Raw genomic sequence first — 144,179 nt, forward strand, 5'->3', positions numbered from 1 at the left:
TGTTGGAGAGCTAAGACTATAGAGAAGAATCTAAAAACATATATCAAGTAAAATCTATGAGATATATGCCCTAACAATTAAATATAAAAGGGGGATCACGTATTTATAACGAATCTGAGATCGCCAAACGTTCTACTCATTATATTCAGTCATAATAAAATCCAAAGATTCATTAACCAAATCACTATCAGAATCAAACTAGCTCAGCCATAGCTAACGCTACTCTACCATGTCAAACACATCAACATCATATTATACCATGAAATGAATCCCATTCAACACGTTTATATCCATTGAAATATCATACATTGCACCATTCTCATTCCTTTACTATGAAATACAGATAATAGTCTTAAACAATTATAGATCAATAATATTCACAACATTTCATCAAGAAACTCTCTCATATCATACTTCCTGTAGGAATGCTCAAGACAATGCATATCCATCTCATATCAGCTCTGCATAAATCACGAATAGCATACAACAAGCATCCATGAATGGATATGAATAGAATACAATAGATGGAAAACCTTTATAACTCGTGGAATAAATCACAGTCTAAAACAAGGCAAAGAACCATCATATTCATAAATATATCAGATAAATGAAATCACATTCTATATCATATCAACTAAGGAACTTAAATCATCCATGCACCACACTACTTCCTCCTCTCAAGAGGGATTCTGTAGCCTCCAACAAGGTAATGAACCATGATACTTTGAACATGTTATATTATAGAGATCACAAACCAAAAACGCTATTTGATGTATAATAAGTAATCATGCATATGCATGCAAGTAATTTTTTAAATCATAATAATATTAGAAACCAATAGATTCATAAGTCAAATCATGACCATGATGGAATCTAAAGAAAAGTATTCACTATGATCATGCTAGGATCATAGAAACTTCCCGAGTTAGAGGTATTCCATGCATTCACACATAAGTTGCAATCCAATGTGGTATCCCACCATTATGGTTATGGAACTGAGCTTCCTAAACTTATAAACATATAAAGATGAAATAAAATCATGAAATCAAAGATCAATCCTATGTGATATCAAATCACTAATCAATATCATATCAAAAAACCTGCAAAAGAATAGAAAGATTACATCTGCTAACTTAAAGTGAATCAATCATCCTTACCTAAATGGAACACGATTAATCATTGATCATAACTCCAATAAGGCATATTGTAATCTAACATGCATAATCCAGGAATACTTATCTGAATGGATTGAAAGGAATGCCAAGTAATGGAGGTATTTTCACTCAACTCCTAACCTTAAGCTAACTACACTGCAACCTTTCTTGCAATTAACCACCCTTAAGATGGATCCAAGTTTTGAGGAGTTGCTTGCACTAGGGAAGTTTACATTGTTGGTTTGTTCATTCATCGAGCTCCGTACAACCCACATAGGCTTAGACAAGAGGTAATAAAACAAAGTTAGAGGGATCATGCCCAAATTCATAGAGCACATGCTCAAGGTCAACTCCAACTCTTCCACAATTAGTTATACCATGTCCCACCACTATGCTTGTCAAATAACATCAATCATTGAATGCCTTCTGATAGAGAATAAAACCAGCATGAGTCAACGAGCTAAGACTCAGAAGGAGTTCAAAAAATCTCTTACTGCACCTCTTTTTCTTTCTCATGCAAAAAATGAGCACAATCTATCTCAAGATACCTCTCTTTTTCTTTTCCTTTGGTTCCTTTCGTATCCTCCTACAAATGTGTCCCTTGCTTTTCCTTCACATCTCGATATGAAACATTCATGTCCAATCCCCTATTTTCCATTGCGTCAGGTGGTGGCTTGTCACTTCCTCCATCTTCTAGTGAGCATGGGCTTATTCATAGCATGTAATAGGCACCCAACATGCAAGCAAGTTGTGTAACTCATCGACACACCACCAATAACTGATTTTTTTAACTAAGTTGGTAAGGGACATGGCTTAAAGTAATACAGGTAGGAAACAAGCTTCTTTGAAACCAAGGATCCGTAAGGATATCTAACCTTTAGTTGTGTTAAATAAATAATAATAATGATCATATGTTTAATTAGAGGTCCAACTATTCATGGTCCTTCCATGTTAGTGTTACAATCACAATCATCATTTCAATAAGCAGGGTAGAACAAGGGGATCCAATGCACATGAAGACCCTTTTTGGGGTTTCTTGATAAATAGGTTTGAAGAATGGGTTGGAACAACTTACAAGACATTGAATATTCCCCCACTTGGTCCAACATATGTTTAGGCTTGAATACTATTGCAAAGCATCTAGACCACTTTCTTTCTCACTATTTTTGGATCTACTTGGTGGACCATTATCGGTCCTAGATAGGTAAAATATTTATTTTTAGATGATTTTCCAATCTTCCTTGAATTTGGAAAAATTTATTTAATGTTAGGCACTCCTCTCAAATATAATCCACAATGGAGTGAAGAGGAGTATTTTTTATATCTTGTCCTAGGATCTTGGAAACCATTCTAAGTTGATTATAGGGTCCCTCCTTGCTCACAATTTTCCAACAATATTTTTAAGCTCAAGGGAAAGGTGTATAGATGGAGCTAAAAAAAAAGTGAAAAAATGTAGGAGATCAATAGGATTGAATTCAAGTTAGCTAAAATTTATTTATGTAGTGACCTGTCACTTGAAAAATAGATGCACTTACGAAAGATTGAAAAAAGGAAGTTGAAATTATTTCTAGACCAAGAGAGGGAATGGAAATTGAAGAGTCATTCCCTGTGGCTAGAGGTGGGGGACCAAATTAGTAAAAAATTTCATGCATTTTCTAATAATTGTAAAAATATAACACAATTTGGGACCTAGTTGATGGTTCATGGAACAAATTTCATGAGTTTCAAGATCTGACCAACTTAGGTGTCTCTAATTTTAGGGACTTTTTCAAGGCACCTAAACATCAAATCATTGGGTAAATGTTTATGATTTTGGGTCAAATTCCAAGCCTTGTCGAGGAGGATGAAAATGAGGAATTCTGTTGGCTAGTTTCATACAAACAAATCTTAGTAGTTATTAATTCATCTAACAAGGCCAAAATCTTAGGAAGTTGAGGTGAATTCTTGGATGGTTTGATAAGGTTGATGTTCCTAGATTCTTCTATGATTTTTGGCCACTTTCCCTTTGTAACTATTTATATAATTAGCCGTTAGTCAATTTAGCCGTTGGAGACTCTACTCAGACTATTTAACATGCTAAGCTGGATCTGTTTCTTCAACTTGTCCTGACGATGAACCACACTAGTTGGTTCGAAACGCGTCGACAAATGTATGTCTACATGTGATTTACACCAAAGTTATTCTTTCAACTATTTATATAATATCATAGCTAAGGTCATTATAGTTGATATTAAGGATTTATTATCTAGATTTGTATTGCAAAGGACAATTTGATTTCTTGTAAGGTAATCTAATTCATAAGGCCATCAATGTGGCCCAAGAAATTGTTCACATGATGAAGACGTTGGGTAGTCCCTCTACTATCATTAAATTGGACTTATTGAAATCATGTGATCATGTTTCCAAGAGCTTTCTTAAACTTATCTTGATGCAGATTTGGGTTTGATATAAAGATCATTAACTAAATAATGTGTTTTGTTATGAATTATTCATTTTGTGGTTCTTATTAACAAAGTTTGATTTCCTTTTCTCAAGTATTCTCATAACCTCTGTCAAGGTTTCTCACTGTCCCTTATCTCTTTCTAATAGTAGGTGAGGGACTAATCCAATAAAATATTAAATCCAAAAACTCTCATCACTTCAAGGGAATCACTATTGGTTGGAATATTAACTTAATACATTTATTATTTGTTGATGATGTGCTTGTTTTCTATCTTTCCAGTGAAGTGGATTGATAACAATATAAATCTATTATTTATTATTTTTGTGGTGAGCTACAGGGATGGAGGTGAATCTATCAAAATCAACCATATAATTTCCATACTTTATGGAGAAGACTAGGATGGAAATAACATACACTTTATATTCCCAAAATATTTATTTGAATAAGGATTGGAAATGGATTCTCAGAAAAAATTTAAAAAAGAATTAATTTATGGTGCAATTATTGGATTTTTTGTGGTGGCCATTTAATTTTGGTTAAATCTATCGTAGAATCCATTTTAGTGTACTAGCATTTATCAACACTAATTTTCAAAGGAGTTCTTAATAAAATTTGTAGATTGACTTTCAATTACCAGTGGAAAGGGAAAGTTGAATACTTAGTGATGGGCCTCCTAAATAGACAAAACATAAGGCCCATCTAATCACACCTAGGCACATAAAACATACATTAAACCTTCCTTTTTGCACTTAACAACACTTCCCAGCTCAATGAGTTCTTACGAGGCCCAATGATATTTTTCATGGTTTATGTGCCTAAAATGACTATTTTGGAGGATATTAAGATGATTTTGCACAAATTTTGAGAATATATAGCCCGATATATTCACGAGGCATACTCCCTACTACAAAATACTTCCAACTAATTTGGTTGAGGATAATAAATACTCCTTCCTGCTATTGTGTTGTGACCCAAGAAACATGATCCATCTTTTTAGGGATTTTGGAGGGAAATCAACCTTCCCCTTAAGAAGGTTGAACCCTGCCCATTTTTTAATAAATAGAGGGCTTGGTAACCCATTCAAACAAGTAGGAGTAGGAGAATAAAAACATAGAGAATTAGGAGAAATTTAGACTTCAAGTTCTGCAATTTTTTCTCTGTACGAGCAATTCTTTAGTTAATGGAAGCAACCTTTGAATTCAATCTTTACTCTTGATTTTTATTAAGGGTTATGAGCTTCCTTGGGTTAGGGCCCACCCCAGGTTCTCCATTTTCTTCTTGTACCGTTATTTTTCATGTATTTTATTATATTTGCAACTTCTTTGTGAACATTACTTTTATGGATGGTTATTTAAATTGCTTATGAACAACCTTTTAATTTTTCTAAGGACACCACAGCTGAATAGGGAATGGATGTAGTCAATGCTTCAAGGCCAATGAAAAGAATTCAGAGGAATTGTCTACAGAGATATGTTCTCTAAAGGAGGCTCTTGATTCAGCATATGCATTACATTCAATGGTTGAAGATGAAAAGGCTGCTATTGCTACAAAATGGGAATCTAAAGCCAAATAAGCATCTGCAATGGAAATCAAGGCTAATGAAGAGGTTCAATTGTTGAAGAAAGAATTGACCAATGTCAAGGATATTGAGTTGAAGTTGTCTGATTCACCAAAGTTGAGGTTAACATAGCCAAATAAAATGCAACTAAATTATTAGATTCCTTTGAAGAAGCTGAAGCTCAGATCGTTGTAGCAAAAAAAGATGCACAAAGTGCTAATATGGAATTTCTATTGTCAAATATCCTCTGGTTAACATAGCCAAATAAAATGCAACTAAATTATTAGATTCCCTTGAAGAAGTTGAAGCTGAGATCGTTGTAGCAAAAGAAGATGTAAAAAGTGCTAATATGGAAATTTCTATTGTCAAAGATCCTCTTCTGGACAAAGAAAATGAACTTCATCTAAGAAATCAGATGACAATTATGTGTCAATTACAAAAGAAGAGTATGATTTGCTATACAAGAAAGAACAAGAGGCTGAAGAACATGCAAGTAAAAGAATAGAAAAGGTCCTTTCCCAGGTGGAGCATGCTAATATCAAGGAAAAGGAAGCCCTGCAAAAGTTAAATGCAGTGAATTTAGATCTCTAGAAGAGTAGGAAAATTACAAATGAATAACCAAACTAGCCCTAGAAGCAGATTTGAAGAAGTCGAAGGAAGGGGCAGGGTACTGGAAGAAGGTTGTTGCAGTAACGACATCTCACAATGGAGAAATGAGTGGAAAGATAGCTAAATTAACTAAGTATAGCCAACATCTCACAATGGAGAAATGAGTGGAAAGATAGATAAATTAACTAAGTATAGCCGACATCTCACAATGGAGAAATGAGTGGAAAGATAGCTAAATTAACTAAGTATAGCTCAATGTCAGTCTAGAGTCTCATTCAACATATTGGAAGTAGGTGTAGAAGACTTGCAAGCATTATTAGATTAATTATTATTCCAAATGGAGACAAAACACCTTCAACAATAAAAAGATATAATTTAATAAAACTAAGACCAACTCAAGAAACAAAAGAAGATTGAGTATATTTAGCATGTCAAAATAAGGCACACAAAACCAAAATAGATAGCTACATGCATATTTAAACATTGTACATGCTTAAAAGTATATAGCAATAAATATCAATAACACTAACATAACAAAAGACAAAATGAAGATATCATCATCACAACATACAAAAAGTTGTAGAAATTATATAACAATAATATCAACAACACTAACATAACAAAAGACAAAATGAAGATATCATCATCACAACATACAAAAAGTTGTAGAGAATGCATAAGGCCAGTGAATGTGTATGAAATATTGTTTACTCAACAATTTATCCAGTTGCAAAATTGACATGTTTTCTAAGCCTTAAGCTAAAATTGACTTTAGAGAATTCCTTAGTACAAACTTTATTATGTTACTATACCTATAAATCAAATTGCAACAAACTACATAAGGCAATCCAATAAAAATTTCAACATGGAAAAAATATTCCGAGTTATTCTTAAGAATTGCTTCCTTGGCCAAAAGTTTTTCTTTGGCCTTTGTTATTAATTATCAAATTTTGATACTTATGTTGATATCATTATTAATATTATTAATGTAATTATAATTATTGATAAACTTAAACTTAATATTAATTTAAATTTAAATGAAATACAAATAAATTAGTTTCTAAAAATCAAATATTAAAAGATACAAATAAAAAATTATATTAGTAAATTTAGAATTTAATTGATCCATATTAAGTACAGATCAAGACGTCGGATGAAGTAACATTGAATTGCAATAGTCAATACTTTGGACATTACCTCACAACTGCAAGCTTTAAAAGGATTGAGTTGTGCCCAACCAAAGCCTCCTATGACCATGAATGGGAAAGCTTCAGCTGGCTTTGACATTTGCATCCAGATTCCATAAACATGGCGTGGTTTAAATTTTTATGTCAATATTGGTAGGTAGCGATCCATTTTTACCAAGAATTAGTTGAAATCCATGGAAGCTGCAACCTTATAATAATCAACACCCTGAGACCTCCCATGGTGGTAAGAAGCAAGTGTGCATGAAGGCAGAGGCAGAAACATGGCAGACGATTGGATTGCAGTGGACAAGCTCCAACACTTGGCCATGTGCTTCTTCATAGTGATTTTGTCTGCATACACAATAAGGCTTTTTCTCTCCCCATCCAGGCTGCTCTACAGATGGGCTACCCCTGTGGGATGCATTCTCTCTCTTACCATAGGGGCTGCCAAGGAGTTGGGAGATGAAATGGGTATCTGGCATTCCGCTGGAGGTTCTCTCAAGGATGGACTGGCAGACGTAGGGTGCGTTGTTCTTGTTGTGGCTCTCTTGCATTTTTCGAAGCCTAGAGGGGCTCAGTGAGTGTACGACAAGGCCCTTGAACTTAAGGGGCCCATGGCAGTCTGAGAACTCAAAGATCTAGTGTCAACACAGGGAACTCACCTTCAGCTTCTTGCTATATTGTATCAACCAGCATCTGAAAGGCTTCTGATGCAAAAGTTGGGTCCAGACCACCATCAAATGTCACCACTCTGTGGTTTTTTTAAGGTTACCTCTTAACTCACTTTTCATCTGCTTTTGTTATTCACAATAAAATCCATGAGTTGCCAGTGCAGACCTCTTAAGCTGTCGCCTGAGAACATGGAGGTCCCTGCCTGGGAAGAACTCCATGGCCAGACACTACAAGTGAACGTCGTCCAAATGCGCGTACAGAGTCTGCAGGAATGTATGATCCAGCGTTTCGAAAATCTCCCTCTCTGTTTCGGCCCTGATCATCTTATTCTGACCCGACAGCGCCTTCTTGTCCATTGCCTTCATCACGAAATAACAGTCCGTTCCCTTGAGCTCTGCCAAATAAATGCTGCCGATGTCCCTGTTGCCCAACTTGTGGATCATCCTGAAATTCGAGAGGCCATTCGGCTCTGAGCCTTCATTCCTAGCCAGCATCATTGTAGCCTTGTGAGGGCTTGCTCGAAGACCTAGGGCCACTCGTCCCCATCGCGCAGTTGTCACAACTCTGGATGCCGCCACTGTTCTAGTTGAGGTTCGTTGAATAACTGTGGAGATGTCACAAAATCAATCTGCAGGAGAACTATGGAGATGTCACAAAATCAATGTGAGGTATCAAGAAATCTTTCAAGAAACGGTTCAGCAAAACAGTTTAGCCTGAAGTAGTTTTTTTAGTTATCAGAGTTTTAGTTATTTGATCTGATGGTGTAAAACTTTCCAATCATCTAAGTTTTCATCTAACAATACAAATTTGTACACAGTGGAAATTGGGGGAGTTCATCCCAGAGGGAAATGCCTTACGGCATAATAAATAAACTAAAAAATGTTAAAATGATATGTATAACAAATACTACCAACAACAATATGTTATATTTAAAAGAAAATTATAATCCAAAAATAAATAAAAATAATTCAACAAACTTACGCTTGAAATTCATGGCACATTTCATCTAACGATAATTCCCCTGATTTCACACATGATAATATTGATTTGATAAATTGGTCATCCTTCGCTCCTTGCATTGTTCTTCAAGGTGTGAGAGTCATATAACCTAGAAGAGTCTTGAATTTAGGACTTGTCTTACTGCTAGTACATATTAATGGTTTAAATTTTTTAACCCTCTGATTTTTATGCCAATAATTAGGGGAATTTTGAGGTCTAAAATAGGCCTCCTAAGGAAATTATAAAATAATAGTGAAATAATAAAATAAGATTAGATTACATCATCAAATTTTAGAGGGAAAAAAAAAAGAAAAGAAAAACTAGTTTTCAACTTATCTCCCCATGGGTTTACTCAAATTTCAAGCGATAACACTCGTTGGATGCAGAATTTGATTCTTGATCTAAGGAGTACCCATGTTTCATACTTTCGATGGATCCCACTACACGAAAAATGAGAAATACACGAAAAACGTGATTACAATCATGTTTTTTTCATGTATTTCTCATTTTTCATATAGCAGGGTCCATCAAAAATATGCAACATGGGTAATCCTTGGATGAGGATTTAAATTTTTCATCCAACGAGTACTCCCACTTGAAATTTGAGTAAAACCTTACGGATATAAGTTGAAAATACGAGTTGAAAAAGTAGTTTTATTATTTTATTATTTTTTAATCTTTTTATTTTTTTACTCCAAAAATGGTGAATCATCCCCCATGGTTGACATCATCATCTTGAATCCTATTGGTTCTTATAAAGTTTATTTTGGTTGTACATTTTTCTTAGGAGGTTCATTTTAGAACTCAAAATTCCCCTAATGTTTCTCCACATGTTAAAATCTCATCAATAAAATCCCATATCTCCCTAGTTCTAAATACCAACTAGAAAATGTTATCTATACCTTTGAATACCTCACTTACTCTGCCACCTTTTACATTGTTTTTTTCCTCAATTGGATAATCTATTTCCATACAACATTCCTTTCAAAGCTTTGAGTAACATTTGCCTTATCCCCACTACACTTTTCTTCAAATTCACTATGAATAAATCTAACCCTTTGGATGAAAGTAATAGACATTCTATACTCATTATCTGCATTATGATCCCATGTCAATAACTTTGCTTTTGTATCTGTTAAACCAACATAAATGATACATTTCACTATTTCAAAAAGTGGGTTATTGGGATATTCCTGCATCAATTATCTTCTAGCCTCTGCAGAATGGTTTCCCCTAATTACATAATATTTGTAGTCAAATTTTCTTGATATATCAAATGCCTCTTTGTTGGGAACTTCAATAGGATCAACAAGAGCCACATAGTCAACTACATGTGCATATGTATTATACCTAACCAATGTTTTCAAGTTATTAACATGTAGGTGGTGTGGCTTTCTAATTTGATATTTAGATTGTCGTTCATTTGTCTTATAAAATTGTTTGACATTTAGCTAAAATGTATGGCTACCATCAACCAAGTTGTTCTTCATCAATTGATTTCGAATGAAATTTTGTTTTGTGATAATAATACCATCCTCTAAATTAGCGTTTGGTGTTATGATTTCCCTACTACCTTGAGAGATTTCACTATGATCTTCATTGGCACCCATGATTTTTTCAGGATTACTAACTTTTGATCATTTAACAAATTTTCTTCTAAATAAAAAATTTCCTCATCATCAAATGGAATAGAAGCATACATTGGAATTCTTCTTTTTTGTCTTTTATGGCTCTTCTCCTTTTCAACAAGAGTTATAACCTCATTGTCACCATTGACAACATCTTCTTCAGCTTCAGCTTCCACATCTTCAAAATTAACATGTCTAGCTTTACTAGGTTGATGCATTTTAGCCCATTCTTTCATGATTTCCTGTATATACTCTTGTATTTCAAGATCTATTGTTTTTCGCTTCTTTCTCCTTTCTTCTCCTGATGTATCTGTGTGGAAATTGTTGATCACATTCATAATATTTGTATGTGTATAATAAATTCCACCCAACAACAAAATCGTCTCAAATAAAATATAACATGTCAATGAAAAATAAGTTGTAAAAAAATATAATGATACTTACAATAATGCATAACACATAAATATAAATAAGAAAACTTACAAAGTTATTCATAATGTCGACTATGACTTCATGACACATCTCTGTAGAATCTTTTGTCATGTCATAATTGCTCTTTGTAAAACGATATCTAACTTGTCATGTGTCTTGGCCAGTTTTACAAGAACATAAACAATATATGTATTCAACACCAAACATATGTCTCGTACCTTGCCAACTACCTCATAATTTTCACCATATTGAAGCTGAGCACAATATAGAAATATTTGTACATCTTTGTTGCTTTGTTTATCTTTAATATACCATGAAAATTTCATTTTATTTACTTCTAGTGTCATCTTCCATTCTGAAATAATATTTAATGATTTTGAGGGCCAGTTGCTTGACTTTTACCAGTTCAGTTTCCTTGAGTAGTATTCATATAGAGTCCAACTATAACTTTAGATGTTGTAATTGCTGCCCTTGATCCAGAAACATAGATACCTTCTTTGATGTCATTTTCCTAATATCTATATATATATATATATATATATATATATATATATATATATATCTTAGGAAATTCTACTGTTGTTATATTAAAAAGTAAATAAAAAAAATTTACACCATCAATTTAAGAAAATTAATTATGTTATATATATATATATATATATATATATATATATATATCTTAGGAAATTCTACTGTTGTTATATTAAAAAGTAAATAAAAAAAATTTACACCATCAATTTAAGAAAATTAATTATGTTAATAATTTTTTTAAAAGTAAAGTTAACAAGAAAACATTATAACGTCCAAGAAAAAAACATTATAAAAATGTAAAAAAAAGGTAAATATAAAATTTAAATAAATAAAAATTAATCACAAAAAACATAAAACTAAAACAACAACAACAACAACAATAATTTAAATAAAAAAATAACATAAAATTGAAACAACATTAAAAAAATAAACAAGTGTAATATGCAACATTGTTGCTTAGTACCTGCGTCTTATGCAAAACGTATTCGATAACAATTATTAAATGCTTGAAAAAACTCATAAATCTAATCATGAAACACATTTGAAGATGACGAAGGGAAGTAACAAAACTAATTAATGGACTGGATAACCTTGGAGCAAAATAGAGATAGGTGCATAAATAATTTTGGATGAAACATTAGCCCCAACATTATTGTTTGCTACAAAAGTCAAGAGTTTATTGAAATGTGCTTGTGCACCTTTTTTTCCATCTTTACCTTATGGGACCAAATGAAGAGGACAAATTACAATGTCTAATATATATATATATATATATATATATATATATATATATATATATATATATATATAAAGCTAATTATTGTAACAAAGTATTTATTTAACTTTAAATTTATAGTCATCCTAATTCATAATCATATAAATAATCTATGGTAGATTTTATGTCAAAAAATTCAAATTGATATGAAGTATCTTGTGCCATCTTAATTGCATGGCAAACAATTAATATGTAATAAAATATCTAATATAAAAATTACAATGTTTAGTATATTAAAATAAAATTGAGTTATGCAAAGGCTTAAGTGTGAGTGGGAAATATTACTAAAAAATATATTTTATATTTTATATTTTTAAGTTATGATTAAAATTGTGAAAACAAAAGAGAAAATCTTGTTTATTTTAGTGTTGTCTTAATTTTTTTTTATATCGCATTATGATTTAAAATTGAATTGTCAAAATATATAATATAGAGAAGTTTTATTGATGAAAATGATTGAATCAAGTCTATTCAATAATGAAAATCACCAAGGGAAAAATCAGTGTAATATGCAAAGCCGCTTTTTTTTTTTTTTTTTTTAAATCAACTGGTTTCCATGGTTACTAAAGTTCTTAACATAATGGAATTTTTTTAAAGAAATTAAATCATTTTTAATTTTGAAATTTTGATTTTAAACCACGTAAAATTAGTATCCACCAATAACTTATAAAATATTTGAAAGAAAAAGGTTAATATTTAATCTTACCAAAACTTCAATAAATTTTAGAAATAGTTTTTTAAAGTTTGAAAATTAATTAAGAGTCAACATATTTTGACCCAAACTAATAACATTAAAACAAATTAATAATGTTGTTTTCAAACAATATTTAAAGTTTTGAAGTTAACAAAATTAAAAATTAAATAAGAAATTTTTTTAAAATACAAATATTGAAAAATTATTAAAATTTTAAAAATTGAAAATAACAAAAAAAAAAATTGAAACCAAATGAAAACATAAATTAAAAAAAAAGAAACATAAAAATAAATATAATTTCAAAATAAAAACAACAAAAATATAAATATAAATTAATCATGACCTACGATGAATTAATCTTGTTTTCTTATTTTTCATAATATGGATAAGAAGCCTAAATTTAATTGAAAATTTTGAAAATTAAAAACAAATAAATAAAAAAATCTTAGCAAAATTGAAAATTGAAATTCATAATTTTTTTTTACTAAATACATTAATTAAAACCTAATATAAAATATGAAATATAAAAACATAAAAAACAAAAACCAAAAAAAGGGGTTACATTACGGTGATATTAATTTTTAAAAATTTAAAAAATTTTAAATTAATTTTTTTAAAATTTTTGAATTATATATATATATATATATATTAAATTTAAGTTTTGTTTGTTTTTTTATTTTTTAATAATTGTTTTAATTTTAATTTTAATAATTTTGTTTTTTATTATTTAAATTTATTTTTTTAGTTTTAATTTTTAAATTTCTATTCTCTATATTTTTTTTAATAAAATCAAAGAGATATTGTTTGTTTTTTCCTTTAATTTTTTTTTTCTTTTTTGGTTGAGAACTTTTTATCAAAAGAATAAGAAAAAAATTACAAAAAATGAATTTAACAATTTATTTTTTTCCAATTGGTTTTTCATTTCAAAGTCCTACAAAAATATGAGTTTTCTTATTTTTCTCCTAAACTTTCTATAAAGATGTTTTTTTGTTTTGTTTTGGTTTTGTTTTTTTTAATATGAAAATCTTTAAAATGTATTTTTTTATTGTGGTTTTTCCCATAAAATATAATATTTAAAAAAAAAATTTAAAAAAATGTGAAAAAAAATGACTTTTCCGCATATTTTATCCAAATTCCTTTTTAAATGGTAAAAAAAAACTAACCTTTTAAATATGAAAGTCTCTAGTTGAATGACTATTGATGACACTCTAGCTCCTTGTAAATCGTTGAATGACTTATTGATGACACTGTAGCAGCTCCTTGTAAGCCGTTGAATGACTTAGCTCCTTGTAAGTCGTTGAATGACTTACTGATGACACTGTAGCAGCTCCTTGTAAGTCGTTGAATGACTTGTCGATCCAAAAGATTTGAGGTGATATGAGGAATAAAAACAATGAAAGTTATTATTGTGGGATTACTTTAATTTTTGTTGAATGTAATATTAAAATTAAAATTAATAAAAAATAATATATTGTTTATATTAATTTTTGTTAATGTGGGATAAAAAATAAAATATAGATTATAAAATCTAACTTAATGACTTAGTTAGTGTTAAATAACTAAAATAAAATATTTATTTTATTTTGAATGAAAGTATTAAAGGAAAATTTGAATAGAAAGTAGGGTCAACATTTTTAAGATAAAATTTTAGGAGAATACTTTGGAATACATTTTGAAGAGAAATTTTGACAAATATGTTTCAAATGAAAATTTTGGAGGGAAATTTTTTGGCCAATTTTTTTTTTTTTTTGGGGGGGGGGGGCGCGGTTTGAGGGAAAATTTCATTCTCTAAGTTATAATTTTTCATTGGGAGAAAGTGCACTTGTATCCTTCAACATCTTCTATGAAAGGTCATTGATTCTTGTGATAGTGAAGTTTCTCTTTCTGCAACATCAACATCATGTTCACGCAACAACTCTATTTATATTGATCGATATAATAGGAATTTGTTCACTATGAATAAAGAGTGAAATTTTCCACATAGTGAGGAGTTTGATGAAAGTACAAGTAATGATATTGGTCATATTAATCAAGAAAGCCCTAAACCTAAGGATTATGAAAGCACCATTGACAAAGGGGAGGATGAAGAATTTCCTCCAAATGATAATTTTAGAGGCACAAATGAGGATAATGCATTTTCTCTAAGTCAGGACTTCAAAGGCAATTATGATGATTATGAATTTACTCCATGCGAGGATTTCAAAAGGACATATGAGGATGGTGAAGGATTTCCTCCAGATAAGGATTTAAAAGGCACAAACAATGATGATGAATTTCTTTCAAGTGAGGATTTCAAAAACACATACAATGATGGTGAAGGATTTCCTCCGAGCGAGAATTTCAATGGAAGAAATGAGGATGGTGAAGAGTTTCCCTCAAGCGAGGATTTTAAAAGAATTGATGATGATGATGGATTTCCTCTAAGCTAGGATTAAAAAATAACATCTGATGATGGTGAAGGATTTCCTCTGAGCGAGGATATCAAGGAAAGAAATGAGGATGGTGAAGAATTTTCTCCAAGCAAAGATTTCAAAAGCACCAATGACAATTTGGTGGATTTCCTCTGAGCAAGGATTTCAAAAGCACAAATTGGGATTGCGAAGGATTTCCTCTAAGCAAGGATTTTAAAGGCACAAACGATGATGATGAATTTCCTCCAAGCGAGGATTTCAAAAGCACAGATAATGATGGTGAAGGATTTCCTCCAAGCAAGGATTTTAATGGAAGAAATGAGGATGGTGAGTAATTTAGCCCGAGTGAGGATTTCAAAAGCACCAATGATGATGGAAAATATCTTCCAAGCGAGGATTATAAAAGCATAAATGATGATAGTGAAGGATTTCCTCCGAGTGAGGATTTCAATGGAATAAATGAAGATGATGAAGAATTTCGTCTAAAAGAGGATTTCAAAAGCACTGATGATGATGACGGATTTCCTCCGAGTGAGGATTACTAATGTACAGATGATAATGGTGAGGGATTTCCTTCGAGCGAGGATTTAAATGGAAGAGATGAGGATGGTGAGGAATTTCCTCTGAGCGAGGATTTCAAAAATACAGATAAAGGAGGTGAATAATTTCCTCCGAACGAGGATTTCAAAAGCATAGATGAAGATGGTGAATAATTTCTTTCAATTGAGGATTTCAAAAGAACATATGAGGATGTTGAAGGATTTCCATCACTCGAGGATTTTAAAGACACCAGTGATGAGGATGGATATCCTCATGATGGATTTCCTCCATGTGAGGATTTCAAAAGAACAAATGATGATAGTAAATAATTTCTTGCAAGTGAGGAAGGTAAAGAATATTGTCCAAACAAGGATGGTAACGAATTTCCTGACCATGTTTAGAATGACTATAGTGAGGATAATATTCCTCCTCATGATAATGAAAATGCTTGTAGAGAGGATAATCGAATGATGGAGATGTTGCAAGTAAATAAAATTTAACCTTTTTATATCAATCCAAAATATTCTAGTTATACAAGGGATAGGAAAGAATATCTCATGACAATAAGTTCTATCGCTAATCTGATTTCAAGTGAATGTTGTCAAAAGGATTACTTGAAACATATAGTTTTCAAGTATGAATTGGAGAAAAAGAAGACATATTTTCCATTGAATAAAAGCATGTAAAATTCATATTTACTGGGGTTCATGCAATCTACATTGTCAGATTATGATTATCATATTGGGAATTTATTACTCTTTAGAAATTATTTCAAAAAGTTTCATTCAATTGGTAATTTTTGTCTATCAAGAATCCAAACAAGAATGGATAAAGATCCCACACTTAATTCAAAAGTACATCATCGATGAGAGATTGGGCCATTATCAAATACTACAATATCATGGATGCAAGACTTCTTTTCAAAACATGGAGAGTGTATGCCAAATAAAGACACAATACATATTCTAGATAATTATGCATGATGAGAAATCTACAACTTATACAAAGAATATGTAGAAGTTGCTCAAGGAGATGGTAATTTTATTACATATCCATATTTTATGAGGATATGGAGGAAATAATTCAAAAATGTCCATATTCCTAAGAAGTCTGCAAGGATGGGGGTTTCTAGTACTTATGCTTCTCATAAATGAAAAAGGGATAAATGTCAAGGGGATAGGTTTATTTTATGTTATGTGAAGATTCCATTATCAAAGCACTTCAAGAGAATCAAAATCAACAAACAAGTGAAAGGAAAAAGTTGTATAAGCATGATAATCCAAATAAATATTTAGGTTTGATAATTGATGGTATGGACTAGAAGAAAACACTTCTACCACATTTTTTCCACACACCAAAAAAATTACAAGAGGAAAATTTTATTCAGTTTCATTTGGTAGGCTGTATGGCCTTTAATGGGAAAATGTGTCAAATGGTTTACTTCATAGATCCAACTATTCATAATGATGCAAATATGACCATAACCATAATTCATGATGTGCTTTCTCATTGGTTTGGTAATATTCTTGAAGTTTTGTATCTGTAATTAGACAATACTAGGTTTGAAAATAAAAATCAAATTGTATTTGGATATCTAAGCATGCTTGTTGAATTGGGAATATTTCAAAAGGTAAAGATGGGTCTCCTTCTTGTTGGGTACACTCATGACCATATTGATCAAATGTTCAGTCATTTTTTTAGTAACATTGAGAAGGAAGGATGTCGGGAGCGTGGCATCATTAATTGAATGTATTAAGAATTTATACATTGTAGAGCCCAATTTTCACATGTTGGAAGAAACTATTTACATGCGAAGGTTTATTCTGGGATTACATTGTGAAGAGAAATGCATTGAACAACTTAATGACATTAGCTTTCAACATCAATTTTGTATCAAAAAACTTAATGGGAAAACACTTATATGGGGCAAGAAGAATTCAACTACTACAAAATGTGGGTCATCATCAAGCTTAGCATTTTTGAAGTTCATCCCAGATCATCCAATATTTGCATCAAATATATTTTTATTACAATTAGTTGCTGAAATCCATAATGCAAAAATACATAAGAGAGATATAAATTATTTTGAATGCTTGGAATTTTTTTTAAAAACTATTAGAGATACATATGAGTACTTCGATGTTGCTAGTTTCAAGATCAAGAAAAGAAGATACACTTTTTAAGGCTTCATTTTTTTGGCCACAAAATATGCTAAATTAACATGAGGAAAGAAACATTGATAAACAACAACAAACTTAAGGTATTATTAATACACGTAGAGGAAAGAGAAATGTATATTGATTCTAGAAGATTACATGTATAATGGGAAGCCATGGAAGACCTTTACAAGGATTCTGTGTAGGATGTTAAGGATGGTTGCATGATCACATTGTTAGCATATGGAGATCCACATGGTTATCCATTATGGTTTTCCAAGGTTATAAATGTCATTAAAGAAAATGGGGATGTTATAGTAATTAAGTACATTGATACACACACATTCAATGGTGTGTATAAGCCAGAGATTGTAGTTGATAAACAAATTAGAAAAAAGAGAAAAAGACAGGGTACAAATATAAATCGTCGCCGCACTGACCTCCTAAAATTGGAGGATGTTTACATACTTTTTTATGACTTCAATTTAACCAAGAGAGGAAATCTTCACTTAAGGACCATGGAGATTATGAAGAGGTTGCTACCACAATAAACAATGTTAAGATGGGATTCTGTTGAACCTAGTCGTATGTATAGAAAACTTTTGAAATATAAAATGGTGGGCATACATGTTGACTTAGATGGGGCATTATTAGATGAAAGAGAAAAAGATGGGTCATCTTCAACTGCATTCAGTCATTCATGCGAAGATATTGTAGATTTGGATGATGTGCCAAAACCTACGAGCCATTTATATGTTTGTTGGATTATGTGTATGAAGAATTCATTTTTTTAGAATATCCACAATGCAACAATAACTTTTAGAACTAATTTGTGTTTCATTCAATCTACTAATATTGATATTTTAATTAAAAGTAAAAAAAAATATTATGAACTAATGTTGAATATTTAAATTATATAGTGATATTGTCATGATATTATTTATTGTTATCAATTGATATACCATAGTTAAAAAAATGTCGCAATTTTAATGCCTCATTAAAAGGGGATACTTCATTTTGATGGTTGATTTTTATGTTTTCGTTGCAATGGGACAAGTTTTTTTGGCCTAAAATTTCAAAAGATCTATACTTTTAGCCTTTAAAATAAAAATTACTCTCGGTATAATGACTCTTTCATTTAGGTGTTCATTTTAAGGTTTTCTTTAGTCATATAATTTGTCCATAAGGTCAAGGTTGAAATATGTTGAAAACTAAAGGTTTTTCGTAGTCATGATATTTGGTTTTAATTCCATGGTTGAAAAATGTCAAAATTTGACGGCCTTTCTGAGTCGTGACATTTTATCTTTAATGTTAAGGTTGAAAACAATTAGAATTTTAGGGTTTCTTGAGAGTCATGATATTTTATCCTTAATGTCATGGTTGAAAATTGTTGGAATTTTAAGGTTCTTCAAAGATTTGATATTTTATCTTTAACACCATGGCTTAAAATTGTTACACTATAAGGAAAATACATTCTAACAAAGGTTATAATGGAGGTTTTCAGTGTTATAAAATTGGCAAAAAAATGTAAAAAAACATCTGCTAAAACATTTATTTGCAGTAGTGGATATTTTAAAAGAACTTCATCACAATTGAAAAATCTGGGTGGTGGGAGGTTTTAGCATATGTTTTTTTAGTGGTGCGCTTCATGGAACAAGTAGCACTGGTGTGCTACATATATAAAAGCACCATGGTTGCATACATAACTAAAAGCACTAAGGCGTTGGATGCAAAGAACATCAGTGTCTGAAATGTATATTGCTGGACCAATGCATATACATAAAAAAACATCCCAAGGTGTTCTTTTAAGGAATGGCACTGGGGTAGGCAAAACAATATTGCATACTTAGTGTTTTTATTTAAACTCATAGTATCAATGTGTATGACATGTATAAACGCACTAGTGCGCTAAGGATATAAAAAAACCAATGTTGTTACTTTTAATAATTCACCAAGGTTGGAAATAATATTTTGTAGCACCAGGGCGGTAATTTTATGAAAGCACTGGTACTTTAAGAATTACAATGCAAAATGAGTGTTAATTGCAAACAATATCGGTGGTTGAAGAACTAAACTCCCCAGTGTTTTTGTTTTCCGAAAAGGCACTGGTCATGCAAAAAAAATGTTGTAATAGTGATTTTATATAACACAATGCACCAATATGTGTTTATGTTATGGACACACCTGTTTTTTGTATGAGATTTTCTTATTTTTGAAAACATCAACCTCTGACAATGCAATTATTGTCATTTTTTAAATTCGGTATTCATAAAATTTTTGACATATATCTTATAACAATGTTCATATAAATCAAAATTTGATTAGTGCATTTGTATATAATGTTTTAATTAATTTTTTATATTATCAGATTTCACATATCTTCATTATAATACTTAATCATCCATATATTTAATCAGTGGTGTAACATTTCACATCAACATTGATAACACAATAGAATAAATTAAAATGTATTTTATTATATATCAATAAGGAGCTCTTTGTCATACAAAATGAGATTGTTATTGGTAACCCCTTGTATTTAAATTGGGACACTATGTCCATTGCATTAAACAAAATGTCTAATATTCATAGACAATTATTTAAAAAAATACAACATGTCACATTGATATCCAAATAGATCATTAATCTTTGTGGGAATTGGTGTTAGTGCTCGAGCTACTTCCATGACTTGGGTTATTTGGACGAATGTTGTGTCGATTGCATCAATTGTTTTCATCTTCTTGATCTTGTTCCATCTGCAAACATAAAAATAAAGTGTAACGAGTGTATCTATATTGGTGAGAATAATGAAAATTGAAATAAACAATATACATCAATGTAAATCAAATAGAAATGTACCATAGCAAGAAGTGACTCATAAACTGTATACATGATTTCAAAACCAAGTCTCATGCCTTGTTGCAACAATTCTTTTGTTGGCATAGTTCCATAATTTGTTTCCTACATGTTTTAGACCCATTATAAATCATAGATTTAGTATAAAGGACTTTTTTTTCTATTAATTATAAAATCATAGAAGTAAAACAACATAGATACTTACGAATTCCATAATTAATTTTTGATGTGCCAACATATACTCAAAACCCATATTTAACTCAATGTCAATCAATTCTTCCGATAGCTCTTCTTTATATCATAGCACCTATTTGAAGGCATTCAAGGATAGGTGTTGTAAAACAACTTAAAATATACAAAAGTGAAACCTTGAGTTGTTATAAGGAAATATTAACAATTACTCACAAACTTTGATATCAACCCTTTTCTTCCTTATCATCTTGTTTTATGTGTTGAATGAGTTCCGTTTTGTTTTCTTTTATGCAAGAAAATACTTTAAAATTAATATATAATGCTAAATTATTTTTTTATATTACAAAGTCAATCATGTTTACATACATTTGAAGTATGATGTTATTGAGATGGCTCCTCGTGATACAATTATGTCCATTTCTTTGACCATATCCTTGTACATTTTTTTGGACATTCCTACTAGCATGTTTCCCTTATCAACTCGTTGAGCCTTTGAGATTTTTATAATCTTGTTGAAAAAAAGTAATAAATTATTTTTATATTAAAACATGAAAGCTAAATATAAAAAAATTGATATTAATACATGAATGGTTTGTAGTAATATATACATATAATTCTAGAAAAACATATTTATTAGGAATATTACCTTTCGAATGATTCTTTTTTGTTGTTGTATGTTTTTTCTATTGCAACTCTAACATGTCTCATTGACCATTGCTTTGGAAATTCTTCCTGTAGTTTAAATATAATTTAGTTATTTGAATTATTGGATTGATTTTTGTATTGTAAGTTGAAAGTATGTCTATAAGTTCATTCCACTATATCCCCCATAGTTTTGTAAGCAAATTTCCCCCTTTCATTAACCTCTAGCACCACTCCAAATGAGATAAGGACCAATTCATCATTATTTACATGTTCTATAAATTTTCTTTTCTTAAAACGACATCGATCGTTTCCTTCATTGTTTCTCCCTGTAGAACATTAAACATATATGAATTAATAGATTGTTTGAAACATGTTATCTAATATTTTTAAGTATATTATTAATGAAAATTTAAAAAAACACATATTGAATAGTATTTTTTCATTTACTTGATTCATCCTTCTACAATTTTTCTATCAGGGTTTTACGCTCTTCTGCATTTAGATTAGAAATAATCTTATCAACCTTCTTCATTGTGTGGATCTACATGAAACACACTAACCAATACATATTACTTAATTTACATATAGTTCAAACATATTAATTTTGTAAACAATTTAAAAAGAACTTGTCTTCTCTGCGTTTTTCGATGTGCTATTGTTGGGTTGATCAATATTTTTGTTACTTGACAACTTTTCAAACATTTTGTATCAATATACAACCTGTACCATTCAATAAAGAATCCATTAAATATATTTTATACATAAATCAAATAATTTTCATCCAAAAAGTGCTCTGGTAACCAGAATGTTTATTTGAATCAACACCTCAGTCTGTTTAAGCCATTAAACACATCGGGCATTTAATTGTTCAACATTGATAATGAAAAATAATTTTTTAAAATAATTATAAATTATGACGATGTTATTTGTAATGATAAAAAAGTTTCAATGACTTAATGGTGCTATTTGGAAAATGTGTGTCGATGTGTTGTGTTACACTAGGAGCACCGATAAACAGACTAGACAAAGCCGATAGGGTTATAATACACCAATGCATTTTATTACACAAGGTGCACCAGTGCGTTATATTACATTAGCGCACCGTGAAACATACACTGTTTTAAAAAAAAATAGACAGAGATGACAAGGTTGGATCAAATTCAATAAATGACCCCCCTACTTTAAATGGCAAATGCCCTATATATAGTAAGTAGACAAACCCATTGAATCTAAAATGCTTAAAATGAAAAACTCTAATTGTGAAGTGATAGAAGGAGTTAAACCCTAAGGTGGAATTTTGCAGTCACATAAGCAAGAAGAAGCAAGAATTTAAGATAAGTATTGAGTTTGTTTTTTTTAATTATCTAAATAGGAACAAAGCTTGTAAAAAATTGTACTAGTAAAATCAATGGTAAATTTTTTATTACACAAGGTTTTTAATTTTTTTTTTCTTTTTCTAAATTTTGAATAAATCTAACAAAAATTGGAAGAAGTTTTAACAATAAAAATTTAATTTTTTTGCTATGCGTGGTTTTGAGTGAATCACCATACCTTTCAAATTCTTATCTTTCTCCAGTTCCAAAATATTTTGATGCTCCACAATGCTCCTAGTATGTCTTTCTTGCAAATGATCTCTCTTTTAGTTAAACCCTAACAGAAATTAAAAAAAAATTAAAAAAAAATAGTAAAATCAACAATTAAATTAAAAAAAATTACTATGCAGGGTTTTGAGTGAATCACCATACCTTTTAGCTTTTGATCTTCTGAATAGTTATGTTACTCCAAAGAATTTTTCTGTTACACAGTGCTCAATATGTCTCTCTTGCAAATAACTCCCTTGAAATTTTGGAGAAAATGATGAAATAGTGAATAACGTTTTACTATTTAAAAGACTTTATGAAATTAGATTTCAAAAAATCAATTGCCACTTATTTTTCAATTTAAAAAAAAGAAAGAAAAAAAACTCGCACTTTTTTTTAATTTAATATGAACATCAGTGCATTCTATAGAAAAGAGCACCAGTGCATTTATAAGTAAAGTGCACCGAAATTGTCAGGGCGCCAATTTTTTTCAGCGCACCAACATGATAGATTTTTTTTTTTCGAAATCCTGAAATGGTGTGATTAATATTATAATGCAACAGTGCAGTTTGTATTTAAATGCATCATTGATGTAATTTCTATAAGAGCACTGACATGGTAGAATTCATTTTTATTTTCAAAATCCCAGAAACAAGTTTGTATGGTGTTGTTTTTATTTAAATGCATCGGTATGGTTTTGTACAAGAGCACTGATAAGATAACATATTTTATATTTTTGGAATGCCAAAAACCGACGCGAGTATTATTTGAATGCCTTGGTGTTGTTATGATTTAAACACACCAGTGTACTTTGTCCTGATAAGTGCATTGGTAGGGTTTAAAAGTTATTTGAAATTTTATTTTCACATAGCATGGCATATTCATCTCAAGTTGTCCTTTAGGATGCATCCACATGAATTATAGTAGTTGATAGTATACATTTTCCGCTTAAAGTCACCTTATTCTTGAAAAATGGTTTGAAAATTACATTGAAATTTAGATTGTGGTTATATGGTTCTTGAAATTAATTTTAGATATGTACACAAAATTTTATTTTTGATTTTGCTCAAATGAAAGGAGAATATCACAATAATATCAAATGGCCAATTCTTCAAACTCTAGCTTGTTCTATATTGCTGATCAAAGTCCTTCATAGATTTCTCCCTTTCCATCTCCAATAAGTTCAGATTTTATTTATATTTGAATTATCTAATTTTTTTTTTAATGCATGTTAATTTGAATACAAATGTATATAATTTTGCAGGATCCTGATTCAGAATCGAGTTTAGATGCAGAAAATATTCTTCCATTTCAAAAATGTCGGAATCTCTTATCAGGAGCAACATATCGCAATTAGTTGGTAGATGAAAATGAATAGCTGTTCACCTTGCCAATTAGAACATGGTATCTTCCAACCACAATCCTGGATTAATGATGGTCATAATTGTTTGGTATAATGTAATTTCAACAAACCAATTACATTAACGTGCTTACTATTATCATTGATATTGTACTAATGGCATTCAATATTTTTTGAAATTAGGATTCTAATGATGATGGGTGACCCACCTACCATCTTCCTGTGCACCCCACTACAACGTCAAATCAAGGTAAAGTTGCATTAACAGAAAGACTCAATGATGAAGCATAAAAAGAATGGTTTAATCAACCACATATTCAATTCCCACTACGTCCAGATTCACTAATTAAGAATGACTACAACAATAGTAGTTCTTCATCATAAGTTGGCAATAGAGGCAATCAAATAGGGGTTGGTATGGATGATTACTTACAAGATATGAATTCCATGGAGACAATGTTGTTAGATGCATTCCAAAACAATGAGCTAAGGGATGATTCCCATATATTGATACCTTATTAAAAAGCCTGAAATTTTCTTCCATGAATCCTCTCTTTGGACTTGGTGGTAAGTCAAATTCTACTGAGTTGGGGACAACGATGTTGTTGTACAACTTGAAAGAAAAGTTATGCATGTCGAAAGAATGTTTCTCAGTAACACTGAGGTAATTCACCTGCATGACTAATCAATTCCCTTGTATTTTAAGAAATCTTGTCGCACAATCAACATTAAAAATGGTTGATTTTATGAAAGTTAAATATTGACATTGTACAATTATATTATGCACCAATTGTAGGTTATTAAAAGATAATGTTCTTCTATGAGATAATGTCTTGTTGGGTAGATGTGAATAGGAAAAGATATTGTTGAAAATGTTGGGTGTTGAGTACATATCATATCATGTATGCCTGAATGATTGTATTCTATATAGAGGAGAATATGAAGACAAAGAGATATGTCCGAAAAGTGGGCATCATAGGTACCATAAATAAAAAAAATTGGGTAAATCACATGGTACTCCTTATAAGATATCAAGGCACATGCTTATAATCCAAAGGATTCAAAGGCTCTTTCGTTGCAAAGAATTAGCTATGTTGCAGGGATGTCATGCCTCACACAAAAGTGAGTCAAGAGTTATGTGAATCACAACAGATTCAATAGCCATGAAGCATATAGAGGATACATGGCATGAAAAATTAAAGGATGAAGTTCAAAGTCTACGACTCAGCATAGCCATGGATGGAATCAACCCATATTCCCTCCAAAACACCAACTATTCTATTTGGAATGTAGTAGTGACCAATAATAATATCTCCCCATGGTTGTCTGTGAAGAATGAACATCTTATGTTAGCTTTCATAGTCCATGGTAGAAGACAAGTGAAGAATATGGACATCTACTTACAACTATTGGTAGATGAATTGAAGGAATTATGGGAAGGGATACATGTGTATGATGTATCAAGACCGATTGCAACAGAGAGGAGTTTTACGTAGTATGTCATATGTGCTTACACCATACATGATTATCTAGGGTTACAAGTTTTCTTTGGTAAATTACATTTTTATTTATTTATTTATATACGTAACAATATTGTTTCGCATATTAATTTAATTCACTACAATTGTTATGATCTTCATTGTCACTAACGTGTCGACTTGTATAAAATAATTTCACAGGTCTTGTAACAAAATGGTATCATGGATGTAAATGTTTTGGACCTTCTTTAAAGGCTAGATGGTTCAACCACCTACAAAATCCAGTGTATGACTGCTCTAGGGTATTCCTCCCAAAAGAACACCCTTACAGAAGAGCAACATTTGCTTTCAATGGTAAACCAGAGATAATCCAAAGGCCTACAATAATGACACTAGTTAAATGGCTTATAGCATATGAGAGAGAGAAGGAGCAGTTTGTAAAAATGTTTGATTCAAATGGGGAACCTATGTTTGATGATCTAGAATTCTTTAACAATTATATTGAGAAATTTCTCATTGGGATGAAAATGAAACCTATCTTTTATGAGATCCCACATGCATATATTTAAAAATGTTTCATCTTATTTATGGAGAAACATATCATCAAAAGAAAATGACACATTGGTTGTTAGGAGAGATATTATTTCTTTAAAAACTTAAAAGAAACATTGACTAAGACAAAAAAAACTAGAGGAGAGGTCGGTCCCACTTGGTCTTTCAAAGAAGGTGATGTCCCATGGATTTTAAAGAAAGATGATATTTCTTTGGCAAAGGAAGTTATAATGAGTATGAGCATGCCTTCTTTATATGGGTCTTCAGTACAACACTGCTTCACTGTGGAAAACCATTTATCGGTGTTGAAATTGCATCACCATTTGAACCTTCTAAGGGAATGTATGTCAAAAACATGATTTTATTTTATTTTTCATTTTTATGCAATGGGGTATTTTATAATTAATTCTTATATAATGTATTATTTACTGTGCAATGTCATTATACCCTATTCACACATGGGTGTGTGAACCATGACTTCCCCAAAGACCCACTACATGTCATATCTGAATTATCTGCATTTGTATGTTGGATCACATTAAAGGAGATTCATATGGCTAGCATTCCACGGTGGCGTTAAGAGATAGTTGAGATTGCCTATATGTTTGAGAAGGAACTGTCATTAAGTTTTATGGACTTGTAGGTCTATCTTCTAATTCATTTATTAGATGAGGTTGAATTAGTTGGAGTGGTTTCTTGTCATTAGATGTTCTTCTTAAATAGGTACCTGAAGAAATTGAAAGGTTTTGTTTGACAAAAGGAAAAAATCGAGGGTTCTATGGCAGAGGGATATATATCGTATGCATATTTCTATTATGCCAGTGAATACGTTAAGCAAATCAACAACACACGAGGTGCGTGATTTGGGATGACGAAAGGGATGAAGAAAAATGAGAAGGGGAGCTTCTCAAAATGAATGGAAACAGGTGCATGATAAAGAGTAAGTGGCTTATCATTTGTCAAATTTCTACACAGTAACTATTCACACTGAACTTCATATTAATACATATTTTGATATCATATGTGCTATATATGTTGGTTTGATTTCATTAGGGAATTTAGAAAAGCCATCAACAAATTCATTCTTTACAATATGGAAGCGACACAATCGTGGGTCACATTGTATGAGCAGAAGAGGAGGAAATGGGATAATGACAAGAATAAATTCAAATGGTTGAATGGTGGAAGCATGCCTTATCCTGACTGATCATTTAAAAGAAAATATGCCAATGACATGCTATAACAGTTGGGTTGTTGATCAAGTCAGAGAGAAATATGGTGCATTTGGTCGTTACCCATGTCCTGACGAGGATGCACTAAACATAGGGATTGGATGCAACAACTCAGTAATAGTCTCTTTATATATGTTTTTAGCTTCATACTGCACCTTTGAATTGTAACATCTATATATATTTTATATTTTTAATTATGTTTGGGTTAATAGACACATGACACTGATATCTTTTCACTTGTTTATAGGTGCACTTGTTCCCGTCTAAATGGGCATATGAACATCATTTTCCCACGGAGGATGTCAATGATGGATGCATGATACAAGAGTATGGAGTGGAAGTCGAATTCGACCAATCTAGTCGTGCTAGCCACCATGATAAAAACCTAATTGAGGGGATGTTAGGTTATGTTGGAAAGGTACAAGAGATCATTCAAGTGGACTTCTCTTGGTTCCAATGTGTTATTTTTAGGTGCAAGTGGTGGGACATCTTTGATCAGAATATTATAAAGGAAGATCGTGATAGTCTGCTGATATTTATCAACTCTAAAAAGATTTCACGTGAAGCTAGGGAGTCCTTATGTTTTCCAAAAACACTGCAACTAGGTGTTTTTTACCCAAATTTGTTGGATAGGGATTGGTGGTTCATATTAAGACACAATCCTAGATCAAAACATATTTTTGAGAACAATAGTGTTATCATACCAAGTGAGGAAGACAATCGGGGTAATGACAATGAAGAGTGATATGTACTTGTGTTATTTCATCATTTATACTATTTTTGTATGTTTTTGTTTTCTTTATTTCACTAAATATATTATTTTTTATTTGTCTTGTTGGCATTTTATATAATTTGTAAGATTCACAAATGTTTTTACACATTATTTTACATTCACTTAAAACTAAGTATTTCCAATTGTGTACAATATATATGATAATAAGGATTCAAGTTCACAATCCTTCTCAAATAAGAAAATGAGAAGAATATAACAAAAATGAGAAAATAGTGAATTTAGAAACAAGATTGAATATTCATTCTAGATTTAGATATTTATTGGTTTTTTACACATTGTTTTACATTCACCTAAAACTAAGTATTTCCAATTGTGTACAATATCTATGATAATAATGATTCAAGTTCACAATCTTTCTCAAATAGGAAAATGAGAAGAATATAACAAAAATAAGAAAATAGTGAATTTAGAAACAAGATTGAAGATTTATTCTCGATTTAGATATTTATTGGTTTATTAATTAGTTCACATGTCTTTTCTTTTTGTTTAGTTCAAAATCAATATAAATCATGTAGTGATAACCCTATGAGGACTTTAACAATGAAAAAATTGTTTATTAATATGTAAGATTAAATTCATGACAAGAGAAGTAAAGTCATGTTTACTATATTTAAATTCAAATTCTTGTAATATTATGTAAACTAAAAGGAGGTCTTATGCATGTATAAAATGTCGATTACATTGTTTTATGGAACATAAGAGAAACAAATTGGATTACATGGATGCATGGGAGGTTTTAATATTTTCTTCATGGATAACAAAACAATTTTGACTTTTCTTTTCAATGGTAATTATAAATAAAAGTTGAATTAATAAATATTTTATGGCTAAAAATTAAATGATAAATAATGTGATGGTGGTTAAGAGGCATTTGTTTGACTTTCTAATAGACTTGGCGATGCATTTTTCTTTCCTATATATATATATATATATATATATATATATATATATATATATATATATATATATATATATATATATATATATATATAATTTAAAGTAGACATGTCTTTATCATTTTAACATGTTGTAATATTGGCTAGAATAAATCTAAAAACATGAATTTTAGTGACTATCTCGTGATAAATGTGTGGCAAAAATAATATTTCTTGAGTTGTTCATTAAGAAATAATTAAACATATTATTTTTCAAAAGTTTAAGTATAATATAGTGTAATTTTTGTATTATTTAACTCATATTTAATATTAAAAAAAGTTAAATTTAAACCAGTACAATAGCAAATAAAGAACCAAAATAACACCAAAATGTTATATCTTTATTACTAGAAAAAAGTTCACTTGTCTCTTTAAGTGAGAACTTCCAATAGAGCAAATCCCCAACTACAAGTAACTTCACAAGTATTATTTTACATTTCTTGATCCTCATCTTTAGAGAGAGAAATTTTTAATTTAAATTGGTAAGAGTTGCTATAAATATTAAATTTAAATTGCTTGAAAAACTCATAACTTTAGTGATAAATTAAATTTTATTAAAATATAAATTTTTAAGTTATATTAAATCTAAATTAATTATAAAAAATTCTAACTTAAGTTTTTTAAATTTAACAATAGATTGAATTTTATAAACTAATATATATCCATTTTAACAATGGATCTACCAAGAGCCGAGAGGGATCGAATCTCATTATATGAAAATATCTTTTTAGAATGTAAACCTGAAAAAAGATGTACATGTCAAAAGATTTAATCTCTTTTAGTGATTGATAAATCTATGATTAAAATGGATCTATAGTATTGCTTTTCTATAACTATATATAGATTGACCATAGTGTAATTTTTCATTGGTTAAATTGTATTTTTGAATAATTTATTATTATTAATATTTTGTATTAAAAATTGAGCGAGTTACACATTTTCGTCTTATTAAGAGCTAACTAAATTATTTTACCTTTAATTATTTTTTCCTTGTGAGTATTGAAATATTTTACTAATTAGGTTAGAATGATTATGAATGAGCTATCTAAGCAATAGAAAAATATTTATCATAATTTTACAATCATAGTTTCAACCATACTAAATTTTGTAATTTATAAAAAATATCTTTGCATTTTGTTTTAAGTGAGTTGCTTTGCATGCAATTTCATATATAAAATTTTGATATAAGTTCAACAATACAAAATCTATAATAAATAGTATTTCATAAAAATAAACATTATGGTGATAACCATCTAACAAACATATGCATCATCTAAGATACACATTCGAATTCACTACCATCATCTAATTATATACACCTCTAACACATATAAACGTCATTAGCTTGCACACAAATCTAATAATCTAACAGACCATCATCATCGTGATCACATCTAACAAAACACAAGTATTGTAATCTAACATCATCATCACACACATCCTTAAATTAATATACATCTCATGTCAAATAACTTCTATCACATACACATCTATCTGCAATCACATTAAATGAACATATCTAACATGACCTAATAATATACACATCAAAACCAACATATAAATTAAGTACGTAAACATGAACAAAAAAAATGCAATATATATATATATATATATATATATATATATATATATATATATATATATATATATATATATATATATATATATATACAAACAAGTCAAATAACTGTTCTCAAATATCCAATACAACAAATGTAGTAGTGGTAGCCCGATCTGCAGAAGAAAATGATGGATGGTCAAGTACTGCTTCAACTCTCGAACTCTGAGGTGGAGGAGGAGGTTTGTTATGAAACCAGCTCAAGAAAAGATAGAAAAGATAGATCAACGCCTTAGAATTCAGCCTCTTCGAGGGGGCAACCTCCTTTACATTACATAAATGAACAATTCATTGATGATACAAATGACAAAACCTCCTTTCTATATATAGGAGTCTAAGGAGTCACAATATAATCCAGCCGACCTAACAATAATAATATAAAGCCACAAAAATAACAATAGAGGGATTCTATGGGGCACAGAAATAACAACATGGGGGTAATAGGGGCACAAAAATATAAATAAGGGGTATAACTACAATAGTAATGGGGTAATCACTAGTATTATAGGGACCCAACATGCCCCTCTCCTTCAAAAAAGTGTTGTCCTCAACGCTTGAGTAGTTCTGGATACTTCTGCATAAAATTCCCATCCTCCCATGTGGAATCTTCAGCGGATAAGTTCTTCCACTTGATAAGATACTCTGAAATTGATCGATTTCGTAGCTGTCGAGTTCTTGTTTCTGTGACTGCTTCCGGTTCCAATATAATTTTTCCTTCCTCATCAAGTTCTGGCAATATTGTTTGCACTGGGAGCTTGTCGCCTATAACCTTCTTTAAACATGAAACATGGAAAACTGGGTGCAATCGAGAAGCTGCAGGAAGCTCCAATTTGTATGCCATAGTACCAATCTTTTGCAACACCTTGTACGGACCATAATACTTTGGTGATAATTTATTATCCTTCTTAGCTTGCTTTAGGGACATTTGCTTATATGGTTGTAGCCGTAGGAATACCCAATCACCTACATCAAAACTTCTTTCACTGCGATGTTGATTTGCCTGTTGTTTCATTCTATTTTGTGCCAACACGAGGTTATCCTTTAAGAGTTGGAGGACTTGTTGTTGATGTTCGATGTGATGTTCCACTGCCTGAACCTTAGAATTTTTTCTTAAATATGATGTGATGGATGGTGGTTGATACCCATAAAGTGCCATAAATGGGGTCATTTTTGTTGCTGTATGGAAGGAAGTGTTATACCACCATTCAGCCAGAGGCAACCATTTGACCCATTGTGTTTGTTTATCAGATACAAAGCAACGAAGATATCCTTCCAAACATTTGTTTACTATCTCAGTTTGCCCATCAGATTGAGGATGATAAGATGAGCTATGAGCTAACTGAGTACCAAGACAAGAAAATAATTTTGTCCAAAAATTTCCAGTGAAAATGGGATCTCTGTCACTTACAATAATCTTTGGGTTTCCATGTAGCTTTTGAATTGTTTCCATAAATGCAGTAGAAACTGTACTGGCTTTAAATGGATGTGATAATGCACAAAAGTGTGCATACTTGGTAAGTCTGTCAACTACCACCATGATGACACTCTTTCCCTCAGACTTGGGTAAACCTGTGATAAAATCCATTGAAACCTCCTCCCAACGTTGGCTTGGAATGGATAAAGGTTGTAATAGACCCGGTGTCTTAATTGTTTCAACTTTATTTTGTTGGCAAACCAAACATTCCGCCACAAACTTTTGAATATCTGATTTAAGGCCATCCCAAAAAAATTCCTTCTTAACCCTGTGGTAAGTTTTTAAAAATCCTGAGTGCCCTCCTAAGGGAGAAGTGTGCAATTCCATAAGAATCTTTTGTTTTAGCTGGGAATTCTTACAGAGGTATAAGCGATCTTTGTACCATAATGAATCATTTTGCCAGCTAAATGTATCAGACGTACTGGAATCTTGTTGTAGCTTTCGAATAAGTGCCCACACTTCTTCATCATTCTTCCATTCCTACCTTGCTTCATTTATCCAATCTGGTTGGATAATAGAAATGGCGCACAACAATGCTTCCACATCCTCATCCTTTCTTGAGAGTGCATCTGCCACCACATTTTGCTTCCCTTTTTTGTAGATGATTTCAAAGTCATAACCCAACATCTTTGTGACCCACTTTTGTTGCTCTTCAGAGGATAATCTTTGTTCTAAAAAGTATTTAAGGCTATCATGATCCGTTTTTACCTTGAAGTGTCTTCCCATTAGGTAGGGTCGCCATTTCTTAAGTGCATGGAGTATTGCCAACATTTCCTTCTCATAAATAGCTTTGCTTAAAAACTTTCCCTTGATTGGACGACTTTCAAAAGCAAGGGTCTTTCATCTTGCATTAGAACAACACCAATTCCATTTCCTGAAGCATCACATTCCACAATAAAGGTTTTTGTGAAGTTCGGTGTAGCTAAGACCGGTGCTTGGCACATTGCCTCTTTAAGATGTTCAAAGGCCTTTGTTGCTTCCGGAGTCCATGAAAATGCATCTTTCTTCAATAATGTTGTTAGAGGTGCTGCTATTCTCCCATAATTTTTAACAAACTTGCGATAATACCCTGTCAACCCAAGAAATCCTCGCAAATGCTTTATGGATGTGGGGATTTTCCATTCCTTAATGGCTTTAATTTTGCTAGGGTCTACCTTAACTCCTTCATGAGATACAATATGACCCAAATATTCCACCTCCTGGACTCCAAAGAAACATTTGGATCTTTTTGCATATAATTGTTTCTCCTCCAATAGTTGTAGCACCCTGTCAACATGTTCAACATGATCCTTCCAAGACTTGCTGTAGATTAGTATATCATCAAAAAATACTAACACAAATTTTCTAAGGAATGGTTTGAAAATTGAATTCATCAAACCTTGAAATGTTGAAGGTGCATTGGTAAGGCCAAAAGGCATGACCAAAAATTCATAATGACCCTCATGAGTTCTAAATGCCGTTTTCGGAATGTCTTCAATCTTCATTCTGATTTGATGATATCCCGAACGAAGATCCAACTTGGTGAAGTAAATTGATCCATGCAATTCATCCAGTAATTCATCAATGACAGGAATGGGGAACTTATCTTTAATAGTGAGCTTGTTGAGCTCCCTATAATCCGGACACATGCGCCATGATCCATCCTTCTTGTGCACCAATACTACTGGAGCAGAGAAAGAACTTTGACTTGGTTGAATTATACCAGCCTCTAGCATTTCTGCAACCATACGTTCAATTTCACTTTTTTGGACATAGGGATATCTGTACGGCCTGATGTTTGGAGGAACACTTCCTGGAATCAGATGAATAGCATGATCATGATCACGCATAGGTGGGAGACCTTTGGGAGTCTCAAATACCTTGGAATGATTGTCCAGGACTTTTTGGAGATCTGGAGAAATAGATGATTCCGATGTGGAAACATCTAGCGAACATAATTGTGCAATTACACCTCTTTGCTCCTTTTTTAGAAGCTTTGTCATACCATTAGAGCTGATTATCTTTCCTGGTTTCCCTGCAATACCCCTTAATTCAACTTCCTTTCCTTCCGTAGAAAATTTGATGAAAAGTTCTTGAAAATTAAAAGCTATTGTACCCAAGGATTGTAGCCATTGGACTCCTAGTACAACATCAGCACCTCCCATTGGAATGGAAAGCATTGGGCTAGTCAATACATATTCTCCCATGGATAGCTTGATATTATGGCACCTTCCAGAGCAATTTATTGTTCCTCCATTTGCAATCATCACTTGACACTCTGGTGCTGGATATAGGAAGCAATTCAATTCTTTTGCTACCCTACAATGAATAAAATTGTGGGTGCTTCCTGAATCAATCAACACTATTACCTTTTTCTTCTTGATTTGTCCTTCTATCTTGATGGTTTGAGGAGTGGTAATTCCCGCCAATGCATTACAAGATATGGTCGGATTTATTTGTTCTTCATCTAGGCTTTGTTCCTGGAGTATATCTTCTTCTTTTGACCTTTCTTGCTCCTTTTCTTCTTCCTCTTCACAATCTATGTAGAATAATTTCTTCTCAGCACACTTATGACCTTTAGTGTATTTGCTATCACAACTGTAACAAAGCCCTTTTGCTCTTTTTTCTTCCAATTGTTGTGGTGTCAACCTTATAGGTTGTGGAAGACTAGGGGCAACAACACTTCCGTCTTTATAGTTGTGAGTGGTATGCTTCCTGGTTGCCATAATTTTTCTTGCTAACCTGAATGCCTTCTCTAATGAATCAGGTTCCCAAAGGCGAACATCATGTTGGATATTATCCTTTAAAGACCCTATGAACACATCAATCCTATGCTCCTCTGGAATATCTTTTACCCTTATGTTCAATTTTTGGAACTCCTCAATGTGCTCCATTACTGAACCCTTTTGTTTGAGACTTATCAATTGGCTAAAAAAAGTGTTGCTTTTTGTATCTTCATAATGTGCTATCAATTCTTCCGTAAAAATTGCCCAAGTGATAAATTTTTTACGAGAGCAAAGCCATTGATACCATACAAACTGATTTGGTTCCAAATATACAGTTGCCATACGTACCTTTTGTGTGTTTTGCACATTATTGAGATCGAAGAACTGCTCCATCTGTAATATCCATGTGGCGGGATCCTTGCCATCAAACTTCCTCATATCGATTTTTGGAATATGGTGGGTCTTCGATCCAACATTAGCATCTATGGAATCATGATTAACATTACTTTTGTTCACATCATGAGTTTCCTTTACAACCTTTTCACCATTAGTAAGTATTTCTTGTAGAAAATTTGTCAAATCTGTCTTCAAATCTGCTATGTCTGTCTTCAAATTTGTCCTCAAATCTGTCTTCAAATCATCCATCTTAGCTTCCATGCCCTTTATATTAGATTCCATGCCATTTATCTTAGATTCCACGCCATTTATCTTAGATTCCACGCCACTTATCTTAGCTTCTGTTAGCTTTTGTGAGCGTGACATTTGTTGCACTTGTTCTTGTAATTTTGATATATCATGTAGCATTTCTTCCTCTTCTTCATGAGTCATGCTAGAGCTTTCAGGTTCCTTACTAGGTGTTTGCATTTTCTTTCCTCGGGGCATCAGTTACCGATAATAATGCTTTACTATGCCCTTTGAATTCCGTTAAACCAAGCTTACACAAAAATAAAAAAAAAAAAAAAAAAACTACACACCTTTTTTCACTTTATAGAAGCCTGATATTGAATTTAATGTATCTCTGTAATTTCGGATCATCCAGTTCTGAAATTGTGACCTGTAGTAGCCTTTTGTGTCCTCTTTCCAATGCCACAATTTTGACCCAAATTGGATTCTCCAAGGAAGAGTTATGTCAAATCTCCCACAATGACTTGCTTTTAGACTAGTTCAGTAGAGCGAACTTATACGACGTGACACGAGTCACTGTTTCAACCTTTGAATTTGAAACACACAGAAAAGAAACTACAGTCCGTCCTCTTTCTGTACCTTCTTACGAAATTTCAATCCGATCCCCAGAGAGAAAGTTATGACGATTTTCCCCAGGTCACCTGTTTTGAATGTAATTCAGGAGTCTGCAAAAAGACCAACTTCGTCAGATCATATCTCCGCAAATATCGCGCGAAAAGCTCTAAAATTTGGACCCAAGGTTCAGCGCGATTTCTTCTCAAATGGGTTTTTTTTGCAACTTCTGAAACATCACAGAAAAATAGTTATAGCGAAAATGCCACGATGACCTGTTTGGAGCAGCGAAACCCTAGAATCCAAAGCTCTGATACCAAATGTTATGAAACCAGCTCAAGAAAAGATAGAAAAGATAGATCAACGCCTTAGAATTCAGCCTCTTCGAGGGGGCAACCTCCTTTACATTACATAAATGAACAATTCCTTGATGATACAAATGACAAAACCTCCTTTCTATATATAGGAGTCTAAGGAGTCACAATATAATCCAGTCGACCTAACAATAATAATATAAAGCCACAAAAATAACAATAGAGGGATTCTATGGGGCACAGAAATAACAACATGGGGGTAATAGGGGCACAACAATATAAATAAGGGGTATAACTACAATAGTAATGGGGTAATCACTAGTATTATAGGGACCCAACAAGGTTGTTGGTCTACTCTCTTATGATAAAAATGAGGCAAATCCTATAACTTTGGCATGTGATCATCAGGTGAATGATGAGGAGGTGTACTACTAGAAGGATCAGCAACACCCTGACTATGATCCAATGGGGTAGTACTACAAAAGCATGATAACCGCCCTCATCATCATGATCGATGGGGTAGCACTTCGTGAAGGCTCATCTGACGTATTTGAAACTACATGATCTTCATCCCTTGATATGAAATTGGAGGAAAACTTCTCCTTCCTAAAAATGGACATTCCTCTAACACTTTGCAAGTAAAAATGGGTCTTATGAAAAAAACAAGTTTTAAGAACTCTTCAAGGATAATGAGTTAGTTTTGATGTGAACTTTAAACAAGCAACATATCATAATGTAAAGGCAAACAAGAAGAGATACAAGACATAATTTGGTGTCGAAGTTCACCCCTCCTTGCCTACATCTCTGGGGCTACTAACATAGCTAGACCGCTCCAAAGATTTCAATGATAAAAGAGTACATGAAATGTGTTGAAAAATGAGTGGCTAGTTTTCCCTTCAAGGAAAAATTCTCTTGAAAATAACTCGCTTTTTAAAAATATTAACAAACTATAGTCAGTCATGAAACAATCAACAATAAAAGGGCTTTCACATCAAGACCCTGTACTCCATCTGAAAATGAGAATACATGTAAAAAAATTCCATGATTAAGTACTAAAAGAGAGCTTTCCTTAAAAATACATAATGAGAAAATAAAATCATGAGTTGCACCATAGATTTCACAGTTGTTGTAGATAACATATGAAGGCTAGAAAACCCCTACAAGGCCATCTCCATGCTCAAACGCCTTCAAAAACTGCTTCAAACCACTGATTGTACTTGGCACCCTATGACTCAAAACTAAAACAATTCCTTCCATAAGTGCTCCAATTAGTAAATAGAGGTTTCCATCGGATTTAGAATGTCCAAAAAACCCTATATTGGTTCTTCTTGGGCTAAAAAAGACCAAAAAACTTCAAGTTATGGCTCTCCCAAGTTTCTTTTGCTATTCATCCTCAAAATTGGTTGAACATGCAGAGTGACATTTTTTCCCTTTTATCCGTTCGAAGGCAAAAGATTCACCTATCAATGGTGCAAGTTTCCGCTTCATTAATTTTTCCAATAACCCCATAGGCACAAAAACATGGCCACATGACACGCCGTAAGTCCAGGAGTTGGGCCAATGGTCTGCCCCCGCCAAGCTTAGTGCCTTTTCTATTAGGTTGTTGGTCGCATGGGTTGATGTGGTTAGGCATTGGGGATAACTGCCTGGCCCTGCCACGCTAGCTCCCGAATCTATAAAAATGATTACGTTTTGGCAGTGTGACCTGGGGCTAGGCCTCAACACCGCCCCCACTCTAGTAGCACACCTAAACTGCGTAGGGTCATATGGCTTCCACGAAACCTGGGGCTAGGGCTTACAACTTGACCCCTCCTCCAATAACTTCTCCTCTGTGCCATGGTCCTGTGGGAGTTCTCATGACCAAGGGTTGGGGTTGGTCCCCAAGCCCTCTCTAACTGCACTCTCATTCCGGTGGAAATTCACATGACCATGAGCTAGGGCTAAAGTCCAACCCTCTCTGCCAACGCTCCACACTGAACCTTAGCCCTTAAATATATGTGGAAAAATATATAGGTTAAGACCCATTGTGTAGGAGAGTTGGTAAGGCTCGGTCTTTGTAAGTGGAAGGTCACCCGTTTGAACCCTACTGAGGCCGTCGAGATCATAACAAATTTTTTAGCCAATGTGAAGGCACAACATGGCATCCTTCGATTAGGCTTTGTGGAAACCTCCCATTGGGCCACCAAAACAAAAAGAACCATTCAGATTCGATAAACTCACCTTGTAGGATCCTGACACGTGGTGAGATGTGGTTGGTCTCGTACGCCCAATAGGCATGCTGACATCAGCAGTACGGAATGCCCAGTCAACACCTGCAAATGTTTTAGTTATTGATCCAAATGATCAGAGCATCATAAATTTGTCATACGACATCGTATTGAGGCGATTCAAGTGTCATTGGAATCAGAATGACAAACAATACGAATTGACGCTGATTTTGAAATATTCTAGGCACTTTCATTTTGAGCAAAATTTTGATCTCCAAATCATGCCTCCCCACTAGGAAATTTTCGACTCCAAAAGTTTATCTTCTCCTAGTAAATAAATTGAGGAAAAGCTCAAAACTTCCCAAATCTCAATCCTTAATGTTCATTTTTCAATTGGTGCCTTCAAGCTCCAATCAAGGTACTCCACCTATCCTTTGAGTGAAGTCCTCACCTTCCTGTCAAGAACCAAGCCACAATTCTTAAAACCATGGAGGAAAAAAAACATCGATGGATGGAATATGAACATTCTCTCCAAACCCATATTTCATGGCTCAAAAAAATTCATCTTGAAGTTCCCTTGTTGAAGACAAACTTGACTTTTGATCTTGGAAATCAGAAGCAATTCAATGCTTGCCATACACTAATCCAAACTTTTCTTTACTATCCTCAAAATGTACTTGTACACAAAAGTACTCCTGTTGCAATAATTCAATGACACATTTCACTTTGTCCACAAAAAACATAGTCATTTATTGTACAATCTTTATCAAAGATTTCATTCACAACAAGCTTCATCTTGAAACACTTGTATCGGTGAGTACATGACATAGTTGTAGACATATTGGACGACAAACATTTTTCTTCCCAAAAATTCCTCAAACAATTGGACTCATAAACAAGCCAACATAACATGACATGTCAATGAAAAAAATACTTGTTGCAAATAGTGATTATTCTTGTTTCACTTTACAAAATACCTAAAATAGGTAATGAACAAGTATTTACAATTTACAAAGCAACAAACTATACAAACAGTCTACCCAATGTTTTCCTCTCCTAGGCTTATGGGTTTTCTTTCTGCATCTTATTTTATTTGAAGGTTGCCTTAGGAACTATGCCATTATCCTCTTTGCCACCTGTTTCTTTCCTTGCATTGGTTTGCATAACCTCTTTGTCCTTCTTGGGACGAAGTTCTAGATGAAGGTTCCAACACCTTTCATTCCCATGCCCATTCATGTTACAATGGGTACAAAAGTACTTACGCCTGCCCATAAACAGGGAAGTCTTCAAACTTGGTGGAGGTTCTTCATGCTTGATGACAAGAATTTGCTCCATTCTTTTGACCATCACTTTGTGTTTCTCACAATTAGCCACACAATGGTCAACTGCATTATAAAAAGTGCAAGGATACCTGTCCCACAAATAATCAAAATTACAACAATTGGAAAATTCCCATGATATTTATACCTGTCCCTTGGGTTACAACTTTGATGATGAGGATTGGAAAATGACATGCAAAGTCCTTTGAAACATTCGTCTCTCTTGGGAGATAAATTACCATTATCACTACTATCTTGGTGTGACATATCATCATCTGATGATGATTTCCTTGCCTCAAGAAGTACACTCTCCAAACTCTCTATGACCATAACCCAATCCTTCATATCTTGATCTCTCCTTTACCTCGATAGGATTGGTAATACCTTGGCCATTGATTCCAAGGCCTCCTCCTTCATAACCCATCTAAGCTAGCAACTTCATACCAATGCCTTTAGTATGTTGTTCAAAGGATGAAAAAGATGTGTTATTAACATAAACAAAAGGATTTGAACTAGAGATGTTGATTACCTCCTTGGATTTTCCACCCATCTTTTTTGCTTCGGATGTTGATGACAAATTTGAAGATGATTCAAGCCACCCACTTTTACCAGCAAGCATATAATGAAAATCTTTGAGATGCTGACGAAGCTCGCAAGAATCATTCTCCACATAGGGTCCATAACCTGTGTTTGGACCATGCCCAAAAATTGGTTCACTTTGGAGGAATTATTTGCTGCTTCTAGAGTGGAAATTTCACCAACTTGTTCCTCAAGCACATGATGCAACTAAAGGCGCATATGCCTCTTCTCCTCTTTAACAACTTCAAGCAATCTCCTCAATTCACCATTTTCCATTTTAAGGGACAAGTTCATCCCCTCTAGCTCTTGGAGACTTTCAAGCTTCTTTCCCATACCTGCAACTTGGTCAGAACCTGCTCTGATACCAATTGACATGAAATTGGAGGAGAACTTCTCCTTCCTAAAAATTAACTGTCGTCTGACGCTTTGCAAGTAGAAATGGGTCTTATGAAAAAACAAGTTTTATGGTCTCTTCAAGGATAATGAGTTAGTTTTCATGTAAACTTTAAAAAAGAAACATATCATCATGAAACTCATAAAGGAAAAAATTAAGAGATACAAAAGATAATTTGGTGACGGAGTTCACCCCTCCTGGGCTACATCTCTAGGCCTACTAACACAGCTAGACTTCTCCATAGATTTTAGTGATAAAAGAGTAAATGAAATGTTTGGACAAATGATTTTCTAGTTTACCCTTCAAGGAAACATTCTCCTGCAAATAACTCTCACTCTAAAAAGCATGAAAACCTACATTCAGACATGAAACAGTTAATAAGAAAATGGATTTCACATCAAGACCTTATAGTCCATATGAAAATGAGCATACATGTACAACAATTCCATATTGAAGTACTAAAAGAGATATTTCCTAGAAAAAAACATAGTGAGAAAAGACAAGCATGAGTTGCACCATAGTTTTCAGAACTACTGAAGATAACATATGAAGGCTAGAAAACCCTTACAAGGTCCTCTCCATGCTCAAAAGCCTTCAAAAAATGCTTCAAACCACTGATTGTACCTGGCACCCTATGACTCAAACCTACAAAATTCCTTCCATAAGTGCTCCAATTAGTAAACAAAGGCTTCCATTAGATTAAGAATGTCCAAAAACCCCTATCTGGGTTCTTCTTGGGCTAAAAAAGACCAAACACTCCTCAAGTTATGGCTCTCCCAAGTTTCTTCTACTATTCGTCCTCCAAATTGGATGTACCTGCAAAGAGAGCAACACTTTCACCCTTTTATCCACTCGGAAGGCGAAACATTTTCTCGCCATTAGTGCTAATTGTCACTTCATTAATTTTTCAAATAACCATGTATGTGCAAAAACATGGCCACATGGCGCACCATAAGGCTAGGGGTTGGGTCAATGGTCTGCGCCCACCGACCTTGGCACCTTTTTTGTCAGGTTTTTAGTCACATGGTTTGATGTGGTCGAGGGTCAGGGCTAACTTCTCGCCCCCTCCATGCTAGATCTTGAATCTACAACCTGTGATTACGAGCCGACACCATGACTTGGGGCTAGGCCTCAAATCTGTCCCCACTCTAGTAGCACCCACCTAAACTCCATAGGGTCATATGGCTTCCACAAAATCTAAGGCTAGGGCTTACAACCCACCCCCTCCACCAAGCACCTCTCCTCTGCGCCATGGTCCTGTGGGAGTTCTCGTTACCAAGGGTTGGGGCTGGTCCCCAAGCCCTCTCTAACTGCACTCTCAGTTTGGTGGAAATGCACATGACCATGAGCCAGGGTTAAAGTTCAACTCTCTCTTCCTACGCTCCACTCCGGCTTGCACTTGGTCATGTGGGTGGTTAATATGACTAGGGGCCACTCACCACTACTCTTCTTTGTCTACACCAAGGTTTTATGGCGATGCACAAGTCCAGGTCTTCTCCCAACGCGCCATAACTTAGCCCTTAAATATATGTGGCAACGTATATAGGTTAAGACCCATCGTGCAGGAGAGTTGGTAAGGCCCGAACTTTGTAAGTGGTAGGTCACCTGTTTGAATCTTGTCGAGGCCGTTAAGATCATAACAAAAATTTTGCCAAGTGTGGAGGCGCGATGTGGTGTCCTCTGATTGGTCCATGTGGCATCCTCCCATTGGGCCACCAAAACAAAAAGAACCAATCATATTCAACCAACTCACCCTGTATGATCCTAACACATGGAAAGTTGTGGTTGGTTCCGTACGTCCAGTAGGCATGTTGACATCAGCAATATGGATTGCCCAGTCATCACTTGCAAATTTTTTAGTTGTTGAGCCAAATGATCATAACATCATAACTTTAGCATATGACATCTGATTGAGCCGATTCAAGAGTCGTTGGAATTATAACGACAAACACTACGACTTGATACCAATTTAGAAAGATTCTAGGAACTTTAATTTTTGAGCAAAATTTTAATCTTTGGATCATCCCTCCTCACTGCCAATAGCTTGCAATCTCCAATGTTATGAAGCATAAGAGTCATCATCTCACGTGGATATCCCCTTAATAGATCCATGAACGTAGGATCTGCACTGGTGTCTCGAGCCCTCACAGGGAAAAGTCCCTCCTCAACCAAAACTCTAGACAATTTGTGATAGTAGTCCATCCTAAATCTCAAGCTAGCCCTACGGGCCTAGATGCCCATGCCCGCCTAAGCATGTGTCTCATCATCTTGGGTCTCGTCCATATCCTAATATTCTACTCTGGTAGGGGAGAAGGCATTTCCCCAAGGAATGTGTCGATTTCTACAAAATATATAGTACAGAATAATAATTATAAAATTTCATAAAACAATTTAATAAAACAAGTTAAGGAACATGCTAGAATAAATTGTATTCTAATTAATTAAGACAATAACATGAAATTAGATTAATATAAAGAAAATCTTGATATTACCTCTATCATTTGTAAGCCCATTTGGTTTGAAGAAGATGTTGGGACAGTATCTCCAATCAATACCCACGTACGGAAACAACAAGAAGATAAATGTGTGGTTATCCTCACTGGCTAATAGCACCAATGCCTTGGAAGAAATCCTGGATGGATACTATGACAACCCTCTCTTGGGCATCATCTGGCCCCACATAGGCATCTGCACCACAATCATGGCCTAGGAGGGCGACAATCTAATGTAGTCCTTGTCTTTGGAAACCTCTCAAAAAATAAAAAATAAAAAGCTCTGAAGTGAAAGGGAAGTTCATCCTCCCATGTATCATCGCATGACATCTATCTAAGGACCTACAAAACTACATTAAAAATATGCTAGACCATCTGATACATCATGGCGCCTAAATCAAAGAATCAACACAATACAAAAGAGGGAAATTAATGTGCTTCCCATCACTATTGTAGTGTGCAATGGTGGTCGCTAATAATGAGAGGCGCTTAACCTCCGATGCAGCCAAAGAAGCAATTTGTAGTTGTCCCAACGGGCCTAAAAATATGTTGGATGGACTGCATGGGCCCCAACATATCTATTATGAACTAGCTCACAAAAAGATAGAAAAGATAGATCAACGACTTCAAAATCAGCCTCTTCGTGGGGGAAACCTCCTTTAATTTACACAAATGAACAATTCTTGGATGATACAAATGACTAAACCTCCTTTATATATATATCAATCTAAGGGTTCAAAATATAATAAAAGCTGACATAACAATAATAATATAAGGGAATGACAATAACAATAGTGGGCTTCTATGGGGCACACTAATAACAATATGGGGACAATAGGGGCACAATAATAACAATAAGGGCTACAATGACAATAGTAATGGGGGAATCACTAGTATTATTGGGACCTAATATGCCCCTCTCCTTCAAAAAAGTGTTTTCCTCAATGCTTGAGTAGTTCTGGATGCTTCTGTATAAAATTCTAATCCTCCCATGTGGAATCTTCAGCGAGTAAGTTCTTCCACTTGATGAAATACTCCGAAATTGATCGATTTCGTCACTCTCGAGTTCTTGTTTCTATGACTTCTTCAAGTTCTAATATGATTTTTCCTTCCTCATCAAGTTGTAGCAATATTTTTTGAACTGGGAGCTTGTCACTTATAACCTTCCTTAAACATGAAACATGGAAAACTGGGTGCACTCAAGAAGATGCAGGAAGCTCCAATTTGTATGCCATAGTACCAATCTTTTCCAACACCTTGTATGGACCATAATACTTTGGTGATAATTTATTATCCTTCTTAGCTTCCTTTAGGGACATTTGTTTATATGGTTGTAGTTGTAGGAATACCCAATCACCTACATCAAAACTTCTTTTGTTGCGATGTTGATCTACTTGTTGTTTCATTCTATTCTGCGCCAAAGTGAGGTTATCCTTTAAGAGTTGGAGAACTTGTTGTTGATGATCGATGTGATCTTCCAGTGCTTGAACCTTAGAGTTTTCTCTTAAATAGGATGTGATGGATGGTGGATGATATCCATCAAGTTCCATAAATGGGGTCATTTTTGCTACAATATGGAAGGAAGTGTTATACCACCATTCATCCAAAGGCAATCATTTGACCCATTGTGTACGTTTATCAAAGACAAAGAACCTAAGATATCCTTCCAAACATTTGTTTACTATCTCAGTTTTTACATTAGATTGAGGACGATAAGATGAGCTATGAGCTAACTGAGTACGGGAAAAGAAAATAATTATGTCAAACAATTTCTAGTGAAAATGGGATCTTTGTCGCTTACAATAATCTTTGGGTTTCAATGTAGCTTTTGAATTGTTTCCATAAATGCAGTAGACATTGTATTGGCTCTACATGGATGAGATAATGCACAAAGGTGTGCATACTTGGTAAGTCTGTTAACTACCACCATGATGAAACTCTTTCCTTCAGACTTGGGTAAACCTGTGATAAAATCCATTAAAACCTCCTCCCAACATTGGCTTGGAATAGATAAAGGTTTTAATAGACCTGTGGTATTAATTGTTTCAACTTTACTTTGTTGGAAAACCAAACATTCTGCCACAATTTTTTGAATATCCGATTTAAGGCCATCCCAAAAATATTCCTTCTTAACCTTGTGGTAAGTTTTTAAAAATCCCGAGTGCCCTCGTAAGGGAGACGTGTGCAATTTCGTAAGAATCTTTTGTTTGAGTTGGGAATTATTACATAGGTATAAGCGAACTTTGTACCATAACGAATCATTTTTCCAACTAAATGTATCAGATGTACTGGGATCTCGTTGTAACTTTTGAATGAGTGTCTACACTTCTTCATCATTCTTCCATGCATCCCTTGCTTCGTTTATCCAATCTGGTTGGATATAGAAATGGCACAAAGTAATGCTTCCACATCCTCATCATTTCTTGAGAGTGCATTTGCCACAACATTTTGCTTCCCTTTTTTGTAGATGATTTCAAAGTCATAACCCAACATCTTTGTGAGCCATTTTTGCTACTCTTCTGAAGATAATCTTTGTTCTGAAAATTATTTAAGACTATCATTATCCGTTTTTACCTTAAGTGTCTTCCCATTAGGTAGGGTCGTCATTTCTTAAGTGCATGTAGTATTTCCAACATTTCCTTCTCATAAATAGCTTTATGTAAATACTTTCCTTTCATTGGACGACTTTCAAAAGCAATGGGTCTTTCTTCTTGCATTAAAACAACACCAATTCCATTTCCTGAGGCATCACATTACACAATAAAGGTTTTTGTGAAGTCTGGTGTAGCTAAGACTGGTGCTTGGCACATTACCTCTTTAAGATGTTCAAAGGCCTTTGTTGCTTCTGGAGTCCATGAAAATGCATATTTCTTCAATAATGTTGTTAGAGGTGTTGTTATTCTCCCATAATTCTTAACCAACTTGTGATAATAGTCAACCCAAGAAATCCTCGCAAATGTGGTGGGCTCCAGTATTGCAGCAATAATGCTGCAACTCCTGGAACTCCCTTCTTTAATTTTATCAACCCGGTAGTTCGTAACAAACTTGGAAGCGACGGTGCTATATGCACAAGTACTAGCTCTTGCCGCAGCTGTCACTTGGTCAGCTGGTACAAGTCCGCTAGGAGCTTAAGCCAACTTCTATGAGCTCTTAGAAGAATCTTTTTAATTGATGGATGAAAGCTAACTCGAAGGAAGCTAATCTAATTGCAAAAAGAAACTGAAAGCCAAAAAGAAACGCAAACCCTAGCAAACCCTAATTCTACCAGCTAGTCCTACTGACGCAAAGGAGAGCATGCAAACTACTGAAAGAGATGCCATTACTTCTATGAAGGCAAAATACATGTGTCTAGACTACCTCTATCTGAAGAAAACATCTTTCTGTATTTTTGATTAAGTTGTTGGAATTATCATGCATGTGCTTTTAACTATTTTTGACTGTGTAGAGGTGGATCAAGGAGGAGAAATGCTTGGAAGAGGTTGGGAAGGTTTAGAGAGGGTCTAAGGAGTCCCTAACACCCTTCCAGAGAGTTTCACAGAGTTTGGCTATCAAGAAACCTCATTCGTGAGCTTCTACAGGAAGTCTGTAGGGGTTCTACAGGATGTTTAGGATTTCTACAGGATGTTCTGTAATTTTTCTACAGGATGTTCAGAAATTGGGTTTTGAAGCATGGATGGAGGAAAAAAGGTGGAGGAATGAGTATGGAGGTGAAATAAGGGTGTAGGGGAGTTCAAGACTTGGAGGATGGAGTTGAGGAGTGGCGTAGATGCTGAGATCTGTTCAAGGAGGGATGAAACGATGTTGCACAAGAATATGAGAATCATGGAAAAGTAAGCGAATGAGGCAAATGTAAGGTAAGGGCTCTAAGTGAAGGGTGAAGCAGGTAGTTTGGATGGAGTATGGGCAGGTAAGGAAGGATAACAGGTACTCTGCAAGTGGTTTTTCAAACTAAGCAAACAAACACTTATAAAACCTATGACCTAGTTACTTCACTCTAATTTGACCTAACAGCAAAAGGAAATGAACAAAAGTTTATTTGCAAGGAAACCATGTGAAACAACTATGCAACTAAGCAATCATAAACCTAAACATGCATCCAAAACTGATATCAAGTTCTGCAAATGAGATTCGAACACTAATAATTGCATGGTGAAGCAAAGAATGTGTTTTTGTGGGCAGCAAGGTTACATTGGTCCCAGCTCATGATTCCACTGAAGGGGAGGTGAGATCCAAAGTACTTGGTAGCCTTTTTCTGAATATATTCCCTGTGATTAACCTATCAAGTAAATCTGAACATGAAGAACCTTTTTAATCATCGAAAGCAACCTAAATAACAACACAATATTTAAACCTAAATAGCAGATTTTATTCTAAGAATGCAGCAAAAACACATAAAGATAAACAAAGGAGGTACTGGGCACTTGAGATGGGCCCAACCCCAAGAGCTACAGCCTCCTAAGAGAGATTTAGAGCTGGTGCAAAGCTGGATTCATCTTTATTGAGCAAGAAAAGAAGAGTTACATCAAAACTGTCCACAAGGAGAACTTGAAAATGAGCTGAAAGCAAAGCTAATCTATTGCCTAAAAATCGAAATACAAACTAGCTAACTTCTGCCTACAAAATGACTAACCATTGGCCAACTACTAGCTAACCAAAATGAGGCCCTAAGCCTTCTTATTTATACAAATTGAGGACCCCAACAGTCCTCCTAAACTTTAGGGACTCGGCTGCCCAAAACTTGTAGTTAACAGCAGTCCTACTTGACTTGCTTGGCTGCCCTTGTGCTAATTGATTTGGTGGCCCTTGAACTCCGAGCTGATGGTGGAGAATTCGAGGTAAGGGCCCATAAATGAAGGGGACACCTTCCTACAAATCCTCTCCCTTGTTCTCCGACGAATTTGGCTGCCAAGTGCTCATTAAGACCTTCAATTTTATCTCCAAATTGACCAAAAAGGCTACAAAAAGCACACATTAGGCTTGTTGGCATAATGAATAACCCAATTCACTCTATTAGCATAAATATAATAAAAAACATGCAGTAAACTAATGAGAATGGTGGATTAAGTCAAATTAGGAGGTTGAATAAGCCCAAATAATTATCCATTTTTGGGGCTCATCATCACCCCCCTACTGAAAGTGTTGCTCATCCTCTGAGCAACCAACCTATCTCCTCATCTTTGATGGCCTTAGTGGCCTCCCTGTCATGCCAAGCTTCTGAAGTGATGCCCTCTTCTTAGTCATGAAACCATGCTTTTCTCTTTGCTTCTTCCCACTGCCTGTGCTTCTTTTTCTAGAGTATCTGTATGCCCTTTCTTGCCTTAAAATATACTGGAAGCTCCCTCTTTCACTTCTCCTTCAGCTTGGGAGAGGTACTTAGGGCGGCCAACACAGTTGCAGCCTCCCTAGCTAGGATTTCAACCAATTTCTCCTTCTGCTTCCATTTTTCAGGACTTCCTGTAAAAACAGTTCTCTGTCTTCCTGTAGAAACAGTCTGCTGGCTTCCTGTAGAACCAATTTTCTCTGATTTGGCTTGCTTGGCTGGGGGTGCCTTCTCCTTGACCTGTGTTGTGGTTGCCTTGGGTGTATCCCTACTTGTTTGTCCTTTTTTCAGTCTTCTCTGCCCGGGTTTGCAACCGCTTCTCCTTTGGCATTTGTGTCTTTATTTCACCTGCTTGCCTCAATAGCTTGTCCTTTTCTTGCTTTTCCTGTGGCTTCTCCTGTGATTTTTCATGTGATGGTCTGCCTTGGGTTTTCTTAACCTTAGCTTTCTTCCCTTTTTTTTTCTTCTCTGCCTCGATGTGCTCCTTGTCCTCGCTGTTGGATGAGGTGAATTCTTCGGCCAGAGTCTGGATGTCATCACCCTTGGACATATTGTGGAAAACCTCCCAAGAAATAGGGACAGTATAAGTATGGAGGGAATCTTCTACAAGGAGCTTGATAAGCCCATGATGGGCCAGCTGGTCTGGTGTTCCCTCCTTCAGTTTCGTGCTACACTCAACCAATGACTATAGGAGGAAGTATGGAATGCTCAATTTTTGTTTTGAGGGCAAATCCATCGTGTGCCTGAGCTCTGTTAACAAGCGGAAGTGATAACCATACACAATGCTAAATTTCCCCTCATAGGTAATATACTTCATAATTTGAAGGCTGACTTCACTCCAAAATGGTTGTAGGCTAGCTCTCCATATCCCATTTTTATCCTCTGAATATTGCTCTTCTGGTAGGAAGAATTCCTTTTTGGCTTCTGCAGGGACCTAAGGAACTCCTCTGTGATTTCATCATCGTAACCTTGAATTTTATCACAGAAGGTCATCCACTTTGCACAGGTAAATAGGCCTACCACCTCAGGAGTTTCTCTCAACTTCTTGGAGTCCGAGGGTTCCTTTCTGATAAACCCTTCAGGCATGGTGAAAATACCCTATTTTTGGCTTGATCTCTGGTTAAGGTGGAAATTCGTATGTGGTTTTTCTCCTTGGTTCTTAGGACAGGGTTTCATCACTGTGTACCTCTCCTCTCACCAATTCTCGGGTTATAATACTGTTGTTGCCCCAAAACTCGACTGATCAACAAGAATTAAGCTCTCACAGACAGAGTGCAGAGCTAATTTTTACACCAACCATGTAACAGTCGCAAAACAGAGATTGGATATGTGCACAGGTGAGCATTACAGCGGTTTGTCATTTAAAATGGGGAGAGTTTTCTTGGCAGGAACCATGGAGGTGAATATGACACAGCACCATTCAAAAGAAATTCTGTGTATTATATCGGCAAACCACCGTTCTTGACCCACAGGCAGACTGGTTCCAATTTTCCCCACTTCAAACAAGCTAATTCACCACCTTTTAAAATTTCATGCATGGGAATGGTATTTTTGAGCCTACCTTTCTTCAAGCTTCAAACTGGATGAAGAAAAACTTGGGCTTCTCTGCTCTGGAAGACTCTGCTGTACTTTCCTGTAAAACGTCTTCCTGTAGAATGCTAGCTGGATTCTGTAGGATGTCTCTGCGCCTCTGCACGATCTTGGTATGCGGGAGAATTTTGAACAGGCCAAAAAAAAATCAGCGAAGGATGATAGGTTAACCGATTGTGGGAGCAGAGAATGCATCCTTCAGCTAAGAATGTTGCAAGTGCAAATTAATCAGCGGGTGGTGAGAGTCAGCCGAGCATTTTTAATTATGGAGTGATTTGTGGTGAGGTGGAAAAGACGTGCGTTGGCCCATGCAAACTGTCGGTCCCCTGGAGTGCTTAACTATTTGTTCTCTACCTGTAATCTCATCCATCAATCACGCTGAAGTTTAACTATCCATCACTACCTGTTTTCTGATTCCCTCCTGAGATGGCTGAGCGCACGTGTCTCATTCACCCACCGAGCGCTATTGAACTGGAAGTCAAATGGTTGCTGTGAGGTGCTATGGCCTGTCATTGTTGCATGCACTGGTTTCTGTGGTTGCATGAGGGCTTGGTGGATGATTTTTTTGGTTGCTTTCCTTGTGTAGGTGTCCTCTGGCCGGATGCATGCTGCAGGAGTTCATTTCCACGCTCAGATCTGCACCCTCAAGCTGCTGCCACTGAATTTTCACAGGACCGAAACTTGTTTTCGCCATTGCTCCCAAACGATAGATCGGATCGATCTGAAAATTGCTGAGCATGTTCCTATCATCATGATGCACCTCCCATAGCAAAATCGTGATCAATGGATGCACAGATTTCGAGAAAAATGGAAAATAGCTGAAAATTTCTGAGATTAATTTCTCAGAAACCGTGCATCGAAATTGGCTGAAACTGCTTGGGTAGGTTACTATCACCCATATGCATCTCCCTATGAAACAGGTTTTGAAACGGATGCACGGATATGGAGAAAATCCAAAATGACTGATGGTGATGGAGGCTAATTTCTTGGAAACCGTGCACCAGAATTGGCTGAAACTACTCAGGCATGTTTCCATCACCCCTGTATGATTCCCCGTAAAATGGTTTTGCAAATGGATGCATGGTTTTCAAGTTATGGAAAAAACAAATTTTGTTCTATGTATTTTCTCTTCAAAGCATTTTGCAAGTTTTTGCATGGAAAGAAAAACTAAGCTTGGGTTGTGATGCAGGTATGGAGATGATGGAAAAGGAGTTTGAAGATTGCAGGAGGACTTCTGAACCCTTGAGGAAGCTACCATGATCGCCAAACCACCTTTTTGAAATCCATTTCTAGCTTCCTACAATTTCTACAGGAACTTCCTGTAGAAGCACAATGTAGAAGCACAATGAGGTGGAAAAATGATGGAGAAAGGTGAGGGATGGACACAGAGGTGCTTGCAGGGGTAAACAATATATTCCAAGCCTTAGATTCCCTTCCAAAATCGCATCTGGCTCGCTTGAAGGTTCTACAGGATGTTTCCTGTAGAAATACAGAACTTCCTGTAGAAGGCACAAAAATTCCTTTGACCTTGTTTTGAGTGATCCTCCTGACCTGAAACTTCCTTGCTGCAACCTGAAATTATTCAATGCAAATTGGGTTTATTTTTATTTTTCTTTTTCTCTTTTTTTTTTTTTGAAAAACAACTAGGGCGCCTCATGGAGGTTTTCACCCTAATTGCCTGCCCTGGGCGCCTCCAAGGGAGGTTTTCACCCAGAGATCTTATTCTCTTTTCTCTTTTTTCCCAACCCATTGACCGCCTCATGGAGGTTTTCAATCAATGAGCCAATCTAAGGCGCCTCCGAGGAGGTTTTCACCTTAGATTTCTATTTTCCTCTTTTTTCATTTTTTCTTTTCTTTTTTCTCTTTTTTCTTTTCTTTTTTCTCTTTTTTCTTTTTTCTTTTTTTCTTTTTTTCTACCCTACCCTACTTGAAAAACAAAATCGTTCTCAAGTATAAGAATACTTCCAATGGAGCCATGTGCACATCGAGATTAGAGATAAACTGATGTGGAGGCTTGAAATGCATGCTTTGACAGCTATCCGGATCTCAGAGACCAAATGATTTGACTTTGAAGGGATCAAACATAGCTGAAGAAGAGAGTACTGCTGCAACTTAGTGACCGTCTGAAACCATATCTCAATATAGCTCTGATATCCTTGGTTCTTTTGCTGATCTGGATCATGTTTCATGTCACCTTCTAACATGACTTTCTCATCTTCCTCTTTTTGCTGATCTTTCTCTTGAGTACATGGAGGATTTGATGGTAACCATGAGGGAGCTCTCTCGATCTCTGATTCTGATCTCTTCTCTTCATCAAGTTCAGCCCATGGTTCTTTGATCTCCTCTTTTGAATCTTCTTTTGTCGGATGTGGTCCTTCAATGCTTTCAAGATAATCTCTGCTTTGCAACACTCTTCCTGAGCTATGGTGAAGATCATTGAGCTCAAGAGGAGTCATTTGGACATGTTTTGTCTCAGCATTGCAATTTTGTTGAGCTACTCCATGGTATGGTTTTGGAAATGGTGGTACGGGTAGTTGAGTGGAGGTGTGTATTTGAGATGGATGCGGATGGGGTTGTGGTTGGGTAGGCATTTGGGGTTGCCTTGGTGGAGCAAGAGGCGATGGTTGTGGATGAGCAGTTGGTGGAGGAAAAGAAGTGGGAGGAGTGTTGTACTGGGGCCTCCACCCCTGATGAGGTGCATTCCACTGAGGCTGTGGCTGAGCATAAGAGTGAAATGAATGAGCAGTTGGTTGGGCATAATATGGATCTATGAAGGAACAAGGAGGATGTGTGAACCAAGAAGGATGAGCAGGGGGACCCCAAGAAGGCATGAAAGTGGCTTGATAGGGGTCATAATAGGTCTCGGATGTCCCTTGCAATTCCTGCTGATAAGATCTAGGTTCATGTGGCCTCCTTTGGTTCATATAATAGAGTGATTCAGTGGCTCCTTTGGTTCTCTGATATGCAGCTTTGATTCTGGGTAAGGAAGGGCACTGATCTGTAGGATGGTATTCTTCACATACAAAACAAACTTCTATGGAGTACAATGGACATTCGTTCCTAGGATGCTTTCTAGTGCACCTAGGACAAAAAATGGCCAAAGCCCTCTTGGCTTCTTCTTGCTTCTTTTGGATCCACAAGGTATCCAGTTGCATGGCAAGAAACTGCCTCATATCACTCTTGAAATCTTCAATCTGATTTTCAAATTCACCTTTGGACAAGGTGCTGCTCCCAACATTTCTGCTTGTAGCCATTTGCTCCAGAGGAATGGTTTCTTCTTCTTCTTCCCTTGAGGTTCTTCAAATATGTCTTGCTGTCCACCTAAGGGTTCTTTAATCACAACCATTGAAGAAGAGAGAAGGTTGGCTGTGTGAAGCAGTGGGGGTGTTGTGTAAACATTTTTCTAACTTATCTCTACTCCTACAAGGCATGAAAGGAAATCTTTCTGGTTGTTTTTTTTTCTTTTTTTTGCTTGTACCTGCAAAAACTAAAATAGATTGAACTGCAACTAACTATCTTGCTGAAATGAAAATGCGGAATTGAAATGAAAGCAGGAAATGACTAATCTATTTTGCTCAAATGAAATTGCAGGAATGAAATGCTAGTCTACGCTTGCGGAATTGAAATGCTAATCTACGCTTGCATAAATGAAATTGCGGAATTGAAATGCTAATCTATGAAAGCGGGAAATGCTAATCTACTTTTGCAGAAATGAAATTGCATAATGGAAATGAAATAAACTACTTAGCAGAAGATTGTAGTGGAAAATAGAAGAAAAGCGACAATCACCAATACTCTGACGCTTCCCCGGAAACGGCGCCAAAAAGATGGTGGGCTCCAGTATTGCAGCAATAATGCTGCAACTCCTGGAACTCCCTTCTTTAATTTTATCAACCCGGTAGTTCGTAACAAACTTGGAAGCGACGGTGCTGTATGCACAAGTACTAGCTCTTGCCGCAGCTGTCACTTGGTCAGCTGGCACAAGTCCGCTAGGAGCTTAAGCCAACTTCTATGAGCTCTTAGAAGAAGCTTTTTAATTGATGGATGAAAGCTAACTCGAAGGAAGCTAATCTAATTGCAAAAAGAAACTGAAAGCCAAAAGAAACGCAAACCCTAGCAAACCCTAATTCTACCAGCTAGTCCTACTGACGCAAAGGAGAGCATGCAAACTACTGAAAGAGATGCCATTACTTCTATGAAGGAAAAATACATGTGTCTAGACTACCTCTATCTGAAGAAAACATCTTTTTGTATTTTTGATTAAGTTGTTGGAATTATCATGCATGTGCTTTTAACTATTTTTTACTGTGTAGAGGTGGATCAAGGAGGAGAAATGCTTGGAAGAGGTGGGGAAGGTTTAGAGAGGGTCTAAGGAGTCCCTAACACCCTTCCAGAGAGTTTCACAGAGTTTGGCTATCAAGAAACCTCATTCGTGAGCTTCTACAGGAAGTCTGTAGGGGTTCTACAGGATGTTTAGGATTTCTACAGGATGTTCTGTAATTTTTCTACAGGATGTTCAGAAATGGAGTTTTGAAGCATGGATGGAGGAAAAAAGGTGGAGGAATGAGTATGGACGTGAAATAAGGGTGTAGGGGAGTTCAAGACTTGGAGGATGGAGTTGAGGAGTGGCGTAGATGCTGAGATCTGTTCAAGGAGGGATGAAACGATGTTGCACAAGAATATGAGAATCATGGCAAAGTAAGCGAATGAGGCAAATGTAAGGTAAGGGCTCTAAGTGAAGGGTGAAGCAGGTAGTTTGGATGGAGTATGGGCAGGTAAGGAAGGATAACAGGTACTCTGCAAGTGGTTTTTCAAACTAAGCAAACAAACACTTATAAAACCTATGACCTAGTTACTTCACTCTAATCTGACCTAACAGCAAAAGGAAATGAACAGAAGTTTATTTGCAAGGAAACCATGTGAAACAACTATGCAACTAAGCAATCATAAACCTAAACATGCATCCAAAACTGATATCAAGTTCTGCAAATGAGATTCGAACACTAATAATTGCATGGTGAAGCAAAGAATGTGTTTTTGTGGGCAGCAAGGTTACATTGGTCCCAGCTCATGATTCCACTGAAGGGGAGGTGAGATCCAAAGTACTTGGTAGCCTTTTTCTGAATATATTTCCTGTGATTAACCTATCAAGTAAATCTGAACATGAAGAACCTTTTTAATCATCGAAAGCAACCTAAATAACAACACAATATTTAAATCTAAATAGCAGATTTTATTCTAAGAATGCAGCAAAAACACATAAAGATAAACAAAGGAGGTACTGGGCACTTGAGATGGGCCCAACCCCAAGAGCTACAGCCTCCTAAGAGAGATTTAGAGCTGGTGCAAAGCTGGATTCATCTTTATTGAGCAAGAAAAGAAGAGTTACATCAAAACTGTCCACAAGGAGAACTTGAAAATGAGCTGAAAGCAAAGCTAATCTATTGCCTAAAAATCGAAATACAAACTAGCTAACTTCTGCCTACAAAATGACTAACCATTGGCCAACTACTAGCTAACCAAAATGAGGCCCTAAGCCTTCTTATTTATACAAATTGAGGACCCCAACAATCCTCCTAAACTTTAGGGACTCGGCTGCCCAAAACTTGTAGTTAACAGCAGTCCTACTTGACTTGCTTGGCTGCCCTTGTGCTAATTGATTTGGTGGCCCTTGAACTCCGAGCTGATGGTGGAGAATTCGAGGTAAGGGCCCATAAATGAAGGGGACACCTTCCTACAAATCCTCTCCCTTGTTCTCCCACGAATTTGGCTTCTAAGTGCTCATTAAGACCTTCAATTTTATCTCCAAATTGACCAAAAAGGCTACACAAAGCACACATTAGGCTTGTTGGCATAATGAATAACCCAATTCACTCTATTAGCATAAATATAATAAAAAACATGCAATAAACTAATGAGAATGGTGGATTAAGTCGAATTAGGAGGTTGAATAAGCCCAAATAATTATCCATTTTTGGGGCTCATCAAAATGCTTTATGGATGTGGGGATTTTCCATTCTTTAATGGATTTAATTTTTCTAAGGTCTACCTTAACACCTTCATGAGATACAACACGACCTAGATATTCCACCTCTTGTACTCCAAAGAAACATTTTCAGATTTTTGCATATAATTGTTTCTCTTCCAATAGTTTGAGAACCTTGTCAACATGTTGAACATAATCCTTCCAAGACCTCCTGCAAATTAGTATACCATCAAAAAATACTAACACAGATTTTCTAAGGAAGGGTTTGAAAATGGAATTCATCAAACCTTGAAATGTAGAAGTTGCATTGGTAAGGCCAAAAGGCATGACCAAAATTTCTTAATGACCCTCATGAGTTCTAAATGTTGTTTTCAAAATGTTTTCAGTCTTGATTCTGATTTGATGATATCCTGCAAGAAGATCCAACTTGGTGAAGTAAATTGATCCATGCAATTCATCCAATAATTCATCAATGACATGAATGGGAAATTTATTTTTAATAGTGAGTTTGTTGATCTCCCTATAATATGGACACATATGTCATGATCCATCCTTCTTGTGCACCAATAATACTAGAGCAGAGAAAGAAATTTGACTAGGTTGAATTATACTAGCCTCTAGCATTTCGGCAACCATGCGTTCAATTTCACTCTTTTGGGCTAGGGATATTTGTAAGGCTTGATGTTTGGAAGAACACTTCCTGGAATCAAATGAATAGCATGATCATGATCACGAATAGGTGGAAGGTCTTTGGGAGTCTCAAATACCTTAGAATGATTGTCCAAGACTTTTTGGAGATCTGGAGAAATAGATGATTTCAATGTGGGAACCTCTAGCGAACATAATTGTGCAATTACGCCTCGTTGTTCTTTCTTTAGAAGCTTTGTCATTCCATTAGAGCTGATTTTCTTTCCTAGTTTCCCTACAATACCCCTTAATTCAACTTACTTTCCTTCCGAACAAAATTTCATGAAAATTTCTTGAAAATTAAAAGTTATTGTACTTGAGGATTATAGCCATTGGACTCCTAGTACAACGTTAGCACTGTTAGCACTCAGAATGAACCTCAAGGCTGAGAAGAGGCCACTCTAAGGTAACAACAAACCAAGCTTTTGGTTTGGCATCTAGCCCTGCCAGACCAGAGAGGGCTCTCTCTCTTCCAACAAAATATCGTTGTGATAACTGATTCTTAGGCTAGCTGTGGAGTGTGGGGATTTTTTTTAAAGCTTTTTGGGTCGAAAACAATAAGAGAAAGGACCATTGGGCTATGGAGTCAATGCCAGTTTCTGCCGACAAACTTGGGGCAAAGTAAGTGCAATGTTCAGGCAGATAAAATATTGCAAATGTGAAAAGAATAGGGGAGAAATCCCACTGCCCTGTAGGAATCAAACAAGGGATGGATCTACAGTAGCAACGTTAGACAAAAGAGAAACGCAGGGTTGCTCAACAGAGCATCTAACAAAGGATGGATTCTGCAAAGACAACCACTACATTTAACAACAAAATCATCATCAAAGGAGAATAGTGTGTAGATGAATTCCTAACACATCTCTTAGATAATGTTGTAGCAAGGTAGAAAAACCAAAATATGTAAGTGAATTATAGGAAAAACATACTAGACATTAAACACCCTGATGGATCCCAAGTCTAAAGGGCAAACATTTCTTTATTAAAATAATATTCAAGGAAACTGTACACAGCCCAAAGCCTCTTCCTGTTGCAAAAATTGAACCATTACACTTTGAAATTCATCAAATATATACAATTATCTCATCCCTGTACTAAGGGACTTGAGCTCAACCATCTCTCTCAAGATAGAATCAGTTACATTAAATTTGGACTGAATTTCTGAAAATAGGGCTCAAATATTAACTTATATCTCTTGAACCATAACACCTGTTACAAAACGGAAAGAGGTTTTTGTAGATAAGGTAATGTTGGAGAAAAACCTCTCTCAAATTTTCGAAATTCGTTTCCAGTTGCTCGGAATATGTGCCACAATATAATCTCTAAACAGGAAATCACTAAATATTTAAATCTGTAAAAATAGGCTGTAAAGATCTAATCAAATATTCCAATCCAAGATACTTGTGAATAAACTAAAATAGGTTTTTGTTATATGGCTCTTGGTTGACAAAAAATCCTTGTGTTTCTCAAAATTACTTTCCATCTGTTGTAAAATGGCGTCGCACTACAATGACTAAAACAGTAAAACAAATGTTTGCATTTGTTTTGTTTTAATGTAGGCTTCAAATATCACCGCATATCTCCCACATAGTAACACCTGTGCATAAAATGAATGAGAATTTTGTTATTTGGTATGTGATTGACAAAAACCTCTTTCACTTTTATAAAATTCATGTCCATTACTTGAAAAACTGATTTTGTAGTAAACGTGTGCCTTTGTGTAGCAAATGACCTAAAAACGTGCATAACCAAGAATCAATCATTCATTTCGATCATATCTTCTAATCCGGGAGCCAGTTTTTGGAGTGTGATATACTGTTGGAAATATTTTTCCGAGCTGCTTCTGATGAACATGCTTAGGATATGACTTTCACTAAAACTCATGTGAAAAACATCTCTGAAAACCAGACATAATAAGAGCCCATTTTGATCCCTGGTGACAGGCTGCGAAGAATGGAACTAACATTGGCCTTATTGGGGATGGCAGCTCCTTGGAGGTGTCAAGAACACCGTAGACCAAGTGCCTCATCCATTGGGCAATACAGTCACAAAAAAACGCAAACCTAAACAACTTATTCCAACAAAAAAAAACACACATACTGCAGCCTATACATTAGGAAACTAAAACAAATGCCGAAAACTAAAATGTTTCTTTGGGAAACTTATTTATGTACAACCCTACCCTACTTTGCTGCAAATTACTAGATCAAGTGATGTTGTAATGCCAAATTAACCAATCAAGCAACTGTAGCAATGATGATGCTTGGCAGTGCTTGAAACAGAACATAAATGTAAATGCTGACAACCATACATGCACAAAATGAGTGTGGCTGTGTAAAAGGAAATCTGGCTTGTTATTCAAACTGAATTTTTTTTCCATATATGCCACAACAGGATCAAAGAAACCAAACTCTATTTGCTGCCCCAACTCCTCAATACATGCTTCCAGCTGCAAATTATTAATGCAAACATCCAAGGGCAGCCTTACCTTTCCTTCCTTCTACTGGAAAAGGTCCCCAAAGAATGGGACTTGACAGTCCAGATCTTGGGACTATATTTGGGTCTCCAATTCAGTTAGATCTTCTTCAATTTTGATGGCAAACTCTTGCAAAAAATTGAGCTTAACTTCATGGCTACATCAACAAGACTTCAAATAAGAAGAAAGAGATGAAGAAAAGTTCTCATCTACCTCATCATCCGTGCACATATCTTCCCATTCTCTAAAGCCTTGAATAGAGGCCGCCTCTATTTCAAATTCTTCCTCTTTCTCCATCCATGTTTTGAGAAATATATGCCAAAAATTCGCAAATGACTTAATAGATCTGATAGGAAAACTTTTGATCCATTGTCTACATTTCCCTTGAAACGAATCGTAGAACAATCTAATAAAAATATCCTCTTTTTTTACTCTAAGAGATTCTATAAATGTTTTGCAATTTGCTACATGTTCAAGAGTCAAAGTTAGATCTTCCCCATTGAATTTAGGGCAATTGCTCAAAAAATATGCATCTTTCAGTAATTGATTAGGAAAACCAGGAAGATTAGAAAAATTGATACATGAATACCTTGAACAAATAGAAACAACATCTAAGTCCTTCATTTAGCCAGTGGAGCCACCATCAATACTTTGAAACTCAGGATGTTGAACAATGGAGTCATCAGGTAGATGATTTCAGCCTTCATATGTGTTTGACTTCTATCCACCATCAGCAATTAGATCTGCAAGTTGAACGATCTTTCTCAGAGAAGATCTGTCACCTCATCCTGTTGAAAATGCATCAAGATGATGGAGCTTAGTGAAAAGAAGTCACCTTCACTAAGTGGGACCGCAGGCTATTTTTGGCGCAAAGTCTATTTTTAGACTATGTCTATTTTTAGACATATGGATCATAATCTATGAGTTGCAGGATGCTATTTATGGATGATTGGTCATGTTGGTAAAAATAGATGGACCTCTATTCTTAGACATATGGGCGAAGTCTATTTTTAGACTGCCAGTCAAAAAATAGAACAGTCGAATATTATTAGCTCTTAATAATATTTGGACTATAAACATTATCTTATCCTCTTGTAGCACTTCAGTTCGAGCTACGGATGTGGCACATGCAACTGCCAGAAAGAAATACGCTTTTCATATGGGTTAGTTGAGCTATTGCATGATGGACTTCAGTTAGAACTCAAGTGATTGAGTTTGGTGGAGTTGATTGAGTTGATGGAGTTGTGTTCAGCTTGACTTAGTTGAACTAGTTGTATTTAGTCTAACTGCCAAATACACTAGTGATGAGTGATGTGAATTAATTATTAATTAATTCACTAATTATTAACTCATAAATCAACTAAAGAATACATCAGTTAACTGAGTGCATGGACAGTTCAGTGGAGACAAGTGTTAGAGGTGGGTGAAAGGGTGAGACTACTATCGGTTGTGACTATAGCTGTGCATGAGATTTGCATAATCATTGATTGAGATTGCCAATGAGGATTGCGCAGTACAAGCCAAGGGAATTCGAACTTGGATCTGATCTATTCTCAACTTGGATTGCGCAGTAGAGTCAGGCAAACAGTGGATGAGATTTGAACCTGTGACTTGTTCAGATCTGAGCTAGTTTGTGTGTAGCATGTGGAGATAGTACTGAGTACTTGTGAGGAGTATTGTACTACATATTGTTACATGTTCTCTATCATTATAATATATAGATAGTTGGGGGTTTTCAGCTGTATGCTTTCCCCATTACATACTGTGTTGATATGTGTGATTGATGTTTCAATGTGCGCATGCGATTGTTTCTTAATTCCGCAAATTGATGATCAATGGTAGAGGAGGTTCTGTATTATGCATGCATTCCGCAAATAGTGTATAATCAGAATAATCTCTATGAATAAGTGTTATATTATTCAAAATTTCTACATGGTATCAGATGCAGGTTAATCATCAGATCTATTATTCAGAAAGTGATTACATTTGATTTCTTCAGGCAGAGTCTATAATCGGGCCAGGTAGCCTCTGGATTCATCCTTCTTTTGGAAGGTGAGATATCCGGTAAATGCCCATACAGTAAATCTCTATATGAGAAATACTTTGTTCTCAAGAATTTTAGATCAGAAGCGGTTGAGTTTTGAGCTGGTGGAATTCGAATTTGCAGCAGTGTTTTCTTGGTGTTGAAGTTGAAATGTCTTTCAATGGATTGCGATTGAGTATGCCCTTGAAGGCAGCTCGAATTATATTGCATGGAAAGACAGGATGGAGGCGGTTTTAGATGACAATGGGTTGAAGGAGTTCATAGAGGCTGAGGTCCCAAAGCCTACTGATGTTGCTCACGTTGAGGCTTGGCAAAAGAAGACAACAAAGTGTCGAAGGATTCTGTTGGAGGGTGTGAAGGATCACATTGTATCCAGCCTGCATGGAAAGGCTTCTCCATACTTGATGTGGAAAGCATTCATAGATTTATTCCAAAGCAAGAGCAACCAGAGGATGTTGGCGCTCAAGGATAAACTCAGAAACATTAAGTGTGAGAAAGGAGATAGTATGCCCAAGTATCTCACGAAGTTCACCCAATGTCGGGATGAGCTGGGAAGTGTGGGGGTGACTGTCGATGATGAGGACTTGGTGAGCTTCGCTCTCCTTGGTCTTTTGAAGAGTTGGCATTCCTATCAGGACTCTTTCAATGGTCGGGAGAAATTACCAGGATGGGAGAGACTTTGGTCTGATCTTGTGCAAGAGGAGATCAGGCGGAATACCAGGGACAGATCTTCATCAAAGGCATCTGATGAAGAAAATTGCGCTTTGGCTGCCAAAGAAAAGAAGGGGAAGAACAAGAAAGCTTCTCATTTCGGTGCAAAAGGCAAGAAGCAGGACATGTCCAAGGTGAAGTTCTTTCACTGTCACCAGCACGGACATTATGCCACAAATTGTCCACAGAAGAAGAAAAATAAGCAAGCTGTTGGATCTGCAGCGGGAGAGGCCTTAGCCTCGCAGTTTGAGCTGGATTTTTCATTGATCGCATGCTTGGTATCAAGTGTGATGGGATCGGTATGGTTCTTGGACAGTGGTGCGTCTTTCCACATGACAGGAGATCGAGATTTGTTTTCTGATCTGGATGAGAAAGATCTTGGAGTGCACATCGAGATGGGCGATGATGGTAGATACAGTGCAACCGGTATCGGTACCATTTCCTTTGAGAGGGAGTCTGATAAACCCTTTGTATTGAAGGAAGTGATGCAAGTTCCAGGATTGAAGAAGAATCTTATCTCTGTGGCGATGTTAGAAGACAAGGGATATGGTGTTGTCTTCAACGAGGGAAAGGCTTTCCTACACAGTAAGACAACTGGAGAAACCTGGAAGATAGGGGTTCGAGTCAAGAACCTTTATCAATTGCATGTAGATGGCTGTGTAGCAATGGCATGCAAGGCAGAAGGATTGGTGAGCCGGGATGATGGCGAGCTGTGGCACTGGAGATTGGGCCACCTTCACCATGGAGCCTTGAAGATACTGCAGCAGATTTCTACTGGGCTTCCTAAAGGCACTCTTGCGCAATCAGATCAGTGCAAGGGGTGTACTTTGGGAAAATTTGTGAAAGCCACCTTTCACAAGAAGGATAGTCATGCCACAACGATCCTTGAGAGAATTCACACAGACGTGTTTGGACCTTTCTCAGTAGCTTCAACAACGAAGCACAAGTACTATGTGATCTTTGTTGATGATTTCTCTCGAAAGTGCTGGATCTTCTTCATGCAGAAGAATAGCGAGACATACTCAAAGTTATGTGAGTTCAAAGCACTGGTCGAGAAGGAATCGGGGAAAAAGGTGAAGGCTCTTAGGAGCGACAATGGCAGTGAATTCATCTTTGGCGAGTTCAAGGACTTCTACAGCGCAGAAGGGATTCGAAGAGAGCTCATAGCTCCCCATAACCCACAGTAGAATGGGGCTACTGAGCGGAAGAACAGAACGATCGTGGGTGTTGCACGGGCAATGTTGCATGATCAGGGCCTACCCCTTCACTTGTGGGCAGAGGCATGAAATACTGCAGTATATGTGTATAACCATTGTCCTCACAAGATACTTGGCATGAGTACACCCGAGGAGGCTTATTTTGGTAAGAGGCCTGATATTTCCCATTTGAGGATTTTTGGTTCTCCTGTTTACATGCATGTGACGAAGGATGCCAGGAAGAAGCTGGAGCCGACTGTAGAGATTGGGATATTTTTGGGGTACAGTCATACGCCCCACAACTATCGTGTGTATTTTCCAGACAGTCGCAAGACTGTTGTGCGATGGGATATCAAATTTCAGGAGGAGAAAGCCATGAAGTGTTCGCTTGAGAGGGAGTCACACTTGCATGCAGATGAGGAGCTATTAGTTCCTAAGGATGAGCTTCAGGATGTGGATCAGCCACAAGATGAATTTCATGGAGTGGAAGAGACCACTCAAGCAGCGCCAACCATCAGAGGGCGAAAGCGCACTACAGAAGTTGAGCGACTGGCTCAAGATGCAGAGAAGGTTGTAGGACCACCTACAACACAGCGCAGAGAGAGACAGTCACCTGATCGGTACAATGGATACATGGCTCTTGTGAGCAAATTTGTCGTGACTGAGCCATCCTCTTTCGAGGAAGCTGTGGAGGATCCCGCATGGGTAGATGCCATGGTGGAAGAGTATGATTCGATTGTCAGAAACAGTGCATGGGAGATTGTCCCAAGACCGGAGGGGAAATCAGTGGTGTGTTTGAGATGGATCTACAAATTGAATCAGGCAGCTGATGGGAGTGTGGAGAAGTACAAGGCAAGATTTTTTGCCCAAGGCTTCTCACAGATAGAGGGGATCGATTATGAGGAGACCTTTGCACCTGTCGCAAGGTATTCTTCCATACGGACGATTCTTGCTCTCTCAGCGCAGATGGGGTGGCACATCCATCAGATGGATGTGAAGACTGCGTTCCTCAACGGAGTCATTGAGGAGGAGGTGTACATAGAGCAGCTCGAAGGTTTCGAGATCTTCAACAATGAGTCGCATGTGTGCAGGCTCAAGAGAGCGTTGTATGGGTTGAAACAAGCACCTCGTGCTTGGCACACACGGATAGACAGTTATTTCACCGGACTTGGATTCTCCAAGAGTGAGGTGGATCCTAACCTATACCAGATTGTGGTGGAGGGTAAGTTGCTGATCATTGTACTTTATGTAGATGATTTGATTTTGACGGGAGATGAGCTGTTGATACTTTCATGCAAGGAGGATCTTGCTAGAGAGTTTGAGATGAAGGACTTGGGCCTCCTTCATTATTTCCTAGGATTGGAAATTTGGCAGCATAGTGATGGACTATTTGTTTCTCAGGGTAAGTATGCCCGGGAGATACTGGAGAAGTTCAACATGCATGGTTGCAAGCATGTATTGTGTTATCTCAGAGGCACATCGGGATATGGATTGTGGTACAGAAATGAGGATGAGGTGAAGCTATGTGGCTTCACGGATGCATATTGGGCAGGGAGCCCAACGGATAGAAAGAGCACATCTGGAGGGATCTTCAGTATCGGGTTGACAGAAGTTTCTTGGTACAGCAGGAAGCAGATATCCGTGGCATTCAGTTCAGCAGAGGCCAAGTATATGGCAACAAGTTTGGCTGCAGGCGAGGTTATTTGGATGAGGAAGATCCTGGTCGGGTTGTTCAGCTCACACTTGGAGCATATTGTGATTTATTGTGATAACTAGAGTTGCATTAAAATCTCGGCTAATCCAGTATTTCATGATAGATCCAAGCACATCGACATCAGGTACCATCATATCAGAGATTGTGTGTAGCGGAGAATCATGTTACTTTCATACATTCCCACGAAGGATCAGGATGCTGATATCTTGACGAAGGCGCTCACCAGGAGCAAATTCGAATACCACAGAGGTAGGATAGGGGTTGCATATAATCCATATCTTGTTGAGAGGGAGTGTTGAAAATGCAACAAGATGATGGAGCTTAGTGAAAAGAAGTCGCCTTCACTAAGTGGGCCCGCAGGCTATTTTTGGCGCAAAGTCTATTTTTAGACATATGGATCATAGTCTATGAGTTGCAGGATGCTATTTATGGATGATTGGTCATGTTGGTAAAAATAGATGGACCCTTATTTTTAGACATATGGGCAGAGTCTATTTTGAGACTGCCAATCAAAAAATAGAACAGTCGAATATTATTAGCTCTTAATAATATTTGGACTATAAACATTATCTTATCCTCTTGCAGCACTTCAGTTCGAGCTACGGATGTGGCACATGCAACTGCCAGAAGGAAATACGCTTTTCCTATGGGTTAGTTGAGTTATTGCATGATGGACTTCAGTTAGAACTCAAGTGCTTGAGTTTGGTGGAGTTGATTGAGGAGTTGATGGAGTTGTGTTCAGCTTGACTTAGTTGAACTAGTTGTATTTAGTCTAACTGCCAAATACACTAGTGATGAGTGATGTGAATTAATTATTAATTAATTCACTAATTATTAACTCATAAATCAACTAAAGAATACATCAGTTAACTGAGTGCATGGATAGTTCAGTGGAGACAAGTGTTAGAGGTGGGTGAAAGGGTGAGACTACTATCAGTTGTGACTATAGCTGTGCATGAGATTTGCACAATCATTGATTGAGATTGCCAATGAGGATTGCGCAGTACAAGCCAAGGGAATTCAAACTTGGATCTGATCTATTCTCAACTTGGATTGCGCAGTAGAGGCAGGCAAACAGTGGAGGAGATTTGAACCCGTGACTTGTTCAGATCTGAGCTAGTTTGTGTGTAGCATGTGGAGATAGTACTGAGTACTTGTGAGGAGTATTGTACTATGTATTGTTACATGTTCTCTATCATTATAGTATACAGATAGTTGGGGGTTTTCAGCTGTATGCTTTCCCCATTACATACTGTGTTGATATGTGCGATTGATGTTTCAATGTGCGCATGCGATTGTTTCTTAATTCCGCAAATTGATGATCAATGGTAGAGGAGGTTATGTATTATGCATGCATTCCACAAATAGTGTATAATCAGGATAATCTCTGTGAATAAGTGTTATATTATTCAAAATTTCTACACATCCCCTGCAACGACACCAAAATGTTAGCACTCAAAATGAACCTCAAGGCTGAGAAGAGGCCACTGTGAGGTAACAACAAACCAAGCTTTTGGTCTAGCATCTAGCCCTGCCAGACCAGAGAGGGCTCTCTCTTTTCCAACAAAATGTGGCTGTGATAACTGATTATTAGGCTATCTATGGAGTGCGGGGATTTGTTTGAAAGGTTTTTGGGTCAAAAATAGCAAGAGAAAGGACCATTGGGTTATGGAGTCAATGCCAGTTTTTGCCGACAAACGTGGGGCAAAGTAAGTGCAATGTTCAGCCAAATAAAATATTGCAAATGTGAGAAGAATAGGGGAGAAAGCTCGCTGCCCTACAGGCATCAAACAAGGGATGGATCTATAGTAGCAGCGTTAGACGAAAGAAAACACAGGGTTGCTTAACCGAGCATCTAATAGAGGATGGATTCTAAAAAGACAACCACTACATTTAACAACAAAATCATCATGAAAGGAGCATCGTGTGTAGATGAATTCCTAACACATCTCTTAGATAACGCTGTAACAAGGTAGAAAACACAAAATATATAAGTGAATTACAGGAAAAACACACTAGACATTAAACACCCTCATGGATCCTAGGTCTAAAGGGCAAAAACTGCTTTATTAAAATAATATTCAAGGAAACTGTACATATCCCAAAGCCTCTTCTTGTTGTGAAAATCAAACCATTACACTCTGAAATTCATCAAATATATACAATTATCTCATCCCTGTACTAAGGTAGTTGAGCTCAACCGTCTGTCTCAAGATAGAATCAGTTACATTAAATTTGGACTAAATTTATGAAAATAGAGCTCAAAGATGAACTCGTATATCTTGAACCATAACACTTGTTACAAAATAGAAAGAGGTTTTTGTAGATAAGGTCATGTTTGAGAAAAAAATCTCTCAAATTTTGGAAATTTGTTTCCAGATACTCGGAATTTGTGCCACAAAATAATCTCTAAACAGGTAATCACTAAATATTTAAATCTGTAAACATAGTCTGTAAAGATCTAGTCAAATGTTCCAATTCATGGCACCTGTGAATAAACTGAAAGCGGTTTTTGTTATATGGCTCGTGGTGGACAGAAACCTCCTTGGGTTTCTCAAAATTACTTTCCATCTGTTGTAAAATGGCACCGCACTACAATGACTAAAACAATAAAACAAATGAAAAATTTGTTTTGTTTTAATGTAGGCTTCAAATATCACCACATATCTCCCACATAGTAACACTTGTGCATAAACTGAAGGAGGTTTTTGTTATCTGGTATGTTATTGACAAAAAAATCTTTCACTTTTATAAAATTCATGTCCATTACTTCAGAAACTTATTTTGTAGTAAACTTGTCCCTGTGTGCAGCAAATGACCTCAAAACATGCATAACCAAGAATCAATCATTCATTTCGATCATATCTTCTGATCCGGGAGCCAGTTTTGGGAGTGTGATATACCATTGGAAATATTTTTTTGAGTTGCTTCTGATGAACATGATTATGATATGATTTGCACTGAAACTCATGTGAAAAACATCTCTGAAAACCGGACATAGTAAGAGCCCATTTTGATCCCTGATGACAGGCTGCGAAGACTGGAACTAACATTGGCCTTATTGGGGATGGCAGCTCCTTGGAGGTGTCAAGAACACCATAGACCAAGTGCCTCATCCATTGGGAAATATGGTCACAAACAAATGCAAACCTGAAAAACTTATTCCAACAAAAAACACACATACTGCAACTTGTACATTAGGAAACTAAAACAAATTCCGAAAACTGAAATGCTGCTTTGGGCAACTTATTTATGTACAACCCTACCCTACTTTGTTGCAAATTACTAGATCAAGTGATGCTGTAATGCCAAATTAACCAATCAAGCAGCTGTAGCAATGATGATGCATGGCAGTGCTTGAAACAAAACATAAATGTAAACACTGACAACCATACATGCACAAAATGAGTGTGGTTGTGTAAAAGGAAATTTGGCTTGTTATTCAAACTGATTTTTTTTTCCATATATGCCACAACAGGATCAAAGAAACCAGACTCTGTTTTTTGCCCCAACTCCTCAATACATGCTTCTAGCTGCAAATTATTAATGCAAACATCCAAGGGCAGCCTTACCTTTCCTTCCTTCTGCTGGAAAAGGTCCCCAAAGAATGGGACTTGACATTCTAGATCCTGAGACTGTATTTGGGTCTCCAATTCAGTTAGATCTTCTTCAATTTTGATGGCAAGCTCTTGCAAAAAATTGAGCTTAACTTCATGGCTACATTGACAAGACTTCAAATAAGAAGAAAGAGATGAAGAAAAATTCTCATCTACCTCATAATCTGTGCACATATCTTTCCATTCTCTAAAGCTTTGAATAGAGGCCGCCTCTATTTCAAATTCTTCCTCTTTCTCCATCCATGTTTCAATAAAGGTATGCCAAAAATTTGCAAATGACTTAATAGATCTGATCGGAAAAATTTTGATCCATTGTCTACATTTCCCTTGAAACGAATCATAGAACAATCTAATAAAAATATCCTCTTTTTTGACTCTAAGAGATTCTATAAATGTTTTGAAATTTGCTACATGTTCAAGAGTCAAAGTCAAATCTTCCCCATTGAATTTAGGGCCATTGCTCAAAAAATATGCATATTTTGGTAATTGATTAGGAAAACCAGGAAGATTAGAAAAATCGATACATGAATACCTTGAACAAATAGAAACAACATCTAAGTCCTTCATTTAGCTAGTGGAGCCACCATCAATACTTTGAAACTTGGGATTTCGAACAATGGAGTCGTCAGGTAGATGATTTCAACCTTCATATGTGTCTCACTGTTGTCCACCATCAGCAATCAGATTTGCAACTTGAACGATCTTTCCCAAACAAGATTTGTCACCTCATCCCTGGCAACGGCGCCAAAATGTTAGCACTCAAAATGAACCTCAAGGCTGAGAAGAGGCCACTCTGAGGTAACAACAAACCAAGCTTTTTGTCTGGCATCTAGCCCTGCCAGAACAGAGAGCGCTCTCTCTTTTCCAACAAAATGTGGCTGTGATAACCGATTCTAGCTATGGAGTGCGGGGATTTGTTTGAAAGGTTTTTGGGTTGAAAACAGCAAGAGAAAGGACCATTGGGCTATGGAGTCAACGCCAGTTTCTGCCAGCAAACTTGGGGAAAAGTAAGTGCAATGTTCACCCAGATAAAATATTACAAATGTGAGAAGAATAGGGGAGAAATTCGGCTGCCCTACAGGCATCAAACAGGGGATGGATCTACAGTAGTAGTGTTAGATGAAATAAAACACATGGTTTCTCAACAGAGCATCTAACAGAGGATGGATTCTGCAAAGACAACCACTACATTTAACAACAAAATAATCATGAAAGGAGCATCGTGTGTAGATGAATTTCTAACACATCTCTTAGATAATGTTGTAACAAGGTAGAAAAACAAAATATGTAAGTGAATTACAGGAAAAACACACTAGACATTAAACACCCTGATGGATCCCAGGTCTAAAGGGCAAAAACTGCTTTATTAAAATAATCTTCAAGGAAATTGTACACAGTCCAAAGCCTCTTCCTGTTGCAAAAATAAAACCATTACACTCTGAAATTCATCAAATATATACAATTAGCTCATCCCTGTACTAAGGGAGTTGAGCTCAATCATCTCTCTCAAGATAGAATCAATTACATTAAATTTGGACCGAATTGCTGAAAATAGGGCTCAAAGATGAACTCGTATATCTTGAACCATAACACCTATTACAAAACGGAAAGAGGTTTTTGTATATAAGGTCATTTTTTAGAAAAACCTCTCTCAAATTTTTGAAATTCATTTCTAGCTGCTCGAACTCTGTGCCACAAAATAATCTCTAAACAGGAAATCACTAAATATTTAAATCTGTAAACATAGGTTGTAAATATCTAGTCAAATATTACAATTCACAACACCTGTGAATAAAATGAAAGATGATTTTGTTATATGGCTCGTGGTGGACAGAAACCTCCCTGGGTTTCTCAAAATTACTTTCCATCTGTTGTGAAATGGCGCCGCACTACAATGACTAAAACAATAAAACAAATGCAAAATTTGTTTTGTTTTAATGTAAGCTTCAAATATAACCGCATATCTCCCACATAGTAACACATGTGCATAAACAGAATGAGGTTTTTGTTATTTGGTATGTGATTGACAAAAACCTCTTTCACTTTTATAAAATTCATGTCCATTACTTCAAAAACTGATTTGTAGTAAACTTGTCCCTGTGTGCAGCAAATGACCTCAAAACATGCATAACCAAGAAACAATCATTCATTTCGATCATATATTCTGATCCGGGAGCCGGTTTTGGGAGTTTGATATACCTTGGAAATATTTGTCCAAGATTCTTCTGATGAACATGCTTAGGATATGATTTTCATTGAAACTCATGTGAAAAACATCTCTAAAAACCAGACATAGTAAGAGCCCATTTTGATCCTTGGTGACAGGCTGCGAAGACTGGAACTAACAGGCACCACCCATTAGAAATGAAAGAATTGGGCTATTCAATACATATTATCCCTTGGATAGATTGATATTATGGCACTTTACAGAGCAATTTATGGTTCCTCCACTTGAAACCATCACTTGACACTCTGGTTCTGGATATAGGAAGCAATTCAATTCCTTGGCTATCTTACAATGAATAAAATTATGGGTACTGCCCAAATCAATCAACACTATTACCTTTTTCTTCCTGTTATGTCCTTCTATCTTGATAGTTTTAGGAGAGGTAATTCTAGCCAATGCATTACGAGATATTGTTGGATTAATTTCTTCTTTCTTTAGTGTTTGTTCCTGGTGTATATCGTCTTCTTTTGATGTTTCTTGTTCCTTTTCTTCCTCCTCTTCACAATCTATGTAAATTATTTATTCTTAGCACACTTACAACCTTTAGTGTATTTGCTATCACAACTGTAACAAAGCCCTTTTTCTCTTTTTTCTTCCAATTGTTGTGGTGTAAACCTTGTAGGTTGTGGAAGGCTAGGGGAAACAACACTTCCATCTTTATATTTGTGAGTGCTAGGCTTCCTGGTTGCCACAATTTTTCCTTCCATTTCTCTTTCCAACCTGAATGCCTTCTCCAATGAATCAAGTTCCAAAAGATGAACCTCACGTTGGATGTTATCCTTTAAATTCCCTATGAACACATCAATCCTATGCTCATATGGAATATCTTTTACCCTTATATTAATTTTTTGGAAGTCCTCAATGTGCTCCATAATTGAACCCTTTTGTTTGAGATTTATCTATTGGCTAAAAAAGGTGTTTCTTTTTGTATCCTCATAATGTCCTATCATTTCTTCCGTAAAAATTGCCCAAGTGACAATTTGTTTACGAGAGCAAAGCGATCGATACCATACAAACTGATTTGGTTCCAAATATAAAGTTGCAATGCGTACCTTTTGTGTGTTTTGCACATTATGGAGATCGAAATATTGCTCCACCTGTAGTATCCATGTTACATGATCCTTGCCATCAAACTTCCTCATATCAATCTTTGGAACATGGTGGGTCTTCAATCCATAATTAGAGTTTATGAAATCATGATTAACATTTATTTTATTCTCATCATGTGTTTCCTTTACTACCCTTTTACCATTAGTAAACATTTCTTGTAGCAACTTTCTCAAACCTGTCTTCAAATCTTCCATTTTTCCTTCCATCTTAGCTTCCACGTCATTCATCTTAGCTTCCAAACCATCCATATTAGCTTCCACATAATTCATCTTAGCTTCCATTCCTTTCTTTAAACCATCCATCTTATCTTCCACACCATCCATCTTAGCTTCCATGACTTTCTTTAAACCATCCATCTTAGTTGTTGTTACTTTTTGTGAGAGTGAATTTCATTGCACTTGGTCTTGTAATTTTGATATATCATGTTGCATTTCTTCCTCTTCTTCATGATTCATGCTAGAGATTTCAGGTTTCTTACTAGCTGTTTCCATTTTCTTTCTTCGGGGCATCAATTAATGATAATTATGCTTCATTATGCCCTCTGAATTCCTTCAAACTAATTTTTCAAACCAAATTTATGCAAAATTTAAAATAACTCCAGACCTCTTTTCACATTGTAGGAGCTCGATATTGAATATGATGTATCTCTTAAATTTCAAATATCCAAGGTCTGAAATATAAAATATTGGTAACCCGCTGAGTCCTCTTTCCAATGCCACCAGTCTCATCAAAATTGTATTCTCCAAGAAAGAGTTATTCCCAATCTCGCAAGATGACCTTATTATACACTTTTTTAGTAGGGTGAACTTGTACGAAGTTTCAGGTGTCACTCTTTCAACCTTAGGACCTAAACCTGATGCACAAAACACTACAGTCTGTATTATTTTTGTAACTTCTTACGTAATTTCAATATGATACTCAGAGAGAAAATTATGACGATTTTCCCAAGGTCACCTGTTTGGGATGTAATTCGGGAGCCTTCAAAAACCCTAACTTCCTTAGATCATATATCCGAAAATATAGTGAAACAAGATCTAAAATTTATGCCCAAAGATCATCGAGATTTCATATCAAATGGGTTTTTGTTTTAGCTTCTGAAACATCACATAAAAAATGTTATAGTGAAAATTCTACAATGACCTGTTTGGAGCAGCGAAACCTAGAATCCAAACCTCTGATACCAAATGTTATGAACCATCTCACAAAAAGATATAAAAGATAGATCAATGACTTCAAAATCAACCTCTTCGAGGGGGAAACCTCCTTTACATTACACAAATGAACAATTCTTGGATGATACAAATGACTAAACCTCCTTTCTATATATAGGAGTCTAAGGGGTCACAATATAATCAAAGCCGACATAACAATAATAATATAAGGGCACAACAATAACAATAGTGGGCTTCTATGGGGAACAATAATAAAAATATGGGGACAATAGGGGCATAATAATAACAATAAGGGCTACAATGACAATAGTAATGGGGGAATCACTAGTATTATAGGGACCTAACAATATCTCAAAGAGTAGATAAGTTGACTCGTTGTTGCAACCCCATGGGGGACATCAAGGCACTGGGTAAAATACTCCCCTCTCCTAGATAATCTAGTGATAAAGTATATGTCCTCCTCAAAGGGCCTATACCATGCCTCAGGGCCAACACAAAAATCTTGCTCCTGGACACTCCACTAGTAGATCAGATGTGTGAATAAGAGAGAGTGTGCCTTTGGGGATGTAGCCTCCTCATAGTACTTAAGGAGGCCTACATTCATAAAGAGTGCTTGATTCGCTACACTAATAGGGTGAGGGTATAAATCCCTCTCGCTCTCTCAGGCCTGCCACAGTCGGAACTAATTGTATTGGTCTACCATTTGCTCCCGCTCTTACCACTGCTCCCTCTGTTGACGTCTATGTTACATGACTGACATATAAAATACATCATCCTCATACACAAAAAATATATTTTTTTTATTAAACGAAAAACATATTTATAAATATCAAACCATAAATTTCAATTTAAAAGAAAAGAAAAAGAAAAAAAAATCCCCGGTGCACCAAAAAAACAGTAATGCATCGACTTCGGTGCGCTATCAAACACAACCGCATTAGAGATAGTGCATACATATGTATGACGCAAGGCTTTTGGTTCACATATATACATGTTCATCATGGTGTATCTCAAACTTATGCACCAGTGCGCAAGTATAACCTTTTCACACCGATAAGGAACATTCAGGTTATTGAACGCACCAAGCTATAGTTTTTAATATTATGTGTTTGGTGTGTTTGGTAAATATAAATGCACCAGGCGTAACCTAAAAATTTACGCACCAACGTACAATTTATAGCTTTTCCTGGTTTTTTTCATTTATAAAACACAACACAAAAATAACATTGTGTTAGGCTCACACATCGAACTGTGATGCACCTTATAAATTTACATGGTGCACTACTATCGATGCGAGTCAAAGTTGTTGAACGCACTACGCAAGAAAACAAAATTTTAAAAAAATGGATTTTTTGACTTATTTGTAATTCTAGTCCACTAAAAAAATAAATTAGAGAGAAACATGAACATTACCTGAACATTTGGTCATCGAAGAGGCATTGTTGACACATACAGTGAGAAAAACAAATTTCACCACCATTTGAGAAAATTAGAAAGCCACACACTAAGCATGGTACAGAAGGATGGTGAGCAAGAGAAGCACCGATGTCAAAGCACTTGCATGAGGCAAGAGTGGCACTGATGCTTCATAGCTCTACAACACTATAGATGGTAAAAATGAAATTTATAACCAGTAGGTTTTTTTATTTAACCCTCTTTTGGTGCGTTATTATAACCACATCAGTGCGTAAAATATCCAAGAGCACCACTTTTTTTTAATTAAAAACCCTATAGTAGTGCTCTTGTTAAGACGCACTGGGGAATTCGAATACATTTACTACACTAATGCTTTGTTGGACAATAGAACTGCATTTTTGAAAAATTAAAAATGCCTAGCAGTTCTCTTTCAAAGACACACTAGGGAGTTTTAATACATGAACAACACCAGTGCTTTGTAATAAGATAACGTTGCTTTTAAACAACAACAACAAAAAACCTTACAGTGCTTCTCTTGTTAAGATGAACCGAGGCATTTTAATAATTGACAACACTCGTTCTTTGTGGGAATATAGCACTGCATTTGAAAAAATCCCTAGCGGTGCTCTTTCTAAGATGGATCGGGGCATTTTAATACATGAACAACACCGGTACTTCATTGGAATATAACACCGCATTTTTTTGAAAATTAAAAACTATAACAATGCTCTTTCTAAGTATGCACTAGGGTGTTTTACTACAAGAAGTGCACCAGTGCTACGGGTGGATATAACACCAACAATTTTTAATATTTCACCTTTATCTAGTGCTATCGATTATTCAAGCATTGGTGCATGGTATATTGTGCATGCACCAAGGCGTTATAGTAATGGTTTAGCACCGATTCGTCATCACAGTATAGCACGGGACTAGGAAAAACGAATTTTACGACCGACACTTTTGTAAATTTAACGCTTCCCTAGTGCTATCAAGTAGTATATGCACCTATGCTCTTTGTTATATAGCACATCAATTTTTTTTAGGTTTTGAATAAATCTGCCACAGTGCACCATGTTCTGTTTGGAACTGATGGTTATATGTATAGTAAAGAACTAGTGTGTTTGTATATTATGGACGCACTGTCAAAAAAACATCTGCTAAAACATCCAGCCACCCACCTCCGCTACAAACGAATATTTGGCCTATTTTTATAGGGGCTTCCACAAAAACCTCTGCTAGAAGGTCTTTTCCTTGTAGTGTTGGAATTTTAAAGTTTTTGAGAGTCAAGATATTTTATCTTTAATGCCATTGCTAAACAATGTTGAAATTTTAACTTGAAAAAAAGTGTTGATGCAACATCAACATTTCTCATTTTTAGTGTGATTTTTCATGATTTTTGCGCAAAAAATATGGTTTTTAATATAATTGCTAAAAAAAAATTAAAATTTAACCCCCCCACCCCCCCCAAACCAAAAAAAAAAAAAATACATTGATGCAACATCAACACTTCATTTTCGGTGTGTTTTTTAATTTTTTTTGCACAAAAATATGAGTTTTTTTGTTAGATTTCTCATTTTGAGGTTACAGTTCTCATTAAATTGGTAACTTATTAGTCTCAACCTACTAGAAAATGGATTCATATATCAACTCAATTATGATTACATCAAAATAGTATTCAAAAATCATTCCAAGGCTACGAGAAAAATAAGTAGAACAAACAAAAACTCGGTAAGTCCCTCTTCCTCCTCCTTGATTACTAAAATGAGATGGGAGGCATGTTAGATGACATGAATACTAAAATATTACATACATTAACCATGCATATGGACACCCTACATATCAAAAGGATACAGGAGGAAGCAGAAAAGGCATTAGCCATATTTTGTCCCTAATGCATTAAAAGACATCTTAGGAATGAATGCCCTTTAAATGTCATAGAAATGTGTTCCATACGTGAGGAAAATAATTCCACTAATAAGTTTCCATAATTTCCATGTTTTAAGGTTGTATACCAGGGAGCATAAGGGAGAATGGAGCAGTTATGCTTTGTCAACCAAAAGAGACCACAAGCCCCTAGGAAATTCTAACAAGGTATGAAATTCCCATCTCCTTTCCATGCTAATTATAATTCTCATTATCAAATTTGGTGTCCTCCTAAACCATCAACTTGGTTTATGCCCACTCCTTTGCCATATCCTCCTCAAAATGTTACTCCTCCTTTGTATCCATACCTTACTCAACCTCCTCAATGGGGTAATCCATTGCCAAGATGGAGACCTCAGGTGGCCCAACCACTTGATATAATTCCTCCTCCTAGGTAACCTCAATCACCCCAAAAAATTCCTCCAAAGCAACCACAATTGTTTTCCCAACCAATTCTGAATCCCAACAATAAGCAGGCTCAACTATTCTATCATGGAGAAACCACTTACCAAACTTATGTTGTAGAAATCTAGGAGATTGACCTTCGGTTTAGGAAGATCCTTCCAATTTTTCATCCACCTCCTCCAGTAGAGGATCTCAAGGAAGAGAAGTAAAACTTGTACCTCAAGTTACCTAACCAAAACCTCCCTATCCTAAAAGTTTGACAAATCGCCAAGCACACACCCCAGAAAAAGTTAAACTTCTAGGAGAAATGAAAAATTGATGTGTCAAGATCCCTCTCCTTCAAGCCATCAATGATGTTCCCATCTAAAAAAATTTCATTAAAGAGGAATGCCTTAGAATTCCTGGGAAAAAGGAAAAGGATGCCCATACTATTAATGGCATAGGGAATCTAGCCGATCTTATGCTTGGGAGAGTAATTATCCATAAGTACTTAGATCCCAAGAGAACAGTATTAGATATGTGCATCAATGACATTGCAATTCCAAACACTATCATTGATCTGGGATCTTTAATCAATGTCATGACCAAGGAAACCATGCTCAAACTTAACCTCCACTGATATCTAAGGAAGACCTCTACTATGCTACAAGTTATTGATAGATCTATAGTAGCACTTAAAGGTGTGATAGAAGATGTTATGGTATCTATTGATTCTTGGGATTATCCCACCAATTTCCTTTTCCTTCAACCCAAGATCATGTTAAATGGCTACCGTCTCATCTTAGGATGACCTTGGTTAGCCATTGTTGATGCATACATCAACTATAGGAATAGAAACATGACCATCACCAATGGGCAATTAAGAAAACAACTTGTATCATTCTCACTATCTTAGCCTCTTGTTGAGGATGACTTCTTGACATGGGTAGAGGAAGAAGAAGAAGAAAATGACTCTTGCCTCTCATCATCCTACCATGTATGTATATTAGAAACCACCATTATCAGTAGGGAAATTGATGAAAATAATTTGATTGATAAATTTCTACAACATCAATACCCTACTACCATGAATATTATTGGTTGGAAAGAAGAAAAACAATTTGTAAATCCTAGAAGTCAGCCCCTCTAAAACCTTGAAAATCAATCTCTTTCTCTTAGATGATCAAGAAACCAACTGTTCGTTGTCTTAAAATAGCATGTTGATGCATTTACATGGGACTATAAAGAGATTAAGGGATTAAATCCTTCTGTGTGCACTCACCATATATATATCAAGGAGGGTTTTTTTGCAAGAAAATAGAGCATCATTTCAACCACTCACAGAGACCCCTGATAAGACTAAAATGTTTGATTTCTTTCCAAACCCATAATTTTAAGCTTTTTCCAACATTTTAATAACAATTGGCATTGGTTTGTTTCTTAATTTTTGGAATTTACCAGTCATCACATTTTCTATGTTAAGAGAGTAAATTAACAGAGGAATAGTTAGTCATCTTTTTTTTTGCCTCTCGTATTTTTTCTTGCATATGAACATGCTGAATAAAATAACTATGGAGACATAGTATGTTTGTTTAAAGAATATGCATTTTTATTTTACAGAAAAAATACCCTACTACCACAATTCTTGTAGCATCACATGCACAATATTTTCCCCCTCCTAGAAACTTGTCCAAACTTGTGAGTGAATATCATACTCCTAAAGGTCATGTTATGCACCATGGGAGGTGGGTTCAATAAGAGAGAGCCCACTGATACCACTAGGATACATCAAAAGCCTAAAGTTATGATCATCCAATAAAATTGTCATTGGTTGGGCTTCTTTGAAAAGCTCATGGGGTATGATGATGAAGTTGTCTTAGAATTTTCCATGAAATTACAACACCCTGAAGGCTGAGAAGTACCACTTAATTCACATGTTGGTAATCTATGTTTATGAAAACTCAATCAATAGGGTCACCACTTTACCAAAGGGGGTGCATTGGAGTGAAGAAGAAAGACAAGAATTTATTAATGCCAAGAGAGGATTCTTCCTCCCTAATGAGAAACTAAATGAGGATAATAATGGCATTAGAAGAGAAATCCTACCTTAACCTTGGGATGAGATATCTTATCATGTTCTAAAATACATTTCTTGTGAGGGAAGACTAAGCATAGTGTATGCTTACCAATTCAGGCTCCTCTACCAGTTGAGATTTCAATCTAATCTACCAACTCATGAACAATTAAGCATCCCATACTTCCTCTTCCAATCCCTTAAGGAGGTGAGCACCAAGGTCAAGAAGGGAAAAAAGTATTACCTTTCCCATCATGACCCTATTATATTTCTAGTCACATATGGATTAGGAAATCTTCAGTATCATATTCCCTAGATGGACTTTGTGGATATGGACAGACAAGCCTTCTTAAAAGCATGGGAAAATTTTGAGATTCCATGAAACATTTCAACTAAGAAGATGAAAGATAACCTGTGGCCATCCATAAATAACAGAGAAAAGAATAATAACTCCTAGAGGAAGAGGAGAAGGAAATTGCAGCCACATTAGCAAGAGTCAGAACTCCCACAAAGCCAAAGAAAAGTAGACCTACTTAACATGTTGTTTATGCCAGGAGGAAAAGAACTAGGATACAGTATAATGGAAATCCAAATACTCATTATCCTACCCATATCACTCTTGAGGAGAACCCCATTCTAGAAAAATAATGGCTACAAGATGTAAAGGAGAAGAAATTACAAGCACTAGAAGTACAAATAAAATAAATGTAAGCACCTCTTGGGGAAATAGGGCAGAAAATACAATCACAAGAGAAGGTTTCCCATTTATAGGTACAAGATACTCACCTACAGGAACAAGATGTCGTGCTACAAGAAGAACTTGTAGAGTTATAGGGAACTGGTAGGGTAGTTAGGAAACTTGCCCCAAGGTGTCCTTCTTCATTTTTCTCTTGGCCTATTGCATGAACATGAAGAAAAGTGATCCTTGACCACCAAGTACCACAATTATTTCTTGATGTGGAGAAGAAAAAGTAGAGAAACTAATTGACGAGGATCGCCCAATCCAAATAGTTGATATTTATAGAATAGAGGATGAGATGAAGAGAATGAGAGAAGAAATGGCACTCCTAAGGTTGGATGAAGCAAACAGGAGCGAACAACTTGACAAAGTAAACAAGTAGTTGAAAATATAATTACAACAAACAAAAGGATTGTTACAAGAAAGGGACACTTAGGTTTTAACCTTGGAAACATATCTAGGCACCATAACCCACCTCTTTGAAGAGACAATCAATTACAGACAATGCTTACTCATTATTCTTGAAAGAGAAATGGTCTTGATTTTAGATAAACATGATTGCACAAAAGGGAACCGCTTCTCTAAAAGAGATCAATGAATTCAAATAATTATTCCTACAATGTGGTATAGAAGGCAAAGCCAAGGTTGTTGAATTTTACTTTCACAACCTTGTGCACACAAATTTGACCATATGGGACCAAACCTATATCTCGGAGATGCATAGTTATTGTCACTAGCATCTTTGCTAAGGAATGACAAGATTATGGCTAAATAAGTAAAAATGACCATGTATGGAGAGTTGAAAGAGCCACTATGGTTTATATATGAACACCCAGATCCATCCATCCTCACCTCCACTTATGCAATTAATGGGTCCCATCAATAGGTATATTTTGAGGCCCATTGTGTTATCCTCCAACTCTTAAAACTCTCATTTTGTCACATTAATTTGCATTTTTAGCCATAATATGCTTAGTAGGAAGACTAAAGGGTGCTTGTCATATTTCATGGCCTAATATGATAAATGCGTAGGCAAAAGAAGCATTTTTGGAGATATTTACTATGCAGGGGCTTGTTGGAGACATTTAGAGAGAGTATAGGAGGCTTGTCCATTACATTAACTCTCCAACTCAGCTTGATACCAAAAATTCCTCACCAATAGATCGAAGCCACAAATAGCCGAGGAACTCAAGTGTAGGTGAAGATCTAAGGGAACCAAATCCAACAATTTTGAGATTTTGGAGGGAGGAAATCCTCCTTTCAAGGGAGCTTCCCCTCAACCACTTATTGTATAAATAAACAAGCCTAAAGGCTCATTAGGCTTGGAAATTTTGTTGGAGATAGGAGTAGCTACTGAGAGCATAGTGCCTGAAACTATATTTTCATCTATCATATGATGTATCTTAATCTTATCTTTTATCAATGAAAATATTATTGTTTGCCTACATCTGAGTTAAGTTTGGAGGGATGAAACCCTTGGGTTTGGGCCCAACCCAGAGAATTTATTCCCTCTCTTGTATTCCTTTCTTGTTCTTGTTCAAGTCGTTGCATTTCTTTTCTTGTTTAAGTACAAATTATATTACAAAAGTTGTAGTTGCAAGTTTGACCACCACCTCTCTTGTGGGAAGTGTAGTTGGAGTATCTACAACAACAATCCAAAAACATAAGTTTATGATTTCTTGGAAATTGTTAAGTTTTGGATTGCAACTCTTCTGAATGCTTGGCTTCCACAGCTTAGAAGTTAGTAGCATTGATTTGGAAATTAGAGTAGGTATATGTCATAGGATAGAGTAGATATTAAAGAAATAAAATTCAACTCATATTTTCCACTTTGATTCATTTTGTTGTAATATTGGTCATTTAATGCATGTACTCTATTAGTCTGTAGGGATTTATATTGACTTATAGAGGTGGTCACACTCATCTACATCCACTTAGACCATTACATCTTCCTCCTAGACACCTCATACTGTTTTCAAACTCTACCACCGAGATCACCCTTTCAGGGCCAATGAAGGACACCGCAGGCATGAACGTTTGTGCAAGATAGGCCTTTAAGGGGTGCTAGGCTTGCCAACAGGGCTCCCACATCCTTCATTCACCTTCATCCACCTCTCTCCACCTTCGAGACACCATTCGTTCACTCAAAAATCTCTTGGACCTACTCCTGTAGCAAAATAGGAAACTCTTGTAGCAAAATAGAGCCTCCTGTAACAGCCCTGTAGCACTGCTTAAATTTAACCAGATTTTCCCTAGACCTTGACTCTTTCATTTTGAAGTTGAATAATGTCACCCAGACTTTGATTTCATGATTAAGGAGACTCCAATACCACTCCAACCCTATAATTTCTTCACTACAAACACAAAACAAGAAGTAGAATTAGAGTTAGTTTTTTGAATTCCATAGTTGTGTTGAAGATTGAATTCCTCCTTTCCAAGCAAGTTGCAATTAGATAAATGATTCATGCAACTAGAATATAAAATGAATAGTGTGAAAATAGAGTAGCATGGTTTATTTATGCAATTAGAATAGTTTATTCCTTTCATGTAATCAAAATTAGCCTTTACATTTAATGAATGGAATTTTCATTTCTATAGTTTAAATCTTTAATTTCCTTGCAATCATGATATGCTTTCATAGAAATTCTCTTTGTAGTTCACTGAAGGAATGGTATCTTTATACCTTGATATTATCTAATAACTGAGTGTGACATGAGTAGAACTTAACCTACTGTGCATATAACAATGTCACCTCTAACTTTGTATGAACCTCGAGTTGATAAGTTAAGTTGAGAGGCTTGGAAGTTGTAACATCCTTGATGCAATACCAGGGCTCATTAATTTTTGGCGTTCTTGTAAGGGAGGTGTCCAAGTAGGTGGTGTACCTACTTAGGAATTACTTTTTTTTTTCTTTTTTTTTTTTGCATCAGCCTTATTGATTTGAAATTTTCAAAAATAAAATTAGAGCTAGTTCTTTCATGCCTTGTAGGAGTAGAGATAGTTAAGGGAAATTCTTGCCAAAACCCCTCACCCCTTCAAGAAGCCAACCTTCATTCTTCTTTGGTGATTTTGAACTTCCCTCTCTAACTACAAGGGAGTTAGAAGACCCTCTAGGTGAGCAACCTGTATTTTTTTAGGAACCCATAGGGTAAGAAGAACCTATCTCACCTACCCAAACCATGGCTGAAATTAGACAAAATGATATTTTACCTATCAAAGAAATAAATGAGGAGGCCAGAATGAAGAATATAAGCCTTGCTGACCTTCTAAATTTCCATGGCCTAACCTATGAGGACCCTGACACCTTCATGTTTCAATTTTTTGTTGTTTGTTGGACCTATGACTATGTCTATGATGAACATCACTACTTAGGCCCAAATGAAACAAGCCTTCAATTACAAGGACAGGGATTACAGTAGGTCCAAAGAAAAAAAGGAGTAAATCTTTAGGATGACCCTAAGACCAGATGAATCCTTAGAGGACTATGAGGAAATATTCCAGCTCAATTATAGGAGGGCTAATTGTACCCTTGACCCTGAGTCACTCAAGCTAGTTCTTCTCTGAGGGATCAGGGAGGATGTAATGGAAACCCTCAACATGTTGTCTGGAGGATACATCTACCAATTTCCTTATGATGACATCAAAACAGTACACATGAATCATTCTAGGGATGCTAGGAAAAAGGGTAGGTATAGCCAATGCTTGGTTAGTTCATCTCCCTCTACATCAGCCATAAAACATGATATACGAATAATGTTGGAGAATTTTAAGAGTTAAATATTGCATATATTTTCCCTACATATGGATACTATGCAAATTAAAAGGAAGCAAGAGGAAGCAGAAAGGGCACTAGTTATCTTCTTCCCTAGATGCACTAAGAGACTACCTAGGAATGAGTGCCCATTGAAGGTCATAGAATATTGCTCTATCTATTAAGAAAACCATGCAACAAAAAAATGTCCTTCTATGTCATGTCTAAAATTTGTATACTAAGGGGTAGAAGGGGGTTCATAACAACTCTACTTCATTAACCAAAGGAGGCCTCAAGAACCTCGACCATATCAATAGGGCATGCAAGATGCGCACTATCCTCATTACAATCCAAATCAGAATGCATATTTCTAGCCTTAGTACCCTTCCACTCTTCCATCATGACCCACACCTCATTTTTAGCCTTCTACTCCTTAATATCCTCCTTAGCCTATTAACCCTCCTTTCTAGCCATATCCACCTAAATCTTCCCATTGGAGAAACCCCTCACAAGGGTAGAGGTCTTAAATAACCCAACCTACTACTTTAATGCCTCCACCTCAACCTCAAGCAAAAATACCTCACCATATCCCACCTAAGAAACCTCAAATGCTTTCTCAACCCAATCTGAACCTGAACAATAAGTAGGAACAATAGGTTTATAGTGGGGAGACATCCTAGCATGCTTATGTTGTGGAAATCCAAGAGATCAACCTTCCTTCTCGGAAGGTGATCCTAGATAATCACCCACATTTTCCACATAGAGAGATTGAAGAGAATGAATAGACTGCCCCTCAAGCCAATGCACCTCCTTACCATGAATGGTTGGTCCACCCTAAACAACACGCCCTAGAAGAGGCTTAACTTCTGGGAGAATTGAAGAACTTGTGTGTAAAAATACCCCTTCTCTAGCACATAAAACATGTCCACGTTTACAAAAATCTTATCAAGGAAGAGTGTTTCAAAAGTCCTAGGAGGAGAAGAAGAGATACCCCCACTATCAAAATTGGTGGATATTTGCCTGATCGAATGCTTGGGAGGGTAATCTCCCCAAAGTACTTGGATCCTGGTAGCCCAGTAGTGGATGTGCACATTGATGGAATTATGGTCCCTAATACCTTGATTGACCTTGGGGATGCAATCAATGTGATGACTAGGGAAACCATGCTCAAGATCAACCTCTAAGGGGCCTTGAGGAAGACCACTACAATATTGCATCTTGCATATAAATCCACCATAGCTCCTCAGGGAGTTATTGAGGACGTAATGGTCTCCATTAACTCTTGGGGGTACCCCACTGATATCCTTGTCCTCCATCCCAAAACCAAGTTTAATGGCTATCCTCTCATCCTAGGAAGACCTTGGTTGGCCACTATTGATTCTTACATTAGTTGTAGGGTTGGGAACATGACCATCAAGAATGGGCATCTATCAAAACAACTTGTGCTGTATCCTCCTACTCAACCTTCTATTGAGCATGAATTTCACTTGTGGTTAGAGGATGAGGAAGTGGAAATTTTTTATCAGACCTCCCTCTACACAATCTGCACACTAAACACTACTACAGTGGGGGGAACTTGATGAAGATAACCTTATCAACCATATCTTACATAATAGACCTCCTACTACCATGTCAGTTGATGAACTAATGAAGGAATTCAAGAGTAATCCTTGGACTGATTGATGCTCTATTGACTCTAGCCTATAACATGCCAAGGTGGTGGAGATTAGCCCATCCATAACTCTAAAGATCAACCCCTCTCTCAGTCGAGCATGAAGAACAATTATGTAGTGTGCCAAGGCAATACCTGGATGATTTTTCATGGGACTATAAGGAGATGAAGGTTGTGCAGCCCTCATTTTGTACTCATCATATCTACGTCAAAGAGGGATGCAACCTGTACACCAACCCTAAAGGAGGAAGAACCCATCTCTTAAGGACATTGTGAAAGAGTAATTAAAAATCCACTGGATGCAGGGTTCATATACCCCATTTTAGATAGTGAGTGGGTGTCCCCTCTTATTTTAGTCCCCAAGAAAAATGGGAAGTGGAGGATTTTTGTTGACTACCGAGAGCTTAACAAGGCTATAAAGAAGGATCACTTCCCTTTTCCCTTCATTGACCAAGTCCTAGATGGCCTTGTAGGGAAGAGATTCTTCTCCTTCCTAGATGGATTTAGTGGGTACAACCAAATACAGATTAGCCCTGAGGACCAAGATAAGATCACATTCACATGTCCTTGGGGTACCTTTTCCTATAGGATCCTTCCATTCGGTCTATGCAATGCCCCTGCTACCTTCCATAGGGAATTTCTAAGTATGTTTGTCAACCTTGTTCATGAAACTATTGATATATACATGGATGAATTCACTCCTTATGGATGTGACTTCCAGGAAGCTCTTTCTAATATGTGCAAAGTCTTAAAGAAATGCATTGAGATGAATCTTTCATTGAGTCTTAAGAAATGTGATTTTTTTATGAATGCAGGGATTTTCCTTGGCCATTCCATATCTAAGGAATTGATACAGGTTGGCACCAACAAAATTTCCATAATTAAAAGGGTTCCTATCCCTCAAAAGCAAAGAGATGTTGGAAGCTTCCTTGGATTGGATGGCTATTATAGAAGGAGTCATTGGTTGTTTGTGATACAAATCTGAAGTCCCTCTTGGAACCATTTTTTCCTATAGCAATATAATTTTGGACAAGTCGAGTTGGTTTCAATAACACCTCCATATCAATCAATTCAATATTATTATTAGCGGGATCTGTTGTCGTTCTGTATTTTTTAGGTTGAGGGAGTAAACACATAGGACAACATCAAAACCACTTTGGAAGATGGGATCTAGCCCTGCCAGCTTTAGAGAGGGATCTCTCTATAAAATTTAGCTTTGCTTTAGGGTAAATTTTAGGCTATCTATGACTGTACTGTTTGTTTTGATTTGATTGGTTTGGTTGATTTAAGTGTTATAATTCCATTGGGATATGGAGTCTATAGATTAAATTGGTTTTGGCATCAAATTTTAGAGGAGTTTTCACAGGGCGGGATAGGTTGCACTAATTGGAACTTTTCAGAAATTTAAATGGAATATGAGAGAACAGATTGTAAGATTCAGTGGAAATTAAGGAGCAATTAAGAATTCCTTAATTTGACTTCAGTGGAAAACATGAGAATTACTAACAACCAGAATAGGGTGCTCTAAATAAAAAATCCTATTCATCACTGTTTCTGTTAAGTAATTGAGATTTTCAAAATAACAAAGAGAGAAAAATAATGTTTAAACAAATAAACAAAAGAAACACATAACCATTTGGTACACCACATTAATCCTTTGAAAGGTCCCTATATTATTGATGCTCCAGTACTTTGAAAAATTACAATACGCAGAGGAAATTACATTCATAAATCAACACTTAATACTTCAAACAGTGAAGTATTTATACTAATAATTACATAATCATTTGCAAAATCACTGTCAAACCGACAGTGTATTATAAGCCTACAAACAGCACGTTTTATCTCTGGCATAAAAATAGGTCATGTATATAGCTGGAAAGAAAGGTGGCTCTGTTTTGGCGGATTCGGTTGCTGAGTCAACTTGAAACTATGTTGCGTTGATCTGCTGATTGTCTTGCTGGCTGCTATCTTACTACTCCCTAATTACCTTTTTAATCTAGTAAATCGATCAGTTCTTCCCATCTCTCTTCATCTAGTATGGTCAATTTAATCACCCTCCGGTAAATTTCATCTACCTTTGTGTATTTGGAAAATTTTGGTTTCACTGTAAAAATGTGTTTTACCTCATTCTGTATGTATAAATCATTTGACATGGTTTCCAAAAATTCCCTTAATGTCATACTGCCCTTAATCCCATTGAATTTGATACTACTCTTGGCCATTTCCTTCATCTTCAGGACATAGTCTTCCTGAGTAATCAATTCATCATTTATCACATAGATACTGGGCAATCCTTTCTGGATCAATGCTTCAATTCTGTTAGTAAACATGTTTACTTGCAGCTCTAATGTTTCACATATTTCTTCCAACTGATCAATAAGGTTCCTATTAGTCAAAATTTCTTCACTTCTAAAATAGTGGAAGTTCTGTCACTGATTCCTAATTCTTCGAGTTCATATTTTTACTTAGAATTCAGGAATCTAATAATGTTGGAGGCTTCTATGGGCATTTCTCCAAGCTTATCCCTTCCCCGCACAATGGTTTTTGTAGCTTTTTCTATCAGCTCCTTATTCTCAAAGATGATTTGGATAAAAGGCCAAATCTCATTCATAGAATCTAGGATATTCATCCAAATGGTTTCCTTGGCTTGGGCCAAGCTCTGACCAATTGAGGTATCCCTTTCTACCTTTTGCAACTCCTCCAACAATCTCTATGATTTTTGTAATTCAGTAACATGAGAATCTTCATCTTTGGCCTTTTATTCTTCTAAAGCTTTGAGATGATCCTACAAATTCATGATCTCTTTTGACTGGAGTGACATGTTCTCCAATGTCTTGGTCACCTATTCAGCACTTGCAGTATGAGTGGAAGAAGTGGTTACAGTGGTAGTTCCTAGTGCTGGAAGCTGAGAAATGGGTATGGTATCCAGGGGGACACTGACCATCTTCTAACTCTCTTCTTTCCCCTTTATCATCTTCTCCATCTCTACCTCCATTGTCTAATTTGTATGTTCTTCTCTATAATCAGCTTCATCAAGTCAGCCTTTTGTGCTTCATTCTCTTCAATGTCTTTGGTTAATGGGTCCTCCTTGGCTGGAAACTTAAGTTGTTTTCTCAAGGCTGCAATGTCGATATTCTTATTTTTGATAATCTCCTCTGCAACATTAACATATTTAGGATCATATCCTATCTTAACCACCAAGTCTTCCAAAGACCTGATCCTATTATCCTTGGCTGAGGACACCTTCTCCATTTTCAACTGTGACTAAACATTGGAAAATGAAATCTGCAACTTGGACAATGACATAGCAGTGTTAGTTAAAGTAGAAGATATCATTTCACCAGTGATAAGCCTCATCATTGGGTAACTATATGGACCTTAATCCACCTCCTAGCTTAGTTAAATCAACTCTTCTCACAATTTATTACATATTTTGATTGTATTTTGTTTAATGAGATGAGTCAAAGTGAGATATTATGCCTAGTGGACTAATGTGCATTGATTGCAGGTTTGTGAGAGAAAATCATGGAATTTTTGCTAATTAAGGGCTGAAACTCAAATGAGACAAGGAGGAGAGATTTTAGGAGGTAGATCCTCCTCATTTACTCCTCCCTCATTCGAATATTCCTCCATCAATCACACTAGCTTGGAGTACAAGCAGCCAAGTCATGGAGATCAAAAGGCAGTCAAGCAAGTGACAGTTAAAGAGCTAGTTTATCTTGAGTTTGGGAGCCGAGCCTCCCTAGATTTAAGGAAGTCGTTGGAGACTTCAGTTGTATAAATAAATAGGCCTAGAGCCTCATTAGGATTCGAATTTTTGTTGTAAAAACACTAGTCATTTTCGAGTTCAAGACTTGTGGAAGACATTGTTATGTAATTTTTTGTTTTGATAATGAGAATGAGCATTTCCTTGATACAACACTAAGTTAACTTAGAGGGATGAATCTCTTGGGTTAGGGCCCAACCCTAGTAGAAAAGGCTACTTTTCTTGTATTTGTATGCTTATCTTAGATTGATTTCATAGATTAATGGTTGAATTGTCTTCAGAATTATTTCATTGCAAGTAGTGTAGATTTGATTAGTTTGCTTCCATTTGTGCTTTACTTCAACAGAAGTTTAGAAGAGACAAAATAACATCAAAATTTTTTCAATAGGTGGTTTTGGCCTCACTTCTTCCTTAAGGAATCATGGTTTGAGGAAAGAACTCCTATGTAGCCCCAAAAAGACAAAATTCTACTTTCTCATGGAATTTAGGGTTCTTTGTGTTTAGACCAGCATTTGATCATTTTGTAAGAGTAGGATCTCATTATCATCACTTCTATCTTCAGCCTTACATTAGATATCATCAATGTTTCATCTTACTCTACAAATTTTTCCTCATGCATGAAGTAGACAGCTAGCTCATGAAATTCTGTTTTCCTTAGATAATTGAAATTCTTCTTGTTTGCATGATTTTTGGGTGAATGTCAATGTTTGATGTAGTGCAGGTGTTTCGGAAGTACAAAGATATTTCATAGTCAGCAACCTCATTCCATCTTCATCCATCCATGGTCCTCACCTTCATTCACTAAAACCCTCACCAATTTCATTATTTCACAAAGAAACTTCTCCTAGCTTGTTAAGAAAGTCCAGCCATCTCCCAACTTTGGGGTTGAGTTCTGAAGTGGTCCTAGGCACTCCCTTGCCTCATTCCATCCATCAACCACCTTACTTATGCCTTCCATCACCTTCAACACCCATCCTTTTTCTCTCGGCTGTATCCTATAGAAATATAGGGGATCCTGTAGGTTTTCAGGACATCCTGTAGAACGCATTAGGACATCCTGTAGGTTTACCTGTAGTGGCCTGTTTTGAGGAAGAATTGAGGAAAAAGCCTCTAGGAAGCTAGCAAAGGGTCCCTACTTGTCTCCCAAGCCTTTTGACCATTCACCATCATCCCTAAGCCACCTGCCACATCACCAAAAGAGATTAGCTTTCACACTCTCATATAAAAAAAAGAAAAAAATAAAAACAGATTTATTTTATTCATTTACATGCACAGCAGTAGAAGGTTTGATGATTTGAATCTGCATGCTTAGGACAATAGGATTGCATACATGTTAACTTAGCATTCTTTTGAAGTAAAGCCTCTTACTACTTAGTTAGGAAATGGTGTGTTTTAGCGTTTGATTTCAGTCTTTTTCCTTACTGCAGTAGACAAGCTTTCTTTGAGAGTAGATTTCTCTTTCCCTCATTCGTAATCAAGCTTATTCTAAATCCATAGAAGTCTAGTTTGAAAAACCTTAGTGGTCTATCACCAGCTTAGTAGTGACAAAGAGCAGACACATCAAATTTACTTATGTATACAGCACTGTCACCTCCAAGTTTGTATGAACCCTGGGTTGTTAAAGTAAAGTTGGTAGCCCCAGGAGTTGCAACAGTCTTGCTGCAATACTGGTGCTCATTTTTGGGCATGGAATCCCCCCAAGGCATGTTTTGGGGCTTAAAGCCCAATTTTTGACCAAATCTTATTGTAAAAGCTCCGCGAATTGCGGGCGTGGGGTGCGAAAGTATGATAGAGTCACAGGGTTGTCCGACCTATTTTTGTAATGTAATGTTGACTAGATAGACCTACCCATGGTCCACAGACTATGGGATTGTATAAATAGAGCGAGGCTCTAAGTGTAAAAGATTAGGAATAACGAAGGGAATAGAAGAATGAGAAGTCTAATTGATTGAGTCGAAGTGTAAAGTGTTTATGTGGGTTGTAGAGTAGGAGAAGGCTCTGCAGCTGTGTGCGCAGAGGCCTAGTAGTCCGCAGCTAAGTGCGTGGACCCCTGCAGTTGAGTGCGCAGGGCAGGTCGAGTCTGTAATCGTTGGAAGAATCAATAAAGAGAAGTTCTGCTATAATTTTGTGTATCTTTCTTTGGTTTAATGCATGATTGAATATAATTTATGAGTATATTGTTTATTTACTGCATGAAGCCCGTATGAATGTTTTATATTATGAAGTATAACTTAAGACATTCATGTAGGTGAAGATAATTAATGAATATAAGCAAGATATTGGGTAATAGCACAGAGCGCGGCGCACAGCCCCTAGGTAGGGTTGCGTGAAGGCAATATATCAGGCCACGAGGAACAGTAAAGTGCGCAAAGCAACCTGCACGAGGGAACAAACAAAGGACCAGTCGAACTCAACAGACATCTCCAGGGTGCGGAAACCTGGTTCTAGCACCGTCCCATACTACTTCGGGTGAGACCTCAGTCCATGCTCTATGGACTGTTACTGAAAGGGCCAGCAGTACCGAGATTTGTTTGGCTAATTAACTCCAAACCTAGGTCAGGCCCCAACAAGCCAACAAATGGTTCCGTTGCCGAGACCAGGATCTGCATAGAGATGTCTAATGTCGTATCACTAGAATCTGACAAAGAAAGGAATTGAAGATTGGTTGGACAGGAAGATTCACGAGTTTGCGACGCAGGAAGACAGGAGTCCACGACTATCAAAGGAAGAGTGGCTAGACTACTACTTATATACAGAGATCCACGAAATTTTCTTTGCATCCTTCCCCACTGAGTTGTACGAGTGGATCGCGAAGCTAGCAGATAGCCAAGGAAGGTGTAAACTCGCCAAACCTATTGTGTGAACTCCAAAATTGGTTGGTAGACTAGAAGAATTGGAAGATAAGATCGTGTACGCTGTTGATCACTAGCTCGATCGAATCATAGGAGGATTCATCACCGAATTCGCGGTAGATACTTCAGTCATCTATAGCGAGGCAGAACGACGCTTCCTCAAGGGACCGCGAGGTAAGTATGTTAAATATTTGAACACTTAGATTAAATGCTACTGTGTGAAAAGCGAGTTATGCGAATAAATTGATGTTTGGGACTACGCGAAGTGGGAGAATCTACAGAAACGAAGGTAGCACAGAACTAGAGACTAGCCCCTTGATTTCACCTCAGTGAGGAGGCGAAGAAAAGCTCGCGAAGGTCTCGCCAAGAAGGGCAATCAATCTGATAAGGCAGAGAATTCCACTGGAGGAGCTTCTTTGACCTCTAGATCTCCATGTTAAAGCTGACTGTAGCCTATGATTTTTTTGTTTTATGGGATAGGCTGCTACAGGATTTCCTACAGGATGTCCTGTAGCTTCATCTCCTTCAAATTTTTTAATCATTCCTTTACTTATGGAGCATGAGGATGGTTGTCATGGGTAAAGGGGTCTAGGTATTGGTGAATGAGAGGTATATCCTTTAGGTGTTGTCCTCTTGCTCTCTTTCTTCATCCTCTTTTGTCTGTTTTTTTTCTGAAAACTGTAAAATTTTTGAAACTGACTTTATTGGATGAATGCAAGGGTGATCATGGTGGAGAGAGGCATGGTGATGAGATGGTGAAGTAGACGTTTGTTTGTTTTTACATAATCAGGTCATCCCCTTGCTCTAGGGTTACTTTCTTTGGGATTCCCAGGCCACTTTAATTCCTACAGGATCATCCTATTGGTTTTCAAGGAATCCTGTAGGTTTACAGGGAATCCTGTAGAAAACACAGAACCCTTGCAAACTGAGCTAAATTAGCAAAAAATGGAGGGAATGATGGAATGATAAAGGATATGGAATGGAGAAATGAGAACATGGACTCTATATGTCCCTTTTGATCCTTTCTTGTTGCTTTGATCCTCATCCTGCTGACCTGCAAATAATATTTTCAACGTTTTATTTTCCCTTTTTTTTTCTTTTTTTTTTTCCTTTTTGAAAGCATCTAGTCTACCTCCAAGAGGTTTTCATCCTAGCTGCTTGCCCTGGGTGCCTCAAAAGAGGTTTTCACCTAGAGATCTTTTAATTTCTCTTCTTTCTTTTTTTGACACCATTGGGTTGCCTCAAGAGGTTTTCAACCCAATAGTGGGACTCAAGTGCCTCATGGAGGCTTTCACGTGAGTCTCCTTATTTCTCTCTTTTTTTTTCTTCAGTCGCTTGATGAGGTGGCAGCTGAGACTTGCTCCACCACTATCACTTTCTTGCTAATGCCATCAATAAATTCTTTCTTTAACAAGGGCTTCTTGTAAACCTTCAATCTGTGCACATTAAAATAACCTCTGCATCAATGGTTCTTATCTGCATTGAACCATTATCATGACATTTCTCTGTGTCATAAGGCCCTAACCATCTAGTCCTTAACTTGTCCTTAACAACAAAGCCCAATCACCTTCTTGAAATTGTTTGTACTTTATGTTCTTGTCATGTCAAATCTTCCTCTGAACTTGAGTCACCTCTGTGTGCAGGAGGGCCTGCATTCTAAACTCATCTAACCGATTTAGCTGGAGCAATATCTCTTTTTGTGCACTGGTGAGATCTAGATCTAGTTGTGCTGCCATTCTTAATGTATAGTACTCAAATTCAATGGATAGCAAGGCCTTCTTCCCATAGACCAACTCATAGGGAGTGAATCTAGTGGTGGTCTTCCAGGTGGTATTGTAGGCTCAAGTGGCCTCAACTAATCTATCTGCCCAATCTTTTCTACTGCTCCAAACCACTTTGGTCATAATTCCCTCCAACGCTCTGTTGGTCACCTCCACTTTCCTATTATCTTGTGGGTGGTAAGGAGTGGATGTTCTATGCTTGATCTTGTGTTGGCTTAACAAGTATTCAATTATGTTAGATGTAAACTGGCTGCCTTGATCAGTGACCAGTTCCCCAACGTACCCAAACTTGTAAAATACATTTTCCCTTAAGAACCCAGCCACTTCGTCCTCTGTTGCTACCTCGATTTCCTTGGTTTCAGCCCACTTGGTCAAATAGTCAGTGCACACAATTATGTACTGCTTTTTCGTGGATGGAGGGTCAATAGGTTCAATGAAATCCATGCCCCACTTGTTAAATGGCTCGAAAGTCACTTGAGGTTGCAAAGGCATTTCATTCCTTGGAGTAGGCTTTCCCATCCTCTGGCACCTATCACACTAACTAGTATACCTTCTCACATCCTCATGAAGAGTGGGCCAATAATAACGAGCTTGTAACACCTTGAATGCTATCCTCTTGGCTGCAAAGTGACCTCCACAAGGCCCATCATGACAGGTCAGAAGGATGTCAAAGACTTCCTCCTCCCTGACACATCTTCTTAGAATTTGATCCGGGCCTATTTTGAAGAGGTTGTCCCCAATCCAAGTGAATGGGGTGCTCTTCCTCACAATCTTGCTTTTCTCTTTAGAGGACAAATTTGGTGGGAACTGTGAATACACCAAGTAGTTTTCTATGTCAGCAAACCATGGAGAGAGAAATAAAATGGCGAATAAGTGTTCATCTGGTAACTAGTCATCAACCATTCCTTCCTCCCCTATAGGAAACGTTAATCTAGACAAAAAATATGCAACAACATTCTCCTTGCCAGGCTTATCAATAATAGTTATATCAAACTATTGTAATAAAAGTAACCATCTAATAATACGAGCATTCACATCAAGTTTATTCATCAAGTATTTCATTATAGCATGGTCAGTATGTACAAATGTTTGGTAACCTGTAAAATTTGTTCAATGAATGCGCAATAGCTAGGATCTCCTTTTCGGTCACTGTGTAGCTCAGTTCAGCCTTTGACAAATTATTACTAATGAAGTAAATGGCATAAGGTAACTTGCCATCTATCTGGCCTAGATCTGCTCCTATGGCTTTGTGAGAGGCATCATCATGTATATGAAAAGGAAGGGCCACATTTGGGCCTCGGTGAATAGGTGCAGTGGTCAACTTGTCCTTCAGGGCGTCCAAGGATTCTTAATAGATTTTTGACCATACAAATTCAGAGTATTTGGCCAACAACCCAAACAAAGGAGAAGCTAACTTGATGAAGTATTTTATAAACCTCCGATATTATCCAGCTAAACCTAGAAAAATTTTGACATCTTTCTGTTTTTGCGGAGGTGGGACCATTTGGATGATGACTATCTTATTTGGTTCTACCTGCAGTCCTTTTTTGGATATTGAATGACCTAGAATAGTCCCTACAGTCATCAAGAATTCACATTTTTTAGGACTAAGGGACAGGTTCATTTCAATGCATTTCTTCAGCACCTTACCTAAGTTGGACAGAGCCTCCTAGAAATCACACCCATAGGGTGTAAAATCATCCATATAAATTTCTACTACATCATGGACTATCTCGGCAAAGATACTCAAGACTAATCTCTAGAAAGTGGCAGGGCCATTGCATAGGCCAAAAGGAAGGACCCTATAGGTGAAAGTACCCCAAGGACAAGTGAAGGTGGTTTTATCCTGGTCTTCTAGGTTGATCTAGATTTGATTGTAATCGCTGAAACCATCTAGGAAAGAGAAAAACTTTTTCCCTGCTAGGCCATCTAGCACTTGGTCAATGAAAGGTAGAGGGAAATGGTCCTTCTTTTTTGCCTTGTTTAACTCTCTTTAAGCAACAAAAATCCTCCACTTCCCATTTTTCTTTGGAAGTAACACCAAAGGAGATATCCACTCACCGTCTGAGATAGGGTAAATGAATCCTACATCTAGCAGCTTTTGTAGATCTTCTTTGACTATGTTCTTGAGCGCTGGATTCATTCTCCTTTGGGGTTGTCGAACTGGTTTGCAACCTTCTTTGATATAAATGTGGTGAGTACACACTGAGGGGTGCACTCCCTTCATTTCCTTGTAACTCCAAGAAAAGGCATCCAGGTGTTCCTTTAGCATGTTGCACAACTTTTATTCTTAGTGTACAGAAAGAGATGGGTTGATTTTCAAAGTTATTTTAGGGACGAATTCAATGGTTTTGACATGGGTAGGGTTTGAATCCATTAAGCATAGATCAATTTGATGGTTTTTCTAGGTTTCCTTTACTACTTCCTCTAAGGACAATGTGCTAGGAGTTGGACTTTGGAGTATGTGTTCATTCAAATCATCTTCATCCGGTTGTCCTCCTCCTATGGTGGTTTCTAACGTATAGAGTTGGGCTAAGTAGACTTCATCTTCTTCCTCTTCTTCCAGCCATAAAGCTAATTCATGTTCTATATATGGCTGAGCAAGAGGGTACAATACTAACTACTTGGACATATGCCCATTTTTCATAGTCATATTCCCAGCCCTGCAGCTAATGTAGGCATCGGCAATGGCTAGCCAAGGCCTCCCAAGGATGAGAGGGTAACCAGTAAGCTTGGCCTCTGGTTGGAGAACTAGGAAGTCTACATGGTACTCTCAAGAGGCAATGGAGACCATCACATCCTCCACAATCCCCTTAAGGGTCACTGTGGAACGGACTGCAAGTTGCAAGACTGTTGTGGTCTTTCTTAATGAACCCTGGAGGTTGAGCTTGAGCATCATGCCCTTAGTCATTACATTAATGACAGCCCCAAGATCAATCAAATTGTGTGGGACAATGGTGCCATTGATGTGCACATCTACTATAGGGCTTCTAGGGTCCAAATAATTTGGGCAAATTACCTGCCCCAGCATTAAGTTGGATAGTGTGGTAGGGGTGTTTCTTGTTTGCCTCGCTGGATGTTTGAACCAAATCTTCTTAATCAACTTGTTGTAAATAGGTACATCCTTTATGGCTTGGAGAAGTGCAATTTTGACACGGATTTTTTAATTCACCCAGAAGTTCATCCTCTTCTAGGGTAGGTTGGATTGGATGAGTTAATCTCTCAAGAAAGGGTGGTGGATTTACTCTAGGCATGCTTTCCTCTCTTTCATTCTCACTCTCCCTAGGTGGAGGTATAGGTTGGTTGTCCAAGAGTACTATCCCAGATCTTAGGTTGATTTCTTGAATCTCCACAACATAAGCAGGATAGAATGTCTCTCCACTGTATACTTGTTGTGCCTATCTATTATTCAGATTTAGATTTGGCTAGGCAGGCATCTGGGGTTGTTTAGGTGGAGAAGGGTGTAAAAGTTGTGGTTGAGTATGTGGTGAAGGTAATAAAGCTGGAGCATTGTTGTATGGGGGCCTCCACCCCTGGTGCAATGCATTCCATTGAGGCTCTGGTGGAACATATGGCTGAAATCATTGTCTCGTCAGTTGGGAATGGTACTGAGGTGCAAAGGACCAAGGAGGAGGTGTAGAATAGGAAGGATCAGTAAGGGAGCACCAAGAGGGAATGGATGTGGTGTGGTAAGGGTTGTAATATGCATGGGATGACCCTTGTATGCCCTGCTGGTATGGTCAAGGCCCATGAGGTATCCTTTAATTTATGTAGCAGAGTTGTTCAGTCACCCCTTCAGTTCCCTAATACACAAATTTTAGTCCAGGTAGAGAAGGGCACTTATTTGTGGAGTGGTTTTCTTCACAAACCGAGCAAACTTTAATCAGATTCAATGGACATTCATTCCTAGGGTGTCTCCTTGTGCATCTAGGGTAGAAGATGGCTAAGGCTCTCTCTGCTTCCTCCCAGTTCCTCTTGATGTGCATAGTGTCCATCTATAGGGCAAGGGTTTGCAGCATCTCACTCTTGAAATCTTCCAGCATATTTCCAATTTCACCTTTAATGGATGTATTGGAAGAGGATGGAGTTACCAGTAGTTGACTACCCTACCCTTTTTCCTAGCTTCCCTAGAATGATTCCTAAAGACAGTCTTGATATATTCATAAGGTAGCTGGTAGATGTCCCCTCCTGCTAACAGTTTTAGGGTATCCAAAAGATCTTCCCTTACCCCTCTGAGCAGGACTAGCTTTAGTGACTCAGGATCAAGTGTGCACTTGGCCCTTTTGTAGCTAAGCTAGAATATTTCTTCATAATCCTCTAGGGATTCATCATGACCTAAGGTCATCCTAAAAATTTCCTCTTTAGTGTATTTGGACCCGCATTAGTCTTGATACTTGTTGTTGAAGTCTTGTTGCATCTTAGCCCATGTTGTGATGCTATACCCAGGTAAACCCATGAACCAGCGCAAAGATGCATCCTTGAGAGTGGATGGGAATAGTTTCAACTTCTGCTCATCATTGGTGTAATCATAGGTTCTACATATAATAGAAAACTCAAACAATAAAGTGTCTGGATCTTTTGAGGTCAGGCCATGGAAATGAGGAAGAACATAGGAGCTTATATTCTTCATCTTGGTATCCCCATTAGTTTCTCTTATGGGAAAGGCACCCTCAATTCTTTCTCTATCTCCTCTGTCATTTCTATTTTCAGCCATTGGTTCAGTTGGAATGGGTTCTCCTTCTTCTTCTCCCCCTGTAGGCTTTTCAAATATCTCTGGTTACTCGCCTAAAGGGTCCTCCAATTCACAACCACCAAGGAAGAGGGAAGGTTGGTTGTTTGAAGCAGTGGGCGTATTTGGTAAAATTTCACTAAGTTATCCCTATTCATACGAGGCATGAAAGAAGTGTTTTTGTTTTTTTTGTGTTTTTTTCAAGATTTGAGAATAATTGTAGAATTGAAATTACAAACTAAATGGAAACTAACTGACTGAATGAAATCTCACTTGCACAATGGAAAAGAAATAAAAGAATGCAGAATGGAAAAGAAAGCATACTAAATTTCTTTTGCAGAAATGAAGCTAATAGCATAATGTCAAAGATAAGAAATGTAAGAAAGAAAGAATAAATCACATATTACTCAGACACGTCCCTGGAAACGGCACCAAAAAGTGATGAGCACTAGTATTGCAACAAGAATGCTGCAACTCCTCGGGCTACTAACTTTACTTTATCAACCCAAGGTTCATACAAACTTGGAGGTGACATTGTTGTATACATAAGTAAATGTGATGGGTCCACTCTTTGTCACTACTAAGCTAGCAATAGACCACTAACGTTTTTCAAACCAGACTTCTATTGGTTCCGAAGAAGCTTGATTACCAATGAGGAAAGGAGAAATCTACACTAAGAGAAACCTTGTCTACTCTAGTAAGGAAAAAGACTGAAATCAAATGCTTAAACACACCATTTTTCTAACTAACTGCTAAGAGGATCTGACTCACAAGAATGATAAGTTAACATGTATGCAATCCTACTATCCTAGGCATGCAAATTGAAACATCAAACATTCCACTATTGTGCATGTAAATGAAAAAAATAACTTTGTTTTTCTTTTTGTCTTTTTTGTGTGAAAGTGGGAAAGATAAATAATTTTGGTGATGTGGAAGGTGGCTTAGGGATGATGGTGAATGGTCAGAAGGCTTGGAAGGCAAGTAGGGGTCCTTTTCTAGCTTCCTAGGGGCTTTATCCACAATTCAGCCTCAAAACAAGCCACTACAGGTCAACCTACAGGTTGTCCTAATGCGTTCTACAAGATCCCCTATATTCCTAAAGGATACAACCGAGAGAAAAAGGAGGGATGTTGAAGGTGATGTAAGGCTTAGGGAAGGTGGATGGTGGATGGAATGAGGCAAGGGAGTGCCTAGGTCTCCTTTAGAGCTCAAAACTAGAGTTGTGGGACGGTTGGATTTGCTCAACAAGCTTGGAGAAGTATTATTGTGAAATGGTGAAATTGGTGAGGGTTTTAGTGAAAGAAAGTGATGACCATGGATTGATGAGGTTAGCATGGGGTTGCTAATCATGAAATCTCTATGTACTTCTAAAACTCCTGCACTGCATCAACCATTGACATTTATCCATAGATCATGTAAACTAGAAGGATTTCAGTTAACTAAGGAAAACATAATTTCATGAGCTAGCTACCTATTTCATGCATGGGAAGAACCTGCAGAATAATATGAAACATTGATGAGATCTAATGTACTAATAAAGATAGAAGAAATGATAACTAAATCCTATTCCTACAAACTAATCAAATGCTGGCCTAAGTAACAAAAAACCCTAAATTCCATGAGAAATCATAATTTTGTCTTTTTGGGGCTGCATAGGAGTTCTTTCCTCAAACCATGATCCCTAAAGGGAGGAGTGAGGCCAAATCCACCTACTGATAGCTTTTTGATATTCCTTTATCTCTTCTAAGCTACTGCTGAAGTAAGGCACAAATGGAAGCAAACTAATCAAATCCACAACTACTTGCAATGAAATAATGCTAAAGACAATTCAACCATTAATCTATGAAATCAACTAAGCATACAAATATAAGAAGAGGAGCCTTTGCTACTAGGGTTGGGCCCTAACCCAAGAGCTTCAGCCCTCTGAGTCAACTCAATGCTGGATCAAGGAAATGCTCATTCTCATTATCAAAACAGAAAATTACATCACAATGTCTTCCACAAGTCTTGAACTTGAAAATGACTAGGGTTTTTATAGCAAAAATTTGAATCCTAATGAGGCTCCGGGCCTCCTTATTTATACAACTGAAGTCTCCAATGACTTCCTTAAATCTAGGGAAGCTCAGCTCCCAAACTCGAGATAAACTGGCTCTTTAACTATCACTGACTCGACTGCCATTTGATCTCCATGACTTGGCTTCTTGTAACTCCGAGCTAGTGTCATTGATGGAGGAATATTAGAGTGAGTGAGGATTAAATGAGGAGGATTTATATCCTACAATCTCTCCTCCTTGTCTCATTCGAGTTTGAGCCCTTAATTAGCCAAAATTCCTTGATTTTCTCTCAAAAACTTGCAATTAATGCACATTAGTCCACTAGGCATAATATCTCACTTTGACTCATCTCATTAAGAAAAATACAATGAAAACATGTAAGAAATTATGAGAAGAGTTGACTTGAATAAGCTAGGAGGTGTATTAAGGTCCATATAATTATGCAATGATGAGGCTCATCAGCTCGGTCTCATTGAACTTGTTGTAAGAGAACTCCTGCAATTCTTTCATGACCAATGAGGTCCAAAAGATCACGGGCTGATCGTTTCCTGCATCACCAAGCTTCTTCATTGCAAAATTGAACTTATCTACCTAATAGTAAAGGAACATATAGATTAAAATGGAGGTGTAATTAAACATCTGTTATGTGGGAAACTTTATAAATTTCTCATGAATGTTGTCATCCAAGAACTGACTGAAATTGAACACAATGGATGGCTTACTATCTGTGTAAAATATGGAGAGGAATCCTACAATGGGCTCATCTACCCACTGATCAGAATAATAACCCAAAATATAGGAAATCATGGATATAATTATTTTGGCTTAATCAGGGAAGATGGAGGAAGGATATGGAGGATTATTTTTAGGTAATTGGGCATTCTTAGGCAAGAAGATCTCAAAAATTTTGGTTCTAGTAGCGAAATCTAGCTTTTGATAAAGCTGGGTGAGGGCTTCTAAGGAGAAAGGAGTATTATTTTCCAAAGAGGGAGCCAACATTATTTGTTCTACGGATTGGGCAGTTATGGTGAAGAGGATTTTCACTGATGGGGCCATGATAACTCTTTGGGCAAGGACATAGAATGCCTGACACTTTCTGGTAAACTCAGGGGCTTGGAATGTCAGGGGGAAGATGTAATGGGGAAGATTGGACTCCGAGAGCCCAAATTCATCAATTTTATTTGCATGTTTGTCTTCCAACCAACAGTATAACTCCAAAAATTCACAATCACACTAGGTTTCATTAATCCTATAATCCCTATCGACTAAAGGTATGTGATCTAGATCTACAAAGGGAGGGATTAATGGATTAACAGGCTTACCTTGGGTTTTGCTTTTGGGAGGCATGGCTGTACTAGTGAAAAACAAGAGAATTTGACAAAGAGCTTACCAAGAAAATTGTTTGGGTAACAAATTATCAAGGGAAAGGAAAAGAGGACTATCAACTGTCAATTGTTGTCTTGGTCTAGTCCTGGAAAAGCTTTGAGAACAGTTCTTGTGCAAGGGTTGTCAATAACAGAAAATAAATAGTAGAAGGGATAAAAATGATGGTTTCAAAATCTTTTAAACGTTGTTAAAGTTCCATTGAAAGGGGGCGGGACTGTTAAGTTTGAACGGTTGTTTTGCCGAGAATGCATTTAAGTGGACAACATCTAGGTGACGTGGCAAGAGGAGAGTGGCGGAGGAGTTGTAGTGGGGACGTGGTAAAGTGGCAAGGGGACGGTGGTTTCGAAGGGGGTAGAGAATGGTAAGTGGTTTTAGACAGGGGGAGGAGGGGGATGAGAAATCGTGAGGAGTTTCCATGTAAGGGATGGGACCCGGCAGGGAAACAACCTTTTCGGACCCCCTGGGTAAAGGCAGGATGGAGAGGCGGGGTCGAAGAATGATACGGGTCACGGATGTTGAGTAGGAACAGATCTCAATGTTCTGACCACGCTGTTGATTAACCACAAATGACAAAACGGATTTGTCCACATGCGCTTTATTATTTTGCCTTTCTGACTTAGGATAAAGGTGGATAATGAAATATATATAAAAGGCACTTTATCCCATCATGCATATTTTTCCTTTTTACCATGTCCTTTAACTTAGGATAAAATGGCATAGGCAAATATTGATAAACACAACTAATTTACCTACCCATAACTAAACTAACATTTTATTTTTTCTACAGGGTGCACTTAAACTAGCAAACCCACCTTATTTCATTTTATACAGAATAAAAAACTATCTGAATTTTATCCCTTATTTATCCTATTAATTTAGATTAAATAGTTGAATCAATGTCATTTTCTACCTAACTACTGATTTACCAAGATTAGACTTGTTTGGAAAATCTTTATTCTCTAACCTAATTTACATAAATTTAAACATGTTTAACCATGATTAAACAAATAGCTAGTGATTATGGCATTTTGAACAAGCTGCACACAACCTTTATTTAACAATAATGAAGAAAACTAATTGTTATAGGACAAATTGACCTCCTAATCAACTCAGAGGAGAAAGACAAGATGACTAGATCCATGACCACAATCGCAGGCCTAGAATCCACACTAACGCTCCCTATACACTGACAACCTACTTTATAAAGCTTGTTACCAAGCATAAAGGAGCGTTAGTCAACCTGCTAACTCTGCTTGTTAGACCAGGGGGAGCATTAGTGAACTTAAGAGATGTTCAAAGAGGGTCTGCCAACGAATCTGCCAATAAATATCTAGATATTAAATCCCTATATTTATGCAAGAAAAGCAGGGAAACTCCAAAAATCAAGATATTTGGAGAAATTATATTCCGAGAACAGAGGCAAATGGGAAAAATCTTGTAAATAAGGCAGGTTCATGGTTTTTGCCATAATGAACTAGAGGTGGAGTTTGGCAGCCCTCAATCAATTGCTACATAAGCAACGAGAGGGCCATTGCAAAAGGGTCAGAGAATTTCGAAGGATAGCCTATAGTGCTGTTGTGAAACTGTCATATTCTTGAAGGAGCTAGCTGAAAGAAGGAGAGAGGGAGAGGAAGAAGGGATAAGGAAGGCTGATACAATAGGGTTGTTGTAATCACTCTTCTATTCTGAATATAGGACTGCGGTTGTGTTCCCTACTCCAAAGTGTCGGTGATATTGTGCATTTATTTGTTCATTCTGATGCTTGTTGTGTTGAGTAGATAAGTTACACATTTATACATGTTTGTTAGGGATTCTTACATTAATTGTCAGAAGTATACGTTGTGATTGTTTTGCTTCGTTCTTTTGTGCAGGAATCGTCTTAGAGCCGGTTAGGAGGAGTTCTTCTTACTGCACGGAGATCCCCAAGTGAATCTAGAAAGAACCAAAGGTGATCCTTTCTCCATATCATGTCAATATATGTCTGATAGATGAACATGTGTGTAACAGGTAGCTTTTGCAGATAACCTTACGGTCTGTCAGAAGTCCCGGGAAGACTTTCAAGGGTAGTTTTCATCCCATGCATTTTACCCCATAGTAGAATTGGCGACTATACATTTAGTTCCGGTTGCCTGGAATCCTCTCAGATCTTCTCTTTCTTCTATGAGCTTCTCGTTTCTTCAAATCCTTCTCTGATCCACCATCTACCTTGTTGCATCTTGCAAAGTTGCTTTCTCCTAAGAAACCGATCCCAAAAGCCCACTTTTTGAGCTATTTCCCTCACTAACGCAGGCTACTAGTCTACATAGAGCTTTATAAAGCTCTTTGACTATGCACAGGGAGCATTAGTGGCCAAACTAAAGCTCTATTTACACATAGACAGAGTGTTAGTGACCCATTTCCATGTTTTTCAAGAGATTTTTTGGACCAAAAGTGGGGGGAAATTGTCTCAAGGGCTAAATTAAGATCTGCAACAATATCATGCTAACAAATTTGGTGTCTTAAAAATTATTTTTTAAGAAAATGTTTTAGTTTTTCTCTCATAAAAGTCATTTTTGTTGAAAGAAAAGCTGATAAGCTGTATATCTCCTTCTGTCGAAATAATTGTAGGCTGCTTTGTTTTGGTTCAATTGTTGTTAGGGAATATTGAGAAAAGAAACTTTCGGTTATGCAAAGTGTTGAATGACTTTAGATGCACTGACGAATACATGAATATGTGAAATGATACATGTGTAGAATAAGACTTGTTTGCATAAGAAATTGAAAAAAAAAATTCAAGCATTGTTCTGCATGGTTTATTGAGTCGAGAGTCTCATCATATTCATACGTCAACACCCCCACCGAAGACAAATAAGCAAGTACACTAAAATTTACACTAAAATCAACCAGTTAACTCTTTTTGAGAAAACCAACATTAGATAGATTAGGACCTTGGGATAAGAGTGTGAGTCAACTGCCCAAGGTTGAAAGATCCTTCTGCACTCATATTACCAGGACCACTCCACTAACAACGGAGCGAATACGAGACTACATCGGATTGTAATCAAAGGTAGCCCGCCTTCTTTTACAACTCCTTTGGGCATTCTGTGTATTGGGGGTCCCTTCGGGGCTTTCGGAACTGAGTTGGGGACTCAGGTATCCTGCCCACATAGCGTGCTATCTATGACTATGTCCCCCCTGGTAATGTCTATGATTTGAGGTATCTCTAGTGGCCAAAACTTCTAGGTACTTACCTAAGGTGACTGGGACAGGCTGCCCTGGTACCTCAAATGGACGAATCTACTTTGTCTTCATTTTTTGGGAGGGTGCTTGTCTTCACGAGAGTACTTGGCCCCTCAATCTGAGGTTTGGGTGAAGCTCAAAAGTAACCGTAACCGTACATTTGGCCATCCTTCTCTATTACTCATTGAGAGACTGGGTTTCATCTCTGTAATTAGTTTTTATCAGATGAGGTAATTTCCCTCTGTTTGCTGGTTGACATATTTAGTGTATTTTTTCTTTTTAGGTACCTGAGTGCTATCGTTTTTTAGACTTAAAGAATATCACCTTAAAATTTATTTGATAAAACTTAACAGTCATTATGGCTACATCCGGCCCTCGTCGTCAATCCAGACAATTGTTAGGACTTCCTCTACTCATTATGGAGGATCCACCGAGTTCCACTTACTCAGATTCCTCATCTTCGAGGAATTAGTCTCCTAAATCGCACACGAGGTCTATTTGGACAACCGACGACTCTAATTTTCCAGAGGATTTCTTTACGGAGGGATTTCTTCCTCATTTTAATAGTCCGCTTACAAATCTGTCAGACCCTATATTTACTCCCATAGTACCAGTACTTCCTTCATTAGTTGGAGTAACTCTCCCATCTATTTAATCGACACCTCAAGGGTTGTGGAATTATAGAGACATTGTGAGTCCTCTACCACTTCCCTAGTCAATGGTCATCACAACATCGGTAATGTGGAATCCCACAATCCCATTCGTCCTAGGTACTGCAACTCGCATAACACCCTCTATAAGTGGAACCTAGCAAATGCTAGGTTCCACTCCTATGGTGCCACAAAGCATACCTTCGACTAGTGCCACATATAGTGCTCCATACAACACTCAATGCGGCACTATGGGCGTGGTCCCAGTTTACCAAAACCAAGGATAGCCGCCAATGTATAGTTACAACCCCTAAATTCAAACATCTGGGGTGATTCCCAATATGCACATGATGGCGGGGAATGTCATAGTTCCCGCGCCGTTCTTAGGCATGCATGGACAGTCGCTGATTGACATGAGTGTTCCCTCTGTCAATCAAAGCCATATGGTTAGTTCTGTGTCAGTTGGGAATCCACAAGGGATTCCCACCCAAACCATGGGGGCACCCTACTCACAAGCTCAGATGAGTCAAGGGGGCACTACTTATACTGGGGGCAACTTCATACCCCAGTATCAAAATCCTCATGGAAATCCCATCTACAACACTGTACCGCAAAGCAACTATTACACCACACAACCCATGTACACCATGGGGAACCAAACGATGGGAGGAGCACAGAGCTCCTCAGGTCATCCGTCATCACCATGGTCCGAGTCAGGGGCACCCAACAATTTGCCTTTTTTGGCAACATTGGATATTCCCAACTTATACAAGTTGAAAAATGACCCCATCTACCACAACTTACAATGGCCGCCGATCCCGCATAAAATACCGACGGACATTCCTAAGTTCGACGGAAAACAAGGGGAGGATCCGGGCACTCACGTCACCACCTACCATCTATGGTGTGTTTCTAACTCTATGGTGGATGACAGTGTTCGGTTACGTCTTTTTCCCCACACCCTCACTAGCAATGCTGCAAAGTGGTATATTGAGTTACCACGTGCATCAGTGAATACCTTTGACGCTTTAGCGATGGAGTTCCTAAAGCACTTTCAGTTACCTATCCGTTATGAGACAGGGACGGAGCTCCTTACTTCGTTTTGTCAGGATACCGCCACCCACATCTCCAATCATATCCATGAATGGAGACGTAGTTGGAGGTTAGTCAAAGCTCCCATCCCTGACTTTCTCTTGACATACTGGTTCTGTAAGTCATTGCTCCCACAAATCACTAGAGATGTCACTCTAGGTGGTGAAGTCACAGAGGACCAATCCATACGTCGTGCCCAACACTTAGATTTGATTTATTCACAGTCTAGCACTCTCTACGACATTATCCCCTATTCTCTCGATAACCCCAGTCCTCCCACCACTCAACACCCTGGAGCACATGTCGATGGGATTGTCGGCACAACCTCTGGGGTCGCTGTAAAACAACTCAATGGTTCTGTTGCCAAGCTAGCAATGGACCCCTCTACCAAAGTGACTGCTCTTCCTGCCACTGTGATTAACTCTGTGCAGTCTTCACAGAAATTCGGTAGCAAGAACAAGACCGCTCCTTCTGAGGAGCAGTCATCTAAGCAGCCCAACCCAAAATAGAAGGTCGTTGTGCCTACTGATACGGAAAAGGATAAAGGCACCAACTATTTGTGCAAACTCTGTCTTGAAGATCACGTAACCTGGCGTTGTTCGCATCTTCAAGAATGCATGGATTACCTTACCAAGAAATATTTTGGTAAGGCACCTGCTGTCCTTAGAAATCCTTTTCCTAATCAACAGCAACAACATCTCGTTGCCAACCAATCGCCACCCACGTCAGGGGGCAGCGACGGTTCGCAACACCCTTCAGCTGGTGAAGGAAGTTCTACCGTTTACACATTTGAAATGGTAGAACTAACAACCAGAGCCAAATCTTATGAAGCTCCTATTGCTCCAGCAACAGAATCATCCGCAGGTCAAAACCCATCGCTGCCCAATGATTTGCAAATCGAAAGGCAAGTTGAGGACTTTGTAATTCGACCCCCCAAGGGGGCACTTCGATGCACAACTCACAACACATTTGCACGTGCCGCCCAACACTACAACATCGTAGAGGATTTGGTGCAAGCGTTGTCGGCTATGTCGGCACTCGAAGTATTACAAACATGCCCTAGCCAAAGGAAATCTTTGCTTTCGGCTATTGGGGGTATCGACCCTACGGATTCCATGCTTTCCATTTTCGACATGGACAAGTGTAAACCTCCCCTTTCCCGCCAACTTTCATTTCAAGTGCATATCACTTCGAAAGGGAAAGGTATACACCAAAATGTCATCGACGAAGGTGCTTCAACCTGCGTCATGTCGGCTTCATGTTGGCTCACCTTGGGTTCCCCAACCCTCTCACTGCTGTCGAACTCCCTTAAATATTTCGACGGCCACACCTTTGTCTTAAAAGGATACTTAGCCAGTTTTCCCATCACTTTGGCTGGGAAAACAGTAACGGTGGATGTAGAAGTCGTGGACAAGAGACTCGACTATAATCTGCTGCTGGGTCGTAGTTGGACATATGCCATGACGGCCATCGTATCCACTATCTTTCATATCATCCTACTTCCATCGGATGGAAAGGTCATCATAGTGGATCAGTTGTCTTTCTTCACCCCTGATTATTCACCATTACCAAGTGGCTTCGTACCCCTAGTAGGAGGTGTAACTGACAGTTTTGTCAGTATAGGTACTGGTTTGTTGAAGGCTTCCTCCCTGATGGGTTGTTTTCTTCTTTCGTAACCGCAGGTTCCACAATCGGTCAACATGCTTTCATCAATTCCTCATGAACTAACCGATCCCTGGATCCTAACGGCACCTTCAAACCTTGACACATTCGGAGACCAGATGTAGCTGTCACCAACTGAATCAGCCTACCAAGGAATTCAATCCACATCCACATCTCCGGTCATGTTGGCTATCGCCGACGGTACCACCCAATTTCCCATAACCGCTCCTCCTTTAGATCCATGCGATCAACTCCCATCAACAGACGAAGCCGTTAGCGAAATCATGAGTTTTGGAGAGTAACATTGGGAGGATTGGCATCTTTTGGGTCCAACATCTAATTCGGACATGATGCCTCTCCAAGTTCTGTCCTATGACATAAACGAAATCATTTCCCCACGCTATACAAGCATCCAAACTTTTGGGGTGGAAGAAAATATGGACGACACTTCTAGGTCCATGCCCATAGATATCTATATCACGACAGACATCGTGGAAGACACCCAGATGCAAGAAGATTTCAGTCCCGAGGAAATTGCAAGCTCCACCTGCCTCCATGAGGAATTCCACGATGAATTTGTTTGGTCTCACGAGGAAATGCCCAAATTTAATCCCTCGTTTGTCGCGCATGAGATCCAACTTTACGACGAAGCAAAATGGAATGGGTGGCCAATTCCTCCCCTCGAAATAGCCGTTGAACCCATACTCGGCCCCACAGCCAAAGAAAAATGCCTACTATACCTCAAACAACTGGATAAAACTCGTCGAGATGTCGATTTGGCACTCGCAGCTCACAAGGAGCGGGTACAAACCCGATTTTCGAAAGAGGTTAGGTTTTGTTCTTTCCAAGAAGGCGATTTCGTATCACTATATCATCCAAAAGATAATCTCTTGGAGGCATGCACGCTTCGACCCATTTGGATAGGTCCCTATGTCATAACGAAATTCCTCCCCTCGGGGGCATATGAACTACAGGACTGGGACGGAATCCCACTCAAGGAGCCCACATACGGGCTCTATCTGAAAAAGTATTGTGCCTAGTGTTGTGTTGGGCATGTGCTTTGTAATTTTATGTATTCATAAGTTTTGCTTACCTTTTTTATGTGATTGGATTTTTTTATTATTTAGTGGAGTACTTGTCTCATGCATTCTTCTTGCAATGCAGATGTCGTCATCGCCCTTAGCATACATAGGATACGCGGATGGTGCCAGTCGTCACACACGGCACATTGCATCAGCTGCTTGGGTCATCTATACACCCGAGTCGTAACTATTTTGCTCCGGGGGGGTCTTTCTTGGTACCACCACCAACAATATTGCTAAGTACATGTTCGTTGTTTCACTTCTCACAGAAGAGTCATCAAGGGGCATCTCCAATCTAGTGGTTAGGTTAGACTCCCAGCTAGTCGTTATGCAATTGACAAACCATTATCACATCCGGAATCCAACCTTGTTACGTAACTATCTAAGGGTGCGCCTATTGGAGCGTCAATTTGAAATACTCACATATGAACATGTTCCTCGAGAATTAAATACAGTTGCTAATTCGTTAGCTAACTATGTATTAGATTGGCATTTGTCTCATTTGTTATAGCAGCATGCATGAGAAGTAAAACATTTACTAAAGTTAAAATTTTGTCACAAAAAACATTTTAAAACACATTTACACCACCAAAAATACCAAAAATATCTGTATATATATATATATATCTATATATAGATCGAAATCCAGTTTTTTACATCAAAATATTCCAAAACTTGGATGATTTAAGTACAAAATGGCTTAAATCCGAGTTACAAACACTCATATGGCTACACCAGAACACCTGTTAAAATGAGCCTATTGCTCCAGAAAAGCTAAAATAGCTCTACCTACCCTCCAAAGAGGAACCAAAAACCTCTTAGGTACACCAATGGTGTGTCACTGCATATGAGCGAGAATCTCCCTCATAGGAAGGGGAGGGACACCCATAGTCAAACCCTCTAGGTTCCTTAGAATCTCGCGGAGACTGTCGGCATCGCCTCCTCCAGCATGTAGTGGGCCACCTCATTGCACATAGTGAGGTTCGCCTGCAGGTCGTATTGGCGCCACATCTATGTTAAGCATAAAAGTTTAATGTCAGTTCTTATCTCATCGTTAAAAAACATTACATATACATTCAAAAGTACAAAAATACTTAAGTACTATAAAAACTTATTCTCACCTTGAGGACCCAGTTGGTCACGAGCGGTAGCACCAAGTCTGGGTCACCGGTAAATTCCATGCCTTCATAGGCATAGTCATCAACAATCACGATCTGGTTGCGAAGCCACTGGAAGAAGTCTTCGTCAAAGAAATGCCGAAGTGGTCCTCCTCCTGTGCGAGGATCAAGTGATGATCAGCGACCCTGCCTTGGCTCCCTCGGATCAAAGGGACCTAAGCTCACCCATGGGAGCACGATAAGAACCCTCTCAAGGAAAACTAAGACTATGATAGTATCGTACCCAAAACTGTGTTGGGTACGGGTCTTGCATGCTGTCAACTCTGCCTTCAACTGGCGAAGCACTGCTTCACACCAATTGAACATCTGGGGCTGGACACAGCCAATGGCATGCAACAGTTTGGCCTTTGTTGCTACGTGGGGACTTTTTGACCTCGTCAATCGCACAATCAACCATAAAACTGCCCTCATAGACCGAGATCGAATCCTCTCTATCAGGACTCTGTTGCTGACTTGTCCACTCTCAGGGATGCAGTAGATCTGTACCAGCTCTGCTGTCGATCGTGGATCTGACCTGCCACCGGTAAGGTTTGCTTGTGCCCCACGACACAACAAACCAGTCGAAAAGTAAATATCATCCCGGTTAATAGCTAGCTCCTGATCTCCAAACCTGAACACTTGCTCGTGTTCATCCCAGCACTGTATGATCCATCTCAGCAAATCCTCCTGTCCTTTCATCAGCTCTAGCCTTGCATACTTCAACAAACCGCAGCGGCACAATGCAAGTATGCAAGCTGGATCGTTTCGCATCAGCAATTCCTCATTATCATGGGCCCATTCTCTCCATAGGTGAGTCATTTCAGCCTAAAACATGTGCAAAATAACCCTAAAAATAGTCAAAATGGGTCAAAACCACTTAGGAAATCCATGCATGAGGGTTTAAAATGCGTCCTATAGCCCTAACACCCCTCCAAGTGCTGCTCAGGGAGGATTAACGCCCTCCAGTGGCTCGTACAGAGCGTTTAGCACTTTGTACTGGCCATTTGGAGGGCGTTAATGCGCAATGAGGGCTCTAGGGCACCTCAGATCTGCAAATTTCCACCCACAAAACTACTAAAAAAAAGGTTTAATATAGCATAGAGCAAGGTTTTAGCTCTCACCTGGGACTGACGACACGTCGAATGGTTGCCCGAATCTCCTACAATGGTGTGCAGAAAATCTGCTCCTCTTTAGCTCCAACTAGCTCTCACAAACTTCAAAATAGTGAAAATGATGCATGTGAAAGCTCAAAGCATCTCCTTATATAACTTTGAGAGACATGATTTTTTGAAAATCATTAAAGAGGAAATAGTCCATTCTACATGATTTTTTATCATGCATGAACCCAGATAATAGGAATTGCTGCTTTTTTATTGCTTTTGATGAAAGCACTTTCAGGAATGAAAAGCAGTAAAAGCTGCATGCAAGTCTTTATAGAGCACTGTTAGGGATATTTTATTGCTCTTTAAAAAATATAAACATCCCCGAGTTTTTGTCGTTGCGCTCGTTAAATCTATGCAACGATAGATAGAGCACTTTTGAGACATTTTATTTCTCTTTAAAAAATATAAACACCTTCGAGTTTTTGTAGTAGGGCTCGTTAAACATCCATACCACAATCCGTAAAGCACTTTTTTGGGATATTTTATCGCTCTTTAAACAATATAAACATCCTTGAGTTTTTCATCCTTTGCACTCGTTAAATATATGCAAACGATGCTCTGAGCACCTCTTTTTCGATCTAGTTCCCTCTCATAAACTGAAAAAGACCAACGGAGCATCCTTTTTAGGCACTTTTTTCTCACTCTTTAAACTGAAAAAATCCCGAGCTGTGTCTTGCTGCTCGTTAAACATGCTAAAGATGACCCGAGCATTCTTTCAGGTACTTTTTCTTGCTCACTAAAAAATGAAAAAATCCCGAGTTTTTGTTACTGAGCTTGTTAAAGTGTCACAACAAAACATGAGTTTAGTATGCCGCCTCGTACTCGTAACAAAATGAGGTCGACATCTATTGGAAAAAGGTTTCTCTTTATCCGGGTTCAATAGATTAAATACGGAAAAGTAACCGATCCGGGTATACTATTAACCTTTTGTCGCACCCGGTTAACAACTATGACAAAGGGACCACCATGGAGTCTCTCTTTACGATCTTTTCAGACTCTCTAAAGATGAAAAGATCACCGAGTTGTCTAGTCTGAACTCTTTAAATACACAGAAAAGATATAGAGTCATTCTTTTTACGATACTTTTCAGACTCTTAAAAGATGAAAAAATCGACGAGTTTTGGAAGCATTCGTTCCCTTGAACATGGCACTCCCTCAGATAAACCTTCATTTTGATAGCCTCTCAGTATGAACCCTACCAACCTATGAGTTTTTAGCCTATATACCCTGATGTAATTGCATCTCCGTATCTTAAACACTCTGTAGTGTTCATGAGTCTAGTGTTGTCTGGTTAAAACCGTTGTCGTGCCTTCTATTGTTCAAGGGTCCCTATTTGTTTCCTCTATCAACTGACCCTACATATCCTTTCATCATGCCCTCCATTGTTTAGACCCAAAAGTTCAAAAGATTCTTCAAAAAAACAAATCATCCTTGTCCGGTTTCGTCTCGATTGATGTAGGACACATCATTGCCTACCTTTCGATAGGTTCCTTCCTATTGACTTCAACACTCTATCTAGGAAGGTAACCTAGAAACACATTCAGTGCCTTGGTGCTTGCAGACATTAGTGGCAGGTTACCTTGTGCTTGATCACGGGTTTTCACTATGGGCTCCTGGTTAAGAGATTCTACGAGTGTTCAACGACAAAAAATCTTTCACACTCGCTATTTTGCACTATCCATCTTGGAGACCATCACCATTATCGGTGGCCTTCCTTTCATCTGTTAATAGTCTCCATTATTGGCTGGTAATCAAATGATTTCGTACATGTTCAATGTCAACTCATTTTATCACATGTATCGATCTATGTTGTTCGGTGAAGCGGGAATCAAGACCTTGGGTAGAGGATTGCATCATTCAGCCTTGTTTCCTCTCCCAAGCTGCGATATTGTTCTTTGGAGATAGCTATTTCAGGATAATCTATTATGACATTGGATCCTCCCTGTGCCATATTGGTGGCTAGTATTGTTATATCTCTAAGGAGAAAGTTACTTTGACATAGCTACTGAGCATGGGAATGCCCGACTCAAGACATGATTTTAGTAGCTTATATATATGTACTTTTGTTGTATCAGGTTTTCCTTATCGCCCGAAACTTCTCTCTCTCTCTACAAAGATTTTAACAGCGAATTACAGTATTTTGTCATAGAGTATTTCAGCCATCGTCTCTGCCTCTAATCTCATACTTTAGGGGGCATCTGTTATAGGACAAATTGACCTCCTAATCAACTCAGAGGAGAAAGACAAGATGACTGGATCCATGACCACAATTGCAGGCCCAAAATCCACACTAATGCTCCCTATACACTAACAACATGCTTTATAAAGCTTGTTACCAAGCATAAAGGAGCGTTAGTCAACCTGCTAACTCTGCTTGTTAGACCAGGGGGAGCGTTAGTGAATTTAAGAGATGTTCAAAGAGGGTCTGCCAACGAATCTGCTAATAAATATCTAGATATTAAATCCATATATTTATGCAAGAAAAGCAGGGAAACTCCAAAAATCAAGATATTTGGAGAAATTATATTCCGAGAACAAAGGCAAATGGGAAAAAGCTTGTAAACAAGGCAGGTTCATGTTTTTTGCCATAATGAACTACAGGTGGAGATTGGCAGCCCTAAATCGATTGCTACATAAGCAACAAGAGGGCCATTGCAAAAGGGTCAGAGCATTTAGAAGGATAGCCCATAGTGCTATTGTGAAACTGTCATATTCTTGAATGAGCTAGCTGAAAGGAGAGAGGGAGAGGAAGAAGGGATAAGGAAGGCTAATACAAACGGGTTGTTGTAATCACTCTTCTATTCTGAATATAGGACTGCGGTTGTGTTCCCCACTCCAAAGTGTGGTGATATTGTGCATTTATTTGTTCATTCTGATGCTTGCTGTGTTGAGTAGATAAGTTACACATTTATACATGTTTGTTACGAATTCTTACATTAATTGTCAGAAGTATATGTTGTGATTGGTTTGCTTCGTTCTTTTGTGCAGGAATCGTCTTGGAGCCGGTTAGGAGGAGTTCTTCTTACCGCACAGAGATCCCACGCGAATCTAGAAAGAACCAAAGGTGATCCTCTCTCCATATCCTGTCAATATATGTCTGATAGATGAACATGTGTGTAACAGGTAGCTTTTGCAGATAACCTTACGGTCTGTCGGAAGTACCGGGAAGACTTTCGAAGGTAGTTTTCATCCCGTGCATTTTACCCCATAGCATTAATTATAAGTAGTGGCATTTGGACTTGCAACACTTTCAGTATTACTCCTTTTTTTTCTTTTTCTTTTAATGGGGTTCTATTTTTCATTATTTTTCAATATTTTTGTTTTTCCTCTTTTTTCTTATTTATACCCTCTTTTCATTTTTATTCTATTTTTTCTTTTATTTTGAAATCATTGGCAGATTGACAAGTATTTACAATATAAGATTCTTGAGATACAATACTCAATTACCTTGAGATCCTGTTTGGTCAATTTAGAGTGTCCTAAATTGCTATATTAATTGTCAATCTGGGAGTCGTAAACTGCTGAAGTGAGGTGCACGATATATGCAAGATAACCGATTTCTTTCTTTTTGTCGTTTTTTATTTTTAGTTTGTTTTTGGGTTTATCTTCGTTGATTCCCTAATGTGAGATGGCAATTCTAAAATTCAAGTATGGATATAAGTGTTCAAGGCAATGGTGACCTTTAAAATGATTTCCAAACTTCAAAATTTTCAAAAAGGTTTTAAAACTTGCAATGATGAAATCAATTCCTAAGAGAGAATGAAAATGTACCAATATTCTAATAAAACAAACAATGAGCTAGTGACCATGAAACCCAGTATCCTTGCTGCTGTATAAAAAAAGAAGCTGAACTCAAAGAAATTCAAAAACTGCAAGCAAAGTAAAGCTAAGATCAAACTACATCAACTCATATTCTGACCCCTCACCATTTGTCTCGCTCTGGTTTTAGGAGGTAATCATAAACAAATTGAGCAACCTGATACCTAATTTGCAGAAAATGAAACTAATATTAAACTACACACTCATACTCCAATCCCTCACCATTTGTCTTGCTCTGGCTTTAGGAGGTAACTAAAAATGACATGAGCAATTCAATAACTAACTTGCACAAAAATAAACTAATATCAACCTAAGCATTCATACTTCAATCCCTCACCATTCATCTCGCTCTGGCTTTAGGAGGTAACTGAAAATGACATTAGTAACTTAATATCTATCTTGCAGAAAAGTAAATGAGCAAAACTGAAATAAATAAATCAGTGTTGGAACTAGAACTAAGAAAAATAAATCAGCAGAAGGACAAGAATAATTCCATGTCATTAGTCATTATAAAACCATGTGTGAATGCCCGGGCTGCCTATTGTAATCTGAAACAAAGACACTGATCAGTTAATAGCATTAGAAAGCATAAAAACTATGGACAACAATCAACATGAATACCATAAGCAGTGCAATATATACAAGTAAACAATTATGGCATCAGGAATGTAAAGGAATAAAGCATGAAACTATACAGCAATTAAAAAAACCTTGGTGTGTACAGGGGCCCTCTGCACAACCTCGGCCAATCAGCAATCAACCACGAATTGAGCTTATAAACAGTGTCTTCTCATGTATTAAAATGCAGTCCTAACACAGAAATAAAGTTACGGCACAGTGGGCTTGTAAACACTCAAAATTACATTCGAAAAGCTAGCTAATATGTGTATGAGAACACTTTATTTATAACAGAGGATGACATAACTACTTTCCTAAAATCTGCGCTGATAAAAAGACACGTGAATAACCACGTCCAGAAATCTAGCATTATGGTAGCCGTGAAGATTAAATCCAAGGAGGGTGGCTGTTAGATTCGGTTCATGGAGCAGTCCACAGGTGTTAACACGTCTCTTGAGATTTAGGAACGGCCACGCAAGTCTTCACGTGGTGAAAAATAGAGTTCTGCCACCATAGGACTCTTAGGTTGACCACCGCTTGACTATCTTTGACCACAGCCTTCTGTGACGGATTCAACTGAACCAATAGGACATGGTCCATGTCCACATCATTTGAAACTTTCCCATGTGGCTGGATTTGCTTGAAGACACCTGTATTATAGACTTCAACAAAAAGGCTGCGGAAAGTTGAACTAGCTGCGAAAAGTGACAAGATTTTGCAGCTGAATGAGAAAAAATCTAGATCAAACAGCAGACACAAGACATAGTTAGTAAACCATTTTATATGCTCTTTTTAAACTAATATGCAATGATTTGGCAGCTTAGGAGGTCCAGGTAAATGGAAAAAGGCTAGAAAGGTGTATAGGGAAGATGCAAGTTTGGGACTCAACAGATCCTATAAATTATAGGACCCTAATAGTGGCTCCAGCTAGGGATGGCACTCTCCCTGTGAGGTGCCAAGAACATTTGATCAGTAGCATTGAGTGTTCTATTTTAGTAATATCCACCTCTGGTTCCTTTTGTTGTAGTACTTATGGTAACATATCAATGGAATCTTAAGGCCTTATCTACGAGCTTCAACTTTTATTAATAGGTCACCCAATCAAAAGAATAAAGAAAATTATATTTACAATGATTAATGCTAGAAAAAATTCTATTTCTCAGAGAAATAGTGTTTGAGAATCCTGCCATTGACAGGTCCACCATGAATTTTTGTCCCATCTAAATTTCTCAGAAATAATTCATTATGCCCTCTAAAAGCATAAATGACATAAGGCCCCATCGATAGATTATCAAATTTTCCATGCTTTCCTCTTTCCTCTCTTCTGGAATCCCACTTTAAAACTCTATCACACAAAGTGAAATCATCTTCTTTAGTTCTTCTATCAAAAACCTTTTTGATATTCTCCTGGATGACTTGAGCCTTATTCTAGACTTCTTCCCTGGACTGTTGTAATTCGATTGTCTGATCAATTCTCCTTTGAATCTCATTTGGCTCAACCTGCAATTCCTGAATTATCTTCATGACTGGAACTCCCAAAGAGGATGGAAAAACACCATCCATACCAATTGGTATGGTGACGTCCCAATTGATTTCTTTGTTGTGAGCCTATCAGCCCAAAGTGCATTTATCAGCTTATTGTGCCATGACTTTTTGTTGTCTACTAATAGTTTCTTAATAATATGTACCAAAATCTTATTTGAGGATTCAATGAACCAATTACCCTGTGGATAATAAGTCAAATGGCCCAAAGTAATATGGTATTTGTCACAGAAATCTATCATTTTCTTAGATCTAAAAGTTGCAGCATTATCTGTAATAAGCTTGTTTGGACAGCCAAATCTAGACAGGATATTGGTTTCTAGGAATTTGATGATAACAACATCTATGGCTAGTCCAGAAGGTGTGGCCTCAACCCATTAGGTGAAGTAGTCAATAGCGGTGAGGATCCATTTATGTTGGGCAGAGGATGGTGGATGGATTTCTCCAATGAAATCCAATCCCCATTGTTGGAAAGGGCTTTCAACAGATATGGGTTTCAAAGGTAGAGGCACAAGCTTTCTTTTCCCCTCAAATATTTTTCATTTATGGCAAGAGTTTACATTCTTATGAACATTAGGGAAAAGGGTAGGCCAGTAAAAACCAATTCTAAGTATCTTATTATTAGTGGTTTTCTAGTACAGATGGCCACCGCAGTCACCTTCATGGAATTCCTGCATTATTCTTTATGCATCATCTCTCAATAGACACTTTAGTAGAATACCACCAGCATCTTTCCAATATAAAAAATTATCTATGATGCAAAATTTAACTGCTTTTAGCTTCAGAAATCTTTCTTTTGTCTTAGTTAGACCAGGAGGAGCATTTAAATTGAATAAAAAATAAATAAGGTCTGCATACTAGGGTGAGGTCTTGAAAGCCTCATCTAATTGTGGAGTCGCATGTTCCTCTTGATCATATAATTTAGCTACAAAGTTGATATCCAAAGGCTTAAAGTTAGATTCAGCCATCAATTTGGCTAATCCTTGTCCTTTGATAAGCTTGGTTGGCTTTATTTCCATGTCATACTCAAGGATGATGGAAACCCATTTGCCTCTCTTGCCATCTGGTCCATTTTGTGTTAAAATATCCTTAACTACAACATTTAGTACATAAGCAATTATGTGAGAATGAAGGATATATACCCTGAAATATTTAATTGCTTTTATCAATGTGAAAGCTTGTTTTTCCATTATATTATATTTGAGTGCAGCATCCCTTAAGGCCTTACTAAAGAAAGAAATGGGTTATTCAAATCCATCGTCATTTTTCTATAAAAGGACAGCTGCAACAATATGTTCAAAAGCAAATGAAAAAATGAAAAATTCCTTAGTAAAATCTGGACTGATAATGACTGGTGCTTTTGTCAACTCTTGTTTGACTTGGCCAAATGATTTCCTAGCTTCAATGTTCCATCTAATTTATGAATCTGTTTTTAGCATGTTTGTTATGTTTCTGAGAAGTTCTACAAGGTTAGGGATAAATCTTCATAGGAAGTTTATTCTACCAATAAATGATTGAAGTTCCTTAATATTTCTAGGATGATTGATTTTCACAATGGCTTCAATCCTTTTAGGATCAATTTTAATACTTTCCTTAGATATGATATGACCAAGAAGCTTTCCCTCTTCAAGGCAAAACATTGTTTTCTTAGGATTTAGTGAAATCCCAAACCTTCTACATTTCTCAAATACTCTTCTCAGATGTAACAAATGTTCTTCATCCGTTTTAAAATATACAATGATGTCATCTAGATAGATCACAATAAGCCTGCCAATTTCATCAGCAAAAGCAATATCCATTTCTCTTTGAAATGTGGCTCTAGCATTCATTAACCCAAAGGGCATCTTCACATACATGAAGGTACCCCATGGAGTAGTAAAGGTTGTTTTATCTTGATCATCTGGGTGGACTAAAACCTGATTATAACCTGAGAAACCATCTAATAAAGAAATCCTAGAAGATCCAACTACCTTTTGCAGAATATGATCCATTTTAGGTAAAGGATAGTTGTCCTTTAGGGAGACTTTATTAAGGTTCCTAAAATCTATGCACAATTTGATTTCACCTGTTTTCTTCCTAGTTGGCACAATATTGGAAACCCATTTAGAGTACCTAAGAGGAACTATGATTTTAGAGTCATACATTCTTTTAATTTCCTTCTCAATTAAAGGCATCATAACAGGATTTATTCTTCGAAGTTTTTGTTTAAATGGTTTCTGATCTTCTTTAATTGGAATTTTGTGTTGTATAATCTATGTATCATATGTTTTAAGATATTCATAGCTCCAGGAAAAAACATCACTAAATTCCTTGAATAAAGCAATGTATTTTTGTTTTTTAGCAGCTGGGAGTGATTTGGACAGTTTTATGATTTTCGGATCTTTTTCAGTACCTAAATTACATTCTTCAACTGCTTCTCTTGTGGGCTCAATCTTAGGCTTTTTTTCCACATCATTGAAATCAAATAATTCTTCCAGTGGAACTAGACCTCTAGGTAAAACGTTATCTTTTAGCTGAAGTGTTTCAAACTCTTCTTTTTCTGGATCTATTTCAAGCAATTCTAATTTATTTACAACTTTATCTATGGGTGTATTTACATCTAATTTTTCTAATTGCCTTTCTAGATTAGAATGTACAACTATTTGATTTTATACTTCATATTCCAAATCAATACTATCATCTTGAAATTCATCTTTAGATTGCAGAAAACTTTCAATTTGTTTATCACTGCCAAACACCTACCAATACCTCATATTATCTAGTACAGTTGGTCGATGTTTCACTTCCACTGTATATTCTCGATTAGGGTAAGGCATTTTACAGGAGCTGGCTAAAAAAGCCAAATTATTTGGAATGATATTTTGTTTTCTAGGAATTGCAGAAAGGTCATATTCAAGAAAACTCTCTAGAAAATCAAGCACATCATTTATGTATGCTCTCATTCTAGGGTGTTTAGCTGAATACTCTCCTTTAATTTGTTTTATAATTAATTCAGCATCCCCTTGAATGGAGATTCTTTTGGCACCTAATTTTTTCAACAAATACAATCCTAATATAAGGGCTTCATACTCTGCTATGTTATTGGTACATTAAAAATTGAGCCTATATGAGTGACCCTCAGCATGATTGTTTCCTATGTTTACCACCCATATTCCTACTGTAGAACCATCTTTTCTACAAGATCCATCAAAACTCATGTTCCAAAGAGGTTCAGGAAGAGTATTGGGTTCTATAATTTGTATTTGGGTTGGGTCTGTTTTAGAAATTTCAGTTTCAGCATTGATCACCTGAGTGTTGATGTCTCCCTCATTATAAAGAATGAAAGAGTCTAAATCTGAGTGGACGGAATAAAGAGGATAGTTGTGAGGTTTCCCTTGACTACTCACCATGAATTTCATCAAGGTTTCCCTATATAATCTTCTTTTCTACCCAAAAACTAGTATGGTGGCAAAGGTCATATCCATCTGTAGGGTACCTTGTAATTTTTCTCCCCATGAGCGTGACAACAACATGCCATACTTAGGGGGAATATATGTAACCACTATATCCATTACCATTCTTTTGGTCCGGATTTGACCTAAAGTAACACATAGGTCTTTTATGAGACCTAGGAATCTTAATTTATTGGAATCAAAGGAATATAGGTCTTTATAGGTTCTGGTAGTGTCAAGTCCTAATTTCTCCATGAAAACTTTAGGAATTAAGTTTTGGGAAGCCCCTGAATCTAACATAACATTATGTAGGATCTTATCAAGAATATTTAAGCTAACATAGAATGGGGGAACACCCCTTTCCTGTGGTTTGCCCTCAACTTCCGGTCCAAATAAGAGTTCAGGCTGGTCATCATTCAGATTTGCAGAGTCTGTGTTTTCCCCTATGTTTATATCTTTCATTACTTGGAGGAGGTACATGTTTTTGTTCATTAACTATGTTAGAGGAATAGGAATTTTCAGTTTTTCTAATTCATTCTCAATGATGAACGATGTTTGAATCTTAATCAAGTTGGGAAGATCAGATTGATCTGTGATTTGCCTTGTTATAGGCTCTTTTTGTTGAATGGTGGTTGGGATATCTGTTTGAGTAGTTTTAGAAACACTATCAACTATCTTCTTGACAGGAATTTATACTTTCTTTTTACTAGAATTATCCACAATTTTCTTAGGAAGATTGTCTGTGGTTTTCCTAGGATCAATTTCAGAGGATTTTTTAGTAGGATTATCAGAGTTTTTGGTGTTGAGAGTGTCTGAATTCTTTTTTCTCCTAAGGTTATACTGCCTATGAACCTCCATGATGCCATTTTCAAAACCTTTTAATTATATTCATCTGATTCCTCATAATCAAGTTCAGTTTCAGATAGGAGGAAAGGTTCTTGCTCCTCTTAAGTGAGGAAAACTATTTCATCATCATTGATTCCCATCAGATTTATTTAATTCTCATCAAATTCTTCAATAATATTACCCTCATCATCAGTGTAGTTTTCCTGAAAAGGAGGCCGAACTTGCTAGTCTGGACCCTTTTGTTCTCATTGTTTGATTTTGGGAACATTCCTTCTAAAGTTTTGGTTCTCTCTCATTTGAGCTTGATCATTTATGTTTACTCTTTGCATCATCTTTTCCACTACCCTCACTAGGTTATCAATTTTCTGATCAGAGGCAGAAGTGGAAGGCTCTTCTTTTATGGTAACCCCGCATTTAGATTTTAGTTTGACCTTCTTGGCTAATATGTTAGCTTCAACTTTGATAGCATTACTTTGCATTTCTTCCAAAGTTTCCAGGTCTCTCTCTCTAAGTTGATATTCCATGTCTACATCAAAACCATCAGGAAAATCAATCAAAGCTAGACCAAGGGAGGGTTTGGTGTCTTGTGGAATCGCATTGTATAAATAGTGTTAAACCGTTCATGGTATTCTTCCACACTTTCATTTGGCTTTCTTTTCAGTCTTTTATATTCATTTAGGAGTTGAAGTGGATTTTTCTTGATTTCCCATCTAGCTAAGAAAGTTTGATGGAAAGCATCAAGGTTACCTACACTTCCTACAGGTAAACTCCTAAACCATTTCTTGACATCGCCTCCTAAACTTTGAGCAAACAATCTCATTTTTACATCGGCTTCATCTACTTCTTGAAGGTCAAACACATCATTCATTCTCTCCACATGCTACTGAGCAGTATGAGAACCGATGTTATCAAAGTTCACAATTTTAGATCGGTAATCTACAGGCATAGCATTTAGCTGGCCTGGTAACACCAAAGGTTCATACCTACCTGCCATAATTGTTCTGGAAGATTGAATGGAAAATGGACCTGAGGTAGGTGTAGTTATGATAACTACAGGGATAGTAGGGATAACAATTTGAGATATTATAGGTGAAAAAGTAGACTATAGAATGAGTAGGACTGGGAGGTTGTAGATGAATAAACTAGGAAGATTGGGTGGAGAAAGAGGATGCTGCAACTGTTAAAGTAGAAAATTCAACATATTGTTGAATATAAGCTTCTTCAATAGCTTGATCCAAAACTGAAACTACAAAAGTCTCAGACTTTGATTTAAACAAACTATGTTGGAAAGGCAAATCAAACTCTATATCCTAAATAGTTTCAAATTTCTCTGGAAGAGAGTTATACCTAGACAAAGGGCTATTCTCGGGAAGAGAATTGAACCTAGACAAAGGACTATTACTACCTTGACTTTATGTAAGACTTTTCTTTCTCACAAATTTCTCTGGATTATCTACAAATTTAGCAAGGTTGGGATCAGGGTGAGCTCTAGTGAAAATTCTTTTGGGAGCCAGGTCTATTAAAAGTCATCATAAAAATCAAAATCAAAATCAATTACACACTAAAATATATACAAAATAACAACCTCATATCATGTATTTCATAATGATATATAAGCTTTAATTTATAAAAATACTAATTGAATACCAGGGAATAATGATTTTTCAATCCAAAGAGTTTTCTTCCCTAATATGGTCGCCACTATGTTGTCATTCTATACTTTTGAGGTTGAGGGAGTAAACACAGGACAACATCATCACCACTTTAGAAGCTGGGATCTAGCCCTTCCAGCTTCAGAGAGGGATCTCTCTGTAAAATTTAGCTTTGTTTTAGGGTAAATTTTAGGCTAGCTATGATTGTATTGTTTGTTTTGATTTGATTTGTTTGGTTGATTAAGTGTTATAATTCCATTGGGCTATGGAGTCTATAGATTAAACTGGTTTTGGCATCAAATTTTAGAGGAGTTTTCACAGGGCAAGATAGGTTGCACTGGATCTTTTCATAAATTTAAATGGAATATGAGAGAACACAAGTGTAAGATTCAGTGGAAATTAAGGAGCAATTAAGAATTCCTTAATTTGACTTCAGTGGAAAACATGAAAATTATTAACAACCAGAATAGGGTGATCTAAATAACAAATCCTATTCATCATAGTTTTTGTTAAGTAATTGATATTTTAGAATAACAGAGAGAGGAAAATAATGTTTAAACTAATAAACAAAACAAACACATCACCATTTGGTACACCACATGAATCCTGTGAAAGGTCCCTGTATTATTGATGCTCCGATTCTTTGAAAAATTACAATATGCAGAGGAACTTACATTCAAAAATCAACACTTAATACTTCAAACAATGAAGTATTCATACTAATAATTACAAAATTGATGTCAAATCGATAGTGTATTATTAGCCTAATTACAAACAAATCCCACTAATCAATAAGGTTCCTCTTCGTCAAAAATTTCTTCACCGCTAAAATAGTGGTAGTTCTGTCACTAATTCCTAATTCTTCAAGTTCATATTTTGACTTATAATTCAGGAATCTAATAATGTTGGAGGCTTCTGTGGGCATTTCGCCAAGCTTCTCCCTTCCCTGCACAATGGTTTCTGTAGCTTTTTCTATCATTTCCTTTACTCAAAGATGATTTGGATAGAAGGCCAAGTCTCATTCATAGAATCTAGAATATTAATCCAAATGGTTTCCTTGGCTTGGGCCAAGGTCTGACCAATTGAGGTATCCCTTTCTATCTTCTGCAACTTCTCCAACAATCTCTATGATTTCTGCATTTCAGTAACACGAGAAGCTTCAGCTTTGGCCTTTTGTACTTCTAAAGCTTTGAGCTGATCCTACAAAGTATTAATCTCTTTTGACTGGAGTGACATGTTCTCCAGTGTCTTGGTCACTTGTTCATCACTTGCAGTATGAGTGGAAGAGGTGATTGCAGTGGTTGTTCCTGTTGCTGGAAGCTGAGAAATGGGTATGGCATCCAAGGGAACAATGGAAATCTCCTTACTCTATTCTTTCTCCTTTATCATCTTCTACATATTTGCCTCCATTTGTCTAATTTGTATGTTCTTCTCTATAATCAGCATCATCATGACAGCCTTTTGTGCTTCATTCTCTTCAATGTCCTTGGTTAATGGGTCCTCCGCAGATATGTTTTCTCAAGGCTGCAATGTCCAGATTCTTGTTTTTGATAATCTCCTCTACAACATTGACATCTTTAGGATCATATCCTATCTTAACCACCAAGTCTTCCAAAGACTTGATCCTATTATCCTTGGCCAAGGAGGACCTTCTCCATTTTCAACTATAACTAAACATTTGCAAATGAAACCTGCAACTTGGACAATGACATAACAGTGTTAATTAAAGTAGAAGATATCATTTCACCAGTTTGCTTGTGCATCTCCATTTGATAAATGGGATGAATGTCTTTGGTGTTGAACTCAAATGTAGTGCTCTTGTATTCTGTTGATGTTTTTGGCTGTGGAATTTGGGCCTCAAGGAAGGTCATCTGCATCTTTCCATTCTTTTGTCAAACACTGATAATAATCTACTCTGTGCACTGAAGGTCTGCTTCCAAAATTGATTATAAGAATTGTTTTTTAGAATTGCATTTCTAAGATTAATTTCTCTGTATCTATAAAAAACTGTCTTTTCTTTCTCTATTGGACAGTCTGGGAATCCAGCTCTATTTCCTTCTGGACCTGTGAGCATGAAGGTGCAGTAGAGGATGTTACAAATTTGCTACCTGCAGGTGGTGAGTCTTTGATTATGATGGCATCATTCTCTTCTGTCTCTTTGTCCACATCTGTCCTATGAGTCAATTTTGTCCTCTTCTTATAGTTGATCCTAAATTCTTTGGCTTCACTTCCTGTTGTCGATGATGATCCTTCCTCCCTCTGTCTTTTGCTTGATTTCTTCTGACAAGTGGGAGTCTACAAACTAGAAGTAGAAAAGAGTTGTTCTTCAACTTCCTGTAAGGTGTTTTCCGTCCATTCCAACTGATTTGCATACTTCTCTATTTCATGGTTTGAAGTATGGATGTAAGGAGTACTTTTATTTTCTACTCTAAGCTTTGAAATAATGCCACAAGGGTCATAAGACCATGCAAAACTCAGACTAAACTTCATTTGTTTAAGAATCTTGTGTGCTTCTTCACCTACTGTCCTGGGATTACATACAAATGGGCCCACCTGTTTCTTTATTCAGAACTGTGATTTCTTCTTCGCCACTAAAAAATGGATGTCATCATAATTTAACATCTGTCTAATATATTCCAGGGAAAAAATTCTCATAGGGAGGTATTTAGGGAGTTTGTAGGGTGCCAATTCATAAACATAAACCCTGATCTCAATGTAGTTTTGGTATAAATACCAATCCCCAGTCTTGGCCCGATCTATTAGACGCAAAATTTTCTTGATTTCTTCACTGCTTATGGGTTGAATTGCACTGTTAAGATTGTTCATGGCTAGGTGAAAAAAATCCTCAATGAACTTCTTGTAAGAGAACTCATGTTGTTCTTCCATGACCAATGAGCTCCAAAATATCACGGGCTGCTGTTTTCCTGCATCATCAAGCTTCTGCATTGCAAAATTGAACTTATCTTCCTAATAGTAAAGGAACATATAGATTAAAATGGAGGTGTAATTAAACACCTATTCTATGGGAAACTTTATAAACTTCTCATGAATGCTTTCAGCCAAGAACTAACTGAAATTGAACACAATGGATGGCTTAATGTATGTGGACAATATGGAGAGGAATCCTAAAATGAGCTCATCTACCCACTGTTCAAAATAATAACACAAAATATGGGAAATCATGGATATAATTTGTTTGGCTTGATCATGGAAGATGGAGGAAGGATATGGAGGATTCGTTTTAGGTAATTGGGCATTCTCAGGAAATAAGATCTCAAATATTTTGGCTCTGGTATGTGAGGGCTTCTAAGGAGAAAGGAGTACTATATTCCATAGAGGGAGCCAACATTATTTGGTCTATGGACTGGGCAGTTATAGTGAAGAGGATGTCACCTGATGGGGCCATGATAGCTCTTTGGGCAGGGACATATCATGCTTGACACTTTCTGGTAAACTTAAGGGCTTGGAATGTCAAGGGGAAGATGTAATGGGCAAGATTGGACTCCCAGATCCCAATTTCATCAGTTTTATCCACATGTTTGTATTCCAACCAGCAATATAACTCCAAAAAGTCATAGTGACACTGGGTTTCATTAATCCTGTGATCTCTATCGGCTAAAGGTATGTGATCTAAATCTACAGAGGGAGGGATTAATGGATTAAAAGGCTTATATTGGGTTTTTCTTTTGGGAGGCGTGACTATACTAGTGAAAAACAAGAGAATTTGACAAAGAGATCACTGAGAAAACTGTTTGGGTAACGAATTAGGAAAAGAGGACTATCAACTGTCAATCTTTGTCTTGGTCTAGTTGTGAAAAATCTTTGAGAACAGTTTTTTGCAAAGGGATGTCAATAACAGAAATTAAATAGCAAAAGGGATGAAAACAATGGTTTCAAAAGCTTTTAAACGTTGTGAAAGTCCCATTGAAAATGGCGTGGGGCCGTTAAGTTCGAACAGTTACCCAGGAACTGAATTGAATGTTGAACAATTTCTTTTGTCAGGAATGCATTTAAGTGGACAACGACTAGGTGATGTGGCGGGAGGAGATTGGCGGAGGAGTCGTGGTGGGGACGCGGTAAAGCGGCGAGGGGATGGTGGTTTCGGAGGGGGTAGAGAATGGTCAGTGGTTTCGGATGGGGGGGGGGTGCGAAATCTTGAGGATATGCCATGTAAGGGATGGGGCTCGATGGGGAAACAACCTTTTCGAACACACCACCACCCACCCCCGACAGTAAAGGTGAGATGGAGAGGGGGGGCCGAAGAATGATACGAGCTGTGGATGCCGAGCAAGAATAGATCCCAATGTTCTGACCACGCTATTGATTAACCACAAATGACAAAACGGATTTGTCCACATGCGCTTTATTCTTTTTACTTTATGACTTAGGATAAAGGTGGATAATTAAATCTATATATATATATATATATATATATATACACATACCACTTTATCCCATCATGCATATTTTTCCTTTTTACCATGTCCTTTAACTTAGGATAAAATGGAATAGGCAAATATTGATAAAAATAACTAATTTACCTACCCATAACTAAACTAACATTTTATTTTATAGGGTACACTTAGACTAGCAAACCCACCTTATTTCCTTTTACATAGAATAAAAAACTATCTAAATTCTATCCCTTATTTCTCCTATTGATTCAAATTAAACAGTTGAATCAATGTCATTTTCTACCTAACTACTGATTTACCAAGATTAGACTGTTTGGAAAATATTTATTCTCTAACCTAATTTACATAAATTTAAAAAAATATCTAGTGATTTTGGCATTTCGAACAAGCTGCACAAAACCTTTATTTAACAACAATGAAGAAAACTAATTATCAGTAGTGGCATTTGGACTTGCAACACTTTCAGTATTATTCCTTTTTTTCTTTTTCTTTTGATAGGGTTCTATTTTTCATTCTTTTTCAATATTTTTGTTTTTCATCTTTTCTCTTATTTATACCCTCTTTTCATTTTTATTCTATTTTTTCTTTTATTTGGAAATCATTGGCATATTGACAAGTATTTACAATATAAGATTCTTGAGATACAATGCTCAATTACCTTGAGATCCTATAAATTATAGGACCCTAACAGGATCTCATTGCAGGTGTTTTATTTCCAGTGGAAGCCATCTGATATATTTTTATCAGTTTATTGCATCATATACCAGAGGGTCGAATTTCCTTTGGAGGGTCGAGTCACTCACTTCAAGGGACAAATTTTTGGATGATTTATTGGAAGGAAAATTTCCATCCCATGGTATCATAGGAAAAATTATTATCTTCACCTCTATTATACTTATTGTGCAGAGCCTCCATCAACTCACACAGGAATACTCCATCAAGGGTATTTTTTTATCATTGCAACCACTTTAGCCATCTAATTCGAGAGATTCACCTGATTTGTTCAATAAAAATGACCAAAATTAATATAGTATTAGAGTTCTTAAAAACTCCTATACATTCCTATGATCATGACACAGTCAAAATCAACAAAACCACTCTTGTTGACATTCAAACATGTCTGCAGCATACACAGGAAAAGGTACAATTTTTGGAGCTTGAATCTCAGCTTCAACAAGAATAATTACAACAATGGAGTCATCATTCTGAACATGTTTCTATTCAGAACATTGAGACAGACTCCCATCTGCAACAAGAATATAAATTTGAGGTTGATTCACATTCAGTGCTTAGTTCAAGAGCATAATTGCATGCAGAAGAAAAAATTCAGCCAGCACTTCCCAAGAAAATCATCAAACCTTGAGAAGAGCTTGTCGACAACAACCACAAAACAGGTCTTTGATATGGTAAGGAGGTATCCTTTCATATTCCATATTACTCAAAGCCCATCTAGTTTAAGAGTGTTAGACTTCTTAATGATAGTTCACCTTCAGATGTTTCAGATTATGTGCATCTTCCACAACATAATGTTAAATGCCAACCCAGTGACTGAGTTAGCCATATGAAATATCATTGTTTTGATCTTCATCCATGTAATAATTGTGATCAACGTACTCATTCTTCACACAGGTGCTTCAAAAACAAGCCTCCTGCAAGAACAAAGATTCATATTGGATGGATTTCTTCTTGGCAAATGGACTTCATTAGCCAAGAAGATATTTCAATCATATGTCAAACTTGTTCTAGAGTATTGAACAATATTGTAGTTGCGTTTTGTCCATCATTTCACCGTGTATCTGACAGGGGGGAAGTGATGGTCATCTACAAGCTTCAAATCCAAATCAATCGAGCCTAAGCCACAACCTGCCATACCTGATTCAGAGTTGTAGCCAGAGACAAAGATGCCCCTGAGCATGCCTTCGGTTGATGATTAGCCTTAAACCATCATAGGTTGAGACCTCCTTTTCAAGGTTGAAGGTTTCCCTCTTTAAAACATGAGGAACACTTCCACTAGCAGAAGACCTCAACTTCATACCAGATTTGGAAGAGTTTCAGGAACTGCACTAAGTTTTCCAGTGTTGGTGGTCATACTTAAACCACCCCCCTTTATACCAACATTTTAGAGAGCACATTCAACCTAGTGCTTCCATTCACTTTTTTCACATTTCATATTACAGCTCTCTTCTTGGACTCATACATACCCCTTCAGATTAAGGGGGGGGATGTTGGACACCTAATCCTCTATGGGTTGCTGTGGAATGTGAACAACCACTGGAGTCCAAGAGACCTTGGAATATGGAATCCAACGATCAATCTAATGTACTATGATGTATATCATGTCAATAATATATGCAATTCAATTTTCTATCATTTATGACTGTTTACATTCCATGTGAGTTTAACAGGCTTCACCCTTCTTTGGAATACTAGCTAAAGATTCAGACTTATGTTGGAAAAACAACTGTCAAGAGACCTTTGATGTGCTAAAACAAAATATGACCACTGCACCCATCCTTAGAGGTTCCAATTAGGCATTACCTTTCCATATACACATAGATGAATTAGATAAATCTGTAGGGGAAGCCTTAAGACAAGTGGAAGACAAATTGCCTTATGCTATCTATTTCATCAATAAGAACCTTTCTAAAGTTGAGCTAAATTATATAATCACTGAAAAGGAACTCTTAGTTGTGGTACACTCTTTGAATAATTTTAGGCATTACATCACTGGTTATCAAACTTCTTTCCACCCAAATCATGCAACCATTAAGTATTTAGTGAATAGACCTGATGTCAATTCTACGATAATTAGGTGGTTGTTATTATTGCAAAAATTTGATTTGGCTATTATTAAAAAAATAGGGAAATAGAATGTGGTTGCAAATTTCCTATCAAGACTAACCATGCTTGTAGAAAAGGAAGAAACAGTAGATCATCAACTCCCAGATGAACACCTCTTTTGCATCTCGATACTCTCTCCTTGGTTTGTTGATATAGCCAACTACTTGGTTGCTGGGAGGTTCCCTCTTAATATACCCTCCAAGGAGAAAAACAAGATTATTAGGAAAATTTCCCCATTCACTTGGATTGGGGGAAATTTTTTCAAGTTGGGGTGAGATCAGATCTTGAGGATATGTTTGAGGGAACAGGAAGTCTTTGATATCCTCTCAGCATACCATGATGGACCTTGTGGAGGCCACTTTGATGTTAAGAGAATAACCTTCAAAGTTATACAAGCAGGTTACTACTGGCCCACTCTACATCAAGATGCAAGAAGGTACACCACCAAGTGTGATCAGTACCAAAGGATGGGTAAGCCCACATATAAGGATGAAATTCCCTTACAACCTCAAGTGACTCTCGACCCATTTTAGAAATGGGGCATGGACTTCAATGGGCCCATCTATCCCCCATCAAGTCAAAAGAAGTATATCATTATGTCCACTAATTACCTAACTAAATGGGATGAAATAAAGGCAATTAAGGTAACAAATGAGCAGAAGGTGTTTGAGTTTCTGAGGGATAAAATCTTCTACAAGTTTGTTTTTCCAAGAGAGTTGGCCATTGATCAAGGTACATAATTCACCTCAAATATTATTGAAGACCTCATGAAGCAGCACCACATCAAGCACATGACCTCCACTTCCTATCACCCTCAGGAAAATGGACAAGTGGAAGTTATAAATAGAGAACTAGAGAACATTCTGACTGAGGTTTTTAGAAGCAGCAGAAATGATTGGGTAGATAGACTTGTAGAAGCCACTTGGGCCTATAACATCACTTGGAAGACCACCATTGGATTTACTCCAATCGAACTAGTCTATGGGAAGAAGGCCTTGTTGTCCATCGAATTTTAATACAATACCTTAAGGATGGCATCTTAGTTAGACTTGGACCTCACTACAACATAGCAAGAGAGGCTGCTCCAACTCAATGGTTTAGTTGAATTCAAGCCACAAGCTCTCCTACACACTAAGGAAATCCAACTATAGAGGAAGATTTTGCATGACAAACATATTAGGGAGAGGAATTTTTAAGAAGGCGATTGGTCCCTACTATATGATTCCAGATTCAAGGATTTCAAAGGAAAATTAATGACAAGATGGTTGGGTCTATGGAAATTAGAACAATCTAGTGGAAAGATGTCATGATAATGGGTCTATGCAAATTAGAACAATTGATGTATTCCCTTTATTGTTAATGGTTACAAGTTGAAGCTGTACAAAATAACTTTGTCCAAAGAAGATTTTATTAGTTCAATTAGCAAGGAGTTAAATGTGATTGGGAGGCTCATAACCCTCAGTCCACCAATCTTCTGAAAAGAAAAATAAAAAATAAAACATAAAGAGCCTAGATGAAAACCTCCATGAGGCATCTAAGGCCAGCTCTAGGGTTGAAAACTTCTATGAGGCAACCTAAGAGCAAAAAAAAAACAAGAAACAATTAAAAAGAGAAGAAAAGTAAGATGAAAAGATCCCTAGGTAAAAACCCTCTTCTGAGGCACCTAGGCTAGGCATGTTGAAAACCTCTCTATAGGCAGTCTGCATGTCTCAAAAAAAAAAAGAGAGAAAAGAAAAAAGGAAATAAGACACAAGGAGTCGTCATTACATCAATTCTGCTAATATTTCTCTTTTGTCGGCCTCCATAAAGTTAAAGGGACAATGTTTACAAAATAGGGTCCACAATCCATTTCTATATTTCTCCTAGTTATCCATTGAAATTTCATCCTCATTCATCTACCTCCCTACCTCTCTCCATCATCTAGCAAGCAACTGAACCATATTTTTCCTCATTGTTGCAATGCTACAAGATTGTGCTGAACTACTACAAGACTGTCCTGAATTGCTATAGGAGCAACCTAAAATGCTACAAGAGGGAGATCCACTTGGAAAAAGGGGCCAAAGGTCATTTTTTTCCTTGGGAAATTTTGGGATAGGTCCACCCAAATTCCTTCACCCCTCATCCACTCCATTTATCCAATTTCATCCTCAAGATTCAACTTTTGTCTATATATTAAAAAACATAGAAAAAGGACTTTGCCTTCACCTTTTTCTTTTTCAAACTTTCACCACCTTCTAAATATTTTGTTCCTATCCCTGTACCTACTATTATTTGTCCAAGTCCCTGAATGAAATATGAGGTTTTGAGGAGGAACTAAGTGACTGTTACAGGAAGGAGATCAGTCTTGTAACAACGTGGACAAATCCAACAGAAAGATAGACCAAAAATTCTTGCAGTTCCAGAATGAAGATTTGGCCACCCTAATGCATCAAGAGGCCATTCCTAAGGTATAGATAAGTTACACCATTTACAAGGAGCAGTTGTAAGGCCATCTATCCATTCTAATAGTAGCAGTCGAACACTGGAAAGAGGCCTACATGGAAGAAATATTTCATCAATCGACTACATCATTATGTTGTGAATACTTGTTCATCAATAAACAAAGGAAGTTAGCACCTCCAGAGGATAGTTGATCGATAATCAACTCACTAGCAGCATGCATTCATCTCCAACAATTCAACATCATAGGTAGGCTAAGGTATGACACCCCTCACCTCTTCCCTATGCACATAATGGTTAAAAAAATGTGTTTAATGATCGAGAATGGATTTGTTATGGGCTGGAGGTGGCCATTAAACTCGGCCACCTTCGATTAGTAAATTGCAGTCCACTCAGCCACCCATGCAACGTGGAAATGTTAAATTGGGGGGGTGATAATTATGAGGAGTGGAGACAACGGTCAAAAGATGAAATCTGTGCAAGGGCCAAGTCACCAAAGTGCTCTGAGCCCATTACCACAAAAGGGAATAAAAGTTCAAGGCTCAATTCTACTTGCACAATTTCTCATTCCTATAAAATAGTTGGAGAGACCCACCAAGGTACTTAAGGATGAGCTAGATGCTACTAGAGTCTGCCTAGGGTGCCACTCAATTGCTATAGGCTGAATTTGCATATGCTATAGGAGGTGCTATAGTACTAGATGTCACTACTACAAGAGGACACGAAGTGTTACAGGAGCACATAAGAGAAGCTACAAGGATGAATTAAGGGGAGAAAAGGAGCCAAAACCACCAGAAATTTTCCTCAAACCCCCATGAACATGAGAGAGTCATCCTGAAAAGGGTAAGTGGCCTCCTCCCTCTCTAATTTTCATACAATTGCATGGATAACTTTTCTTACTACAGGTACCCTATAGAAAACCCTTGTGCAAAGTAATTTTCCTTGAAGATTTGTTTCATCACATAAGAAGGAAATACTGGAGCAAAGGAAATTTTTTACCATAGTCAAGGGTATCCTCCTCTAACACAAAAAGAAAAACATTAGCCACTACCTTTGAACCCGAGACTTCTCAGAGGAAAATTCTAAAAATTCCCCTCAGATAACTTAGAGAAGGAGAAATAGGAGAAATGGGAGGAGGCTTCAATCAAGGAGAACCCATAGACACCAAAATTATCCATCAACATCCTCCTGTTATGGACATTTTCTTAGACATTAGTGAATAGGATTCTTTTAGGAATTAAAGGGGTATGATGATGAGGTAACCCATGAATATTCCATGGCCCTCAATTCTCAGGGAGAAAATAACACCACTATTGTTGTTAGAAGACTTGCAATCCATTTGAACGTAGAGCTCACAAGCAGAGTAACTACCATACACTTAGGAGTTCGATGGGGCAAGGAGGATAAGACAATAGATGTTACAGGAAAGAAAAACTTCTTTCTCCATAAAGAGAAGCCTATGGAAGAAAAAAATGGAGTAAGAAGAGAGAGTCTCCCTTACCCTTGGGATGAAGTGGCCTATCACATCCTCAAGTACATATCATGTGATGGGAGGTTGAGCATTGTGTATGCATGTCAATTTAGGCTTCTCTATGAGCTAAGGTTCCAAAAAGAGATACCAATTCCAAAGAGGCTTGGTGTTCCCTTTTTCCTCTTACAGACCACCATTGAAATGATCCATAAAGTGAGGGAAGGGAAGCACCAGCACATTTCCCATCATGGCCTCATCAAGGTCATTTTCATGGATGCCTTAAGCCACCTACAAAACCCTGTGTTGTGGGTCAACTTTGTGGACATGGACAGGGAGGTCTTCATTGAGACACAATCCCTTACCTCCACATAACAAGAAGAAACACCAACATCTAGTACTGGGGGTAGGGAAGAAAAGGAAGAAGAGAGGCAGAAAGAAAACAAAGAAGGAAGAAGCAAAAACAGAGGAAGAGGAGGAGGAGAAAGAATAAATAAAGGAAAAAGAGGGAGAGAAATAAAGAGCAGAGGAAGAGAACCCTAAGGTGCCCTCCAAACCTCAAAGGACAGGAAGACAAAAGAAGCAAATAAGCCTCTCACCAGGAAACACAGAACAAGAGGTGGTTGCCACATTGGCCACACTTGGCACACCTGTCAAGCCCAAGAGAAGGAATCCCAGGCAAGGCCCCTTGTACTTTAAAATGAGAAAGATCACCAGAATAAGGCAAGGGAAGCCTCAACCTCCTTCAAAATTCCCTATCACCATTGATGAATCAGTCAGCCAAGGAGAAGAAGTGGGACCTAGTGAAGGAAAAATTGAGGTTACCTCCCCTAAAGCCAAGGGTAGAAAACCTTTTCCACCCATAGGGAGGCCCACCACTAGAGCTTCCACAACTAAGAGGCTCAAAGCATAAGCTACCCTGTTACAAGATAACAAAGAGGAACTATAGATTAAAAAAAGGCTACTATAGGGAGAAAAACCACTGCTATAGGAGAAAAAAGGACTGCTACAGGAGCAATAGAAAGATGTAGCCACATCAAAAGGAAAAGAAGAAGATCTCTAATAACTCCATGAGCCTGATTCACAACCCGACCTTGGATCCTACTACAACATTATTGAGGGAGGTAGGATTATACCTGACAATTTTGCAATACCACTCTTTTTGAGTTGGAAAGGGAAAGAGGCAAAACTCATAGATGGATACAAATTTCAAGATCCAAGAAGGTGGAATATTTGGGCCCCATGGAGGAAAAAGTGTATGAAATGAACAAGGAATTGAATAACTTAAGGCTAAGGGAGTCAATCATGAAGGAGCGACTACAAATAGAGAATAAAAGGCTAAGAGAGCAGCTGCAAGAAAAAGAGATATAACTTGCCACCATGTCAAGTTTATCCATGGAAGTCATACAATGCAGGAAACAATCCAAATCCTATGCAATATTCCTCAAGGAGTAGTGGTTGAAATTCCATATAAAAAAATTAGCACATTATGCCTCTCTGCCTTACCAAGACTACAGAAAGTTCATTGACTTTTACAAAAAGGCAAGTATTGAGAATAGAGCCAAACTGGTTGAGTTCTACTTGCACAATATGATCCTCACAGACATGAACTTTTGGAACCCCAACTCAATATTGGGGGACATGCAACTAATGGCACTAGCCTCTTGGTTAACCCATGAAGAAATAAGAGCTGGAGAAGTAAGGAGGGTGATGAAAAAAGAAAAGAAGGAGCCTTTAGACATCAAAGTAGAATTAGTGAACCTCAAGGCTATCATCAGTAACCACAACCTCATCTCCATTGATCCTGAATTGGAACCTCAGTATAGGACAACCCAAAAACAAACTATCCTCCATTTTGAGGACACCTTTATGATGTTGGGGAGAAAACATTTGCAGGCTTTCCAAAGAATATGGCATGCTCTGCCTCACTGTTTTCAAATCAGAGAGTATCGCTCTCCAGAAAGACTAGGGAATGCCTTGGAGTGAACTCCACTCTACAAAATAATCATGCAAAGGTTGAAGATTAATTGGATAGGGATCAAACTTAGTCCTCCCTTACTTTTAGGCGTATAAGAGAGAAGAGACTAGGCAGAAGAAAAAAAGGAGTGGATGGACATATAAGCAAATGCAGGGTTCTATCCATAGGAAGGCACACCATCTGAGATGCCTTGGGATGTCAGAGAGGCCACAAACACCATGAATGAACTTCACATCAGAGACTAAGTTGCTCATAGGGTCAAAAACACCTTCAACGATGGGGTGATGATGGGTCCCATTAATAGGTATATTTTGAGGCCCATTGTGTTATTCTCCATCCCTTAAAACTCTCCTTTTCTCACATTAATTTGCATTTTTAGCCATAATAGGCTTAGTAGGAAGACTAAAGGGTGATTTTCGTATTTCATGGCCTAATGTAATTAATATGTAGGCAAAAGAATAATTTTTGGAGATATTTACTATGCAGGGGTCTGTTGGAGACATCTAGAGAGAATATAAGAGGATTTTCCACTACATTAACTCTCCAACTCGACTTGAGAGAAAATATTCATCACCAATAGCTCGAACCCACTAGCAGCAGAGGAACTCAAGTGTGTGTGAAGATCCAAGGGAACCAGATCCACCAATTTCGAGATTTTGGAGGGAAACAATCCTCCTTCCAAAGGAGCTACCCCTCAACCACCTTTTGTATAAATAAACAATCCTAAAGGCTCATTAATATTGGAACTTTTGTTGGAGATAGGAGTAGCTACTAAGAGCTTAGTACTTGATACTGTTATTTTCATTTGTCATATGATGTATGTGACTCTTATTTTTTGTCAATGAAAATATTACAGTTGGCCTATATATGAGTTAACTTTGGAGGGTTGAAACCCTTGGTTATGGGCCCAACCAAAAGGTTTTAGTCCCTCTCCTTTATTATTTCCTTGTTCTTGTTCAATTCATTGCATTTATTTCCTTGTTTAAGTAGGAATTATATTACAAAAAATGTAGTTGCAAGTTTAACAACCACCTCTCTTCTGGGAAGTGTGGTTGGACGATCTACAACAATAAGACAAAAACATGTGTTTATGATTTCTTGGAAATTGTTAAGTTTTGGATTGTAACTCTTTTGCATGCTTGGATTCTACAACCTAGAAGTTAGTAGCATTGATTTGGAAATTAGAGTAGGTATATGTTATAGGATAGAGTAGATCTTAAAGAAATAAAATTCAACTCATCTTTTCCACTTTGATTCATTTTTTTGTAATATTGATCATTTAATGCATGTACTTGATTAGTCTGCATGGGATTGTTGTTGACTTGTAGGGGTGGGAAAACTCATCCACATCCACTTAGACCATTCCATCTTCCTCCTAGACACCTCATACTTCTCTCAAACTCTGCCACCAAGATCACCCTTTCAGGGATAATGAAGGACATTGTGGGCATGAAATTTTGTGCAAGATAGGCCTCTGAGGGGTACTAGGCTTGGCAAAAGGGCTCCCACATCCTTCATTCACCTTCGTTAACCTCCCTCCACCTTTAAGACACCATCCTTTCCCTCAGAAATCTCTCGAACCCACTCTTGTAGAAAAATAGGACACTCCTGTAACAAATAAGGCCTCCTATAGCACCTCCTATAGTAGTCATGTAGCACTACTAAAATTCAACCAAATTTTTCCTAAACCTCAATTCTTGCATTTTTAAGTTGAATAATGGCCCCCAGGATTTTATTTCATGATTAAGGAGACTCCAAGACCACTCTAACCATATATTTTCATCACTACAAACACAAAACAACAAGTAGAATTAGAGTTAGTTTTTTGAATTCCATAGTTATCGTGAAGATTGAATTCCTCCTTTCCAAGCAAGTTGTAATTAGATAAATGATTCTTGCAAGTAGAATTGAGTACTGTGTCAATAGAGTAGTATGGTTTATTTTTTAAATTAGAATAGTTTATTCCTTTCATGAAATTACAACTAGACTTTACATTTAATGAATGGAATTTCATTTTTGTAGTTAGAAACATGGTCATTTCCTTGCAATCATGATATGCTTTCATAGAAATTCTCTTTGTAGTTAGCTGAAGGAGTGGTCTCTGTATACCTTGATTGGATCTAATGATTAAGGGTGACATGAGTAGAACTTAACCTACTATTCATATAGAATTATCACCTCTAAGTTTGTACGAACCCCAGGTTGATAAATTAAGTTGAGAGCCTTGGAAGTTGCAACATCCTTGATCCAATACCAGGGCTCATCAAAAATCCTAACAGAAGATATTAAAGTAGTGGAAGTTTACAAGTTGAGGGAAGTGGAAGCCATCGTCCACTTTGAAGATACTTTCAGATTGTTGGGGGAAGAAAATTCACATTCTTTCCAAATTAGATGGCAAGCACTACCCTATAACATGAAAATTAGAGAATGTGATTGCCCTGATAGATTACAAGTTGCACTTGCCAAGAATCCTTTGTACATGAGGGTTATTCAAAAGCTTGCAGTACAATGGATTAGGCTTAGATTCAATCCACCCATATTATAGGGCTCCAAGAACATCAGAATCAAGAAGAGGAGTCCAAGGAATGGCAGTACATTAAAGAGAATGCAGGTTTCCAACCATCGTACACAAACACCTCTAGCTCATCATGGAATGTCAAACAAGTTGTCAAATAAGTATATGAGGAAAAGCAGAGGGGGAAGGAAGAATAATTTGCTTAAAGGATGAGCAACAATTCTAGTAGGGGGTATGATGAGCCTACCAAATAGGTAAAACATAAGTCTGATCTAACCACTCCTAGGCACATAACGACTACAATAAACCTTCCATTTTGCACTTAATAGCACTTTCCTAGCTTAGTGAGTTCTTAGGAAGGTTAAGGATATTTTCCAAGCTTTATGTGCCTAACATGACTATTGTGCAGGATATTAAGGGAATTTTGCATAGATTTCGACAAGATATAGACATAGATATTCATGGGGCTTGCTCAATGCTACAAAATAGTTCCAACCCAACTGCATGAGGATAATAAATACTATGGATAATAAATACTCCATGTTGCTACTCAGTAACCCAAGAAACAAGATCCATATTTTTACGGATTTTAGAGGGAAAAGAGTCCACCCCTGAAGGAGGATTCCCCCCACCCATTTTTTATAAATATAGGGCTCAAGTATCCCAGTAGAACAAGTTGGAACAAGAGAATAATGACATAGAGAATTATGAGAAGTTTAGACTTCAAGTTCTGCAACTTTTGTAATGTACAAGCAATTCTTCAATTAATGGAAGCAATCTTTGATTTTAGTCTTTAGTCTGGATTTTTCATAAGGGTTTTGAGCTTCCTTGGGTTAGGGCCCACCTCAGGTGCTCAAGTTCCTTCTTGTAACATTATTGCTCATGTATTTGATTATCTCTGCAACTTGTTTTTGAACATTACTTTTTTGCATGGTTATTTAGATGGTCCGTGAACAATCTTTCCTTACAAAGTATCTGAGCATTAGATGATAATATTGGTAATGGTTACATTTTTCAAAATATAATTCTTATTTATGAATATAGTTCACTTTATTTATTACCCATCATTCATTGTTTATTGTTTCTACAAAGTCTCCTCTTTTGCAGCTACAAGAAACCATACAACCTTGTATCTTAGTTGATCGACCCTGCCCCAACTGATGTGATGACTTGGACATGCCTAAATTATCATGTTACAACCTTTCCTTAGATTCTTTTTCTTCCCACCTTGCATTTGGCATATTTTCATGCTTGATGGACTATCTCCTATAGCAAAACATGGACTCTTGTAACAATTTGGAATTCACCTCCAAGACTCACCCAAATTTCCACCCAACTCATGATTTACCTTCTTGTATGTATTACAATTCTCTTGGAAACCTAAGAATGGAATTTAGATGTAGAGAGACCATGTAAATGACTTTATTTGAATTGTTGTACAAATTGCTTCTTTCCTACAAAATTAGGGTTTTCTATTTGCAAGTTTTTACTTTCCTTGCAAGATATAATAGGTGTGTTTTTACTTCTTTTTAGTTACAATAATTTTCCTTCCTTTCTTACAATTAGCTTAAGTTTGCTTGTTGTCTTTCACTTCCTGCAATTTCAATTTTCCCTATAGCATAGAAAAGTTAGATTAGTCTCTATACAACCAGACTTCATCTCAATACTTCCACCTACATAAAATTTAGAAAAGGGAAAGAGACAGTGCATCCTACACATATAGTGTCAAACCCTCTTAAGTTTGTACGAACCTCGAGTTGACAATTAAAGTTGATACCCTTGGGAGTTGTAGCATTTTTGTTGCAATAATTAGGGCCATCACATGGGATCCCATCTTGTGAGATGGAAGTGGATCATGCTTCCCAAGGATGAAAGAGCTAGGGCCTAAAAAATCTAACTCTCTTTGGAAATTCTTTAGCTAGGAAGTTCCTTTTGATCTTTCCCACACAAGACAATATCTGGTGTCAAATTTTGGAATGTTACTCCAAACACTCTTATGTATTGGATTTGGCATCCCAAAAAGTGATCTAGATTGGATATTAAATTATTTTTCATCTACATCAATGCTTTCAAAGTGGAAAATTTTGAGGAATCGGCTCATAAGACCATTTTTATTCATGGATCCCATTTTGGTGAATTGGGGTTTGAAACATTTTGGAACTATATTAGGGAATTAAATGGAATTTTTTATGGTAAATCTTTGTTTCTTAAAATATGTGCCCTTTAGCACTATTCTACGCTCATATGTCTTTACAACAACACAAGGAATGCCTCAAATGGAGCATGTATGCAAAAGTTATGCCACCCGGAAGTTGACCTTTCGTTTTGACCACCATGATCCAAGAGGATGCCACATAAGCCCCCACTATTCAGGGAAAATGGGCTAGCCACATGGTCATGATTCACAAGATTCTATAAGAGACAATATTGTGATTCTAGTTAAGATTTGAGGGAGTTAAAATTAACCACTAGGAGGCTATTGGGTTGTGCTATAACTGGGCCACTATGAGGAAAATGGGTTCCATTCTATTAAACGAACTTTTGTTCCATAGAGAAGTAGAGTAGCTAAGAGTGGATAAAGAGAGAGGGAGTAAAAAGAGATGGTTTGTATATTGTAGCATCCCATGGGCCACAAGTCTCACTCCTTTGTACTTGCATTCATTTCCATTCAAAGAAGGAGAGAGAAAATAAGCCTTACCTTCGAACTTGGTTTTCTCCTATAAGTGTTTCGCATATCATATCTTGTGTTCATTTTGAATTGTGATTTTGATTCCTCTTTTCTTTATTTTCCATATTGTATCTATTGCATGCATAAGCATAACACAATAATTAGTGAATCCATAAATCTAAGGAAAAAATAACCCTCATAGTATAGATTTCATATTTTAAGTATATTTTTATCAAATATGTTGTGACAAAATATCTAGCGAATATCCATGGTAGTTTATAGATTAATAAGATCTCAAATAGTTCCTCGTATCTTTAGAGGGCCATCTCTTGGTCTTTCTCTATTGTAGGGAAGCATTTAGCTTAGAATGTTCTGTCAGGAAATAGGGTTCATATAGGTTCTAATGCAATAGTGGGGTGTAGCCAAAATATATTTTTACCAAATATCATAGCAAATCATCTATAGGAGATCAATAAGTGTACATTGGACCATATTATCAATTGGGGTATGATGTCTCCATGGCATAAGGGTTAGCTCTCAACAAACTATTTGGGATTGGTAGAAGAGTGGAATCCCTAATGGAATTTATATATTTCCAAACTTGTTCATGCTCACATTCATATCTGGGAAGGAAATGATAAGTTTTGTGGGCCTATAACCCTGTGAGGGATCACTGCACAACCAAACTAGGTTACTATTCTTTGATTGGAAATTCTTCAGCTAATAATGATGGGTGGGTTACAAAAATTTGGAAAATAGAGGTTACTCTAAAAGGAATTCTATTGTTTTGGCTCATGTTGAAGAATTAGGTGTTAACATGGACTAGGATGATGAAGCATAGCTTCGTAGGTCCAAGAATATGCACAGTATGTAGAAATTTCACCGTAGATCACCTGATAATGCAATGTACTAAAGCAAAATACTTGATCTACTTCTACTATCAAACTTTCCGGAAGCTTAATCAATTTGAGCAAGATCAATCGAAACACATATAACAGAGAAGAAGAAATCATACACATGAAACACAGAAGAATACTCTGGGGAAAGCCTCAGCTAAAAACCCCACTATCTGTATTATCATACAAGTGGCAATATCTCAGGATTACACAAAGCATTAGCTCACAAGCTATCCAGCTCTCATTATAATCCCTCACTGCTGCTCATAAACTGAATAGACACAACATATGCCTTCCCTTAGTCCTCCAAGCCTCCTATTTCCTTGCGCGGTTTCTCCTGGGTCCTCAAGCTACCACCTGTGTATAATAATCCCTCACACACTGCTCTAACCTCTAAAATAACTGCACAAACCTGAAGGAGATAATTTCTTCTGCATGGATGGGTTTCTTATATAGTAAAAATCCTCCAACTGATAGTACATTGTCCCTTCCTCTGATCTCAACTGGGTCTCTAACTAAACTGACATGCATGAGTTATTTATGAGAGAATATTTAGTTATCTAGAGAGCAGCAGTTACATGCATGCAAGCATTAACTAACTGAACTCACAATTAGTTCAACAAACTATTTGAACTAATCTAACTGGACTTAACTCAGTTAACTGAGCTAACTAATTGCAACTCAAAGTACAACTCATCCTGATCTCCTTAATCAAGGGATAACTTCCTCAATCAAAGGGAAAACTGTTGAATGTCTTCACATAGACTTCATGTTTGATTTTCTCCAACTAATTAACTCAAGATGAATTAATTAATTATTTTACAAACAGCTGCTAAGATCAAATTCAAATTTTACTTCTCTATTTAGATCAGGGACTAACTAAAATAGGAATCTAA

This window comes from Pinus tabuliformis, chromosome 4_1, assembly GCF_031772625.1.
Source record: "Pinus tabuliformis cultivar Carrire ecotype Pingquan chromosome 4_1, CPIR1, whole genome shotgun sequence".
Classification (NCBI taxonomy): domain Eukaryota; kingdom Viridiplantae; phylum Streptophyta; class Pinopsida; order Pinales; family Pinaceae; genus Pinus; species Pinus tabuliformis.